We start from the raw sequence: 144,179 nt of genomic DNA, 5'->3' as shown, positions 1-144,179 counted from the left end.
AGTGCTATGAGTCTGTCCTCGCCCTGCAGGGTGACACAGACAGGGGGCGCTATGAGTCTCTCCTTCCCCCCGCATGGTGACACAGTGACACAGACAGAAGGAGCTATGAGTCTGTCCCTCCCCCTGCAGGGTGACACACTGACACAGACAGGGGGCGCTATGAGTCTGTGCCTCCCCCTGCAGGTTGACACAGTGACACAGACAGGGGGCGCTATGAGTCTGTCCTTGCCCTGCAGGGTGACACAGACAGGGGGCGCTATGAGTCTCTCCCTCCCCCCGCAGGGTGACACAGTGACACAGACAGAAGGAGCTATGAGTCTGTCCCTCCCCCTGCAGGGTGACACAGTGACACAGACAGGGGGCGCTATGAGTCTGTCCTTGCCCTGCAGGGTGACACAGACAGGGGGCGCTATGAGTCTCTCCCTCCCCCCGCAGGGTGACACAGTGACACAGACAGAAGGAGCTATGAGTCTGTCCCTCCCCCTGCAGGGTGACACAGTGACACAGACAGGGGGCGCTATGAGTCTTGCCTCCCCCTGCAGGGTGACACAGTGACACAGACAGGGGGCGCTATGAGTCTGTCCCTCCTCCTGCAGGGTGACACAGTGACACAGACAGGGGGCGCTATGAGTCTGTCCCTCCCCATGCAGGGTGGAACAGACAGGGGCGCGATGCAGAATCAGCCTGGCCCACCGGGATACCAGGAAATGGAAGAGCTTCTGTAACCTCTACCCAGTTTCACAGGAAGTGCTCTCAGTGAGCAATGGACAGCTTCAGCCAGACCAGGTAGAGGTTGTGACAGAACACCTCGTAACTTGTTTCATTTCCCTCCAGACCTTAGTCCTTTCTTCATCCCGTTTTCCGTACCCCCTTGTTCGTCTCCCGAACATAGGCTAATTTCCCCTTTTTATACAAGCCGAACCCAGAACACCCCCTGGCTAATTAACTTTAAAAGAAGTCCTTAACTTAAGTGTTCTCTCTTGGTGGCAGCCATTTCGCCTGCAGAATGCCGGCAGCGCTACCTTGTCGTCGAACACATGGAACTAATTCCAGATACTACAACTCGCAAACGCCAGTGAAATTTTAATGCTGCCTGCTCCTCTCACAGACAAGCCAGGAGAGCGCTCCCGAAGAGCCAGGGGCAGCATTCGGTTTTATTTGCACAGGAACTCCTGAAAGTTGCCCGCCGCTGCCTCTTTCTCCCTGGAACTGTTTTGGGCTACAAACTCGTGAATGGCAGGTCAGAACTTTACCCCGATGACGATTCCCTTACACAGAACGGATCTGAGCACTATTTGGACTATTCGGGGATATAAGACATGTGGGGTTGCTGTGTAAATTGATTGTGGTTTTGGGGTGTTTTATGTATATTCTGTATAGTTCCCTGTAACTGAGAGGTAATTGAGTTACTGGTCTTTGACTCAATTATCTCCCAGACACAGGAATGCCTGGGAGGAGTTAGTGTTGTTTTTTATATTGAGACCCCATGCTGGGGGTCTGTGCATAAATTCTGTGTGCCTTGCCTGAATAAACCAGATCTACTCCCTGTAGCGAACCCCTTGTACTGAGTATAGTACTTCTAGCGGGTTATGTGATTAAAGCCCGTTCGCATAGTACGTTCCTTCATACTCTCCCGAAATCAAAGTAGGTTGTGAGAAAATCAAGTGCTTCTTCATTCGCATACCCAAACATCAGTTGAGACTTGGTGAAGGGTGCAACAGGATTGTTTTATTATGGCCAGATGGCCCACTTTTATACACAGACCTCCAGCATGGGGTCTCCAGCAAAAGTATAGGAAAACACACCCAGGCGTCTCTGTGTCTGGGAGATAAGTGAGTGTACTTTACTTAAACTAATTATCTCCCAGGCACTAGAGGTAAAGAACATAAAACATAAAATACCCCAAAACATACATAACATTAATAGGGAGCCCCACAAGTCTTATATCCCCGGATAGCCTCGATCTGAGTGCCCAAAGTGTCCAAAGAGCGCTCAGATTCCACACATACAGCCAATCGCCATCAGGGTAAAGTTTTAACCGACACATGTGGTGTCTGCATAAAATAGTTCCAGAAGAAAAGTGTTAGCGGGGAGTCCCAAAACTAATAAAATACAGAACGGTTCCCCTGGCTCATAGGAAGTGATTGTTCGTCTAGTTCGTGCTTACCTTTTCACCGAATAGCGTTTTCCTGGCTTGTCGGGAATAGAAGCAGGCGGCAGTACAAAGTTACTGGTGTTCGCAAGTTAGAGTGTTCGGCTTGGAGTTCCAGACACTCTACGAGCAAGTACCACTGCCTGCGTTTAGAAGACAATATGGCCGCACAGAGTGCCCTTAACTTTGCGGTTACTTTGAAGATAATGAGCCAGGCATCTGCATTCAGTAGATCAAACCACCAAATAAATATCAAATAACCCGGGAGAGGGCAATCACAGGGCTTTTCAGGGTAGTTTGTCACACTCCCAACATTAAGTCTCGACTAATGTATGGGGGGAAAGCAATACCAGCTATAACCACTACTGCAGTTGGAAGGAGCTACATCACACTGGGAAAGGGAATCCTTGGCGGCGACTCTACCGTGGTCCGCCACAAAGGTAATAGGAGCTCCTCCACCACTGTCTGTTAAGTCATCCTACACAGGAGAGGTCAGCAGGCACAGGAAGGGGGGATAAGACATATGAAAGGACTGGGGAAGGAGAGAATGAAACACACAGAGGGGCTGGAGAACGAGGGACTGAGGCACACAGAGGGTCTGGAGAAGGAGAGAATGATACACACAAATGGGCTGGGAAAGGAGAGAATGAGACACACAGCAGGATTGGGGAAGGACAGAATGAGACACACAGAGGGGCTGGAGAACGAGGGAATGAGACACACAGCAGGGCTGGGGAAGAGGAGAATGAGACACACATCAGGACTGGGGAATGAGAGAATGAGACACACAGGAGAGTTGGGGAAGGAGAGAATGAGACACACAGAGGGACTGGGGAAGGAGAGAATGAGACACAAAGAGGGTCTGGAGAAGGAGAGAATGAGACTCACAGCGGAGCTGGGGAAGGAGAGAATGAGACACACAGCAGGGCTGGGGAATGAGAGACAGACTGAAGGGGCTGGGGAAAGGGGAGACATACAGCGGGGCTAGGGAAAGGGAGAATGAGACATAAACCAGGGCTGGGGAAATGGAGACACACAGAAGGGCTGGGGTAGGATAGAATAAGACACACCGGGGCAGGGGAATGGGAGAATGAGACACACCAGGGCAGGGTAAGGGCAAACACACAGCGGGGCTGGGGAAAGAGAGAATGAGACATACAGTGGGGCTGGGGAATGAGAGACACAGCGGGGCTGGGGAAGGGGAGACACACAGAGGAGCTGGGGAAGGAGAGAATGAGACAAACACAGGGCTGGGAATGGGAGACACAAAGCAGGGAAGGGGAGAATGAGACACATAGAAGATCTGGGGAAGCAGAGAATTAGACATACAGAAGGACTGGGATAGGAGAGAATGAGACACACAGACTGGCTGGGGTAGGAGAGAATGAGATACACAGTGGGGATGGGGATACACAGTGGGGAAGGGGGGAGACACAGCGTTGCTAGGGAAGGGGATACACACAGCAGGGCTGGGGAAGGGGAGATACACAGCGGTGCTGGGGAAGGGGAGAATGAGACACACAGCGGAACTGGGGAAGGGGAGACACACAAAGAGTCTGTGATGAAGTGAAAGTCATGGTTGTAAGAGACAGACTGGTGTCTATAGCCTGCCCTACTAGGCTGAGCACTGTAAATGCTGCCTTTTCAAAGGAAAGGCAGTGTTTACATTGCTGACTAGGAACATCTCTAGTGACAGTCACTCGGATGGCAGTTACCCAGATGGCCACTAGAGGTGCTTCCTAGTTCAGTGTCGCACAGTGTGAGAGCACTTAAAGGGACACTCCAGTGCCAGGAAAACAAATTGTTTTCCTGGCACTACAAGTCACCTCTCCCTCCCACTCCCCATCTCATGTTGCTGAAGGGGTGAAAACCCCTTCAGTGACTTACCTGAGACCCCCGCCGATCTCCCTCGGCGGTGGTTTCGGGTCCGCCCACGCTCCTCCCTCGCCGACGTCATCCGGCGGGGGAGACCGATTGCTTTCAATGCTTTCCTATGGGGAATTGAGCGACGCTGGAGGTCCTGTGCTAGAAACCAGGAAATACCCTCTAGTTAACCCTACAATTTAATTATTGCAGTTTATGAAAACTGCAATATTTACAGCTGCAGGGTTAAGGGTAGTGAGAGTTGGCACCCAGACCACTCCAATGGGCAGAAGTGGTCTGGGTGCCTGGAGTGTCCCTTTAACTTTATGGTTACTTTGAAGATAATGAACCAGGTGGTGGTCTACATTTGGTAGATCCAACCACCGAATAAATATCAAATAACAGGGGAGAGGAGAATCACGGGTTTTTTCAGGGTAGTTTGTCACACTCCAACATTAAGTCTCGACTAATGTATGGGTGGAAAGCAATACCAGCTTTAATCACTACTGCAGTTGGAAGGAGCTATATCACACTGGGAAAGGGGATCCTTGGCGGTGACTCTACCGTGGTCCACCACAGAGGTAATAGAATTGTGACCCCTTAATTGTGTAGGGCCTTTACCAGCTCAGCACTCTGTGAGTGTCGACAGGGCTGGTGACCCCCAATCTCGACTGCCTAGCCAGGATATTGACTGCCCAGCCAGGATATTTCCTTTGATCTGGGGCTGCCAAACTGTCAGACTCTGAAAGATGGAGACATGTTTGCAAATGGCCGCCATCCACTCCACTTCTTCACTTCCTGTTATCCATCTCTCCTATACTTTGCAGGCAAGTCTAACTAGATATGGATATTACATTTGGTCATCTGAAAATGATAAACATGCTATAAAAAGAGTGTTTTTATTGAATGTTCTCTCATCTCTATAAGGACAGATATTCTGCATCTCTTCATTTTCACAATAATTTGTCATTTTCTATAGCTTCTATAAGAGCTCAAATGAACATGATGTCTCTATTAATTTATAATAATAATAATGATACAAAATAATACATATAAAGTGTGTGTGGCTGTCCTTGAATACTGTTGCCATGTCTACAGTCTGTAGTTAGTCACAAATTCTTCCTGTTTATAGATACCTCATACTTAACCCCATTAGTACCCTAAACTGAAAATTGGATTTCCTGGCTAATCATGGCAGCATCACTTATGGGTAGCTCCTCCCTTAGCAGTCACAGGACAGGAATTAATTAGATTAATTAATTAGACTGATAGGTATAAAGAGTCCCTCCTCCCCTTACACCACAGTCTTTTTTCCTGTCCTTAGCAAGTTCTACAGGACTTTTAACCTTTTCTTTTATGGCCGCCTTCCTGCGTTTGTCGTGGGTTCGTTCCAAATGAAGTTCAGCCTCTCTTCATTTGAAGGACCCAGTAAACAGCCTGCATGGGCAGGACTAACTGGGTCAGGTTCTGTGTAAGTACTGAACCGCTGCGTGGGATTTAAGTGTTCTGAGGGAGACACTGGATTTCTATTTGCCTGATGGGGTTGGTCTTCCTTAAAAATTCCCCTTGTTATCAGCTTGCCCCTCTTAATTGGGGTCCAAAATATCCCCCCCCTGCACCTATTTCTGGCAGTTCTTGGGATCCATACTATGGGGCCTGGAGTGCTCCTACCTGTTGCTTGTCCGGTTTCATGTGGGGTCTCTTGGGCTGTTGGCTATGCCTTCTGGCCCATGGGGCTATTCCCAGACTGCCTGTGGCTTCCTGGGGGTTCGGGCATCGCAGGCTGGGACTCGGTTTGTTTTCCAGCATCAGGCTGGTGCTCGCGGCCGGATCCGGCGAACCCGGAAGTGATTTTCATTGGCCGCGAGCGTTTGGAACGCACAGCGTGCGTTCCAGCGGTCTGCGCATGCGCGGACCGGATGGGTTTTCCCGGCTCTATTTAAACAGGCAGATTCTGCCTGTCTGATCGTGCGCTGCATCAGCTGTTCGGAGATCTCGTTCCTGACTCCCCTGCAGTTCGCCCTTTGCTGTTTCTTGGCTGCCTGGAGGTCTTTGTGTCATTATAAGGTAGGATTCCTGATTATTCTTGTTTGAGGTTGTTTTAATTTCTCTTGCTGGTCAGTCTGCTCTGACCTTTTTGATTGGGATTGTGTGTTGAATTTTCCTTGGTTCTTCCTTGTAGTATGGATTCCCCCTCTGCCTCTGCAAGATCCCTCTCTAGAAAACATAGGTGAGCCATTCAATTTTTTCTATTGGGGGGGGTTGTTAAAAAGAGTGCCTAACTAAGCCTGTAATATATGTCATATATGGCTTTATTTCAGCCCCAGCAAGCATCTGGATTCCCCAGCGAGGAAATCAAGGGAAAAGTCCAATAAATGCATTAATTGCTCATCACCTGCTCCGCCTGGAAGGAACCTCTGCAGGGAATGCTTGTCGGAAGCGGCTAATGTCCCCAGTAAGACTTCACCGCAGGATGATCTTAAGCTCTGGATTTCCCGTGCAATTGCTGAGGGTTTTAAGTCTACCACGGGATGTGGTGGCCCTCCTAAGAGACGCAGAGCGGAACCTCAGTCTTCCAGCTCTGAGGAGGATCCGGACCTGTGGGAGGTCTCTGATGAGGGGGAGGAGGAGGCGGACTATGTCTCCAGGTCTCTGGACTCTAAATCTGTGGATCGGCTTATTAACCTCCTCAGAGACACTCTTAGCCTCACGGAAGAAAAGTCTGAATTGAAAGAGGCTGACAGGTTTTTTGAGGATCTGAAACCTAATAGACCGACGTTCCCTGTGCATTCCTCTATAAAGGACATGATCCTTCAGGAGTGGAATAAGCCGGAGAGGAAGTCCACCTTGAAAAACAAATTTACTAGGACTTATCCTTATTCTGCCGTGGACTGCTGCCTTTGGAATTCGGTTCCCAAGATTGATGCCGCAGTGATCCATATGGCTAAAAAGACCACGCTTCCCATAGACTCCATGGCATACTTAAGAGAACCTATGGAAAAGCGTATGGATGGTGACCTGATTAAAGCCTATCTGGCGCTAGGCTCCGCCCTTCATCCGGCAGTGGCGCTGACCACTCTCTCCAGGGCCTTGCGAGTTTGGCTCGCTAATTTGGAGGAAGATATTGACCAAGGTGTCCGTAGAGAACATCTCCTGGGAAGTCTCAAGGATTTGAGCCTTGCCACTGAATTTTGCTCTGAAGCCTCCCTGGACATCACTCGCATGATTGCCAAAGGTATGGCCCTATCGGTGGCCTCCAGAAGGGCTTTGTGGCTTCATTCCTGGGGGGCGGACTATGCCTCCAAGGCGTCCTTGTGTGGTCTACCGTTCCAAGGGGACCTCCTGTTTGGTAAGATCCTGGAGGATGCCATTCAGAAAGCGGCTGATGGGAAAAAAGCGTTTCTTCCACAAGTCAGCAGAAAGGGTTTTTCCTCCTCCTGGAAAACCAGGCGATTTAAGGATCGGTCCTTTCGGGACAGTAGAAGCTACAAGCCCGGAAGGGAGTATTCCAGGAACTCTTCGTGGAAGTCCTTCTCTCACTCCTCTTCCAATAAGGCTTCCAGAGGTAGAGGTGCCAGGACCTCCGGGAAAACCTTCTGAAGGTCCTCGGGCCCATCCGGGTACGGTGGGTGGAAGACTGCAGTTCTTTTACCCGGTGTGGGCCGCAAATGTCACAGACGAGTGGGTCACCTCAATCATAAAAGAAGGCTACAGGATAGAATTTTCCTCTCGTCCACGTGCTGCCCATTTCAGAAAATCAAAAGTGTCAGAAGGTGTCAAACGAAGGGCCATGAGGACTTGCATTTCCACTCTGTTGGGACAGAAGGTGTTGGAGGAAGTCCCTTCTCACGAAAGATTCCAGGGGATGTATTCCACTGTGTTTTTGGCCCCAAAGCCCCAGGGAAAGTGGCGTCTCATCCTGAACCTAAAAGGAGTGAACGCCTTTCTAGACGTAAGGACTTTCAAAATGGAATCCTTACAGACTATCCTAAAGTGCGTAAAACCAGGAGATTGGATGACATCCATAGACTTAAAAGACGCCTACTACCAAATCCCTGTAAACGGCAACCACATGCAGTTCCTTCGATTCTGGGCCTTAGGAAGACATTTCCAATTCCGAGGACTTCCGTTTGGTCTCAGCTTAGCGCCGAGGACTTTCTCGAAGGTCCTTGTCTCTCTGATTGCCGTCATAAGGATGAGAGGTATCGAGATATTCCATTACCTGGACGACATACTCATCGTAGGGCCTTCGCAGGGAATAGTGGAGCATCATACATTAATGGCAATGAACATCCTGCAAGATCACGGGTGGCTTCTCAACATAGAAAAAAGCTCCCTGATTCCGTCTCAGACCATCGTGTTCCTCGGAGCAGTGATAAATACCATTTCTGCTCATGTGTTTTTGTCTCCGGAGAGGGTCCTGAAGCTACAAGACAAGGTCAAGAAGCTCCAGGTTCTCGAGAAGGCCTCGGCAAGGGAAGTCATGAGTCTCCTGGGTTCTTTGACATCTACGATAGGTTTGGTGAAGTGGGCCCAATGGAAGTTTCGACCGGTACAGAGTTGTTTTCTTCTCCAGTTCGACAGAGGAAAAACGGATTGGGATCAGGAAATTTCTCTGCCCCTGCCAATAAGAAGAGAGTTGGACTGGTGGAGGAACGGGAAGAACCTAGCAAAGGGTTTTCCTTTAGAAGAACCTCCGTGGACCGTCATTACGACGGATGCCAGTTCTTCTGGTTGGGGTGCCCACCTCGATTCCTCATGGACTCAGGGGTGGTGGACTCGAGAAGAAAGTCGGCTCCACTCGAACCTAAGAGAACTGCGAGCTGTTTCCAAGGCCATTCAAGTGTTCCTTCCAGAGATCAGGAGTTCCTGGGTGTTGATCAAGACGGACAACCGAGCGGTGGCCTCTTATATAAACAACCAGGGAGGCACAAGGAGCAAGCAGCTCTTAAAAGAGCTGGATCCTCTAATGGTGATGGCCATGACCTATCTCCAGGGACTGAAGGCTATCTATCTTCCAGGCTCGGAGAACGTAGCGGCGGATTTTCTCAGCAGGTCGGAAATTCTCCCGGGAGAATGGAAACTTCACCAGTCAGTTTTCGCTTGGATCACCCGTCGGTGGGGCATGCCCCAGATCGACCTGATGGCCTCATTCAGGAATCGCCAGGTGGAGAATTACTACTCCCTCCACTCAGAGAGTCAGGCACTGGGCCAGGATGCTCTATCTCTTCCTTGGTCGTTCGATCTGGGGTATGCGTTCCCTCCCCTACCCATGATACCCAGATTCCTGAGAAAAGTTTGGGCAGAAGGAAAAACCGTTATTGCCGTAATCCCGATTTGGCCTCGAAGGCCGTGGTTTCCCCTACTGTCAACGCTGAGCCAGGAACAGCCTCGGCCCCTGCCTATATTGAAGGATCTGCTAACACAGGGTCCAATATCCCATCCTCATCCGGAACGCCTCAAATTGGGGGTGTGGGTCTTGAAAAAGAAAGACTTCAACAATTAGGCCTTTCAGAAGCAGTGGTCAATACTCTCTTACACTCAAGGAAGGCTTCTACATCTTCATGCTACCATAGAATCTGGGATGTGTTTCAGGAATGGGCTTCGGCCAAGCAAGTTGACTTCATACGCCCTCGCAACACTGACATCTTGGAGTTCCTGCAGGAAGGTCTGGATAAGGGTCTTAGCGTCAGCACTCTTAAAGTTCAGTCTTCGGCCCTGTCAGCTTTGTGCAACACCTCTTGGTCATCAGACCCATTGATCTCCAGATTCCTCAAGGCAGCTTTCAAGTTGAGACCGCCCTCTAGATCCACTACCCCTCCTTGGGATCTTCCGCTTGTTCTTGACTACCTGTCTGAGGATCTATTCGTTCCTCTTGAGAATTTGGATGCTGTCCTCCTAACTTACAAAACATTGTTCTTAGTAGCAATTACTTCCGCTAGGAGAATTTCAGAGATCAAGGCCTTCTCCACCTTGCCTTCTTGTCTCCAATTCTACCACAATAGGGTGTGCCTGAAACCTAATCCAGCATTTCTGCCTAAAGTGGTCTCTCGTTTCCATCTATCTCAAGAAGTGGTCCTGCCATCCTTCTATCCCAATCCTTCTTCACCAGAGGAGATCAAGTGGCATCGTTTGGATGTTATGGACTGCCTGTCTGTGTACCTTGAACGTTCTGCTCCTTACAGGAAAACTCACCAGCTTTTCGTTTTGCCTTCAGGGGCCAGGAGAGGTGAGGCAGCCTCTCTATCTACATTAAAGCGTTGGATTGCTCTTGTAATTAGAAAGGCTTATCTCAATAAAGATCGCTCTCCTCCGCTGAAGATCAAGGCTCATTCAACCAGAGCATTGTCAACTTCCTGGGCTAATTGGGCAGAGGTTCCATACGATGATATTTGCAAGGCAGCCACCTGGTCTTCCCCGATGACGTTCATGAAACACTACAAACTTGATGTGGATGCTCCTTCCACCTCATTTGGGAAGAGTGTCTTGTCTACGGTTTCTTTGTCCCGTTGATATTAAATTCAGTCATAGCATATTGATTTGTTCTGTGTGTTTTTATCATACTTTTATTCCCACCCTAATTTTGTGAGCTTGGGTATTACCCATAAGTGATGCTGCCATGATTAGCCAGGAATAGAGAAAATTTATGCCAAACTTACCGTAATTTTCTTTTCCTGGCTATTTCTCATGGCAGCATCAGGGTTCCCGCCCATTTTTATTTTCAGCTTTATAATTGGACTGTGGTGTAAGGGGAGGAGGGACTCTTTATACCTATCAGTCTAATTAATTAATCTAATTAATTCCTGTCCTGTGACTGCTAAGGGAGGAGCTACCCATAAGTGATGCTGCCATGAGAAATAGCCAGGAAAAGAAAATTACGGTAAGTTTGGCATAAATTTTCTCTATTTGCTCTTAGAATACAGCAAACGTTTCCATTTCCATTTATCAATTCATGTGTGTGAGTCATCCAGTTCACTCTCCCCATTCTATAAATGATTCATCTTTAAATTTCCCCCTAGCCCCTGGCTGTAGGACAATGTAGCAATTGCTAAATTATGTCCACTTTACTACTGAACACAAGGACATTGGTTCCCACTCATTCATCAGATAGAATCCGATTGAGCATTATACCTACTGGCTGATTGTGCGTTACTTATTACTTTAACATAGGTGCAGACCTTCATTGATTACATCGTCCTTTTCTCTGGTAGCTTCGGGTCTCCTACTGCCGGGCCTGATGTACCCCTTGCTGAGCTTTCTCCGTGCTGTGAAGAAGACACTACTGTGGTGGAATCTCTGTAAAAATAAATTTAGTAGGCCGAGATTGCCACGTGGTATGTGCACGTGCATATGCTGATGTGTCGGTCGGTTGGTTGCACGTGGCAACGATACAATCATTAGTGTACGGAGCATGTGCAGGAATACAGGATATACGAGTATTCCCCTCCTCCATTGTGCTGGGCAAGCCATGTGGTCAAACAGGAATTTAGTCTCTATTCTGTTGATTGGGTAAGAGTACGTGTAGGTGGAACTGATTATAGGAGGAGCTATATGTCTATATACGATCAGGGCTCAGATTTTAGCTGGTTTTGGTGACATTAGTCCCTCTGAGTCCCGGTCGGTGAATCGAATAAAGATCTCTTCCTTCCTGAAGAAACCTGTGTCCATCTCTCTGTGCTTGGCTTCCTTCAGTTTCTCCGGTATCATTTGGTGCATTGGCCGGGAATCTAATCGTTCAACGGTAGCTGAGAGCAGAGGCGTGAGACGGTCTATCTTTGCCCACGCTCCCTACGGCTGCACCCCTGAACTTTTGCGTGGACCTCCCTTCGTCTCTGGTCTGTTGTCCAGGAGATCATCGGCCTCTAAGTAGTAAGTGCTGGGGTGCCCCCGTCGATGAGTGTGAACTCAGGTTCAGGAACGAGGAGGTAAGACGACTACTGTTTTAGACGGTGGACCCATAATGGGTTTGTATTGTGTATGGAATTGGCCCCCTCAGTAGAGGGAAGGAGCGAAGGCGCACCACTCGTAATTAAACGCCCTGTAGTCAGCTCGTTTAATCTTGGTTTGGAGTCAGGCTGGGTCCTGTGTAAATAGCCCAAGCCGGACACCGGTGTCTTGTCTAGACCAGCGTATCTAGGGTGTATATTTTGTTCGCTAGGTCGGAGGGACCGGGAGACTAATGTATATTCTGTCCGCTAGATCTCAACCTATCTTGGCTAAGTGGAAAGGCGTGTAAATTTGAAACCCACTAGACTATTGATAGAGTAGATAGACTAAGAGGGTTCTGTGTAAATTCCGCCCTCTAGTTCGCTATATTTGGTGCTTGGGCAGCGACGGCTAACCAAAACGGATGTAAATTGTTTTAGGTAGTCCCTCGAGGTACTGGCCAATAGATTAGTTGGGAAACTGTAAATGTGTTAAAATTATTGTAGTAGAGTGTATATCTTGCTAGATAGCGTGAGCTCTGCCGTCTAGCGAGAGTGTGAATAGTGTGTAACTGTATCATAGCGCACGGTACCATAACCATGTATTATAATTACTGATACTGTAAATAACCACTAATAACTGTCGTTTATGTTGTATGTTTAACATCATAACCACTACTAACTGAACTGTGACTTTAAAATTGTACTTTAACCAATGCTAACCGTACTATAAATACTGTTTGTAAAGACGATGTTACTAGGGTGTGTTATAGACGGGTAATTTAAATATTGAGAATTATAACGTGGGTGATTGTATAGTTTCGCCAAAAGGTACAGTAATAGTTATTTAGTGACTGGTGTAACAGCTGTGTGTACGGGAATTCCCTGTATGTTTTGTTGTGTGCGTTTGGCCTAGTAACTGTACCACGTGGTGCTGTTGCCAAGGGGAACGAGTGTGACTGTTGGAAGTGTGTTTGTTTTGCTTCTGTTGGAGACAACGCTCTGTTGCTAAGTATGGGTGCGTCGGATTCAAAGATCATTGATCCCTTAGAATGTATGTTAAAGAACTTTAAAAAGGGATACTATGTACATGATTTTGGAGTAAAGATGTCCCCAACACGCCTGACTACTTTATGTAGAAGGGAATGGCCTGCCTTGGTGGCTGCATGGCCTCCACGTGGTAGTCTTGATCCTAATCTGGTGCAGCGCGTACACGTGGCTGTATCGGGTAGGCCTGAAATTTACGGGCAGTTTCCGTATATCGATTGCTGGAAGCGGGCCGTAAATGACTTGCCAAAATGGATCAGGGTATGCCACGAGGAGCAATCTCGCCTCATGTTGGCCAGAACTCGTTTGTCCACCAAGGCCGTGATTACGCCCATTCTGGACACGCCCCCTGAGTCAGAGATCCCTATGCCGCCCCCTTACTCCTCCTCTACAGGAAGAGGAGGTGCTGCTAGTAATACTACTCCCCTTGCTCCATTGTCTCCACCTACCCCCTCCTCTAGCTCAGAGTCTAGCCCACTTGTTTTAAACCCTCCCCTTCCGGTACCTACCCCTATTAACCCCACCTATCCAGATTTGGCGTCATTTCTGGTTCCTGGTCAGGCTCCTCCCAGCCCGACCCGGAATATTCTGCTTACTGATCTTCCCTTCAGTAAAGAAAAAGCGTCCCCTTCCCCTCGTCTTACAACTCCTCGACCGGAACCCATAACTGACCTTCCTCAACGAAGCCCCATACTAACCCGACAATTGACCGGTACCCTCCAACCCCGACATTATCAAATGCCTCTCCGACTGACACCGGGCCCGACACATATTAACGGTGAGGGCCAGTTACAACATGCTGATCCCGTATTTGTCTATGTTCCCTTTACCACTACTGACTTATTCAACTGGAAGACCCATAACTCCTCCTACACAGATAAACCTCAAGCCATGACAGATTTGATTACCTCTATAATCCAGACGCATATCCCACTTGGGCTGATTGCCAGCAATTACTTATGACATTGTTCAATAACGAGGAAAGAACTCGGATAAATCAGGCGGCAATTAAAGAGCTTGAAGAAGTGGCCCGTACTCAAAATCAGGCCAACCCGGCATCATGGGCCGCAGCCCATTATCCAAACGCAGATCCGAATTGGAATGTTAATGGCGCAGATATGGCCCATTTAAGAGCTTACAGGGACGCCATTATTGCTGGCATGAAAGCCGGAGGGAAAAGGGTGATCAATATGTCAAAGACGGCTGAGGTATTGCAGAAATGTGATGAGTCGCCCAGTGCCTTTTATGATCGATTATTGGAGGCATACCGGTTGTATACCCCCTTTAATCCAGAGGCTCCTGAGAATTCCCGGATGGTTAACTCTGCCTTTGTCAGCCAGGCCTATGGAGATATAAAGAGAAAATTACAAAAGTTAGAAGGGTTTGTAGGGATGTCTATAACTCAACTAATGGAGATAGCAAATAAGGTTTATATGAATAGGGAGACAGAGATGAAAAAGGAAGAAGAACGAAAGATGAGAAGGAAAGCAGACATGTTAGCAGTAGCTATCGCGGGTGTAGATAGAAGGGAAAAGGAAGTGTATAGGGGAACTGAGAAAAGCGAGAATAAGTGGAATAGGGAGCCTTTAAGTAGGAACCAATGCGCATACTGTAGGGAAGAAGGGCATTGGAGAAGTGAGTGTCCACAGAGGGAACAATATGAGAGAGATAGAAAAAGGGCAGGATATAGTAATAATTCTAGAGGCAGAGCGAGAGGAAGAGGAGGCCCTGGAGGAAATGGTGGGAATAATAGAGGAAGCGTTCATGGGGATAGGTATTACCCAGCAGCGCAGAGACCCCGAGAAAGAGAAGATAGAGACTTTGTGGGTTTGGCTGACACTGTCATGGAGGACTATTGATACCGACCGGGCTCCATCCCCCTTGGCCGAGCGGAGCCTATGGTCGATGTAGTAATAGGGGGAAAAAGGAGTTCTTTCATGATCGACACTGGTGCTGAACATTCTGTGGTGACTAACCTAGTCGCTCCTCCTTCAGGAAGAACTATCACTGTAATAGGAGCAACTGGGAGGAGTGCTGCTAAACCGGTTCTTGAAAGTCGACTCTGTACACTGGGAGGCCACGTAGTAAAACATCAGTTCCTTTATATGCCTGAATGTCCAGTCCAACTTCTAGGACGAGATTTGTTGTCGAAGTTACAAGCACAGATAACATTTCTGCCTAACGGAACTACATCCTTGAAGTTTAATGGACCCTCAGGTATAATTACATTATCAATACCGAAGGAAGAAGAGTGGCGACTTTATACAGTGTTGACCAGCCAAAACCCTAAGAGTGATGAATCCTTGTTTAATATACCAGGAGTGTGGGTAGAGAGTAACCCACCAGGACTTGCTCGCAATATCCCACCTATACGGATTGAACTTGCAGAGCTTGCAGAATAATTGTAATTGGTTAACTCAAGACAAGGTGCTGCAGCAACTAAAGAAAGTTAATATAAACAAAGCTCCAGGGCCTGACGGTATCCATCCACGTGTACTTAAGGAACTAAGTGTAGAAATAAGTGAACCTCTGTTTTTAATCTTTCAAGATTCCTTTCTTTCAAGAAGTGTTCCTGGGGATTGGAGGAAGGCAGATGTGGTTCCTATATTCAAAAAGGGTTCAAAATCCTTGCCTGGAAATTATAGACCTGTGAGCTTAACTTCTGTGGCTGGTAAAATATTTGAAAGATTATTAAGGGATTATATTCAAGAATTCCTTGAGAAGAACATGGTTATCAGCAAAAATCAGCACGGTTTTATGAAGCACAGGTTGTGTCAAACTAACTTGATTGCATTCTACGAAGAAGTAAGTAGAAGTATAGATCAGGGTGTTGCAGTAGATGTGATCTATTTGGACTTTGCCAAGGCATTTGATACAGTTCCACACAGAAGATTAGTGTTCAAACTCAAGGAAATCGGTCTAAATGAAAATGCTTGTTCTTGGGTAGAACATTGGCTTAAAAACAGAGTACAAAGAGTTGTCGTTAATGGTAAATTTTCAAGCTAGACAGAGGTGGCAAGTGGTGTCCCTCAGGGGTCTGTTCTGGGACCCCTTCTATTTAACATGTTTATAAATGATCTTGAAGACAGCATTGAAAGTCCTGTTTCAGTGTTTGCAGATGACACAAAACTTTGTAAAATAATACAATGTGAGCAAGATATTACTTTGCTGCAGAGGGATTTAGATAGACTGGAGGACTGGGCACTCAAATGGCAGATGAAATTTAATGTTGAAAAATGCAAAGTTATGCACTTCGGCGTAAAGAATACACAAGAAGCGAATTAGGGATAACAACACACGAAAAGGACTTGGGAATTGTTATAGACAACAAACTATGCAACAATGTGCAATGTCAATCAGCAGTGGCTAAGGCCAGTAGGGTATTGTTATGCATGAAAAAGGGCATTCATTCTCGGGACGAGAATATCATTTTGCCTCTTTATAAATCACTGGTAAGACCACACATTGAATATGCTGTGCAATTTTGGGCACCTGTTCTAAAGAAGGATATTATGGCACTAGAAAAAGTGCAGAGGCGGGCTACAAAATGAATAAAAGGAATGGAACATATCAGCTATGAAGAAAGGTTAACAAATTTAAACCTATTTAGTTTAGAAAAACGTCCATACAAAGCAATAGGTGGAACCGCTTGAACCTTTGACAATCTGTAAAACACAAATGTATGCAAAATAGCGTAGTATATCTAAACAATGGTATGTGATAAGAAATAAGTAGTAGGTTCACTCACAAGGTTGGAGTCATACCCTCATATGACTCTCTTAGTATGCTCCTTTGGACCATTTAGGGGTTGTCCAGACCCTATGCAGCCAGAATCTCTGCTGTTCTTCTTTATGCTTTTTGTTTGATTCCTCAAAACAAAAATGTGGAATATCCAGATGTGTAATAAAAAATAGATTTATTCATAAATTAATCAACAATATACTTTACCAGAAGCAGCTGGTTAAAGTGCAAAAAATGTAAAAGACTAGTCCAATATAAAAGTCTTAAAAGGTATCCTGGAGTGTTTCATCCAAATAAAGTGTCCAAAACGCGTTTCGCCTATCAGTCAGGCTTCCTCAGTTGGATGGTGTTCACTTCTGATGGTTCCCCTTTTTATACCGTTCCCGCCGGACCTTTTCGCCAATCAGGCGTCTTCTTCCGGTGTGCGTTGTGTTGGAACGCATCGTGCGTTTCATACATTCAGAAACGAAAATTTACATAATGTGATAGCTTCCGGAACTTGTGCATCGCACATCAGTGCTTACTTCCGCGTTCCGCCGAAAATGGAACGCACGTGCGTCCTGGTGCGTCGACCGCCCACTTAGAAAAACGTCGCCTGAGAGGGGATATGATAAAATTATACAAATATATTCGAGGCTAATACAAACCATTGTGTGGAAATCTATTCACAAACCGGACTTTACATAGGACACGAGGTCATGCGTTTAGACTAGAAGAAAGAAGGCAAAGGAAAGGTTTTTTTACTGTAAGAACAATCAGGATGTGGAATTCTCTGCCTGAAGAAGTGGTTTTATCAGAGTCCATACAGATGTTCAAACAGCTACTAGATGCATACTTGCAAAAACAGAATATTCAAGGATATAATCTTTCAATGTAGGGTAATAACTGCTTGATCCAAGGATAAATCTGACTGCCATTCTGGGGTCAAGAAGGAATTTTTTTCCTAGCTTGTCGCAAAATTGGAAGTGCTTCAAACTGGGTTTTTATGCCTTCTTTTGGATCAACAGCAAAAAACATATGTGAGGAAGGCTGAACTTGATGGACGCAAGTCTCTTTTCAGCTATGTAACTATGTAACTAAAACTTGGGGTTTATCCAGTGAGCCTAAGACAATACCATATTCCCCAAAAGGCAAAGAAGAACATACAGTCTTATTTGGATAAGTTCATAAGGTATGGTATCCTAAAATTCTGTACATCCCCCTGGAACACCCCATTGTTGCCTGTTCAAAAGCCTGGGACAGATGAGTATCGCCCTGTGCAGGACTTGAGAGCAGTCAATGATGCGGTAGTAAGTATACATCCAGTTGTGCCCAATCCATATAACCTGCTTGCCTTAATTCTGGGCGGGGCTACTTACTTTACAGTTTTGGACCTTAAAGATGCTTTCTTTTGCCTACGAATTGCTACAGAAAGCCAGTGTATCTTTGCATTCCAATGGGAAAACGCTGTAACGGGCTCGAAACTCCAGATGACTTGGACAAGATTGCCCCAAGGGTTTAAAAATTCACCTACCCTATTTGGATCAGCATTAAGTCAGGACTTACTAGACTTCAAGTCCATCCCAGGAGAATGTGTACTACTACAATACGTAGATGATTTGTTGATAGCGGCAGTTACAAAAGTGATATGTCAGCAAGCAACATATGATTTACTGCACATTCTTTGCAAGGCAGGATACAAGGTGTCCAGGAAGAAAGCTCAGTTGTGTCAGCCAACTGTCAAGTATCTGGGATTCCATATCTCTGAAGGTCAAAGGATAATGGGGCCTGAGAGAAAAGAAGCTGTATACCAAATACCAACACCCAAGAATAGAAGACAAGTGCGAGAGTTCTTGGGGGCAGCAGGCTTCTGTAGGATATGGATTCCCAGTTATGCGATATTGGCGAAACCCCTTTATGCAGCTATAAAAGGCACAGAACACGATCCCTTCCTGTGGACCATCGAACAGCAGAAGGCATTTGAGGATGTTAAGAAGGCATTAATGAGCGCCCCAGCATTAGGTCTACCTGATCATACAGTCCATTCTACTTATATGTACACGAGCAAAGAAGGATGGCTGTGGGAGTACTGACACAGTACTTGGGATCATGGCAACGACCTGTTGCATATATGTCTAAACAACTGGATGCAGTGGCCAGTGGTCTTCCACCTTGTCTAAGAGCCGTAGCTGCCGCCGCCCTGCTGGTAGCCGAAGCTGAGAAGCTCACTCTGGGTCAGGAACTCTACGTGCGAGTCCCGCACGCAGTACAGACGTTGCTAGACTATAAAGGCAATCATTGGTTTAGCAATAGCCGTATGACTAAGTATCAAGCCATGTTATGTGAGAACCCGAGAGTGCATCTTGAAACTGTCAATACCTTGAACCCAGCTACCCTTTTGCCACAACCTACTGAGAGTCAACATGATTGCCTGGAGGTGATGGATGAAGTGTTCTCAAGCTGAGCTTACTAGCCATATGGTTAAACTAGCACATGTGCCTACTCAAGTATGGAAAGGGTATAATCCGAGTAGTTGGTTTGGTAATTTGTACGAGCAGCTTGGAGGACTCAAGGCACTGGTAGGTGGAGTCATGCTAATATTGATGCTGTGCCTCCTCCTGCCGTGTTTTATTCCTTTGGTAGTTAGGTCTGTGCAGAGCATTATAGAGAATATAGAGAATATAGCAGAGAGAAAGGCTGCTGCACAGATAATGGCTGTTTGCAGGTACGAGGCTCTAAATCAAGGAGAACACGTACAGGAAGAGGAATGCTGAGGGGTTCGTATCTCTAGAGAGTCGCAAAGTCTAGTCTGGTTTATGGCAACTTGAGGTGTAAGCAAACCCCGATTAAGTGATGCATCTGGAATTCTGAAATATCAGAGGCATCAAAGGGGGGAATGTGGTGGAATCTCTGTAAAAATAAATTTAGTAGGCCGAGATTGCCACGTGGTATGTGCACGTGCATATGCTGATGTGTCGGTCGGTTGGTTGCACGTGGCAACGATACAATCAGTAGTGTACGGAGCATGTGCAGGAATACAGGATATAGAGTATTTCCCCTCCTCCATTGTGCTGGGCAAGCCATGTGGTCAAACAGGAATTTAGTCTCTATTCTGTTGATTGGGTAAGAGTACGTGTAGGTGGAACTGATTATAAGAGGAGCTATATGTCTATATAAGGGGCCTACACTGTACGATCAGGACTCAGATTTTAGCTGTTTTTGGTGACATTAGTCCCTCTGAGTCCCGGTCGGTGAATCGAATAAAGATCTCTTCCTTCCTGAAGAAACCTGTGTCCATCTCTCTGTGCTTGGCTTCCGTCAGTTTCTCCGGTATCACTACCACCCACTGTTCTTTCTTTGCACTTCCAAGGTGTTGTGCTAGCAGTTACCCGAGGTCACACCCAGTGGTGTTATCTACCTGCACATGCATGAATACAGGTGTGAAGGTGGAGACCATTGAAGAAAGCTGCTGTCCTTGTGACACAGATCTTGCACCTTGCTTCTTGTGTAATATATGCCCTGAGCATATTTTATATTTTTACATTTTGACTCATGCTATTGGTCATTTTTATCCAAATTCTATTCCAGCCTAAATCCTGCCCTTGCTCTTGTCTTCATTCAATACGTGTTTCTGAATTCAAAATTATGTTCTTCTCCTGTCCCTGCCTTCCTAAACCTTGTCCTTTGTCACATTGTTGTGTTTTGTTGCCATCTCAGAATATAAACTGAATTACCAACTGGTTGTGATCCTACATCGCCTAGCTAATTTTTACATATATAGTGCCCCCTCTATCTATATCGTTTCATAATCTAATTTATTCTTCTAAAAAATCGTATGTTGCGGAACGTCCATCACAGCTCTTGACCAGCTTCCTGTTCTTGCAGTCTTTCAAAGTATGTGAAGAAAAAGTGACAATTTGTGTACCTAATATAACAGCTGTGTGAGTATGTAGAAATATGCCGTGATCTGGAACACAACATTGTGTGTGAAATAAAACATTTGATATGGAGCAATGAAGAATGCGAGTATCTGTAAAACTGTATTTTATTTCTTTACCCATTATCACATTCATCGATTTTGGCCCCTATTGGTGCATTTTTCTCTCTATCACAATCATGATCAAATGATGATAATTAAGCAAATTATAAAAAAAACCAAAAAAAAAAACAATAAAAAAAGGCTAAATTACAAGAATCAGCAACATTATTGTTTGCCATAAGCAGAAGTTGCTTACATGGGTAATAAATGAGATACGTTAAATATAATAATATCGAACTGTAGGAGCAAAATTGTAATAATTATAAAAAGTTATTTATTAAAACTTCAAAATAAATTGCAAAATAATATACTTAAAGTTACATTCAGAATGGAGATGTTGACATGATAATACAAGGTGCATCAAGATTAATACATTCTTTAAGATTCAGCATTAAATGAGACTAAATAGCTGAAAAATATAAAATAAAATGCATCTCAAACTTAACTTATATCACATTTGGCATAAAAAGGTAACTAATATTACATTAAAAAAAAAAATTGCAATTTGCGGGTTGAGATAAAGAATAATTTGAAGGTAAAAAAGCTTAATAAAAGATATCTTACAACAAAACCCACCAAACAAAACAAAAGAATTTCTAGCTGTTATAAATAAAAAAGAGAGAGATCCAGTTTTAACTTATAATTATTTTTCAAACTTTTCCAAGGATCTAAAATATAGGTTATATACCTTAAAAAATTACTCTAAAATGGAATAAAATAAATAATAAATAACGTATTTTTTTAATTCAGTTACCAGTATGGAAAACATGTCAACGTTAAGAAAGATATAGTTTAACAATAAATAAATTTAAAAAAAAAAAGAATGATTAAAAGAAAATAGTATGATTTTTTTTTTCCAAATAACATTCACAATTTAAGCAAAATATCTGAGTTCAAAATAAGGCCAATTGCAACACAACAATAATTTCTATATATAAAATGTAAATAAATTACAAAATAATTAAATTCAATTTTGAAAATGAAATTACAATCTTAAATCCATTGCCAGTTCCACCTATGTACAAAACATGTTAATATACATGGGTATATATTTGAAATTTCCTTAGTACAGTTTCAGAAAATTACCCTAAAAAGTTAAATGTTATTGGTATATGTTTCTGAAGGAACTCTTGGTGGATGTGAATATTATACCTTTAATAAAAATGCAGATTTTTTCCCAAAAGTTTGAAAATTAGCTTAATGTTCATAATGTCCTTTTTTTACAGCAGTGCTTAGCTATGTTTGTTTTTCTTGTTTTCTAATAGGTCTCTGATGGGATAATACAATCTTATATATAGGGTTATATAAAAGTGACAAAGCTTATACTGATATCAAGAGCAAACAAACATGGTTCAAGGCACCTCAGACATGAATGAATGAGGAGGCATCTATTATGCAATAGAACTGGACAGACATGGTATCTGAAATATTAGAGTCTTGGACGGGCATTTCTAACCTTAGTATATGATATCGACTGGATTTGGTATTTAGAATCTTAGCACCTGTGTGTAAATTCAATTGGTATATGGATATAAAATCTGGTAAAAAAAAATTGTAATCTGGGATACACTTGGGATCTGGGACTGTATGAATTAGTAATCTGGGATGGGACATACTTGGGACCTGGGACTGTATGAATTAGTAATCTGCGATGGGACATACTTGGGATCTGGGACTGTATGAATATGTAATCTGCGATGGGATATACTTGGGATCTGGGACTGTATAAATTAGTAATCTGCAATGGGATATACGTGGGATCTGGGACTGTATGAATATGTAATCTGCGATGGGACATAATTGGGATCTGGGACTGTATGAATATGGAATCTGCGATGGGATATACTTGGGATATGGGACTGTATGAATTAGTAATCTGCGATGGGATATACTTGGGATCTGGGACTGTATGAATATGTAATCTGCGATGGGATATACTTGGGATCTGGGACTGTATGAATATGTAATCTGCGATGGGACATACTTGGGATCTGGGACTGTATGAATTAGTAATCTGCGATGGGATATACTTGGGATCTGGGACTGTATGAATATGTAATCTGCGATGGGACATACTTGGGATCTGGGACTGTATGAATTTGTAATCTGCGATGGGATATACTTAGATTCTGGGACTGTATGAATTAGTAATCTGTGATGGGATATACTTGGGATCTGGGACTGTATAAATTAGTAATCTGCGATGGGACATACTTGGGATCTGGGACTGTATGAATTAGTAATCTGCGATGGGACATACTTGGGATCTGGGACTGTATAAATTAGTAATCTGCGATGGGACATACTTGGGATCTGGGACTGTATGAATTAGTAATCTGCGATGGGACATACTTGGGATCTGGGACTGTATGAATTAGTAATCTGCGATGGGATATACTTAGATTCTGGGACTGTATGAATTAGTAATCTGTGATGGGATATACTTGGGATCTGGGACTGTATAAATTAGTAATCTGCGATGGGACATACTTGGGATCTGGGACTGTATGAATTAGTAATCTGCGATGGGACATACTTGGGATCTGGGACTGTATAAATTAGTAATCTGCGATGGGACATACTTGGGATCTGGGACTGTATGAATTAGTAATCTGCGATGGGACATACTTGGGATCTGGGACTGTATGAATTAGTAATCTGCGATGGGATATACTTGGGATCTGGGACTGTATGAATATGTAATCTGCAATGGAATATACTTGGGATCTGGGACTGTATAAATTAGTAATCTGCGATGGGACATACTTGGGATCTGGGACTGTATGAATATGTAATCTGCGATGGGATATACATGGGATCTGGGACTGTATGAATTAGTAATCTGCGATGGGATATACTTAGATTCTGGGACTGTATGAATAAGTAATCTGCGATGGAATATACTTGGGATCTGGGACTGTATAAATTAGTAATCTGCGATGGGACATACTTGGGATCTGGGACTGTATGAATATGTAATCTGCGATGGGATATACATGGGATCTGGGACTGTATGAATTAGTAATCTGCGATGGAATATACTTGGGATCTGGGACTGTATGAATATGTAATCTGCGATGGGATATACTTGGGATCTGGGACTGTATAAATTAGTAATCTGCAATGGGATATACTTAGATTCTGGGACTGTATGAATTAGTAATCTGTGATGGGATATACTTGGGATCTGGGACTGTATGAATAAGTAATCTGCGATGGAATATACTTGGGATCTGGGACTGTATGAATATGTAATCTGCGATGGGATATACTTGGGATCTGGGACTGTATAAATTAGTAATCTGCAATGGGATATACTTGGGATCTGGGACTGTATGAATATGTAATCTGCGATGGGACATAATTGGGATCTGGGACTGTATGAATATGGAATCTGCGATGGGATATACTTGGGATATGGGACTGTATGAATTAGTAATCTGCGATGGGATATACTTGGGATCTGGGTCTGTATGAATATGTAATCTGCGATGGGATATACTTGGGATCTGGGACTGTATGAATATGTAATCTGCGATGGGACATACTTGGGATCTGGGACTGTATGAATATGTAATCTGCGATGGGATATACTTGGGATCTGGGACTGTATGAATTTGTAATCTGCGATGGGATATACTTAGATTCTGGGACTGTATGAATTAGTAATCTGTGATGGGATATACTTGGGATCTGGGACTGTATAAATTAGTAATCTGCGATGGGACATACTTGGGATCTGGGACTGTATAAATTAGTAATCTGCGATGGGACATACTTGGGATCTGGGACTGTATGAATAAGTAATCTGCGATGGGACATACTTGGGATCTGGGACTGTATGAATAAGTAATCTGCGATGGAATATACTTGGGATCTGGGACTGTATAAATTAGTAATCTGTGATGGGATATACTTGGGATCTGGGACTGTATAAATTAGTAATCTGCGATGGAATATACTTGGGATCTGGGACTGTATAAATTAGTAATCTGCGATGGAATATACTTGGGATCTGGGACTGTATGAATTAGTAATCTGTGATGGGACATACTTGGGATCTGGGACTGTATGAATATGTAATCTGCGATGGGATATACTTGGGATTTGGGACTGTATGAATTAGTAATCTGCGATGGGATATACTTGGGATCTGGGACTGTATGAATTAGTAATCTGCGATGGGATATACTTGGGATCTGGGACTGTATGAATTAGTAATCTGCGATGCGATATACTTGGGATCTGGGATTGTATGAATTAGTAATCTGCGATGGGATATACTTGGGATCTGGGACTGTATGAATTAGTAATCTGCGATGGGATATACTTGGAATCTGGGACTGTATGAATTAGTAATCTGCGATGGGACATACTTGGGATCTGGGACTGTATGAATATGTAATCTGCGATGGGATATACTTGGGATCTGGGACTGTATGAATTAGTAATCTGCGATGGGATATACTTGGAATCTGGGACTGTATGAATTAGTAATCTGCGATGGGACATACTTGGGATCTGGGACTGTATGAATATGTAATCTGCGATGGGATATACTTGGGATCTGGGACTGTATGAATTAGTAATCTGCGATGGGATATACTTGGGATCTGGGACTGTATGAATTAGTAATCTGCGATGGGATATACTTGGGATCTGGGAATGTATGAATTAGTAATCTGCGATGGGATATACTTGGGATCTGGGACTGTATGAATTAGTAATCTGCGATGGGATATACTTGGGATCTGGGTCTGTATGAATTAGTAATCTGCGATGGGATATACTTGGGATCTGGGACTGTATGAATTAGTAATCTGCGATGGGATATACTTGGGATCTGGGAATGTATGAATTAGTAATCTGCGATGGGATATACTTGGGATCTGGGACTGTATGAATTAGTAATCTGCGATGGGATATACTTGGGATCTGGGACTGTATGAATTAGTAATCTGCGATGGGATATACTTGGGATCTGGGACTGTATGAATTTGTAATCTGCGATGGGATATACTTGGGATCTGGGACTGTATGAATATGTCATCGGCGATGGGATATACTTAGATTCTGGGACTGTATGAATTTGTAATCTGCGATGGGACATACTTGGGATCTGGGACTGTATGAATTAGTAATCTGCGATGGGATATACTTGGGATCTGGGACTGTATGAATTTGTAATCTGCAATGGGATATACTTGGGATCTGGGACTGTATGAATTAGTAATCTGCGATGGGATATACTTGGGATCTGGGACTGTATGAATTTGTAATCTGCAATGGGATATACTTGGGATCTGGGACTGTATGATTTAGCAATCTGCGATGGGATATACTTGAGATCTGGGACTGTGTGAATTAGTAATCTGCGATGGGACATACTTGGGATCTGGGACTGTATGAATTTGTAATCTGCGATGGGATATACTTGGGATCTGGGACTGTATGAATTTGTAATCTGCGATGGGATATACTTGGGATCTGGGACTGTATGAATTTGTAATCTGCGATGGGATATACTTGGGATCTGGGACTGTATGAATTTGTAATCTGCGATGGGACATAATTGGGATCTGGGACTGTATGAATTAGTAATCTGCGATGGGATATACTTGGGATCTGGGACTGTATGAATTAGTAATCTGCGATGGGATATACTTGGGATCTGGGACTGTATGAATTAGTAATCTGCGATGGGACATAATTGGGATCTGGGACTGTATGAATTAGTAATCTGCGATGGGATATACTTGGGATCTGGGACTGTATGAATTAGTAATCTGCGATGGAATATACTTGGGATCTGGGACTGTATGAATTAGTCATCTGCGATGGGATATACTTGGGATCTGGGACTGTATGAATTAGTAATCTGCGATGGAATATACTTGGGATCTGGGACTGTATGAATTAGTAATCTGCGATGGAATATACTTGGGATCTGGGACTGTATGAATTAGTAATCTGGGATGGAATATACTTGGGATCTGGGACTGTATGAATTAGTAATCTGCGATGGGATATACTTGGGATCTGGGACTGTATGAATTAGTAATCTGCGATGGGATATACTTGGGATCTGGGACTGTATGAATATGTAATCTGCGATGGGATATACTTGGCTTCTGGGACTGTATGAATATGTAATCTGCGATGGGATATACTTGGGATCTGGGACTGTATGAATTTGTAATCTGCGATGGGATATACTTGGGATCTGGGACTGTATGAATTAGTAATCTGCGATGGGATATACTTGGGATCTGGGACTGTATGAATTTGTAATCTGCAATGGGATATACTTGGGATCTGGGACTGTATGATTTAGCAAACTGCGATGGGATATACTTGGGATCTGGGACTGTGTGAATTAGTAATCTGCGATGGGACATACTTGGGATCTGGGACTGTATGAATTTGTAATCTGCGATGGGACATACTTGGGATCTGGGACTGTATGAATTAGTAATCTGCGATGGGATATACTTGGGATCTGGGACTGTATGAATTTGTAATCTGCGATGGGATATACTTGGGATCTGGGACTGTATGAATTAGTAATCTGCGATGGGATATACTTGGGATCTGGGACTGTATGAATTTGTAATCTGCGATGGGATATACTTGGGATCTGGGACTGTATGAATTTGTAATCTGCGATGGGATATACTTGGGATCTGGGACTGTATGAATTTGTAATCTGCGATGGGATATACTTTGGATCTGGGACTGTATGAATTAGTAATCTGCGATGGGATATACTTGGTATCTGGGACTGTATGAATTAGTAATCTGCGATGGGATATACTTGGGATCTGGGACTGTATGAATTAGTAATCTGCGATGGGATATACTTGGGATCTGGGACTGTATGAATTAGTAATCTGTGATGGGATATACTTGGGATCTGGGACTGTATGAATTAGTAATCTGCAATGGGACATACTTGGGATCTGGGACTGTATGAATTAGTAATCTGCGATGGGATATACTTGGGATCTGGGTCTGTATGAATTAGTAATCTGTGATGGGATGTACTTGGGATCTGGGTCTGTATGAATTAGTAATCTGCAATGGGACATACTTGGGATCTGGGACTGTATGAATTAGTAATCTGCGATGGGATATAATTGGGATCTGGGACTGTATGAATTAGTAATCTGCGATGGGATATACTTGGGATCTGGGACTGTATGAATATGTAATCTGCGATGGGATATACTTGGGATCTGGGACTGTATGAATTTGTAATCTGCGATGGGATATACTTGGGATCTGGGACTGTATGAATTAGTAATCTGCGATGGGATATACTTGGGATCTGGGACTGTATGAATATGTAATCTGCGATGGGATATACTTGGGATCTGGGACTGTATCAATTTTCTAATCTGCGATGGTATATACTTAGAATCTGGGACTGTGTGATTTTGGAATAAAGGTTACAAATCCTACCTCCAATGGGACTTGAACACCTGTCTCCCACTTGCGGAATCTGCACATCGCATTCCGTGCCACAGTGGAACCTGCTCTCCGGGAAAAATTTCAGAAGTTGTACCGGTAACTTCTCATCCAATTATTGTTTATATTGTAGGGCAACTGTGGGTAACACAGGTGCTGACCTTCTTGCTGATTACTCCAAGGGAGCATGTGCAGGACATTCCTATTTAAAGAGAGCTCTCTGGCTGTTCTGGGCCCTTTTGTGGTTCATGAGCTTTTGTTGTGTTTGTTCTGATCTTGTTTCTGGTGTTTGACCCGGTTTATCCTTTGAAAATGCTTAGTCTCCTGCAGACCTGTGTCTTCTACCAGACACAGCTTGTTTGTCTACCTCTTCCAGTACGTAATCCTGACTTTGGCCTGTTGTGACTATGTTTGTTCCTATACCAGTCTGTATTTTTTTTGTATGGTGCATATTTTTGTTTATTTTCAGATTTTTTGTTGTTCATCTCTGGCCTGAACTATATATCTAGTTAGTCGGGTTATTTCCTGGTTCTTGCTTTACTTTAAGCACGGCCACTATAAAATCCGGTAATATGCCTCTTCCTATCACTCTGTCTTTTCCTTTGTTAGGTCGCTGCCTTTCATCTTGTTGCCAACCCTGACAAGGACTGGATAAACATGGAATATGGGAGAGGATGAACTTGGAATCAAAGACTGAATGAACATGGAATCAACTTGGAACCAAAGATTGAATGTTCTTGGAATTGAAGATTGAGTGAACTTGGAACCAAAGATTGGATGAACTTGGAATATGGGACTGGATGAACTTGGAATCAAAGATTGAATGAACATGGAATCAACTTGGAACCAAAGATTGGATGAACTTGGAATTTGGGACAGGATGAACTTGGAATTTGGGACAGGATGAACTTGGAATATGGGACTGGATGAACTTGGAATATGGGACTGGATGAACTTGGAATATGGGACTGGATGAACTTGGAATATGGGACTGGATGAACTTGGAATATGGGACTGGATGAACTTGGAATATGGGACTGGATGAACTTGGAATCTGAGAAAAGTAGGAAGGAAAATGCAGTACTGGGTTAACAAGATATGCAGTTAGGTAGCATCTGATGTTATTCTGATAGAAGCTATCATTACGCTACCAAGGCCTTAATGGATAATGGATATGTAAACTGGGAATATCTACCAACCAACTGTGGCCCACACAAGTCAGACAGTCTGATTTTTGAGAGATTCTATTTTCATGTTACATTCAGGCCCAGCTCCTTTCAAAAGACGGAACGACTCTCTACATGGATCAAGAGGATGGAAGAAATGGTTGTCTGTATGGACTAGGCATTTGGGAGCGGCAGCTTGCATTGCAAAATGATATACAGCTGTCTGATGTATCCAGCTCCAGAGCCACAAATTCGTCCATTCTATGCAAGGTTCAGAATGTGTGGATAACTGCATTCTCAAATATAGAAGCTAATTTGCTACAAATAACTTCTACACTTAGATGATAAAAAAACATAGATACAAATGGATAAATGAATAAACAATCTGATGGGCAGACATACAGTGATAGCCATATATAGGATTATTATAGTGTCAATGCCCCTAATGGCACCCAGGTTTACCCTATTCAATGAGTAGGGTGTCTTGGGATTCAACAATGCTTAGATAAGCAACACTTATTTGGCATTAGAACAGTGCCTTTACTAGAAGAGTTACAAATAATTTCTCAAAATGTAAACTATATTACTCTAAATGTGTAATTCCATTTTCCATTAAGCTGTTTGTAAAATGCCGTATGTACTTTTGAAACCCAGTATTTTGGTTTGTTGATTTTGAGCTGGCTGCTTTTCTGGCTTTAATATCTGGAATTCGTTTTGGCTTCATCTTGGTTTGCTGCTGAAACATACTGCCCTCTGCTGGACAGACAATGACTCTCTTTGATGAGATAGACTTATTACTTATCTGCATCCTGATCTGACCCGGAACTCTGACTGTTCTCTAGATCAGTGTTCCCCAACCCAGTCCGCAAGGACCACCAACAGTCCAGGTTTTGCCAGTATCTCCATTGGAATAAAACAGGGAAATACATAAATCCTGGACTGTTGGTGGTCCAGGAGGACTGGGTTGGGGAACAATGCTCTAGATTGATGGGTTTGTACTTTGTGTTCAGAACTATTGCTGGCCTGTATTACAGCAGTCTTGGGTTGTCCTGCACAGACCATAATGCTCATTCTTTTACTGCTGTGCCCCTTACTATCGACCGACCAGTCGGAGACTTGTCATTGAAATGGATGTTGAGACTGCTTTGTAAATTATCTCAGTTAATTATTAGAACTGATGGATATTTCCACCATTATTTCTTAGGGAGACTCTCGGACTAGAAAGCAGTTTTGTAGGTCGTCCTGTAATGAGGTAATAATGTCAGGATTATGGTCACAGTGCTATATGGTAAGAAGGACCTTATGCCTCAGATCAAGAAGGACCTTATGCCTCAGTTACATCACCTTAACCATTAAGTAGATTAATTAACTATTTTACTAAGTAATAAACCATACAATGTGCTGACACCTTTATCCCATGAGAGACCCACTGAGCTTTGACATCACAAGACTGCAGACAGTTATGCAAAAGACATGTTGAGTATTGCCATAAGTCCTTTTGTCCTGCACTCCTGGAACATTAATCCTACCCATTACTGCCCCCCCCCCTTTTTTTTAATCAGAAAAGATGAGCAGATTAATACACCCAGTAAGGGTTGCTCTGCGTATCATTGTTGCATTAGCCCTTGACTATTTTGCTGAGTCCCACATCCTTCTCCACTGAAACATATGTCTATATCCCTGTTAGTTCATCCAGTATACTATCTATTCATTTACTAGCCATGCACAACTCTTCCTGTACTGTCTATTGACTTCCAGTGTCCCTATGCTTGCAGGATATCTCCACGTATAGACCACTGAAGAGTATTCTCCTCTCTTCTTACTAACGGGACTTCTATGCTCTAGAAGAATGTATCCCTTCCACCACAAAGACTACCCTGTTTGTTTCTATGCACACTATCAATTCTTAACCCCTTAAGGACCAAACTTCTGGAATAAAAGGGAATCATGACGTGTCACACATGTCATGTGTCCTTAAGGGGTTAAAGACAAATTTACTGACTTGCCGATCTCTCCTTACTCCCTCACAGTTTACCCACTACCCAACTGAACTAATCTCTAGTCCTGGTAGAACATCTTACTTTTCCCTACAGGAGCTTCCCTAGCTTTTGCAGGATATATGTCCTCCCTTAACTGTTATCTCTGTTTTTTCTATGGAGCTCCTCACCTCCAGCTTCCCTTTACAGCTTTTTTCCCCCTACTTCCACCTCCTCAGGGTTTCGTCCAGCGTCCCCAGGTTGAGGCAGGGGGCAAGTGATTTCAGATTGCAGTATCCCACAGCACGGCTTGCTGCCGGTGGCATGGTGGAGTGCCCCCTTTGCGTCCATCAGAGCCACGACGCCAGCTTGGCAGGATGGGCAAACTTTCCTGCTTGCATAAACCCCGCTCGGCCCTGGGTTGCCTGGATTTGATTTCATGGCAAAGGAAACGTTTTCTCTCGATCACCTCCTGCAATTTCCCATCCCTTTCTCGGCTGCCGGTGGGGACTGGAGTGGAAGGAGGATGTATGGCCTGTGGATATGGAAAGGGTGAGATATTATAAAACAAAAAATTGCATTTAAAATGGAGTTGGTTAGCAATATTTATTTTCTTCTCGTTCAGTTCTGTAACACTTATTTATCAATCTAAATTTATTTTTTGTGCACTTCTCTCAGAAACTGGTAGAGAGTCCTACTTATATAAAATAAGACTTTCCAAACAGATCTAATTAATTGAGAGGATCTGTCCCTTTTGGACTAGTATACATAAAGACCTGATTGTTATCCATTAAGATTAAGATCACTGGGATCACTTTATTGAACCATTTATATAACTGCATAAACTTCATCAGTCCCATTCCCAAATTTTCTTTGTCTTCATCATCCCAAATCTAGACAGAATTAGTGATGTCGCGAACATAAAAGTTTCCGTTCGCGAACGGCGAACGCGAACTTCCGCAAATGTTCACGAACGGGCAAAACGCCATAGACTTCAATAGGCAGGCAAATTTTAAAACCCACAGGGACTCTTTCTGGCCACAATAGTGATGGATAAGTTGTTTCAAGGGGACTAACACCTGGACTGTGGCATGCCGGAGGGGGATCCATGGCAAAACTCCCATGGAAAATTACATAGTTGATGCAGAGTCTGGTTTTAATCCATAAAGGGCATAAATCACCTAACATTCCTAAATTGTTTGGAATAACGTGCTTTAAAACATCAGGTATGATGTTGTATCGATCAGGTAGTGTAAGGGTTACGCCCGCTTCACAGTGACAGACCAAACTCCCTGTTTAACGCACCGCAAACAGTCCATTTGCACACCTGCAAACTCCCCATTTGCAAAACGTTAGTGTATGTAGGTGCTGGAATGACATGGGCCAATGGGAGCCTGAATCAACTTTTGACTCCCACTGCCCCTTTAAGATCGAGTTCGTGACTCGAGCCGTGCTCCTAGTGCCAGGCGGGCCACGTGACCGATCACTGCGGTCAGTGCACGCGGCTAAGTCAGAAGAGGAGATCAAGCCGCATGCGGCTCGTGTGGAGGCAGGAGTGATTCAGCCACGCGCGGCTCAAGCTTAGGAGCCTGGTCGGTACCAGGATAAGGTAAATACAGCCACAATCACTTATCACACACCTTTCCTAACGTCCTATCCCATTAAAAGCATATTACCGCGTATTTAATAAAACAGACCCCCTACTTCATCCAGGTTACCGATCGATGGTTTGATATTCTGAGCCCTCTCTGATTTACTGTACACAACTATTCGATATTCCCACAAATTTTATATAGCATTTTATGTTTCTTTGAGACCACCTTAAAAATATTGGATATCGCTAAAAATCATGATCACTATATACTTTCTCTACAAACCTCTAAAACGAACCAAACTACTCATCCATCCGCTATACCACTTTATCCCACCTAGAACTAGTGCCCAGTTAAAATACTTGACTCTTACTTACCCACACTCAGTCATGACACACACATTTCACCACTACTCTCACTGAATCCCTCTGACTACGGCTAAATTCATCTTCTACATCAGAACACTACTCCTAAGATTGGGTTGTATCCATGTCTCGGGTCTTTCTTTAGAATAGGGGCAGCTCCGGTCTCCTTCAACACTGACACTCCAGTGCATATTATTAAAAGATTGGGCAGATGGAAATCCTCAGTCTACAACCGATATATTCCTCATCCCGAGAAAGAAATGAGGAAAGCTTTTAAAAGTTTGGCTTTGTAAATTTGATGCAATAATAAACACAGGTTACTGGCTATGGGGGGGATAATGTATAATAAACACAGGTTACTGGCTATGGGAGGATAATATATAATAAACACAGGTTACTGGCTATGGGAGGGATAATGTATAATAAACACAGGTTACTGGCTATGGGAGGATAATGTATAATAAGCACAGGTTACTGGCTATGGGAGGATAATGTATAATAAACACAGGTTACTGGCTATGGGAGGATAATATATAAGAAACACAGCTTACTGGCTATGGGGGTGATAATGTATAATAAACACAGGTTACTGGCTATGGGAGGATAATGTATAATAAACACAGGTTACTGGCTATGGGATGGATAATGTATAATAAACACAGGTTACTGGCTATCGGGGATAATGTATAATAAACACAGGTTACTGGCTATGGGAGGGATAATGTATAATAAACACAGGTTACTGGCTATGGGAGGATAATGTATAATAAGCACAGGTTACTGGCTATCGGGGGATAATGTATAATAAACACAGGTTACTGGCTATGGGAGGATAATGTATAATAAACACAGGTTACTGGCTATGGGGGGATAATGTATAATAAACACAGGTTACTGGCTATGGGAGGGATAATGTATAATAAACACAGGTTACTGGCTATGGGAGGATAATGTATAATAAACACAGGTTACTGGCTATCGGGGGATAATGTATAATAAACACAGGTTACTGGCTATGGGAGGGATAATGTATAATAAACACAGGTTACTGGCTATGGGAGGATAATGTATAATAAACACAGGTTACTGGCTATGGGGGGATAATGTATAATAAACACAGGTTACTGGCTATGGGAGGATACTGTATAATAAACACAGGTTACTGGCTATGGGGGGATAATGTATAATAAACACAGGTTACTGGCTATCGGGGGATAATGTATAATAAACACAGGTTACTGGCTATGGGAGGATAATGTACAATAAACACAGGTTACTGGCTATGGGGAGGATAATGTATAATAAACACAGGTTACTGGCTATGGGAGGATAATGTATAATAAACACAGGTTACTGGCTATGGGGGATAATGTATAATAAACACAGGTTACTGGCTATGGGGGGTTAATATATAATAAACACAGGTTACTGGATATGGGGATAATGTTTAATAAACACAGGTTACTGGCTATGGGGAATAATGTATAATAAACACAGGTTACTGGCTATGGAGGATAATGTATAATAAACACAAACACACACACAAAAAAAAGAATGCAGCTTCAGAATTAATCTAAATTGTATGCTGTCTAGGAGGTGGGAGGGTCTGGGAGGGAGGGTCTGCTGCTGATTGGCTGGAATGTGTCTGCTGACTGTGAGGTACAGGGTCAAAGTTTACTCAATGATGACGAATAGGGGGCGGACTGAACATCGCATATCTCGCCATCCATGGCGAATGCGAACAAGCTATGTTCGCCAGGAACTATTCGCCAGCGAACCGTTCGGGACATCACTAGACAGAATACCACGTAAAGTGTCAAACGTCATAATTTTTACACCTATGACTTCCCCCTTTATACGCAGTTTGGATTTCCTGTGGAAAAACTGCACTCTTCCAGGTAAAACATTATAAATAAAATATATACTATAAAATATATACTATATTTTTACATGAGTGAGCAGAGAGAACCTTGCTGATATATACGAAAAAAACAAACAAGAATTGTCTCTCTTGCTGCCCTCTTGTGGATACTTACACACCCATACCTGGTCGGAAGCCGGTGTGTCTATCATTCTCATTGAGAATATAATCCCTTAAATGCACATATGGTGGGATTACCTTGACTAGTACCCTTATCTCACATAAAAAACATCTTCTAAACTATTCTTGTACTGCCTCTTGAACATCTACATATAAGGTAGCTTTACACTGGCGCTAGACAAGGACTTGTGTCCATTTTAGAAGCACCAAAAAGCTCCAAGTGGATTGAATGTCTTCATAAGACAATATTGACCCTGTGACCAGTGGCGTACATACCGGGGTCGCAGGGGTCGCGGCTGCGACCGGGCCCGGCCCACCAGGGGGCCCGGCCGCCCTGCGACCCAGGTATGTACCCACAGGGCCAGCCTCTTCTGCTGGGGGGCCCAGGAGCCGGCCACCTCCGGGCCCCCCCGAGGCTGGCCCTGCTGTCAACCGGCTGGCTGGCGGGCGCGCGAGGGAGCACTCTCCTCTGAGTGCTTCCTCTTCAGCTCCCTCGCGCACCGCACTGATGCCGGAGCCGGAAGATGACGTCATCTTCCGGCTCCGGCATCAGTATGCGGCGCGCGAGGGAGCTGAAGAGGGAGCACCCAGGGGACAGTGCTCCCTCGCGCGCCCACCAGCCAGCCGGGTGACAGCAGGGCCAGCAACACCACTGGACCCCAGGGAATCCCCCCAGCTCTCACACAGGTAAGGAGGCTGGGGGGATTAAATTTAAAACAAAATAAAAACAAAACGTGTGATTGTGTTAGTGTGAGTGATTGTGTTAGTGTGAGTGTGTTAGTGATTGTGTTAGTGTGAGTGATTGTGTTAGTGTTAGTGAGTGTGTTAGTGTTAGTGAGTGTGTCAGTGTGAGTGTGTTAGTGAGTGTGTTAGTGTGAGTGTGTTAGTGTGAGTGTGTTAGTGTGAGTGTGTTAGTGTGAGTGTGTTAGTGTTAGTGAGTGTGTTAGTGAGTGTGTTAGTGTGAGTGTGTGTGTGTGTGTGTTAGTGAGTGTGTTAGTGTTAGTGAGTGTGTTAGTGTGTGTGTGTGTGTTAGTGTGTGTGTTAGTGTGAGTGTGTGTGTGTGTTAGTGAGTTTGTGTTAGTGAGTTTGTGTTAGTGTGAGTGTGTGTGTGTGTGTGTTAGTGAGTGTGTTAGTGTTAGTGAGTGTGTTAGTGTGTGTGTGTGTGTTAGTGTGTGTGTTAGTGTGAGTGTGTGTGTGTGTTAGTGAGTTTGTGTTAGTGAGTTTGTGTTAGTGAGTGTGTGTGTGTGTTAGTGAGTGTGTGTTAGTGAGTGTGTTAGTGTGTGTGTCTGTTACTGAGTATGTTTGTGTGCGTCTGTCTGTCAGTAAATGTGTGAGTCTGTTCATGAGAGTGTGTGTGTGTGTGTGTGTGTGTGTCTAAAGCACTTACCTTTCTCCAGCGCCGGGCTCCCTTGGCGCTGGGGATCTCTTCGTCCCGATCCGCCTCTCAGCTCCGAATGCACATGTGTGGCAAGAGCCACGCGCGCATTCAAACCGCCCATAGGAAAGCATTACTCAATGCTTTCCTATGGACGTTCAGCGTCTTCTCACTGATTTTCACAGTGAGAATCGCAGAAAATCCTCTAGCGGCTGTCAATGAGACAGCCACTAGAGGCTGGATTAACCCTCAGTGAAACATAGCAGTTTCTCTGAACTGCTATGTTTTCAGCTGCAGGGTTAAAACTAGAGAGACCTGGCACCCAGACCACTTCATTGAGCTGATGTGATCTGGGTGTCTGTAGTGGTCCTTGAAGTGTATGTGTTTATGCATGCACTGGCGTACATACCGCGGTCGCACGGGTCGCAGCCCTGCTACCAGGTGCCCGCCGCCATGTGTTGCGGCCCCAGCCCGCGCAGAGTAAGCGCAGGGGGGGGGGGGGGCCACGGATCAGTTTTCGCACCGGGGCCCCATGGGTTGTGTGTACGCCACTGCCTGTGACAAAACCCCTATTTTGCCTTCCCAGGAGCCATTCTCTTCCACAGTTTGGGAATCCGTTTAAACTTTGTTTTTTTTTTATATTCTTTATTTTTGTTGTGCGAGCATTACATCCAGCTTGAATAGGCAAAACAAGCCCAATGGCAACATAACATAACATCAATATGGCATATATAATAACTGCACCTTTTTAAATGGTAAGAGTCAAGTGTAAAATAGAACCAGATTTTTTAATTATTAGGAGAGTAGTTTCCATATGGACAATAGGGTCATCAGTGGCATAGATACAGTTGAATTAGAGTAAGCATTCAAAAAGGAGGTCTGATGTGCATTAGCATATCGAGGTGGTTGGTGGTATCTAGTGAGAGCTGAGCCCCCTAAAGGATAAGGTCGGTGTGCCTGTGTTGTAGAGATACAGGTAAACAGCAGTGATTGGCCATGTGGAGGCCTGCGAGATTAGGTAGTAGGGACCAATACATGGCCTAGACTACCATAGGCAACAAAAATGAACAGAGGGTACTGATGTGGTACCTAATGTATCATACAAACAGCTCCTCAATAATACACTAAGTATGATATGGGCTGATTGAAGCTCGGGGGAGGGGGGGGAGTTGGTAAAGTGGAGACAGCTTTTCCAGGTGTCTGTGGTGGGTGACCGTGGGGGTGACCTGCCATACAAAATCAGATAATCCCTTCTCTGTGCCTGGGAGATAATTGGATCAGAAACTGTACTAATCTAATCCAATTATCTCCAAGCACAGAAAAAACATACTTTTTCCAAAACAACCCAAAAGTTCCATAAAAATAAATAAAACAACACATCCCCTGATAGCCCTAATCTGGGTGACCAATATATCCAAAAATCACCCAGATCAGTTCAGGGTTTCAGGAATTTCCTGGAAGTCATTTGTTTGACCGACTGCCCACATGGTCCCATGCCCAAAACTATTCCATAGTATCAGGACTAGTGGTCAGTCTAGTTTGGTTTAAAAACGAACAAACTACCCATAGTCAATGGTCTTACCCTGGAGCTTGTTTGCCTTGTTCAGACGAACGATTCCACCGAACAAAGCTCTTCTAACTTGTGTAGAACCGAACGCAGCGATAATGGAAGTCCAGCGGTGTTCAGGAGTTTCTGTGTCCAAATTTAGTTCCATGAGATTCATCCCCAAACACCGCTGCCTGCGTTCATGCGAACAAGATGGCCGCCACCTCGTGGTTGTCCATAGGAATTGCGGCCACCCAGATGAACACTTAGAACACTAAGGTGGAAATTTTTACTATGTAGCAATTAGGCTTAGCAGGCTCCAGGGAGGTCTCCGGTTTGTGCGGCTGTAGGGTTCCCGAACCACATAGTCCAAATACACGAACGGAGACTTGTATATCACATTATACAAGGTCCATAGTCTGTGGGCAGGAGGCTGGCAAGCAGGCTCCTCCAGGAACGTGTGGCAAACTCATTTGAAATGGGGAGTTTGTCACACATCTTCCCCTTCCTGGGGAGTGGCATCCCCGGTAGTTCTGGTACCCAAAAAGGACAGAACTAATAGGTTCTGTGTGGACTATCATAAACTTAATGACAAGACTGTGACAGACGCCTAACCGATGCCCCGAGTAGATGAGCTACTTGATCGCATAGCCAGGGGAAATGACTTAACTACCATTGACCTCTGTAAGGGTTATTGGCAAATTCCCCTGGCCAGTTTGTACCAATTTAAGGTTATGCCGTTCAGGATGAAAAATACCCCAGCCACGTTGCAGCGCTTGGTGGATAGACTCCTTGATGGCTTCCAGGACTTTACTTGTGCATATCTAGATGACATAGCGATCTACAGTGGGTCCTGGGAGGGGTAGTTCAATTAGGGATGGTCCTGGATCAGATTCAGGCCGCAGTCCTGACTCTGAATCCAGAGAAATGCTATTTGGGATGGCATAAGTTCAGTATCTGGGTCACCGGGTGGGCTGTGGAAAGCAGCATCCAGAGCAAGCCAAGATAGAGGCAGTTGTGGACTGGCCCACACCCCACACCAAGACCCAGGTCCTAGCTTTTCTGGGCACTGATGGGTACTATAGGCGATTTGTACAGGACAGCACGATTGCTAAACCCCTGACAGACCTGACTAAGAAAAAAAACCCAGACAGGTCCTGTGGTCTCCCCACTGTGAAGCAGCATTCCAGACTCTCAAGAATGCACTAACTAATGCTCCTGTCTTGGTTGCCCCAATCCCTAACAAACGCTTTATCGTCCATACAGACACTTCCATATTCGGGCTAGGGGCAGTTCTCAGCCAAGTAGGAGAAGACGGAGGGGAACATCCTATTGCCTACATCAGCAGAAAGCTCCTACCACGAGAGGTCAGCTATGCAGCCGTGGAAAAGGAGTGCCTGGCATTAAAGAAATTGACTCCCTCCCTACCTCTCTGGTTACTGATCATAACCCACTGGTGTGGCTAAACCGGGTCTCAGTGGACAATGGCAGGCTGTTACTGTGGAGCCTGTCTTTACAGCCATTTAACTTCACCATCGTTTACAGACCGGGGAAGCAAAACGGCAACGCCGATGGGTTATCAAGGCAGACAGACCTCAGCCCAGAATAACTTCAGTTCTGGACAGCCTTAAGGTGCCCTGAAAAGGGGTCAAACCGTGTCTGCCAGAGTGTTCCGCAATGAGGGAGCCATGTTATAAAAGTCCCCTCTGTTTGCTACAACCCTGTTACTTTGTTGCTATTTTGTTGCTTTTGCCAGAACAGACAATTTTCATCCCCATGGCATTCGCATACCGTTAGTGGGATCTGAGCGCTTTTTGTATATTTTGTGCGCTCAGATCCAAGCTGTCTAAGGATGGGTTGAATGTGGTATTTAAAGACTATGGTGTAAAAGTTATACATTTTTATTTAGTTTTCGTGCATCTATAAAAGTGACATTATTTCATATACCTGCAGATAACTGAGTTACTGTAACCGTTGAGACCAATTATCTCCAGGGTAGGAGGGAGTGTTTTGGAAAATGTACTTTGTTTCTATTGGCTGTTACACTTTGTAATCATGTGTACCATCAGGTCCAGAGGGGTGTTCCTCTGGCCTGAAAATATGTATTTAAGCCGTGCATGAATGCTCATTAAACCAGTTCTTCTTACCCTCAACTCGCAGCCTCGACTTGTGTTGTAGGGAAAGGCGTTATGCTAGCTTATTATTGGCTAGTGGGATATCTACACTTACAGGATTATTGCTGGATATTGTTTGGAACTTCGCTCTTGCTCTCCAAGATCGGGAATCAGGACATCGAAGCGGCCCAACCTTCAGCTAGCCTGGAGGCAACCGTAACAAGAGCTTAGTATCACTGTGCACAACTTAGAAACTGTTCCAACACTGCCATACTGTTTGGCCGTTTATACAAGTTTATTTTTCCTTTGGTATCTAAGTTTATCTTATACTCGTTACAATGTATCCTTTAAGACATCACTACTATCCTTACCACCTGGACTATTCATATCAACTATCCTTCTCTGCTAACAAGGTCTTTTTAGACCACTTTACTGCATGCAGCCGAGATTAGTCATTTGAAACAATTAGAATAATTCACACCCACTCAGAAAGATATACAAAGTATAAAATAAGTATACCACCTATTGTAGATATAGGTATGGTGGTTACATCTGTAAAACAAATGGGACATACATAGTGCTTTCCATATAGGTAACAACAAACAATTCTAATGTATGAGGATTGAACTCACAAAGATGGAGCCTCATAGGCTCTATGTACTTCACCCTTGGGTGCCTATCCAGGCTCTCGGTAAATTCCGGTTGAAGAACTCGAAATCCACGGATTCAAGTGTAAATATAGAGCACTGAGGAAGGCCCTATCAAGGGCTGAAACGCGTTTGCACTTTACTGGACTTTTATTGGGACTTTCTTTTGGCGGTATTGTTATATTGTTATATGCTGTGGTATTCTACTGCTTTTAATTTTCGGCCATAATTGCGGTACAATACTGTGCTGTATTCTATACTTATATCTGCCTACTTTGTCCCTATATATTAATATTTCATTATTTAATAAATCTATATTTACACTTGAATCCGTGGATTTCGAGTTCTTCAACCGGAATTTACCGAGAGCCTGGATAGGCACCCAAGGGTGAAGTACATTGAGCCTATGAGGCTCCATCTTTGTGAGTTCAATCCTCATACATTAGAATTGTTTGTTGTTACCTATATGGAAAGCACTATGTATGTCCCATTTGTTTTACAGATGTAACCACCATACATATATCTACAATAGGTGGTATACTTATTTTATACTTTGTATATCTTTCTGAGTGGGTGTGAATTATTCTAATTGTTTCACTTTATCTTTAGGTGTTAAGGGATTACACCTTTTTTTCACACTCACTTCAATTGTCTATTTAAAGTTGGAAGCGCCTACACAACTGTACACTTTGTGTATATTCTGTTTGCAAGATTAGTCATTTGCAGGGCCGGACTGGGAAAAAAATTAGGCCCGGGCATTTTTCAATCAGAGCAACCCCCTAAGAAGGGGGCGGGGCCACAGAGGGTGTGAGCATGTTGGTTCAATGCGCAGAGCCGCGCTGAAGAGCTCTGGCATTAGAAAAAAGGCCCTAAATTTGTTCTGCGCAGCGCAAGCAAATTTAATAACATGCTTGCGCTGTGTTTGCTTTTAAATTGTCTCTGGTGTCTCCACAAGTGGGATACCAGAGGGCAAAAGGGCCAGGAACGTGTATGGTGCATGTGTTTGGAGCCTGCTTGAGGGATTGCGTGTATGTAGAGTGTGGTGTGGTATTGTGTAAATAGGTCAATTTCATTTGTGTTTGTGGTGTAATATGTGTGGCTAGGGGCTGTAGAGAGTGTGTGTATAGGGGGCATAGTGTTATAGGGGATGTAGCGAGTGTGTGTATACGGGCTGTAGTGTGTGTGTGTATAGGTGACGTAGTGTGTGTAGGGGTTGTAGAGAGGGTGTGTTTAGAGAATGTTGTATGTGTTTGCTGACAAGGAATGTAGTGTGTGTGTAGGTGGTGCAGTGTGTGTGTGTGTGTGTGTAGGAGTTCTAGTGTGTAAAGGACCCAGAGTGTGTATAGGAGATTGTGTGTGTGTGTGTGTGTATAGAGGATTAAGAGTGCATATAGGGTAAGGGATCTAGCGTGTATCTGGAGTGTAATGTGTGTAGTGGTGCAGTGTGAGGGGTGCTGTAGTGTGTGTGTGTATATATATATATATATATATATATATATTTGGACGTATTGTATGTGTGAGGGGCGCAGTGTGTGTGTATGTAAGAGGGGTGCTGTGTGTGAGGGTGTTTTTATCTGCCGTCACATTCTAGGTTTCTAATTGTCTTTGTTAACTCACTGAGGGTTATTTTATATATATATATGTGTGGGAGTGTGCTGTGTGTGTGAGCGAGGGTGCGCTGTGTGTGTCTGAGGGTGCTGTGTGTGTCTGGGTGCTGTGTGTGTCTGGGGGTGCTGTGTGTGTCTTGGTGCTGTGTGTGTCTGGGGTGCTGTGTGTGTCTGGGTGCTGTGTGTGTCTGGGGATGCTGTGTGTCTGGGGGTGCTGTGTGTCTGGGGGTGCTGTGTGTGTCTGGGGGTGCTGTGTGTGTCTGGGTGCTGTGTGTGTCTGGGTGCTGTGTGTGTCTGGGGGTGCTGTGTGTGTCTGGGTGCTGTGTGTGTGTCTGGAGGTGCTGTGTGTGTCTGGGGGTGCTGTGTGTGCCTGGGTGCTGTGTGAATGTATTTTTTATTTAAATTAAAATATATATTTTTTTATTAATAATAAAAATTAAAAAAAAGTTATATCCCCCCTCCCTTCTTACCTTTAGCCTGGGAGGGGGGATATAACTTTTTTTTTATTTTTATTATTAATAAAAAAATATATATTTTAATTTAAATAAAAAATACATTCACACACGCACACACAGCACCCAGGCACACACAGCACCGGGGGGGGGAGGAGCCTTTATGCCTGGGAGGGAGAGCCATGCTGCCTTCCCTGGTGGTCCAGTGGTGAGAGTGAACTCTAGCCTGCAGGCTAGAGTTCACTCTCGCGAGATCTGAGCGTTGCCGTGGTAACCGTGGCAACGCTCAGACCTCGCGAGAAGATCCGGCGGAGCTGCTGACTAGAGCTCCGCCGCTCCTCTCTCCTGCCTCCCTCCCTCTCCTGCCGGCGGCCGCATCTCAGTGTCTCTGGGCCTGTGAGGGAGATCTCTGATCTCCCCACCGGCCCATGGAGGCACACAGCGGGGCCGGCGCTCGGGTAGCGCTGGTCCTGCAGGGGCTGGCAAGGGAGATCCTGTGATCTCCCCTGCCGGCCTCTGCCCCACGGCCATCGCGGCCCACCGGGCATTTGCCCGGTATGTCCGATGGCCAGTCCGGGCCTGGTCATTTGTATAGACCACAGGACTTGTCACTTGGACATAGCATGTCCAGCGTCTAATTATTATAAGGCGCTTTGTCACCTATCCCTGAGACAGAGCATGGGATGAACGCTCCTTCTATATTCTGAACCTGACTTTAAATATATATATGAGAGATCAGTCTACATATTCTGGTTTAATACAATAGTATATACTACAGATACTGATCTCCATATATACACATGTATATAATATCACATCCTATATCATAGTCTATACAATCACATCCTATACCACCCTCTAATATTTAATATCACATTCTATATCACCGTTTATAATATCACAGACTATAATATCACAGACTATAATATCACGGTCTATAATATCACAGTCTATAATATCACAGACTATGAAATCACAGACTATAATATCACAGACTATAATATCACAGACTATAATATCACATTCTATATCACGGTCTATAATATCACAGACTATAATATCACATCCTATATCATAGTCTATAATATTATATCCTATAACAGAGACTATAATATCACAGACTATAATATCACATTCTATATCACCGTTTACATTATCACAGACTATAATATCACAGACTATAAAATCACAGACTATAAAATCACAGACTATAATATCACAGACTATAATATCACATCCTATATCATAGTCTATAATACCACAGACTATAATATCACATTCTATATAATATTATATCCTATATCACGGTCTATAATATCAGTCTATAAAATCACAGTCTATAATACCATTTTCTATAATATACAAGATAGATAAATTGGCGCAAAACCTCTATGAATAGACAGTGGGTATAAACAGCAGCACCAACAATATACCCTGGTAAAATGGTAGACAGTAATATAAGAAGAGAAAAGTGCTAGTGCGCATAAAACATATAAAGACCCCTCCAATCAATAAAAGTGACTCGCAATATGCAAACAGTGATAATATAAAAAAATCCCAAATGACCACGTGATCGACATACACGGAAGTGATTGTGATACATCCACCGGCGAGAGACAGCACTCCGAACGGGAGAAGGATCAGAGCTTTATCCTCTTTACAGCATCAGATCCCCATATGGTGTGGTGAGCTTGCGGTGGACTTTGCCGTTTTTATGTTTGCTGATTGGAGTTTCTTTATGTGAATACATTTTTACGTCTGACACAGTGGTCACCAGAGCATTTCCTTTTGATCCCACGCACCCAAGGGGCTGATCCTCCCTGGGCATGATAGCCATGAGTGGGGCTTATACCACTCTCCACTTGTGAGTCTTTTATCTTTAGAGATAGTTTTATATATTTTTATATTAATAACTTTATTGCACTAGGAGTGCTTCTTGTTGTTCCCCCTCCTTTTTTGTCTCCTTTATTATAGTATCCAGCTGTATTTACTGGCAGGCTATAAGTATACACCTGTCAGTGTTTGGTTTTACACACCTTTTTGGGGATTTTTTTTATATTATCACTGTTTGCATATTGCGAGTCACTTTTATTGATTGGAGGTGTCTTTATATGTTTTATGCGCACTAGCACTTTTCTCTTCTCATTGTCTATAATATCACTGTATATATATTATCACAGACTATAATACTATAATACCACCGTCTATAATATCACAGTCTATATAATATCACAGACTATAAAATCACAGACTATTTTACAGTCTATAACATCCAATATCACAGTCTATAATCTCACATCCTATATCACAGTCTATATTATCACAGTCTATATTATCACAGTCTATATTATCACAGTCTATATTATCACAGTCTATATTATCACAGTCTATATTATCACAGTCTATAAATTCACAGTCTATATTATCACAGTCTATATTATCACAGTCTGTAAAATCACAGTCTTTAATAACTTTTTATATATTCATGTATATTAAAGGAAGGGTGACATATTTCAGTGTTTTAGGAAAGTGGTCGTGGTATGTTATTAGTAAATGTATTTTCTAATGGAAGTTGGAACATGTCACATCCCTCCTCTACCACAGACAGATATCCCAGAGCTGCACATTGTCTAACGGAAGCTGGGCGTGCATCATATGGAACGTATCTTATTGTACTCCTACTATTCTTCACGATATAGTTAATGGAGGCACAGAAGGCCTTATCTCCTGCCTGCAGTATGATGCTATATTGGGAGTTGGTCTCTTGATTAACCCTCCTTGGTGACCTTTTACTGATTCTTGTAGTAGATATGGCTTTCTGCCTAGAATGTTATGGAAAAGCGATCCTGTCAATAAACAGATCATATGAGATTAGCTGGTTACATGCAGAGGGTGACTAAACGGTGATTCTGAGAACGAATGAGCAAGCTTTGGGGACATTGAATCTGGGATTTATCCTGACATGTTAGGTAACGGTTCCATGGACTCCATGGGTTCTACACATTGCTACCAGTCGCTAAAAGTAATACATTGAAAGAATCGTCCAGGGCGCGTTTGATACCTGATTTTGCCTTTGGATAGATGTGTGACGGACTCCTGAAGTGGAAGCAGATCGGCCGAGTCGATAACTGCCACCAAAATCTGTAAATACACAGATAACAAAACAAGGACGCAAAATAGCAGAGTGGTTAGCATAGGTTAAATGAAAGGTCACGGACAAAGCCCAGTAAACATCTAACACAGAGTCTTCCCATCTCAATCAGCATTAAATTAAAACTGTGCGTAATAAAGACAGCAAACGACACAGAGGTTTATTACAATGAGCCATTGCATTTAATCATTAACACTTCTAAAACCTCCTGTCTTCCGATCATAAAACATGGCCCTCTGTTACAAACACACACTGAAACCTCCTTTCTTAAAATCTTAAAACATGCCTAATTGTTCCTTTCTTGTGATATGGACGTTTACTATCAAAAGTATACATATAAAAACAAAACTGAGCCTTTTAGTACACACACATATCATTTTTTCTCCCCCCTCCTGAATGGTATATACACCTCATTCTCGGTCCTCTACCAGAGGCCTGGGAGTCTGAGGGTTCTGCGCAGTATCTTAGCTGTTCCTAGAACTGCCCTCTACTGGACAGCGATCTCAGATGTCCCACCTGGAATCTGTTGAAGCCACTCTCCTAACTTTGCAGTCACAGCTTTTTTTTCTCTGTTGGTGGGCTTTTCGACCTTTGGTGATTATATATTATGTGATGAATTAACCTCCCTCTGAATCATCCCATCCCTAATCTAGATTCAGGTTAATGTATATCTCGCCAGCATTTCAAATGGACCACGAGGGACTATTTCATGTTTGGAGTGGGAGACCAGGGTGGGCTATTTAGAGAAATTTAAGCCAACTTAATAATAGCAATTTATACAACTAAAATGTAATTTAGAACAATAACTATGGCCTTAATTTAATATTCTGAAATCATTCAATAGTGTTAGAAAAATGTCCCAATGATATCTACAGAAGTCACTATTAAAGTCTGGACATTTTTGTAGATAAATCATTTGGAAAGCTTTTTAAATTGAGGCCAATGTATCTTATTTACACAGACTTTAGCTTAATGAAGCAGTTTGGGTATATAGAACATGTCCCTGCAGTCTCACCTTGTTTATACAGCCCTAGCCACACCTCCCTGCATGTGACTTAAGCAGCCTTCCTAAACACTTCCTGTAAAGAGCCATCTAATGTTTACACTTACTTTATTGCACATCCTAATTCATTTAAAAAATGTTTTATCTCCTGCTCTGTTTAATAGCTTGCTGGAGCCTCCTGTGCGTAGCTCAAGTTTAATTAACATAGCAAGAGATTAAAAAACAAAAAACAAAAAACACACTGTGCTGTAAGATCTGACATCTGCAGGAGCATGATGTATACAAAAACGAATTCCTTACTCATTGTGGGTAGGAGTGCATGGTCAGTAGGATGCATTGAGGGTAAAAGTTCATGTTCAGTAAGATGCATTGTGGGTAAGAGTTCATGGTCAGCAAGATGCATTGTGGGTAGGAATGCATGGGCAGTGGGGTGCGTTATGCATTAAATGACCTGCTGGATCTCCAGATCAAATTACGGAGTTGCGACAATCTGGTCAAACTTCATTGAGGTCCTTGATTTCAAGACCATCAAACAGAGCACTATTTGGATGTGTGATAGAGGAGGTGGTGAAGCTTTAAACAACACCCATGACTTGGGGGAGCTCCATGTAACCAACAAAGAGCACAGTCATCAAAGGTGACCAGGACTTTCCACTTAGCACTATAGAATTTTGCATGGAGGATGCTCACAGCCTGGTCAAAACTCATCATGCTGACTATTCTAGACTAGGCACCTCCAATCTGATCACTTTTTGTATTGAAAATGTCTCGAAAACAGATATTTGAGGGAGGCACTCATTTGGGGTTATGGGTACCTATGTTTTAGGGATGAATTGTTGTACGACACTGAGGTGTCTGGCTGTTAATAAAGTTAACTCTTTAGGTACAGACACCCAAGTACTAGGTGTTGTGAAATGTAATTGTTCTCCTGTTAGGGATCGAGGTAAATGCGACAAACACTCCAATAAAGGACCCTTGTTTCACTCTTACATTAACCCTCGGCTAATGATGAAGGATAATAATAACAATAAAAACAAAGTATTTAACCAGGAAAGGTACATTCAGATTACTCTGGTTTTAAAGTACGTTCTGGGGATGTTACCTTAGCCCAACATCCAGGGGTTGTCACTATTACCCAATTAAATGGTACTCATTTTATCTACCTCAGAAGGATGAAGGGCTGAATAAACCCTGGCGGGATTTGAACCTGCAACCCAAGGGTGAGCTATATTCACTTGGGAGCTAAGGCGGAAAGGAAGTCCTTGGCCGTGGGGAAGGAAGTCCTTGGCCGTGGGGAAGGAAGTCCTTGGCCGTGGGGAAGGAAGTCCTTGGCCGTGGGGAAGGAAGTCCTTGGCCGTGGGGAAGGAAGTCCTTGGCCGTGGGGAAGGAAGTAATTGGCCGTGGGGAAGGAAGTTCTTGGCCGTGGGGAAGGAAGTCATTGGCCGTGGGGAAGGAAGTCCTTGGCCGTGGGGAAGGAAGTCATTGGCCGTGGGGAAGGAAGTCCTTGGCCGTGGGGAAGGAAGTCCTTGGCCGTGGGGAAGGAAGTCCTTGGCCGTGACACTCTGGTCCCCTGCGAGTACACAACCTATAACTTGTGTTAGCCTTTTTTCATATGATGCTTAATTTTTTGTACATTTGTGTTAAAGATTTAGAAAATTACAACATAACCCCATTGAGACAAAGCACGGCCACTGCAAACATTGCAAATCAAGAGGAGAAATCGAAACATTGCTTGATATAACCCTCTAATTATTTACAAGTCAAAAGATAAACGTACAGTTCATTTAATGTCCAATAGGGGGAGGCAGATATCAAACAGTAATTCAGTATTATTATTATTATTAACTATATTATCCAATGACTTAGATGGAGTCATTAAATAATAAGAGGGGTACATGGAGTAATGGGAGGAGTTATAGCAAGGGTTATATGTAGTAATAGGAGGAGTTATATGGAGGGTTATTAGGAGTAATATGAGGGGTAATATGAAGTAATAAGAGGTGTTATAGGGAGGATCATGTGCAGTAATAGGAGGTATTATAGAGACGCTATATTGAATAATAGGAGGGGTAATATGGAATATTAGGAGGAGGTATAGGCAGTGATATTGAGTAATAGCAGGAGTTATAATGTTACATGGAGTAATAGGAGGAGTTATAAAGCGGTTACATGGAGTAGTAGGAGGTATTATAGAGAGGCTGTATTGAATAATAGGAGGAGTTATAGGCAGTGATATATCGAGTAATAGGAGGGGTTATAGGGAGGTTATATGGAGTAATAGAAGAATTTATAAGGAAGGTTATAAGGAGGAGTTATAGGGAGACTCTATGGAGTAATAGGAGGGGTTATAGGGAGGTTATATGGAGTAATAGAAGAATTTATAAGGAAGGTTATAAGGAGGAGTTATAGGGAGACTCTATGGAGTAATAGGAGGGGTTATAGGGAGGTTATATGGAGTAATAGAAGAATTTATAAGGAAGGTTATAAGGAGGAGTTATAGGGAGACTTTATGGAGTAATAGGAGGGGTTATAGGGAGGTTATATGGAGTAATTGAAGGATTTATAAGGAAGGTTATAAGGAGGAGTTATAGGGAGACTCTATGGAGTAATAGGAGGGTTATAGAGAGGTTATATGGAGTAATAGAAGGATTTATAAGGAAGGTTATAAGGAGGAGTTATAGGGAGACTCTATGGAGTAATAGGAGGTGTTATAGGGAGGTTATATGGAGTAATAGGAGGGGTTATAGGGAGGTTATATGGAGTAATAGGAGGGGTTATAGGGAGGTTATATGGAGTAATAGAAGGATTTATAAGGAAGGTTATAAGGAGGAGTTATAGGGAGACTCTATGGAGTAATAGGAGGTGTTATAGGGAGGTTATATGGAGTAATAGAAGGATTTATAAGGAAGGTTATAAGGAGGAGTTATAGGGAGACTCTATGGAGTAATAGGAGGTGTTATAGGGAGGTTATATGGAGTAATAGAAGGATTTATAAGGAAGGTTATAAGGAGGAGTTATAGGGAGACTCTATGGAGTAATAGGAGGGGTTATAGGGAGGTTATATGGAGTAATAGGAGGGGTTATAGAGAGGTTATATGGAGTAATAGAAGGATTTATAAGGAAGGTTATAAGGAGGAGTTATAGGGAGACTCTATGGAGTAATAGGAGGGGTTATAGGGAGGTTATATGGAGTAATAGAAGGATTTATAAGGAAGGTTATAAGGAGGAGTTATAGGGAGACTCTATGGAGTAATAGGAGGGGTTATAGGGAGGTTATATGGAGTAATAGAAGAATTTATAAGGAAGGTTATAAGGAGGAGTTATAGGGAGACTCTATGGAGTAATAGGAGGGGTTATAGGGAGGTTATATGGAGTAATAGAAGAATTTATAAGGAAGGTTATAAGGAGGAGTTATAGGGAGACTTTATGGAGTAATAGGAGGGGTTATAGGGAGGTTATATGGAGTAATAGAAGGATTTATAAGGAAGGTTATAAGGAGGAGTTATAGGGAGACTCTATGGAGTAATAGGAGGGGTTATAGAGAGGTTATATGGAGTAATAGAAGGATTTATAAGGAAGGTTATAAGGAGGAGTTATAGGGAGACTCTATGGAGTAATAGGAGGTGTTATAGGGAGGTTATATGGAGTAATAGGAGGGGTTATAGGGAGGTTATATGGAGTAATAGGAGGGGTTATAGGGAGGTTATATGGAGTAATAGAAGGATTTATAAAGAAGGTTATAAGGAGGAGTTATAGGGAGACTCTATGGAGTAATAGGAGGGGTTATAGGGAGGTTATATGGAGTAATAGAAGAATTTATAAGGAAGGTTATAAGGAGGAGTTATAGGGAGACTCTATGGAGTAATAGGAGGGGTTATAGGGAGGTTATATGGAGTAATAGAAGAATTTATAAGGAAGGTTATAAGGAGGAGTTATAGGGAGACTTTATGGAGTAATAGGAGGGGTTATAGGGAGGTTATATGGAGTAATAGAAGGATTTATAAGGAAGGTTATAAGGAGGAGTTATAGGGAGACTCTATGGAGTAATAGGAGGTGTTATAGGGAGGTTATATGGAGTAATAGGAGGGGTTATAGGGAGGTTATATGGAGTAATAGGAGGGGTTATAGGGAGGTTATATGGAGTAATAGAAGGATTTATAAGGAAGGTTATAAGGAGGAGTTATAGGGAGACTCTATGGAGTAATAGGAGGTGTTATAGGGAGGTTATATGGAGTAATAGGAGGGGTTATAGGGAGGTTATATGGAGTAATAGGAGGGGTTATAGGGAGGTTATATGGAGTAATAGAAGGATTTATAAGGAAGGTTATAAGGAGGAGTTATAGGGAGACTCTATGGAGTAATAGGAGGTGTTATAGGGAGGTTATATGGAGTAATAGAAGGATTTATAAGGAAGGTTATAAGGAGGAGTTATAGGGAGACTCTATGGAGTAATACGAGGTGTTATAGGGAGGTTATATGGAGTAATAGAAGGATTTATAAGGAAGGTTATAAGGAGGAGTTATAGGGAGACTCTATGGAGTAATAGGAGGGGTTATAGGGAGGTTATATGGAGTAATAGGAGGGGTTATAGAGAGGTTATATGGAGTAATAGAAGGATTTATAAGGAAGGTTATAAGGAGGAGTTATAGGGAGACTCTATGGAGTAATAGGAGGGGTTATAGGGAGGTTATATGGAGTAATAGAAGGATTTATAAGGAAGGTTATAAGGAGGAGTTATAGGGAGACTCTATGGAGTAATAGGAGGGGTTATAGGGAGGTTATATGGAGTAATAGAAGAATTTATAAGGAAGGTTATAAGGAGGAGTTATAGGGAGACTCTATGGAGTAATAGGAGGGGTTATAGGGAGGTTATATGGAGTAATAGAAGAATTTATAAGGAAGGTTATAAGGAGGAGTTATAGGGAGACTTTATGGAGTAATAGGAGGGGTTATAGGGAGGTTATATGGAGTAATAGAAGGATTTATAAGGAAGGTTATAAGGAGGAGTTATAGGGAGACTCTATGGAGTAATAGGAGGGGTTATAGAGAGGTTATATGGAGTAATAGAAGGATTTATAAGGAAGGTTATAAGGAGGAGTTATAGGGAGACTCTATGGAGTAATAGGAGGTGTTATAGGGAGGTTATATGGAGTAATAGGAGGGGTTATAGGGAGGTTATATGGAGTAATCGGAGGGGTTATAGGGAGGTTATATGGAGTAATAGAAGGATTTATAAGGAAGGTTATAAGGAGGAGTTATAGGGAGACTCTATGGAGTAATAGGAGGTGTTATAGGGAGGTTATATGGAGTAATAGAAGGATTTATAAGGAAGGTTATAAGGAGGAGTTATAGGGAGACTCTATGGAGTAATAGGAGGTGTTATAGGGAGGTTATATGGAGTAATAGAAGGATTTATAAGGAAGGTTATAAGGAGGAGTTATAGGGAGACTCTATGGAGTAATAGGAGGGGTTATAGGGAGGTTATATGGAGTAATAGGAGGGGTTATAGAGAGGTTATATGGAGTAATAGAAGGATTTATAAGGAAGGTTATAAGGAGGAGTTATAGGGAAACTCTATGGAGTAATAGGAGGGGTTATAGGGAGGTTATATGGAGTAATAGAAGGATTTATAAGGAAGGTTATAAGGAGGAGTTATAGGGAGACTCTATGGAGTAATAGGAGGGGTTATAAGGAGGTTATATGGAGTAATAGAAGGATTTATAAGGAAGGTTATAAGGAGGAGTTATAGGGAGACTATGGAGTAATAGGAGGGGTTATAGAGAGGTTATATGGAGTAATAGAAGGATTTATAAGGAAGGTTATAAGGAGGAGTTATAGGGAGACTATGGAGTAATAGGAGGGGTTATAGGGAGGTTATATGGAGTAATAGAAGGATTTATAAGGAAGGTTATAAGGAGGAGTTATAGGGAGACTCTATGGAGTAATAGGAGGGGTTATAGGGAGGTTATATGGAGTAATAGGAGGGGTTATAGGGAGGTTATATGGAGTAATAGAAGGATTTATAAGGAAGGTTATAAGGAGGAGTTATAGGGAGACTCTATGGAGTAATAGGAGGTGTTATAGGGAGGTTATATGGAGAAGAAGGTAAAGTGGGGGTTATGGACTAATATTAGGGTGTATTGGGAGGGTTATATTTAGCACTAGGAGTAGTGATAGTTATAGGGAGTTTATATGGAGTAATAATAGGGTGTATAGGGAGTGATAAAATGGAGTTATAGGGAGCATTATAAGGAATAATAGGAGGAGCTTTAAGGAGGGTTATGGAGTATATGTAGGAGTTATAGGGAGAGGTCCCAGCTCATATAATAAAGAGTTCATTACAATATGGTGTAATATATACAAATTCTACCTGAATTGCGGTGACAAGCTGGAAAGGTTTGGCATGGTACCGGGAGACCCGTTCGTCCCACACCACGGGCAAGTGCACTGTCCAGACTTTGTTGGCTCCTCACAGGAATTCCTGATCCTACTGGTGTGTGACATCCCTTCTCTGGTCTGCACGGAGTTCCATTCCACACCCGAGACGCTTCTGGAAGAGCTATGAAAACATGGACAAATGCATGCTTAAACTCCCTCACTGTAATAACCTCTACCACTTCAGCTGGAAGGCTATTCCATGCATCCACTACCCTCTCGGTAAAGTAATACTTCCTGATATTATTTTTAAACCTTTGCCCCTCTAATTTAAGACTATGTCCTCTTGTTGTGGTAGTTTTTCTTCTTTTAAATATAGTCTCCTCCTTTACTGTGTGATTCCCTTTATGTATTTAAATGTTTCTATCATATCCCCCCTGTCTCGTCTTTCCTCCAAGCTATCCATGTTAAGATCCTTTAACCTTTCCTGGTAAGTTTTATCCTGCAATCCATGAACCAGTTTAGTAGCCGTTCTCTAAACTACCGTATCTCTAAAGTATCAATATCCTTCTGGAGATACGGTCTCCAGTACTGCATACAATAGTCCAGGTGAGGTCTCACCAGTGTTCTGTGTGGCTGAACATACTGTTTATTAGGACTGTTTGACTTTTATCACATTCAGGAGTTATCAAACACAAACCCACTTGGTTCGGCAACCGAATGGGGACTCCCCCTGGCTGTACCTCATTAGAACACTGGAACATCGATTAACCAATACGTGTGTCACCCGAACACAGGTAGCGTGAACATCGGGGAAACTCTACCGCTACCTGCTCCCTGCCCCCTGCCCCGAACAGCTAGAAGAGCGCTCTTTGGGAGAAAGAGACTATCAACCAGGGGAAGCATTCAATGCCTGGAAGCAAGGGAATACCTTTGACAGTGTTCGTACAGGAACCCCCGAACGGAGACCGGCCGTTGCTCTATGGAACTGTTTTGGGCTTCAACCTTGTGGCCGGCTGGTCAGAACTTTACCCTGGTGGCGATTCTATTCTAACGAACAGATCTGAATGCTATTTGGCCAACTTGGGCACTCAGATCAACTTGTGGAGTTCCTGTAGATATTGGGAAACTTTGGGGGGATTGTATATATATTTTGAATGTTTCCCTGTAACTGAGACATAATTGAGTTACAATTTTCAGACTCAATTATCTCCCAGACACAGGGACGCCAGGGAGTGGCTTGCTATATTTCTGTATGGAGAACCCATGCTGGGGGTCTGGCTATAAATTGAGCATGTTGTGCTCTGTATAATGATACTGAGTATCTATACACTGATAATGAACACCGCACTCTGTATAATGAAACTGAGTATCTATACACTGATAATGAACACACCGCTCTGTATAATGATACTGAGTATCTATACACTGATAGTGAACACACCGCTCTGTATAATGATACTGAGTATCTATACACTGATAATGAACACAGCGCTCTGTATAATGATACTGAGTATCTATACACTGATAATGAACACACCGCTCTGTATAATGATACAGAGTATCTATACGCTGATAATGAACACCGCACTCTGTATAATGAAACTGAGTATCTATACACTGATAGTGAACACACCGCTCTCAGAGTATCTATACACTGATAATGAACACACCGCTCTGTATAATGATACTGAGTATCTATACACTGATAAGCTCTGTATGATGATACTGAGTATCTATACACTGATAATGAACACACCGCTCTGTATAATGATACTGAGTATCCATACACTGATAGTGAACACACCGCTCTGTATAATGATACTGAGTATCTATACACTGATAATGAACACACCGCTCTGTATAATGATACTGAGTATCTATACGCTGATAATGAACACAGCGCTCTGTATAATTATACTGAGTATCTATACACTGATAATGAACACACCGCTCTGTATAATGATACTGAGTATCTATACACTGATAATGAACACAGCGCTCTGTATAATAATACTGAGTGTCTATACACTGATAATGAACACACCACTCTGTATAATGATACTGAGTATCTATACACTGATAATGAACACAACGCTCTGTATTATGATACTGAGTATCTATACGCTGATAATGAACACAGCGCTCTGTATAATACACTGATAATGAACACAGCGCTCTCTATAATGATACTGAGTATCTATACACTGATAATGAACACAGCGCTCTGTATAATAATCGGAGTATCTATACACTGATAATGAACACACCGCTCTGTATAATGATACTGAGTATCTATACACTGATAATGAACACAGCGCTCTGTATAATGATACTGAGTATCTATACGCTGATAATGAACACCGCACTCTGTATAATGAAACTGAGTATCTATACACTGATAATGAACACACCGCTCTGTATAATGATACTGAGTATCTATACACTGATAGTGAACACACCGCTCTGTATAATGATACTGAGTATCTATACACTGATAATGAACACAGCGCTCTGTATAATGACACTGAGTATCTATACACTGATAATGAACACACCGCTCTGTATAATGATACCGAGTATCTATACGCTGATAATGAACACCGCACTCTGTATAATGAAACGGAGTATCTATACACTGATAGTGAACACACCGCTCTCATAGTATCTATACACTGATAATGAACACACCGCTCTGTATAATGGTACTGAGTATCTATACACTGATAATGAACACACCGCTCTGTATAATGATACTGAGTATCTATACACTGATAATGAACACAGCGCTCTGTATAATGATACTGAGTATCTATACGCTGATAATGAACACCGCACTCTGTATAATGATACTGAGTATCTATACACTGATAATGAACACACCGCTCTGTATAATGATACTGAGTATCTATACACTGATAATGAACACAGCGCTCTGTATAATAATACTGAGTATCTATACACTGATAATGAACACACCGCTCTGTATAATGATACTGAGTATCCATACACTGATAGTGAACACGCCGCTCTGTATAATGATACTGAGTATCTATACACTGATAATGAACACACCGCTCTGTATAATGATACTGAGTATCTATACACTGATAATGAACACACCTCTCTGTTTAATGATACTGAGTATCTATACACTGATAATGAACACACCGCTCTGTATAATGATACTGAGTATCCATACACTGATAGTGAACACGTCGCTCTGTAGAATGATACTGAGTATCTATACACTGCTAATGAACACACCGCTCTGTATAATGATACTGAGTATCTATACACTGATAATGAACACACCTCTCTGTATAATGATACTGAGTATCTATACACTGATAATGAACACACCGCTCTGTATAATGATACTGAGTATCTATACGCTGATAATGAACACCGCACTCTGTATAATGAAACTGAGTATCTATACACTGATAATGAACACACCGCTCTGTATAATGATACTGAGTATCTATACACTGATAGTGAACTCACCGCTCTGTATAATGATACTGAGTATCTATACACTGATAATGAACACAGCGCTCTGTATAATGATACTGAGTATCTATACACTGATAATGAACACACCGCTCTGTATAATGATACCGAGTATCTATACGCTGATAATGAACACCGCACTCTGTATAATGAAACTGAGTATCTATACACTGATAGTGAACACACCGCTCTCAGAGTATCTATACACTGATAATGAACACACCGCTCTGTATAATGATACTGAGTATCTATACACTGATAATGAACACACCTCTCTGTATAATGATACTGAGTATCTATACACTGATAATGAACACACCGCTCTGTATAATGATACTGAGTATCCATACACTGATAGTGAACACGTCGCTCTGTAGAATGATACTGAGTATCTATACACTGATAATGAACACACCGCTCTGTATAATGATACTGAGTATCTATACACTGATAATGAACACACCGCTCTGTATAATGATACTGAGTATCTATACACTGATAATGAACACACCTCTCTGTATAATGATATCGAGTATCTATACACTGATAATGAACACAGCGCTCTGTATAATGATACTGAGTATCTATACACTGATAATGAACACACCGCTCTGTATAATAATACTGAGTATCTATACACTGATAATGAACACATTGCTCTGTATAATGGTAATGAGTATCTATACACTGATAATGAACACGCCGCTCTGTATAATGGTAATGAGTATCTATACACTGATAATGAACACAGCGCTCTGTATAATGGTAATGAGTATCTATACCCCCTTAAGGACAGAGCTTCAGAAGCTTGTCTTTCACTTAATGACAACGGCATTTTTTGCTGTTTGCGTTCAACTGCAATTTGCATTTTACTAATTTATTGCACCGACGCATATTATATACCGTTTTTTAAAGGACAGAAAGGGCTTTAATTTGATGTAACATATATATATATATATACCAAACAAAAGCAGAATATATATATATAGATAGATAGATAGATAAATGCTTATTTATTATAAAAAAAATACAGAAAAATGCAAAAAAAATGAAAAGTTTTTGCAATAATAATGTGTGCACAATTAGTGCAGGTTAAGGAAAGTAATTACAAATAAATTCATTTAGTTGTTCTGATTTACAGAATATATAATGTGTCTGTGATTTTAAGTTTTTTTTGGTAGTTACAGGTCACAAAGCACAAGGAGTAAAATACACTTTTAATATGGAGCGAATTTAGAATTTGGTATGTTTGTCTTGTAAGCTTAATAGCCATAAAAGAAAACAAAATTGCCACACAAAAGTATATATTTATATAAAGCAGACACCACAGGCTATTTACCTAAGGTTGTTTTGACACTTTCTACGTAGCCATTTTACCGCCAACCTCTGCTAAATATTGGAGTAAAATTTAGTTTTTTTTGGGGTTTTGGCACACAAACTTATAACAAAGAACTTCTCATGTGTATTTTGTAAAGTTGGTGTGTGCTATTCCTGTACAAAGTTTTATTATGTGTTCAGTTACATCTGCTGAGTACAACGGTACCCCCATTGTATGTCTATGGCACTATTTTGTGAAGCTACAGTGCCATATAGGAGACCTGTCCTTTTCAGTATTCACAGTCGAATTTTGAGAGTCGGATTTAATGAGCCTATGCTTCCATTTGGGGTATTATAGTAGTTTGACTGTTCAAAAAAACCCCACAAAGGCCTACCATTTGTAAAAGTAGACACTCCAGGGTATCTCATAAGGTGCATATTGTGCTTTAATATGCCCCCATTTTTTTCCACCAATATATGCCAAAGTATGTGGTAAAAAATAATTTTGTGCATTTTTTACATACGGATTGCATTTTTGCTGGGCATTTAGTATATTTCATATGTGCCACTAAGTTCAAACCCCCCAAATTACGCTCAGCTAAGTCTTCTGAGTAAAAGGACACCCCCATTGTATGTCTATGGCACTATTTCGTGAAGCTACAGTGCCATATAGGAGACCTGTCCTTTTCAGTATTCACAGTAGAATTTTGAGAGACGGATTTAATGAGCCTATGCTTCCATTTGGGGTATTATAACAGTTTAACTGTTCAAAAACCCCCCACAAAGGCCAACCATTTGTAAAAGTAGACACTCCAGGGTATCTCATAAGGTGCATATTGTCTTTGGCACTATTTCGTGAAGCTACAGTGCCATATTGGAGACCAAGCCATATCAGTTTTTACCGAACTTTGAATTTTGACGCTGGGCCTATGTGCAATTTCCAAGCATCTTCGCAGGTTTTAAATTCAAACTACCCCCACAAAGGCCTACCATTTCTTAAAGAAGACATCCCAGGGTATTTCAAAAGGCATATTTTGAACCTTAGCTTGGGATCATTTTTCCGCTAGCTTGTACCAGGTGTAGTGGTAATAAGCGTTTTTTCTGCCTTTTTGACACACAAAGTGAGTTTGCACAGTATATTTTGCAAACCGTATGTGTACTACCACTGTATAATACTTCATATGTTGCTCAGCTATGTCTGCTGAGTACAAGAATACCCCCGTATGTACCTTTGCCAGGTATATGTGGACATCGGAGGGGCACATTTGGGACACAGCCATTCCATTTTTTTCAAGCTTTACATTTTTACGCTGTGCCCATGTCCCATTTTAGAGTATTTTACCAGGCTATATAATCCAAATACCCCATAAAACCATACCATTTCTTAAAGAAGACATCCCAGGGTATTTCAAAAGGCATATTTTGAACCTTAGCGTGGGATCATTTTTCCGCTAGCTTGTACCAGGTGTAGTGGTAATAAGCGTTTTTTCTGCCTTTTTGACACACAAAGTGAGTTTGCACAGTATATTTTGCAAACCTTATGTGTACTACCACTGTATAATACTTCATATGTTGCTCAGCTATGTCTGCTGAGTACAAAAATACCCCCGTATGTACCTTTGCCAGGTATATGTGGACATCGGAGGGGCACATTTGGGACACAGCCATTCCATTTTTTTTCAAACTTTACATTTTTACGCTGTGCCCATGTCCCATTTTAGAGTATTTTACCAGGCTATATAATCCAAATACCCCATAAAGCCATACCATTTCTTAAAGAAGACATCCCAGGGTATTTCAAAAGGCATATTTTGAACCTTAGCGTGGGATCATTTTTCCGCTAGCTTGTACCAGGTGTAGTGGTAATAAGCGTTTATTCTGCCTTTTTGACACACAAAGTGAGTTTGCACAGTATATTTTGCAAACCGTATGTGTGCTACCACTGTATAATACTTCATATGTTGCTCAGCTATGTGGTCTGAGTACAGCAATACCCCCGTATGTACCTTTGCCAGGTATATGTGGATGTTGAAGGGGCACATTTGAGATGCAGCCATTCAGTTTTTTCAAACTTTGAAGTTTTATGCTGTGTCCATGTTCCAATTTGGAGTAGTTTTGATGGTTGGTTATTGAAACTTCCCCACAAACACATTTATTAAAGAATACACCCTGGGGTAATTCAAAAGGCATATTTTGAACCTTAGCGTGGGATAATTTTTCCGCTAGCTTGTACCAGGTGTAGTGGTAATGAGCGTTTTTTAAATGTATTTTTTACTTTTTAAAACTTTTTTACTTTTTAAAACTATTTTTTAAACTTTTGGTTTGCGTATTAATTTTTTTAAAGTTTCCTAAACTTTCGTAAAACTTTTTTTTACAGATTTAACATTTTTCTAAGCTTTTTTTTTTTACCGTTAACCCCTAACTAGCAGTAAGCAGCACTAACAGTAAATTCCCCATTTTCCCATAACTCCCACCCACCCCAGCTAGCAAAATATTTAATTATATAATATTTAAATTAGTTAATTAAATAAATTTAACCCCTGAGGGTTAAAAAATAAATAAAAGTTAATCGTCAGGGGTTAAAAAAATTAGATCACAGTATAATACTGTGCTGTGTATTTTGATCACTGTAGGCAGTGATAGACTGGCAGGGAAGGGGTTAATTTTTATTTGGACTGGGTAAAGGGTTTTTATTTTTTTATTTTTTACTTAAACGTTATTAAAAAAAAAAATTCTTAATTTTTTTACTTTTTAAAGCTTATGTTAAAACTGTTTTTAATGTTAACCCCTAGTTAGCCTAACACTAAATCCCCCAATTCCCCACTAACTTCCACCCTCCCCAGCTAGCTAAATTTATAATTTTAAAATATTTAAATTAATTAATAAAATAAATTTAACCCCTGAGGGTTAAACAAAAAAAATCAGATCATAGTAAAATGTAATCCCTGCCAATTGATCACTGTAGTCAGTGATCAGTTGGCAGGGAAGGGGTTAATTTTTTATTAAAATGGGTAAAGGGGGGTGGGATTTTAATTAAACTTTATTTATTTTTTACACGGGGCAGGATCAGTGAAGATCCGTCTCCCTGCACTTCACAGTGAACCCGGAAGTGCAGGGAGGCGGAAGGTAAGTATACACCGCACATGTGCTCCCTCTGACATGCTGTCAGAGCGGGCACATGTGCTGGGACAGCGCAAGTCGGTGCTCCCGGTCTGCCTCTAATACAGAGGCAGACCGGAGCACCATTAACCCTGCGATCGCCGCGATTGCGGCGATCTGGGGTTAATTTTAACGGGTGACGGACGAGGTCCGTCACTCGTCGTTATGGCAATCCCCTGAGTGACGGACCTTGTCCGTCACCCGTCGTTAAGGGGATACACTGATATTGAACATGCCACTCTTTATAATGATACTGAGTATCTATACACTGATAATGAACACAGCGCTCTGTATAATGAAACTGAGTATCTATACACTGATAATGAACACACCGCTCTGTATAATGATACTGAGTATCTATACACTGATAATGAACACAGCGCTCTGTATAATAATACTGAGTATCTATACACTGATAATGAACACAGCGCTCTGTATAATGATACCGAGTATCTATACACTGATAATGAACACACCGCTTTGTATAATGATCCTGAGTATCTATACGCTGATAATGAACACAGCGCTCTGTATAATGATACTGAGTATCTATACACTGATAATGAACACAGCGCTCTGTATAATGAAACTGAGTATCTATACACTGATAATGAACACACCGCTCTGTATAATGGTAATGAGTATCTATACACTGATATTGAACACACCGCTCTGTATAATAATACTGAGTATCTATACACTGATAATGAACACACCGCTCTGTATAATAATACTGAGTATCTATACACTGATAATGAACACAGCGCTCTGTATAATAATACTGAGTATCTATACACTGATAATGAACACAGCGCTCTGTATAATGATACTGAGTATCTATACACTGATAATGAACACAGCGCTCTGTATAATAATACTGAGTATCTATACACTGATAATGAACACACCGCTCTGTATAATGGTAATGAGTATCTATACACTGATATTGAACACACCGCTCTGTATAATAATACTGAGTATCTATACACTGATAATGAACACACCGCTCTGTATAATAATACTGAGTATCTATACACTGATAATGAACACAGCGCTCTGTATAATGATACTGAGTATCTATACACTGATAATGAACACAGCGCTCTGTATAATGATACTGAGTATCTATACACTGATAATGAACACAGCTCTCTGTATAATGATACTGAGTATCTATACACTGATAATGAACACACCGCTCTGTATAATAATACTGAGTATCTATACACTGATAATGAACACAGCGCTCTGTATAATGATAATGAGTATCTATAGGCTGATAATGAACACACCGCTCTGTATAATGATCATGAGTATCTATACACTGATAATGAACACAGCGCTCTGTATAATGATACTGAGTATCTATACACTGATAATGAACACACCGCTCTGTATAATGATAGTGAGTATCTATACACTGATATTGAACATGCCACTCTTTATAATGATACTGAGTATCTATACACTGATAATGAAAACAGCGCTCTGTATAATAATACTGAGTATCTATACACTGATAATGAACACACCGCTCTGTATAATGGTAATGAGTATCTATACACTGATATTGAACACACCGCTCTGTATAATGATACTGAGTATCTATACACTGATAATGAACACACCGCTCTGTATAATGAAACTGAGTATCTATACACTGATAATGAACACACCGCTCTGTATAATGATACTGAGTATCCATACACTGATAGTGAACACACCGCTCTGTATAATGATACTGAGTATCTATACACTGATAATGAACACACCGCTCTGTATAATGATACTGAGTATCTATACACTGATAATAAACACAGCGCTCTGTATAATGATACTGAGTATCTATACACTGATAATAAACACAGCGCTCTGTATAATGATACTGAGTATCTATACACTGATAATGAACACACCGCTCTGTATAATAATACTGAGTATCTATACCCTGATAATGAACACAGCGCTCTGTATAATGATACAGAGTATCTATACACTGATAATGAACACAGCGCTCTTTATAATGATACTGAGTATCTATACACTGATATTGAACACACCGCTCTGTATAATGGTAATGAGTATCTATACACTGATATTGAACATGCCACTCTTTATAATGATACTGATGTGATAATGAAGATTTTCTTAGTAAAGGGCTGTTGCCCTAGGCCTAGGCCAATCACAATGTATCAGATAAAATAGGCTGCGCTTACGGTCACCAGTTTGACTCCTCCGTCCACAAGACATCCTTCTTGGTAGCTCCCAAACGCTTCCACCTCTTTCATCCTCAACTGTACTTCCTCCTCGGAGTTCTGACGTCTGACTTGCCGTTGGGCCTCTGGTGCTTTTTAGGCTATTCTCATATGCTGGCGGCCTCCTGCCAGCAGGATATGTCCAGACAGTGGGAGAAGCCTGCTCCCTTTGCCCCTGTTGGAGATATGCTGATGGTGGGCGACTGGGCAGTTGTGTTCCTGCCACACGAGATGCTGGGCATATCAGTCCAGCTAATACTGAGATCTCTCGCTCAGTCTTTTCCTCTACCTGGGCAGCTGGAAGCAAAGAATGGGTAACTTTAACTGAAGAGTAGACCATGGTGTATGAGAGGGCTTTGTCTCGTGTGTGCCCATGAGGGATAGGCAGCATTGATGCTCCTTTCTCTTGAAGACATCCTGAACCACGTGGAGTTGGGGTTTCTGAGTCCGGCCTGCGCTGAGCAGAAGTCTGAGGTGGTAGAGGAGTTGAATGACTACGGGCTCGACCAGAGGGAGGCAGATGAATGGAAGTCGAAGAAACTGTATGCGCTATTTCCTTCTGTGGGATTGGTAGTTTGGATGTGACTGAAGGCACTGGCTTTGAGCTCTTGTTGCCTTTCCCAGATGGTGCACCTAACAGTGCAGGCCGATGTTGCAAAAGGTTTGGAAATGGAGGTGGAATGTCAACATCAGGAGTTCTAGGGGGTGGGGGACGCCTTCGCTGTGGATGACGCAAATGGGATGGTTGATCATCCTGGTGGGGATATTTCATTTCCTCGTAGATGGCCTCTTCTTCTCCATCCGACTCTTCTTCAGGTGGTGCTGGAGTGGCAGGAGGAGGTGGTCTTTGAGAGATGTTTCCCACCATTTCAATGTACACAGGTTCCTCCGGGGAGGGATCAGAAGTGCGTGTGGATGGAGGGAAAGCTGCGATAGAGGATGCAGGGCGATTGGCATACATGTCATCAAAAGAGGCAGAGAGATGGGTGTGGGGACTTCGCTGTGGCTTCTGAGGAGGCATTCTGCGACAGTCAGAGGCACTTTTCACAGATCCTAGAGAGAAAAAGGTGACATAAGAGTTAAACCTTTATAACAACGAGATCCTTTTCTTAGCATACTCTGAACCTTTTAAGTATTAACTGTATGATGGAAAAGCAGCCAATCACCTCTAGGGGTATCACCTTACAACTGATATACAGCCTGTAGCAGTAATGGCTATTCTTGGCCATCCAAACATTTGAGAGCTATTACAGAACTAGGATATAAATGTATCAACTTGTTAGTTCTAGTATTACGAGCTATGTGGGCTATACAGCTTGGTAGCCACTAGGACACATACCGGAGATCTTGACTTGGTACTGGGAGCACTGCTCAGGACTGCTGTAACACTTACCTTCCTTTCGGATCCTGAGCCCCTCATGATGGGAGCCATCAGCACCAAGACTAAGCTTTGTGCTTGGGTTTCTCTTGGGTTTGGCTGGGGGTCTTCTTCCTGGGGGTCCAACTTCACTAGTGCTGTCCTCAGGAGCACTACCCACTGAGTGGCAGGAGAGGGATCTGGGGGCCAAGGCATTGGCACAGGGAAGGGGTTCTCGCTCCTGTGAGGCTGGCATGGTCATGAAGCCCATTCGGAAATGGCGGCGAAAAGAGGCCATGTCTCGCACCTTCCCCAAGCTGTAACACAGTACATACAATATTACACTCCCTGTATACAGCACTTCTTTCTCACTGTATATAACATATTACTGGTGTATATACTACATTATACATGTATGTATGTATGTATGCATTTATATATATAAAATCACAAAAAAAATCCCGCACTCAAAGGACTTCAAACCAGAAGAGGTGAGTAATACTTCATTTTGAATTATTCATCGTTAAAATAATTCAGCGTTTCAGTCCCTCCAAGGGGACCTTTATCAGGACAAATATACATATACATAAACACATATACATATAGATAAATATAATATATATATATACATATACATAAACACATATACATATAGATAAATGCCATAAGTCCTTGCACTGCAGGCTGAAGAACCAATAGGTTAGATGCTGGGTGCCAGATCCAAGTCATTCATATACAGCTGTATTCCAATAGATGATCTGCACTCACAGGCTCCAATTAAAATGTAACTTGTATATCTTACATTAAAAAGTAGATACAAGTGCCATAAATCGTCAATGTTTCAGTACCGGGTATACTGTCCTGAGGAAAGTCCCGACCTGGGACTGAAACGTTGACTATTTATGGCACTTGTATCTACTTTTTAATGTAAGATATAAAAGTTACATTTTAATTGGAGCCTGTGAGTGCAGATCATCTATTGGAATACAGCTATATATATATATATATATATATATATATATATATATATATAAAATTGATTTTCCCACTCCTCCTGGGTGGTATGTTTGTAATGGATCCCCTATAATCCGTTATAAATCTCCCGAGTCCCAAGTGCAGTAGTGATTATAGCTCAAGTTCCCCAAACATCAGGCTAGACTTGATGAAGGGTTGAAACAAAGGTGTTTAATCAGGCCTACTGGCCTACTTATATCCGAAATCAGGAGGCTGGAAATCCTGCCCCGAATTCTCGCACAAAATGGTTACAAATTACAGTGTCAGCATGACTAGGTATAAAAGACATAAAATATTAAAACACATGAAAATACATAAAAAAAAACATATATCCCCAGATAGCCTGGATCTGAGCGCCCAAGTTGTCCAAATAGCGCTCAGATCCCATGAATACAGTTGCATCGTCACCGGGGTAATGTTTTGACCGACCGCTCATGAGGCATATGTCCAAATTAGTTCCATCCATAGTTTCAATGGAAGGGGTCGGTCAATTTCAGGAGTTCCAAAACGAACAAAAGGACGAACTGTTCCCCTGGCTCATAAGTAGCGTTTGTTTGTCTTGTTCATACAAACAAACCTACCAAACAGCGCTGGGCCCTGGCTTGAAGCAGACGTTCGTATGGTTTAATCGGTGTTGGTGGGTTCGAGTGTCCGACTTAGAGTTCCAGACATTCGACAACCAAGTCCATCACGTGGTATTTGTAACGGATCACCTGGCACCCCGACTGGGTACCTCCGTTGAAGGATGCTCCTAGTGCTTACAGAGGACTCCAAGCACTCCGCAGACACCACAACCACCGCAGACCCCACGAACCGCCGCAGCTTGGTTGGGGTCTCGCCGTCTCCTACCCACCCTGGACCTACGACAAGGCTCCAGGTTCCAGTGGGTGAACCTCTCCTCCAAGAGAGTGAAGCAGGAGCAAGCTCTTAAACGAGCTTAGTAGTGATTAACAAAGGGAGCATGCAGAGCATAGCAATCCCTTGTAGTGATATAGCAATTCCCCCAATAAGAGACAGGACTCTAGATTGAGGGTGAAGTAGAACTCATGTTTAATGGCAGGTACTCTGCTTTTATGCAGTGCTCCCCTGCAAGGGAGACGCCCACAGGCAGTTAGGCATTAACCAACCAGATAACGGTTACATCCCACAGATTCCCTCCCCTCTGCTTGGGAGATAATTGAGTTTCTTACTGTATCTACTCAATTATCTCCAAGCTAAAACTTATACTTTTTTATACATTTTTAAAACTCCAAAACAATACATCCAATATTAATAAAAGTCACACATTATTAATCAGCACACTTTACTTACAAACATGTCCAAAATTCAGCCAATTCCATCCAGGGGTTAAAGAGTTAGCTGGAAGTCCTTTATGACCGACCGCAAGCACATTTTCCTGCCCAAAACAGTTCCATGGATTTGGGCTGTGCGGTCGGTCTATTTTACACTGAGAAAATGACTAAGTCCCATTCGAACATTCGAATCTTCGAACGGGACTTAGTCTCCAGCCGCGGTGTCGAAATAGGTACGGGTCAGCGGTGTTCGTGCAATTGGGTAGCCGGAAACAGTTCCATAGATTTGGCTGCACACACTGCTGACCGCGTTCGAATAAGTTAAAATGGCCGGTGCCACATGTTCGTTTGTCGAGCGGCGGCCACTTCGACAACTTCGGCACTTTGACGACTTCAGTACTTCGACTGCATCCGAAGTGCCAGTTTAAAAGTTGTAACACTGCTCCAAAGCATTTAAAGGGCCAGGAACAGCATTCAAAAATCCATTATGCCCAAATGTAATTCTTAAAGGGCAATAAATCCCAGGGCCATAGTCGCAGGGCAGGAGGCTAGCGATCAGTCCTCTCCAATGCCCAGTGGCAAATGGCAGTTTGTCACAGCATTCAGTTATACGAATGGCGGCCACACAGAGAGAGCACTTAATCCTCTGATTTGTTTGTAGTTAATGAGCCAGGGAGGTGGTCGGTGTTCAGTAGATTTATATACCGAATGCAGAAAAAAACATGAATAGAGTTCAGGAAACGGTAAGTGAACTTGGGAGGAGGACATCTCCTATACAGGCAAAATAGTGGATTTTGTCACATAGTTTATTCCTCATTCTCGGGTCCTCTACCAGAGGCCTGAGAGTTTGAGGGTTCTGCGCATTATCTTATCTGTTCCTAGAACTGCACTCTTCTGGACAGCGATGTTAGATGTCCCACCTGGAATCTGTTGAAGCCACTCTCCCAACTTGGGAGTCACAGCTCCTATAACAACTGGGACTACTACTGCTTTCACTTTCCACATACTTTCTAGTTCTTCTTTCAGTCCTTGGTATTTCTTCACCTTCTCACGTTCCTTCTTCCTGATCTTATAGTCACTGGGTATTGCCACATCCACCACGACTGCAGTCTTCCGTTCTTTGTCTACCACCATGATGTCGGGTTGGTTGGCCAGCACTTGCTTGTCTGTCTGGATCTTGAAGTCCCACAAGATCTCAGCCCTGTCATTCTCGACTACCCTTTGTTGTATCTCCCATCTGGACTTAGGCAGGTCCAATCCATATTCTGTGCAGATGTTTCAGTACATAATCCCAGCAACTTGCACAGTCTGCACCTTGGGTCTTGCCTGGGGTGGCAGACTCCAGCTTCTATTGATCTGGTGCTAAATGCCTGTTCCTGTGCTGCTAGGATTAGTGCCCCAGTGCTGTCTTTCAGTCCTGCCTTTTCCAACCACTGGTAGGATTTCGTCTGTGAGTCACATCCACTATCTGCTGGTGGTACACCCCATGGAGAGGTTCGTCTTGCCAAGGAGCCTCCTCTTTATCTGCATCCTCTATCTGTTGAAGTCTAAGGCATTCCCTTAGCAGTTCATCTTTGGGAGCCATCTTCGTGAAGTACTTGTGGATGCTCTGTGTTTCATCCAGGACTGTGGCCTTGACACTCATTAGGCCCCAAACTCTGGCAGGTGTCCAGTCTCTGGGTGCTGGATTTTTCAGGTGGAATCCTCCATTCATAGTAAGTAGTTTTCTGGCCAGTTCTTTTCTTGGCCATGTTATTATTCCAACTGGGTACCAGATGAGAACTTGGATCTTGTTCTTGTCATTGAGCTGGGATTTCAGGACCTGTTTGACTCTTTGGAGGTACATGGATGTTGCTATCTCCCTTGCCTCTTCCTCATGGTTGCCATGCATTTGTGGTACCCCCAGGTACTTGTAGCTGTTCTCTACATCTTCTATTTGACTTTCTGGAACTTTAACTCCTTCTGTCCTGATCATCTTCCCTCTTTTTGCTATCATCCGCCTGCAATTCTCTAGTCTGAACGACATTCCGATGTCCTTGCTGTATATCCTAGTTAGGTGGGTCAGTGAGTCACATACAGCTTGATGTCATCCATGTAGAGTAGATGGTTGATGGTAGCTCCACTCTTGAACCTGTATCCATATCCACTCTTCTTGTTGATCTGGCTAAAGGGGTTGAGGCCTATGCAAAACAGCATTGGATATAGCGCCTTGGTATATGCCACATTTGATCCTCACTTGAGTTATTGTCCTGGAATTGGCTTCTAGAGTTGTTTTCCACTTGCCTATCAAGTTCTTGATGAAGGCTCTTATTGTCTTGCTGACCTTGTAGAGAGCCACGCATTCCAGTATCCATGTGTGTGGCATTGTGTCATAGGCTTTCTTGTAGTCAATCCAGGCCATACACAGATTGGTCTTTCTGGTCTTAGAATCCCCTGTGACTGCTTGGTCTACCAGTAGTTGGTGTTTTAATCCCCTGGTGTTGTTTCCAATCCCCTTCTGAGTATTGCTTATATATTGACTCATATATGCCCTTGGATCTTGGAGGCTATGATGCCTGACATGAGTTTCCATGTTGTGGGGAGGCAGGTTATTGGTCAGTAGTTGGATGGTGTTGTTCCCTTGTGAGGGTCCTTCACGTATTGTTCTGCCTTGTGTTAGCAAGTCAGAGTGGGAGCCTGTTGGTTCATTTGTGCTGCTAGACGTTCATGCAGCGCTGTTAACTTCTTTATCCAGTAGTTGTGGATCATGTCAGGTCCTGGGGCTAGCCCACTCTTCATGTGTGCTGCTCTCTGTTGGATATCTTCAACTGTGATGGTGACTGGTTCCGGTTCTGGCAGCATGCAGTGGTATGCTTTCAGGTCTAGTAGCCACTGGGCCTCGGTGTTATGAGATGCTTCTTTCTCTTAGATATTCTTCCAGTACTGTTCAGTCTCAGCTCTGGGTGGGTCTTGCGAGGAGATGTAGTGGTTACCCATTAGCTGTGCATACACCTTGGATGGTTCTTTGGTAAAGCGGGCATTTCTTCTCTTAGCCTCTGCTTCTCTGGTGTATCTGCTCAGTCTGGTTGCCAGTGCTGTCAGTCTTTGCTTGGCTGTTTCCAGCGCCTCTGGTATGGGCATATCAATGTACATATATACAATATATATATATATATATATATATATATGTTACTTACTATGTATACAAAAAACTTAGACAACACAGTAAATCTGAAAACACACTCGTTATTCACTCCAGTTTATAGCAAGAAATTCTTCATCACCTCCCTATAAATATGAAATGGTAATATCCTGTATATACCATATCGGTTTCTATATAGAGTATATTACCCTCAGTATATAGGTACTATCCTGTATATACCATATCGGTTTCTATATAGAGTATATTACCCTCAGTATATAGGTAATATCCTGTATATACCGTATCGGTTTCTATATAGAGTATATTACCCTCAGTATATAGGTACTATCCTGTATATACCGTATCGGGTTCTGTATAGAGTATATTACCCTCAGTATATAGGTACTATCCTGTATATACCATATCGGTATCTATATAGAGTATATTACCCTCAGTATATAGAACCCTGAGCGACACCACTTACCACTTTTGTCCAGCCTGAAAATTTACCATTAATGACAACTCGTTGTACTCTATCTTTAAGCCAATGTTCTACCCAAGAACAAGAATATTCATCTAGACCAATTTCTTTTAGTTTAAAGACTAACCTATTGTGAGCAACCGTATCAAATGCCTTGGCAAAATCCAAGTAGATCACATCCACTGCAACATCCTGATCTATACTTCTACTTACTTCTTCGTAGAATGTAATTAGATTATGTTGACATGACCTATGTTTCATGAAACCATGCTGATTATTGCTAATAACAAAGTTCTTCCCAATGAATTCCTGAATAATATCCCTTAATAGCCCTTCAAATATTTTCCCAGTTACAGAAGTTAAGCTCACAGGTCTATAATTTCCAGGCAAGGATTTTGAACCCTTTTTCAATATAGGAGCAACATCTGCCTTCCTCCAATCCTCCGATAGAACACCTGAAACAAAAGAATCTTGAAAAATTAAATACAGAGGTTCACTTATTTCCCCACTTACCTCCTTAAGTACTCGTGGGTGAATACCGTCAGGCCCCGGGGGTTTATTTACATTAATTTTCTTTAATAGCTATAGCACCTTGTCTCGAGTTATCCAATCACAAGTTATTTCCAAGTTTTTTGCAGCAATCATTTGCATATCTCTTGCCATAGGATCCTCATTAATATGTACTGAAGAAAAATAGTTATTTAAAATGGCTGCTTTTTCCTGATCTTCATTAGCTAATAAACCCAACTCTGTTTCCAGTGTACCTACACTTTAATTTTTTGTTTTTTTAGAATTGATGTACTTGAAAAAAAAATTGGGGTTGGTTTTGCATTCTTTAGCTATCAATTTCTCATTTTCTAGTTTATCCGCTTTAATTGCTTTTTTTCAAGCATTATTGGCTTCCTTATATCTTAAATTGTCCGATTTAAATGCTTTAAATGCCCTTTTCTTATTTTTAATCTCTTGTTTTACTCCTCTACTAAGCCACATTGGTTTTAATTTGTTTCTTTTATATTTATTACCCAATGGTACATACTGAGTGTGACAGAACCATCCGTCTGTCTATTTTTGGTGGATTCGTCTATTTTCTTCCTGTCCGTATAAGTGACTGTTTCCAATATCATAGCCATACGAATGACTGTTTGCAACGAATAAACCTACCGAACGGATGGCCACCCAGAATAGAAGTGTGCTGCTGGTTAACCTTTTGATCCCAATTAGAACGTTGTGGTTAACCGCAGACACTTCTCAATTAAACCGACTTCAGGGTGGCCGTCGTTCGTATGTCGACCACGAGGCAGCAGCCATTTTAAACCGTACGAAAGCCCAGCGGTGTTCGTCTCTGATTCCATGGAACTAAAAACGGACACTCTTTCTGCCGAACACCGCTGAAACAATGGGTCGCCTGGCTGTCTCGACCAACCCGTACGAACACCGGCTGTTCGGGAGTTTTACCGTCGACGAAAGTACTTAACCCAGATAGCCTTCCCAGGGAGTCAATCACCTACCGAAAGACCGTAAGAACTTTGACTCCCTGGCGATTTAACTATACGTATGGGATCTGAGCGCTATTCGTCAATAATGTGCCCTCAGATCCCGGCTATCTGGGGATATGTGATGTGGGTGTAAAATGTACAGTTATTATAAAGTTATGTATTTTTATGTCTTTTCTGGTTTTAGATTTAAAATGGCGATGGGTCTTTGTCCTGGAGATAATTGTATTCCTTCCCAATTATCTCCAGGGCAGAGGGGAGGGAACCATATTGAATTGTGGGAAAAGTCTGTGACTGTATGTCTGGAATGTCCTCCAGTACTTCTGTAATTTCAGTCTTCCATTTGGTCCCCTAGGGGAGTGTCCACCAAGTGGGAGACCGCGATAAATACGGGTGGGTAGCCCACAGTAAAGCCAGATCCTGTTTGACCCTCAATACGGAGCTTCTGTCTTGTTATTGGGGGGATTTATTATTTATGCTTAGAGACTGCTTATTGGAAATGTATGCTGCTTGGTGGATGTCGTGGTTCGGCTAGCAGCGGCAGTTCGTAGAGTTCTGTTCGGGAACCGGAGTCCCTTCACGGATCCCGTTCAGGAGATTACCGCTTCCCCTGGTTATGGTTCGTGGATTACAATTTATACGAACGGAAAATTGATACGGTGAGAGGGGAAGGTGAACTAAACGGCGCTTTGACTTACAGACACTGAGGGTGTCTTAACACTGAGAAATGTACCTTTCTAATATTTGTTTGAACAGTTTCCATTTATCCTCAGTGTTTTTATCACTAAGGAGTTTATGCCAGTTGATATGTTGTAGAGCTGCCCTAATCTTATTGAAATTGGCTTTTTAAAAATTATACGTTTTAGTATACCCCACTTGCTTTTGCTTTTTTGAGTTTATTTCAAAATTTACCATATTGTGATCACTATTTCCCAAATGCTCCTCTACTTGAATGTTGGTTAAAAGATCAATATTGTTTGTTATAACGAGATCCAGACAAGCGTCCTTTCTAGTTGGTGCTTGTACCAGTTGTGACATAAAGGTGTCATTTAACACATTCAAAAACCGGATTCTATCCTGTATATTCCGTGTATATATTTTTTTTATATATAGCATGTTTTTACCTTTTCTTTGACTCTTCCTCTTTTGGCTTCCATTCCACCCTGCTTTTCCTGTACAGCAGGTTCATTGCTGCGTCCTTTTCAGTGCTACGAATGGACACAATGTCAGAGAAAGTATTGGTCATCTTCTAGGATCTGACCGGCAGACTTCCGTGGCAGGGGAGACTGTAAAGCAAGAAGCGTTACATTAACGGCACACGCCATATACCAGCACAACAGCTAATGTATTTAATTACCCTTCATTTTTTTACTGACAAATGGTAGTTCGTAGAGCAAATCCATAAACACCTAACTAATGTAACTTTAGGGCTGTAAATGGGGCCAGGGTGCAGGCTTCTCTAAGAAATCTGTGATACACAACTAAAATTTATGTTATTTACACAGACTGATTTCTAAACACATTTTTGTAGTTTAAAGAAACGTTACTGGGGGTATTATTACTGGGAGTATTATTGCTGTGGAGCTATGTTATACACTCAGACACATTACTGGGAGTATTATTGCTGTGGAGCTCTGTTATACACTCAGACACATTACTGGGAGTATTATTGCTGTGGGGCTCTGTTATACACTCAGACACATTACTGGGAGTATTATTGCTGTGGGGCTCTGTTATACACTCAGACACATTACTGGGAGTATTATTACTGTGGGGCTCTGTTATACACTCAGACACATTACTGGGAGTATTATTGCTGTGGAGCTCTGTTATACACTCAGACACATTACTGGGAGTATTATTGCTGTGGAGCTCTGTTATACACTCAGACACATTACTGGGAGTATTGTTGCTGTGGGGCTCTGTTATACACTCAGACACATTACTGGGAGTATTATTGCTGTGGAGCTCTGTTATACACTCAGACACATTACTGGGAGTATTGTTGCTGTGGGGCTCTGTTATACACTCAGACACATTACTGGGAGTATTATTGCTGTGGGGCTCTGTTATACACTCAGACACATTACTGGGAGTATTATTACTGTGGGGCTCTGTTATACACTCAGACACATTACTGGGAGTATTATTGCTGTGGAGCTCTGTTATACACTCAGACACATTACTGGGAGTATTATTGCTGTGGAGCTCTGTTATACACTCAGACACATTACTGGGAGTATTGTTGCTGTGGGGCTCTGTTATACACTCAGACACATTACTGGGAGTATTATTGCTGTGGAGCTCTGTTATACACTCAGACACATTACTGGGAGTATTGTTGCTGTGGGGCTCTGTTATACACTCAGACACATTACTGGGAGTATTGTTGCTGTGGAGCTCTGTTATACACTCAGACACATTACTGGGAGTATTATTGCTGTGGAGCTCTGTTATACACTCAGACACATTACTGGGAGTATTGTTGCTGTGGGGCTCTGTTATACACTCAGACACATTACTGGGAGTATTATTGCTGTGGAGCTCTGTTATACACTCAGACACATTACTGGGAGTATTATTACTGTGGAGCTCTGTTATACACTCAGACACATTACTGGGGGTATTATTGCTGGGGAGCTCTGTTATACACTCAGACACATTACTGGGAGTATTATTGCTGTGGAGCTCTGTTATACACTCAGACACATTACTGGGGGTATTATTGCTGTGGAGCTCTGTTATACACTCAGACACATTACTGGGGGTATTATTGCTGTGGAGCTGTTATACACACAGACACATTACTGGGAGTATTATTGCTGTGGGGCTCTGTTATACACTCAGACACATTACTGGGAGTATTATTGCTGTGGAGCTCTGTTATACACTCAGACACATTACTGGGAGTATTATTGCTGTGGAGCTCTGTTATACACTCAGACACATTACTCAGAGTATTATTGCTGTGGAGCTCTGTTATACACTCAGACACATTACTGGGAGTATTATTACTGTGGAGCTCTGTTATACACTCGGACACATTACTGGGAGTATTATTGCTGTGGAGCTCTGTTATACATTCAGACACATTACTGGGAGTATTATTGCTGTGGAGCTCTGTTATACACTCAGACAGATTACTGGGAGTATTATTGCTGTGGAGCTCTGTTATACACTCAGACACATTACTGGGAGTATTATTGCTGTGGAGCTCTGTTATACACTCAGACACATTACTGGGAGTATTATTGCTGTGGAGCTCTGTTATGCACTCAGACACATTACTGGGAGTATTATTGCTGTGGGGCTCTGTTACACACTCAGACACATTACTGGGAGTATTATTACTGTGGAGCTCTGTTATACATTCAGACACATTACTGGGAGTATTATTGCTGTGGAGCTCTGTTATACACTCAGACACATTACTGGGAGTATTATTGCTGTGGAGCTCTGTTAAACACTCAGACACATTACTGGGAGTATTATTACTGTGGAGCTCTGTTATACTCTCAGACACATTACTGGGAGTATTATTGCTGTGAAGCTCTGTTATACTCTCAGACACATTACTGGGAGTATTATTGCTGTGAAGCTCTGTTATACTCTTAGACACATTACTGGGAGTATTATTGCTGTGAAGCTCTGTTATACACTCAGACACATTACTGGGAGTATTATTGCTGTGGAGCTCTGTTATACACTAAGGCACATTACTGGGAGTATTATTGCTGTGGAGCTCTGTTATACACTCAGACACATTACTGGGAGTATTATTGCTGTGGAGCTCTGTTATATACTAAGGCACATTACTGGGAGTATTATTGCTGTGGAGCTCTGTTATACACTCAGACACATTACTGGGAGTATTATTGCTGTGGAGCTCTGTTATACACTCAGACACATTACTGGGAGCATTATTACTGTGGAGCTCTGTTATACACGAAGGCACATTACTGGGAGTAATATTGCTGTGGAGCTCTGTTATACACTAAGGCACATTACTGGGAGTATTGATGCTATGAAGCTCTGTTATACACTCACCCACATTACTGGGAGTATTATTGCTGTGGGGCTCTGTTATACACTCAGACACATTACTGGGAGTATTATTGCTGTGAAGCTCTGTTATACTCTCAGACACATTACTGGGAGTATTATTGCTGTGGAGCTCTGTTATGCACTCAGACACATTACTGGGAGTATTATTGCTGTGGAGCTCTGTTATACACTCAGATACATTACTGTGAGTATTATTGCTGTGGAGCTCTGTTATACACTCAGACACATTACTGGGAGTATTATTGCTGTCGAGCTCTGTTATACACTCAGACACATTACTGGGAGTATTATTGCTGTGGAGCCCTGTTATACACTCAGACACATTACTGGGAGTATTATTGATGTGGAGCTCTGTTATACACTCAGACACATTACTGGGAGTATTATTGCTGTGGAGCTCTGTTATACATGCAGACACATTACTAGGAGTATTATTGCTGTGGAGCTCTGTTATACACTCAGACACATTACTGGGAGTATTATTGCTGGGGAGCTCTGTTATACACTCAGACACATTACTTGGAGTATTATTGCTGTGGAGCTCTGTTATATACTCAGACACATTACTGGGAGTATTATTTCTGTGGAGCTCTGTTATACACTTAGACACATTACTGGGAGTATTATTGCTGTGGAGCTCTGTTATATACTCAGACACATTACTGGGAGTATTATTGCTGTGGAGCTCTGTTATACACTCAGACACATTACTGGGAGTATTATTGCTGGGGAGCTCTGTTATACACTCAGACACATTACTGGGAGTATTATTGCTGTGGAGCTCTGTTATACACTCAGACACATTACTCCCAGTATAACAGAGCTCCACAGCAATAATACTCGCAGTAATGTGTCTGAGTGTATAACAGAGCTCCACAGCAATAATACTCCCAGTAATGTGTCTGAGTGTATATCAGAGCTCCACATCAATAATACTCCCAGTAATGTGTCTGAGTGTATAACAGAGCTCCACGGTAATAATACTGCCAGTAATGTGTCTGAGTATATAACAGAGGTCCACAGTAATAACAGTCCCAGTAATGTGTCTGAGTGTATAACAGAGCTCCCCAGCAATAATACTCCCAGTAATGTGTCTGAGTGTATAACAGAGCTCCACAGTAATAATACTCCCAGTAATGTGTCTGAGTGTATAACAGAGCTAAACAGCAATAATACTCCCAGTAATGTGTCTGAGTGTATAACAGAGCTCTCCAGCAATAACACTCCCAGTAATGTGTCTGAGTGTATAACAGAGCTCCACAGCAATAATACTCCCAGTAATGTGTCTTAGTGCATAACAGAGCTCCACAGCAATAGTAATCCCATGAATGTGTCTTGGTGTATAACATAGCTCCACAGCAATAATACTCCCAGTAATGTGTCTGAGTGTATATCAGAGCTACACAGCAATAATACTCCAAGTAATGTGTCTGAGTGTATAACAGAGCTCCAAAGAAATAATACTCCCAGTAATGAGTCTGAGTGTATAACAGAGCTCCACATCAATAATACTCCCAGTACTGTGTCTGAGTGTATAACAGAGCTCCACAGCAATAATACTCCCAGTGATGTGCCTGAGTGTATAACAGAGCTCCCCAGCAATAATACATCCCAGTAATGTGTCTGAGTGTGTAACAGAGCTTCACATCAGTAATACTCCCAGTAATGTGACTGAGTGTATAACAGAGCTCCACAGCAATACTACTCCCAGTAATGTGTCTGAGTATATAACAGAGCTCCACAGCAATAATACTCCCAGTGATGTGCCTGAGTGTATAACAGAGCTCCACAGCAATAATACTCCCAGTAATGTGTCTGAGTGTATAACAGAGCTCCACAGTAATAATACTCCTAGTAATGTGACTGAGTGTATAACAGAGCTCCACAGCAATAATACTCCCAGTAATGTGTCTGAGTGTATAACAGAGCTCCACAGCAATAATACTCCCAGTAATGTGTCTGAGTGCATAACAGAGCTCCACAGCAATAATACTCCCAGTAATGTGTCTGAGTGTATAACGGAGCTCCACAGCAATAATACTCCCAGTAATGTGACTGAGTGTATAACAGAGCTCCACAGCAATAATACTACCAGTACTGTGTCTGAGTGTATAACAGAGCTCCACAGTAATAATACTCCCAGTAATGTGTCTGAGTGTATAACAGAGCTCCACATCAATAATACTCCTAGTACTGTGTCTGAGTGTATAACAGAGCTCCACAGCAATAATACTCCCAGTGATGTGTCTGAGTGTATAACAGAGCTCCACAGCAATAATACTCCCAGTAATGTGTCTGAGTGCATAATAGAGCTCCACAGCAATAATACTCCCAGTAATGTGTCTGAGTGTAAAACGGAGCTCCACAGCAATAATACTCCCAGTAATGTGACTGAGTGTATAACAGAGCTCCACAGCAATAATACTACCAGTACTGTGTCTGAGTGTATAACAGAGCTCCACAGTAATAATACTCCCAGTAATGTGACTGAGTGTATAACAGAGCTCCACAGCAATCATACTCCCAGTAATGTGTCTGAGTATATAACAATGCTCCACAGCAATAATACTCCCAGTAATGTGTCTGAGTGTATAACAGAGCTCCCCAGCAATAATACATCCCAGTAATGTGTCTGAGTGTGTAACAGAGCTTCACATCAGTAATACTCCCAGTAATGTGACTGAGTGTATAACAGAGCTCCACAGCAATACTACTCCCAGTAATGTGTCTGAGTATATAACAGAGCTCCACAGCAATAATACTCCCAGTGATGTGCCTGAGTGTATAACAGAGCTCCACAGCAATAATACTCCCAGTAATGTGTCTGAGTGTATAACAGAGCTCCACAGTAATAATACTCCTAGTAATGTGACTGAGTGTATAACAGAGCTCCACAGCAATAATACTCCCAGTAATGTGTCTGAGTGTATAACAGAGCTCCACAGCAATAATACTCCCAGTAATGTGTCTGAGTGCATAACAGAGCTCCACAGCAATAATACTCCCAGTAATGTGTCTGAGTGTATAACGGAGCTCCACAGCAATAATACTCCCAGTAATGTGACTGAGTGTATAACAGAGCTCCACAGCAATAATACTACCAGTACTGTGTCTGAGTGTATAACAGAGCTCCACAGTAATAATACTCCCAGTAATGTGTCTGAGTGTATAACAGAGCTCCACATCAATAATACTCCTAGTACTGTGTCTGAGTGTATAACAGAGCTCCACAGCAATAATACTCCCAGTGATGTGTCTGAGTGTATAACAGAGCTCCACAGCAATAATACTCCCAGTAATGTGTCTGAGTGCATAATAGAGCTCCACAGCAATAATACTCCCAGTAATGTGTCTGAGTGTAAAACGGAGCTCCACAGCAATAATACTCCCAGTAATGTGACTGAGTGTATAACAGAGCTCCACAGCAATAATACTACCAGTACTGTGTCTGAGTGTATAACAGAGCTCCACAGTAATAATACTCCCAGTAATGTGTCTGAGTGTATAACAGAGCTCCACATCAATAATACCCCCAGTACTGTGTCTGAGTGTATAACAGAGCTCCACAGCAATAATACTCCCAGTGATGTGCGTGAGTGTATAACAGAGCTCCACAGCAATAATACTCCCAGTAATGTGTCTGAGTGTGTAACAGAGCTCCACATCAGTAATACTCCCAGTAATGTGACTGAGTGTATAACAGAGCTCCACAGCAATCATACTCCCAGTAATGTGTCTGAGTATATAACAATGCTCCACAGCAATAATACTCCCAGTAATGTGTCTGAGTGTATAACAGAGCTCCCCAGCAATAATACTCCCAGTAATGTGTCTGAGTGTATAACAGAGCTCCACAGTAATAATACTCCCAGTAATGTGACTGAGTGTTTAACAGAGCTCCACAGCAATAATACTCCCAGTAATGTGTCTGAGTGTATAACAGAGCTCCACAGCAATAATACTCCCAGTAATGTGTCTGAGTGTATAACAGAGCTTCATAGCAATAATACTCCCAGTAATGTGTCTGAGTGTATAACAGAGCTCCACAGTAATAATACTGCCAGTAATGGGTCTGAGTGTATAACAGAGCTCCACAGCAATAATACTCCCAGTAATGTGACTGAGTGTATAACAGAGCTCCACAGCAATAATACTCCCAGTAATGTGTCTGAGTGTATGACAGAGCTCCACAGCAATAATACTCCCAGTAATGTGTCTGAGTGTATAACAGAGCTCCACAGCAATAATACTCCCAGTAATGTGTCTGAGTGTATAACAGAGCTCCACAGCAATAATACTCCCAGTAATGTGACTGAGTGTATAACAGAGCTCCACAGCAATAATACTCCCAGTAATGTGTCTGAGTGTATAACAGAGCTTCATAGCAATAATACTCACAGTAATGTGTCTGAGTGTATAACAGAGCTCCACAGTAATAATACTGCCAGTAATGGGTCTGAGTGTATAACAGAGCTCCACAGCAATAATACTCCCAGTAATGTGTCTGAGTGTATAACAGAGCTCCACAGCAATAATACTCCCAGTAATGTGACTGAGTGTATAACAGAGCTCCACAGCAATAATACTCCCAGTAATGTGTCTGAGTGTATGACAGAGCTCCACAGCAATAATACTCCCAGTAATGTTGAGTGTATAACAGAGCTCCACAGCAATTATACTCCCAGTAATGTGTCTGAGTGTATAACAGAGCTCCACAGCAATAATACTCCCAGTAATGTGACTGATTGTATAACAGAGCTCCACAGCAATAATACTCCCAGTAATGTGTCTGAGTGTATAACAGAGCCCCACAGCAATAATACTCCCAGTAATGTGTCTGAGTGTATAACAGAGCCCCACAGCAATAATACTCCCAGTAATGTGACTGAGTGTATAACAGAGCTCCACAGCAATAATACTCCCAGTAATGTGTCTGAGTGTATAACAGAGCTCCACAGTAATAATACTCCCAGTAATGTGTCTGAGTGTATAACAGAGCTCCACAGCAATAATACTCCCAGTAATGTGTCTGAGTGTATAACAGAGCTCCACAGCAATAATACTCCCAGTAATGTGTCTGAGTGTATAACAGAGCTCCACAGCAATAATACTCCCAGTAATGTGTCTGAGTGTATAACAGAGCTCCACAGCAATAATACTCCCAGTAATGTGACTGAGTGTATAACAGAGCTCCACAGTAATAATACTCCCAGTAATGTGTCTGAGTGGATAACAGAGCTCCACAGCAATAATACTCCCAGTAATGTGTCTGAGTGTATAACAGAGCTCCACAGCAATAATACTCCCAGTAATGTGTCTGAGTGTATAACAGAGCTCCACAGTAATAATACTCCCAGTAATGTGTCTGAGTGTATAACAGAGCTCCACAGTAATAATACTCCCAGTAATGTGTCTGAGTGTATAACAGAGCTCCACAGTAATAATACTCCCAGTAATGTGTCTGAGTGTATAACAGAGCCCCACAGTTATAATACTCCTAGTAATGTGTCTTTTAAACTCCAATAAAAAGTGTTTAGAATTCAGTCTGTAAATAACATACATTGTTCTTTGTCTAAGTTACATTTTCAGTTCCATTAATTGTTATTAGTAAATCACCCAAAATTTCTCAGAACAGACACGCCCCCGGCCACCTTCCCACTCACACCAGGAATAGCCCCACCCCTGGGCACCCCTCCACTTACACCACTTACACTAAAATGAAAGTGTCCCCCTTTGTCCATGTGACATGTTGGGAAGTGTGGTGAATGCTTAATTGATTGCTGATTGCCTCCACTTGCCAGCAAACATTAAAAATAAGCAATCTCATGCAATGGGATACCTAACTCACACAAAAACCATGTCAATGGCAGGGCCCCAGGCCTATGCTTGGGGACTCCCGGCACTCCAGATAATGCGGACTACATCTCCCTTGATGTTTTGTAATATGGGAGATGTGTTGGACAACATCTGGCGTGTCGAAGGTTCCTACCCCTTATATATAGTGTTACCCTCCACCCAGTGCTCAGAGGAGGAAGAACATGACCCATTGATGAGTTAAACAGACTGTCTCAAGAACCGAGTAATCAGTCACCTTGAGGTGTCTCACTCCAGCGGTGTAAACCCCCAGCCGTCCTCGTTGATGCTGCATTTGTGTTTGAGTGTTACTTGGACCTTCTCAGTGTCACTTTCTCCAAGTAACATCTCCAAGTTTCCTCCTTATATAGAGATCCATTAGTTTGATGCCATTTTACATACAGAGTTCTCTAGGAAGAACAGATTCCAATAAAACGATTATGTTTGTTTTTTTCCTAAGTCTTTTCTCAGTCTGCCAATCACTCCTTCTGACAGAATGAACCCAGTGTTACAATTGTATTAAGCTGCAGATAAATATCCCACTGTGCCCCTGTCCTTACAATCCACATGGGATGGAGGTCATTAATGTCATTCAAGGTTACACCACGTTCATCCCTTCAAAATTCTAGACAGCTGATATTTTTGTTGGAGATCCAACAAAGCCCTCTGAAACAATGTTTCTCAGTGGGTAATATTGCAATCCGCAGTAATGCCCTTTATAATGTCTTCGGTACAATTTCTCATTTTAAAAGGGAAAGACGTCCAAATTGGGCACCATTTGTGCACTTAACAAATTTCTACATCTTCATGAAACCTACAGATTGACGTACTCCGTGAAGGGTAGATTCCATGTCGGATTAATTGCTTTCATGTTGCAGGAGAAAAAGTCTCAGAAATATTCCTCTAAATAAACCGTGGTACCATATGGATTATGAGACAAATGTGATATTACAAACACAGACAATACTATAAGATATACTATGCATCATGAGTTTCTCTTCACGTATCTCACTTCAGAGAGAGCTGTACGCTGAGGGCCACCGATGGGAATGTGTCGTGATTTTAGATTTGATCATCTGTAAATTTTAGAAGCCATTTGTACGATGGAACCAAAGGTGAGTTGTTCTCGATGTGTCTGATGTGGAAGGTACCCTTTATAGAAGAAGGTTTGGAACGTTGGAAGACATCTCTGAGGGTCCTAAGAAAAAGCCACAGAAGAAGACTTTTATTAAAAGACAAATTGAAGTGGTCAGGGGTATGACAGCAGTCTCCTATATTGCTCTACCTAGCATACAGAGGACTTAATAGCTGTAAGAGTAGATAGAGACAGACAGCTACAGAAATGGAAACTAGAAGGGCACCTAATCAGTATGTATACCTCCCAAGTGTCCCTATTTAGGAGGGACAGTCCCTATTTTGGGCTCAAAGCCCTCTGTCCCTCTTTTCTAGGAGCTCCATAGAGTTGGTGTGTCTGAGTGTATAACAGAGATCCATAGCAATAATACTTGCAGTAATGTGTCTGAGTGTATAACAGAGCTCCACAGCAATAATACTCCCAGTCTGAGTGTATAACAGAGCTCCACAGCAATAATACTCCCAGTCTGAGTGTATAACAGAGCTCCACAGCAATAATACTCCCAGTCTGAGTGTATAACAGAGCTCCACAGCAATAATACTCCCCGTAATGTGTCTGAGTGTATAACAGAGCTCCACAGCAATAATACTCCCAGTAATGTGTCTGAGTGTATAACAGAGCTCCCCAGCAATAATAATACTCCCAGTAATGTGCCTTTAACCTACAATAAAGGTGTTTAGAAATCAGTCTGTAAATAAGCTAAATTTTTCTTCTTAGAAATTACAGTTTAGTTGGATAAATTGTTATTAGTAAGTCAGAGCAGCCTCACCATTGGCCACACCCCCACCCAGATTGGTCCTGCCCATGGCCACACCCCTACTCAGAGCAACCCTGGCCAGTGGCCACACCCCCAGGCACACATCTAGGTTCTAGCACAGGGGTAGTCAGTCTTTCAATACCTACCGCCCACTTTTGTATCTTTGTTGATAGTAAAATTTCCTTACCGCCCACCAGTGCCGCAGTAACTAATTTTATGAGGGGGTGCTGTGTGTGTTTGAGAGTTATCGTGTGTGTGAGGGAGCAGTCTGTGTGTATGTGGGGTGGGGGGCAGTGTTTGTGTGTGAGGGGTGCTGTTTGTGTGCGTGTGTGTGTGTGTGTGAGTGAAGGGTACTGTGTGTGTGTGAGGGGTGCTGTGTGTGTGTGTGAGGGGTGCTGTGTGTGAGGGGCGCTGAGAGTTATCTTGTGTGTGTGAGGGAGCAGTCTGTGTGTATGTGGGGTGGGGGGCAGTGTTTGTGTGTGAGGGGTGCTGTGTGTGTGCTTGTGTGTGTGTGTGTGTGTGTGAGTGAAGGGTACTGTGTGTGTGAGGGGTGCTGTGTGTGTGTGTGTGTGAGGGGTGCTGTGTGTGAGAGTTATCTTGTGTGTGTGAGGGGACAGTCTGTATGTGTGTGGGGTTCATAGGATCTATGCTGTGTGTAGGTGGGTGAGATGTGAAAATCTTTCTTAATGTCGCCCCCTCCCTTATTCTTACTTTATACCAAGGAGGGGGGAATAATGCTGCAAGCCCTGGTGGTCCAGTGGTGGCATGTTCCTACGGCTCCAGGCTGACTCTCCTGTCCTCGTGTGAGCACAGCATTGTATTGGAAGGTTACCATTATAACATGCAGCAACATTCCGACCAGCCTGCTTGGGGGAGGCACACAGAGCCTCCCAGGCTCTTCACTCCCTCTCCTGGATTTAAGTGCTAGCGGGCCAGTGAGACGGATCTTTGATCTCCTCACCAGCCCGAGAGGGCTTACAGCAAGGCTAGCTCTGCATGGGCCGGCATGGGAGAAGAAAGGATCTCCCCTGCCGGCCTTGGACCATGACCATCGAGGCCCACTGGACGTTTTCTGCAGAACTCACTCAACCAGGTTGACGACCCCGGCTCTAGCAGGTTATTGTGACTGTTTCTGGCTCTGGACTTTGCCTGCGTTTGGGGTATTTCTGGCTGAGCAGTCAGGCAGGAAAATGGTTAACCAAAGATAGAGATCCGGCCATGAAATGGTTCATTATAAACACTAAACCAGCGGGGAGATGGTTACTTCTGGGTAAGTTAAACCGTTTATTGATTTATTTATTTTACATTGAACATTTTTTATTTTCCTTTTTGTTTCAACAATGTATCTTTGGGTACAGAAAAAAGAGAGAAGGGACAACGAGTATAACAGTTTCAGTACAGGGAAAATGATGCATCTTAGAGGGGCTAGCAAGTCCAGCTAACAACATCCCCGCATTGACCATAATATATGTTAACAATAACAAAGTCGTTTTGGGTGACGGTATTGTTTGTGAGTCTGTTAATGCGACCATAGAAGTTTAGTGTGAACCCTTGGGCGTCTTTGTCCGTCGGTTTACGTCCTGAGTTAACTGATATTTATAGGTTATCAGAACAATATCTAGTAGGGCGGTGCGCCTCAGCGCCTTCGTTTAGTTACCTCGGGTGCAAGTTCATTGCCTTGGTTTGGTTCTAGTTTTTACTATGGGGGAGGTGATGGCAGCAGTGCCATCGGGTGCACTTTATTTTTTTTGTCTATGAAATGATTTCTTTTTGGAGTGAAATGGTTATTTCAGGCTATGGATTTAGAAGGGAACATACAAATATTAATAAAATCTGGAGGGACCCTGCAGACCCCTAAAGCACTTTAACTGTTCTCTTTTTTTCATTTAACAAAAAGTGCAGATTTTAATAGAAATTATTTGAAATGTTATAAAATTAACCTGGTTACACCCTGCAGGCTGTCAATCAGATTTATATAAATATGGTATATTGTATCTACATATATAAATCACCCTTAAATTCCCATTGTTTGCTACATGTCCGTGGGTGAAGCAGAGATTGCATTTCTCAGTCAGCCCTGGACCTTCCACTGTAATTAGTAGGAATATTTTTTTTTTTGTAAAGGCATACGGAATACAGTTAAACTCAGAGGTAGATTCATTCATGAAAATACATGAATTAAACTCTTCACATACAAACAGATTAGAGGGACACTCCCGATCACTACATCACTTTATCTTGCTGACGGATGTTATGGGTGAAGAGTGTCCTCTTTTTTTTTTATTTTACACAAAGTGCAGCTCACAGTAGAATTGCCCAGAGCACCTGCCTTGCAAAGACTTCTCATTGAGCTGCATTGGGAAATCTGATTGGACAGCCACAGAAAGTCTGGGTGGGGCTAGAAGGGGAGGGTTTGCAAAGGCTGCAGACACGATACCTGCAGCTTTTACAAGTGTTTTTTGCTTACATTATTTACTTGGGGTATATCTACTAAACAGTGATTTGTATTTATTTTTGTATTTGGACAGTGGGGTGTCCCTTTAAGTTATTCTGTACACAACATACAGTTTATCAACATAAATAAATACATAAACCTTTGTTAAATATATGTGGCACAATTATTGGTATAAATATGAGATTACACATAGGCCAAATCCCTGTAGTCATTCATCACAATCGGTAAGACCAAGGAATATAGCGGTGAAATAGGAAGTGGCTATAAGAAATGGCAAAAGCAGTACAAAATGGCCATATCCACCGTCAGGGCCATAAGTAAGAAGTTTAACTCAACTGGAAATGTTTTGATTCCACCTGGAAGAGGATGTCTGTCTATATCACCTCAACAAACTATTAAGAAGATGCTTTGAGTGGCCAAAAAGTCTCCAAAGATCACAGCTGGAGAATTGCAGGAATTAGTTGTTTCTTGGGGTCAAAAAGTCTCTAATACTACAATCCGATGTCCCCTACACCACCGCAAGTTGTTTTCAAGGATTTCAAGAAAAAAATCCTCTACTCTCCTCCAAAAACAAACTCAAGCATCTTCAGTTTGCCAGACACCACTAGAACTTCAAATGGGAACGGGTTCTATGGTCAGATGAAACCAAAAAATCGTTTTTTGGCAATAAATACCAATGGTGAGTTTGGCAAGCACAAAGAGATACGTATGGAGGAGGATCTTTAATGTGTTAGGGCTGTTTTTCTGCCAGAGGTCCTGGACATTTTGTTAGGATACATGGCACCATGGATTACATCAAATATCAACAGATATTAAATGGAAAACAGACTCCCTCTTCCAGAAAGCTTTACATGGGCCATGATTAGATCTTCCAGCAAGACAGTGATCCAAAATAAACATCAAAATCAACACAAAACTTGTTTACTGACCACAAATTCAAGGTCCTGCCATGGCCACCCCAGTCCCCTGACTTTAATCCCATAAAAAACCTGAGGGGTCAACTGAGGAGGAGAGTCCACCAGTGTTGACCTTTAAATGTGAAGGATCTAGACAGATTCTATATAATTGGTCTCAGATCCCTTGTCATGCATTCTCCAACCTCATCAAACAATTCCAGCATTAAAGGAGAAGACAGAGCAGTTATCGACTTAAAGTGAGCTAGGGCAAAGTACTGACTAAAATGCTGCCAAAATGTGTGCCACACAGATATTTCACACATATTTAAATATTGGGGGGGGATAAACCTGTGTTTGTTTCCAATTGTTTGATATGCATGAGAGCAGAGTTCTTTTGTGTATTTTTGAGCAAAAGATCAAAAGGTGAAACAAAGCCAATTTACCACTGGTGCCAATATTAGTGGAGGGCACTGCAGGTATATTATTGTATATCCTTGTATAAATAATAATAATATATCTATATATCTATATATCTATATATCTATATATGATTGTATCACCGTGTACGTATAATAATATAATATCTGTATGTATATAGGTATATTATTGTATCACTCTGTACGTATAATAATATAATATCTGTATGTATATAGGTATATGATTGTATCACCGTGTACGTATAATAATATAATATCTGTATGTGTATAGGTATATTATTGTATCACAGTGTACATATAATAATATAATATCTGTATGTATATAGGTATATGATTGTATCACTGTGTACATATAATAATATAATATCTGTATGTGTATAGGTATATTATTGTATCACAGTGTACGTATAATAATATAATATCTGTATGTATATAGGTATATTATTGTGTCACAGTGTACGTATAATAATATAATATCTGTATGTATATAGGTATATGATTGTATCATAGTGTACGTATAATAATATAATATCTGTATGTATATAGGTATATTATTGTATCACTGTGTACGTATAATAATACAATATCTGTATATATATATATATATATATATATGTGTGTATATTATTGTATCACTGTGTACATATAATAATATAATATCTGTATGTATATAGGTATATGATTGTATCACTGTGTACATATAATAATATCTGTATGTGTATTGGTATATGATTGTATCACGGTGTACGTATAATAATATAATATCTGTATGTGTATAGGTATATGATTGTATCACTGTGTACATATAATACTATCTGTATGTGTATGGGTATATGATTGTATCACAGTGTACATATAATAATATAATATCTGTATGTATATAGGTATATGATTGTATCACTGTGTACATATAATAATATCTGTATGTGTATTGGTATATGATTGTATCACGGTGTACGTATAATAATATAATATCTGTATGTGTATAGGTATATGATTGTATCACTGTGTACTTATAATAATATAATATCTGTATGTGTATAGGTATATTATTGTATCACAGTGTACGTATAATAATATAATATCTGTATGTATATAGGTATATGATTGTATCACAGTGTACATATGATAATATAATATCTGTATGTATATAGGTATATGATTGTATCACAGTGTATGTATAATAATATAATATCTGTATGTGTATAGGTATATGATTGTATCACTGTGTACATATAATACTATCTGTATGTGTATGGGTATATGATTGTATCACAGTGTACATATAATAATATAATATCTGTATGTATATAGGTATATGATTGTATCACTGTGTACATATAATAATATCTGTATGTATATAGGTATATGATTGTATCACAGTGTACATATAATAATATAATATCTGTATGTATATAGGTATATGATTGTATCACAGTGTACGTATAATAATATAATATCTGTATGTGTATAGGTATATGATTGTATCACAGTGTACATATAATAATATAATATCTATGTATTTAGGTATATGATTGTATCACAGTGTACGTATAATAATATAATATCTGCATGTATACAGGAATATGATTGTATCACTGTGTACGTATAATAATATAATATCTGTATGTGTATAGGTATATGATTGTATCACAGTGTACATATAATAATATATCTGTATATATATAGGTATGTTATTGCATTACAGTGTACATATAATAATATAATATCTGTATATATATAGGTATATGATTGTATCACTGTGTACGTATAATAATATATCTGTATGTATATAGGTATATTATTGTATCACATTGTACGTATAATAATATAATATCTGTATGTATATAGGTATATGATTGTATCACAGTGTACGTATAATAATATAATATCTGTATGTGTATAGGTATATTATTGTATCACAGTGTACGTATAATAATATAATATCTGTATGTATACAGGTATATGATTGTATCACAGTGTACGTATAATAATATAATATCTGTATGTGTATAGGTATATATTATTGTATCACAGTGTACGTATAATAATATAATATCTGTATGTATATAGGTATGTGATTGTATCTCGTTATAATAATATAGTGTCTGTGTGTATCGAGGTATATGATTGTATCCCGATGTAATAATGTAACAGATTATCTCGGTATGTTTCAGGTGAGGACAGGATGCCATGATGGCTGGTACATAATAACAGCCTGTGATTTGAAACATCCAGCTCCACTGTGCTATTTCTCCATTGACGCAGCCCAATGTCTGTCTGTGTCTGTCTGTCAGTGTCTGTCTCTATACCCCTCTCCCTCCCTGGTTATTTCCCAGCAGTCGGTTGCTTTTCTTCCTTTGCCCCCTCTTACCTCCGGTACCGGCAGGCGGAGAGATGGCAGGGAGGATGGATGAGGATGAAGGGGGGGGGGGGGAATGTGTGAGGGGAGGGGAGACAGCAGGGAGGGGAGTGGAGGGAGGGGAAGCAACTGGCATACTGCGGCTGTCTAATGTGTACGCACAATGTGACAGAGACAGAGAGAGAGCATCATCTAATGCATGTCAGAGAGAGAGAGAGCATCATCTATTGCATGTCAGAGAGAGAGAGATAGAGAGAGCATCATACCATGCATGTCAGAGAGAGAGAGACACAGAGAGAGAGCATCATCTAATGCAAGTCAGAGAGAGACAGAGAGAGAGAGAGCATCATCTAATGCATGTCAGAGAGAGAGAGAGCATCATCTAATGCATGTCAGAGAGAGAGAGAGCATCATCTAATCCATGTCAGAGAGAGAGAGAGAGAGTGCATAATCTAATCCATGTCAGAGAGAGAGACAGAGAGAGAGCGCATCATCTAATGCATGTCAGAGAGAGAGAGAGAGAGCATCATCTAATGCATGTCAGAGAGAGAGAGAGACAGAGGGAAAGACAGAGAGAGAGCATCATCTAATGCATGTCAGAGAGAGACAGAGAGAGAGAGCATCATCTAATGCATGTCAGAGAGAGAGAGAGACAGAGAGAAAGACAGAGAGAGAGCATCATCTAATGCATGTCAGAGAGAGAGAGCATCATCTAATGCATGTCAGAGAGACAGAGAGAGAGAGCATCATCTAATGCATGTCAGATAGACAGAGAGAGCGCATTGTCTAATGCATGTCAGAGAGAGAAAGAGTGAGACAGACAGAGAGAGAAAGACATCTAATGCATGTCAGAGAAAGGGAGAGAGAGAGACAGACATGGAGAGAGAGAGCATCATCTAATGCAAGTCAGAGAGAAAGTGAGACAGACACAGAGAGAGAGCATCATATAATGCATGTCAGAGAGAGAGAGAGAGAGAGAGCATCATCTAATGCATGTCAGAGAGACAGAGAGAGAGAGAGAGAGCATCATATAATGCATGTCAGAGAGAGAGAGAGAGAGAGAGTGAGCATCATCTAATGCATGTCAGCGAGAGACAGAGAGAGAGAGAGAGAGAGCATCATATAATGCATGTCAGAGAGAGAGAGAGAGAGCATCATCTAATGCATGTCAGAGAGACAGAGAGAGAGAGCATCATCTAATGCATGTCAGAGAGAGAGAGAGAGAGAGAGAGAGAGCATCATCTAATGCATGTCAGCGAGAGACAGCATCTTCTAATGCATGTCAGACAGAGAGACAGAGAGAGAGAGTGCATCATCTAATGCATGTCAGAGAGAGAGAGAGAGAGAGCATCATCTAATGCATGTCAGAGAGAGAGAGCATCATCTAATGCAGGTCAGAGAGAGAGAGAGACAGAGAGAAAGACAGAGAGAGAGCATCATCTAATGCATGTCAGAGAGAGAGAGAGAGAGAGAGAGAGCATCATCTAATGCATGTCAGAGAGAGTGAGACAGACAGGGAGAGAGACAGAGAGAGAGAGCATCATCTAATGCATGTCAGAGAGAGAGAGAGCATCATCTAATGCATGTCAGAGAGAGAGAGACAAACATGGAGAGAGAGAGCATCATCTAATGCATGTCAGAGAGAAACAGAGAGAGCATCATCTAATGCATGTCAGAGAGAGACAGAGAGAGAGAGCGCATCATCTAATGCATGTCAGAGAGAGTGACAGACAGGGAGAGAGACAGAGAGAGAGAGCATAATCTAATGCATGTCAAAGAGACAGAGAGAGAGCATCATCTAATGCATGTCAGAGAGACAGAGAGACAGAGCATCATCTAATGCATGTCAGAGAGAGAGAGAAAGAGAGAAAGACAGAGAGAGAGCATCATCTAATGCATGTCAGAGAGAGAGAGAGAGAGCATCATCTAATGCATGTCAGAGAGAGAGAGAGCATCATCTAATGCATGTCAGAGAGAGAGAGCATAATCTAATGTATGTCAGAGAGAGTGAGGCAGACAGGGAGAGAGACAGAGAGAGAGCATAATCTAATGCATGTCAAAGAGACAGAGAGAGAGAGAGAGAGCATCATCTAATGCATGTCAGAGAGAGACAGAGACAGAGACAGAGAGAAAGACAGAGAGAGAGCATCATCTAATGCATGTCAGAGAGAGAGAGAGACAGAGAGAAAGACAGAGAGAGCATCATCCAATGCATGTCAGAGAGAGAGAGAGAGAGAGAGAGCATCATCTAATGCATGTCAGAGAGAGAGACAGACAGAGAGAAAGACAGAGAGAGAGCATCATCTAATGCATGTCCGAGAGAGAGAGCATCATCTAATGCATGTCAGAGAGAGAGCATCATCTAATGCATGTCAGAGAGAGACAGAGAGAGAGACAGACAGACAGAGAGAGAGTGCATCATCTAATGCATGTCAGAGAGACAGAGAGAAAGAGCATCATCTAATGCATGTCAGAGAGAGAGACAGAGAGAAAGACAGAGAGAGAGCATCATCTAATGCAGGTCCGAGAGAGGGAGAGAGCATCATCTAATGCATGTCAGAGAGAGAGAGAGTGCATCATCTAATGCATGTCAGAGAGAGAGAGCATCATCTAATGCATGTCAGAGAGAGACAGAGAGAGAGCATCATCTAATGCATGTCAGAGAGAGAGATCATCATCTAATGCATGTCAGAGAGAGAGAGACAGAGAGAAAGACAGCATAGGCGTGCGCAGCCTATTGCATTAGGGTGTGCACCCTAAAGCACAAGCACACGCGGCGTATATATATATATATATATATATATATATATATATATATATATATGTATATGTATGTATGTATATATATACACATATATACACACACAGACACAAAGCTGTGTGTGTGCTGTGTGAGGGTGCTGTTAGTGTGATGTGTGTGTGAGGGTGCTGGTAGTGTACTATGTGGGTGAGGGTGTTTGTGTGTGCGTGCTTGTGAGGGTGCTGTGAATGTACTGTGTGTCAGGGTGCTGTTTGTGTGTGTGTGTGTGTGTGCACTTGTGAGGGTGCTGTAAATGTACTGTGTGTGAGGGTGATGTTTGTGTGTGAGGGTACTGGTAGTGTGCTGTGTGTGTTTGTTAGGGTCCTGTTTGTGTTTGTGAGGGTACTGTTAGTGTGCTGTGTGAGTGTGAGAGTGCTGTTTGTGTAATGTGTGTGAGAGTGCTGTGTGTTTGTGAGGGTGCTGTGTGTGTGGGTGCTGTATGTGTGTTGGTGCTGTGTATGTGTGTGGGTGCTGTGTATGTCTATGGGTGCTGTGTGTGGGTGCTGTGTATGTCTGTGGGTGCTGTGTATGTCTGTGGGCGCTGTGTATGTGTGTGGGTGCTGTATGTGTGTGGGTGCTGTGTATGTGTGTGGGTGCTGTGTATGTGTGTGGGTGCTGTGTATGTCTGTGGGTGCTGTGTATGTGTGTGGGTGCTGTATGTGTGTGGGTGCTGTGTATGTGTGTGGGTGCTGTGTATGTCTGTGGGTGCTGTGTATGTCTGTGGGTGCTGTGTATGTGTGTGGGTGCTGTATGTGTGTGGGTGCTGTGTATGTGTGTGGGTGCTGTGTATGTGTGTGGGTGCTGTGTATGTCTGTGGGTGCTGTGTATGTCTGTGGGTGCTGTGTATGTCTGTGGGTGCTGTGTATGTCTGTGGGTGCTGTATGTGTGTGGGTGCTGTATGTGTGTTGGTGCTGTGTGTGTGAGGGTGCTGTGTATGTCTGTGGGTGCTGTGTATGTGTGTGGGTGCTGTGTATGTCTATGGGTGCTGTGTGTGGGTGCTGTGTGTGGGTGCTGTATGTGTGTTGGTGCTGTGTATATGTGTGTGTGGGTGATTGTGGGGGGTGGAGGTACATTACTTAATATCCCCCCTCCCTTCTTATTTTATGTAGGGAGGGGGGATCCTTCCTTGCTGCTTTCCCTGGTGGTCCAGTGGAGGTGGGGGCAGATCAGTTATCCCCCCTCCCTTCTTACCTTATGCCTGGGAGGGGGGATCCTGCTGCCGCCATCCATCCCTGGTGGTCCAGTGGAGAGTGAACTCTAGCCCCGCAGGGCTAGAGTTCACTCACACGAGATCTGAGCGTTGCCGCGGCAACGCTGAGATCTCGCGAGAGGAACCCGGCGGAGCTGCTGGCAAGAGCTCCGCCGGTCCTCTCCTGCCTCCCTCCCTGCATGTGAGCCGGGGAGGGGAGGCTGAGAGCAGAGCCGGCGCTCGGATAGCGCCGGCTCTGCATGAGCCGGCAGGGGAGATCCTGAGATCTCCCCTGCCGGTCTCAATACATAGGCGTGCCGCGGGGATTAGGGTGTGCCCAGGCACACCCGGCACACCCCGTGCGCACGCCTATGAAAGACAGAGAGAGCATCATCTAATGCATGTCAGAGAGAGAGAGAGCATCATCTAACGCAGGTCAGAGAGAGAGAGAGTGCATCATCTAATGCATGTCAGAGAGAGAGCATCATCTAATGCATGTCAGAGAGAGAGAGTGAGACAGACAGAGAGAAAGACAGAGAGAGATCCTTCACGTATCAAACAGCCGAACGAGTAAACTATACGAATCCAATATCCCCAAGTACGAGACCAAGCTCCGTATTGAGGGTTAAGCAGAGATCTGATTTATTGAGGTCTACCTGCCCGGTATTTATGCAGGTCTCCCACCTGGTGGACACTCCCCTAGGAGACCAGATGGAAGACTGGGACAATATGGATATAGTAGCCAATCACAGTGGCACAAGCATAAACACTCCCCTTTAGCTGAGAACAATCCTCCTCTCTATCCTGGAGATAATTGGGAAGTATTCCAATTATTTCCAAGGATAGAGGCCAAACTCCATTTTGTACATAATAATAAAAATACATAAAAATCAATAACTCCAAATTACACGAATAGAATACCCACATTTAACGTACCCCTAGATAGCTTAGATCTGAGCGCACATTATTACCGAATGGCGCTCAGATCCTATTCACACAGTTCAATCGCCATGGAGCCAAAGTATTTCACATTGTCTTTCGGTATACGAACGGGCTCCATGGTATGGCTATCTGGGGTAAGTCATTTCGTGCAGAAAAGTACCGAACGGACCGGCGTTCATATGCTGGAAGGCAGAGAAGGGAGGTCGGCGGTTTCAGCAGTGTTCGGGAGAAATAGTATCCGTTTTCAGTTCCAGGAAATCATAGACGAAAAACAGACGAACCCAGTGGGTTATAGGCACAGTTACAAGACAGAGGGATCTGTCACAGTGAGCATAATCTAATGCATCTCAGAGAGAGACAGAGAGAGAGAGCATCATCTAATCCATGTCAGAGAGAGACAGCATTTTCTAATACATGTCAGATAGAGAGAGTGAGACAGACAGAGAGAAAGACAGAGAGAGAGCATCATCTAATGCATCTCAGAGAGAGACAGAGAGAGAGAGCATCTTCTAATCCATGTAAGAGAGAGACAGCATTTTCTAATGCATGTCAGATAGTGAGAGTGAGACAGACAGACAGAGAGAAAGACAGAGAGAGAGCATCATCTAATGCATGTCAAAGAGAGACAGAGAGAGAGAGCATCTTCTAATGCATGTCAGAGAGAGAGAGACAGAGAGAGACAGCATCTTCTAATGCATGTCAGAGAGAGAGTGAGACAGACACACACACACACAGAGAGAGCATATTTTAATGCTTGCCAGAGAGAGGGAGAGAGAGAGAGACAGAGAGAGAGAGAGCATCTTTTAATGGATGTCAGAGATACAGAGAGAGACAGAGCTTAATCTAATGCATGTCAGAGAGAGAGTGAGACAGACACACACACACACACAGAGAGAGCATATTTTAATGCTTGCCAGAGAGAGGGAGAGAGAGAGACAGAGAGAGAGAGAGCATCTTCTAATGGATGTCAGAGATACAGAGAGAGACAGAGCTTAATCTAATGCATGCCAGAGAGACAGAGAGGGAGAGGGAGACATAGAGAGCATCATCTAATGCATGTCAGAAAGAGAGATCTAATTCTTGTGAGAGAGACAGAGAGCGAGAGAGTTTAATCTAATTAATGTCAGAGACAGAGAAAGCAACAGAGAGAGCTTTATAAATAATAATAATCATAATCTAATGCACTTTAGAGAGAGAGACAGAGAGAGAGACAGAGAGAGAGAGTGTGTGAGCGTGCGTGGGTGAAATGTGTACAAGATACCGTAAACATTTATTTCCTCCAGGTTTCATTTCTTTTAGGACATTGTCCCAAGTATTGGCATAGAGCAGATGTTCTGGCCATGTTTAAAGAGGTATCCGACTGTGAGCTTAACATTGAGTGTGAGAAGTTATTTGGAAGGTTATTAAGGGATCATATTCAGGGATTTGTTGTGAATAACAATGGTATTAGCAGAAATTAGCTTGGTTTTATGAAAAACAGACCACTGAGAATTCAGCAGAGGTGTAAGTCACGGTAGCGTCTGTGATTCACACATTAAATCCCCTTTACTAAATCACTTCAAATTGTTCCAAAAACTGATTAGTGTACAAACAGAAAGCAATGGATTTAAAGTATTTGTAATGGGTTGAAAACCGGTTTAATGATAGAGTGCATAGCGTAGATGGTGACGGAAAACTCTGAAACTGGGGAAAAGGGTAAATGGACTCGGGGTCAACTGCATTTAATTCCCTTTAATCTGTTTATTAATGATCTTTTTTTGCAGCACCAGTTTTCAAGCAGGACATTTTAAAAAGCTGAAAAGGTGCAGAGGTGAGCTACAGATTTGATATGAGGAATTGAAGCTTTTAATTAAAAAACAAAAATTTAAGATGTGTTTAAATTATTAAAAAGGCGTCTCCTAGGGGATATAAAAACATCATAGAAATGTATGCAAAGCCAATGGAAATGTCTCTCTGATGACTTGTATATTAATATATTAAACTTCCACTGTAAGTGATAACATCTGTATAAATTCATGTTACACAGACAACAGCTTAGCTGGTAAAATTGATTGATTAAATAAAAAAAGAAATAGTTCTCCCCACTTCACTCCTCCTCTACTTAAAGGGACACTATAGTCACCAGAACATCTACAGCTTATTGTATTTGTTCTGCTGAGTAGAATCATTACCTTCAGGCTTTTTGCTGTAAACACTGTCTTTTCAGAGATAATGCAGTGTTTACATTACGGCCTAGGGATACCTCCACTGGCCACTGTAGAGGAGCACTAGTCCTGACAAGGACTTTTTCCCCGCTAGATTCGTGAAGACAGGACATCTGGAAAAAGGTGCTGAAATGTGAATAGCTCTATCCCTCCCTATTAACTGGACGACACACAGTTCTGGGAGTACTACTGATTATTCAGCACAAACTCAGCCTTTCATGTACAGACTCCTAGCATGGGATCTCCATTCAAAATACAGTATACACAAACCCCTCCCAGGTGTCTGGGAGATAGTTGAGTCAAAACTCTGGGTATCTGGTTGTGTAGTCCACCATCAAGATATATTTCTTGCCAGAGGGGCTAGGCTTAGCGAGGGGTCTGACAAGGTCCCAACAACGGCTACCCTGCTAAAGGGTTCTTCAATAATGGGGAGAGGATAGAGTTTGGCCTTGTGGTGGTCTCACCTCTTACCTACTCGCTGGAAGGTATTGCATGTTTGGCAAAACCACCTAATGTCCTGGCCAAAATAAAGATATCTCATTTGGCTAACTCCTAAGTGCCCGGATAGCAGGATATGGTGTGCTATCCGGAGAAGTTCCTGTCTGTATCTCTGAGGTACCACTAGTTGGTGTGGATCGGTTCCAACTTGGCCACTACCCTCTCTGATTCTCAGTAGAGTAGTCCCTTGTCCCACAAATACTTTCCCCCTCTAACCAAACCTGACTTGTAGGGTGGGGTCGGTGGCTACCACCCTCCCAAGCTCAGAAGGGGCATTCCAGGGGAAACACTTTAGGGGTGGGGAATGGTCTCTTACCTGAGCCTCCTGGTGTAAGTTATGGTCCATGGTGCGGGCCTGTTGTCTTGTGACCACCGGGTATAGTTCCTCTGGCTGTGCTTGGGGTTCAAAGGCTGAAGTGAGCTTGGCCAAATCGTTCCCTAACAATACTTCTGCAGGTAGTTTCTGCATCAACCCAACCTCCACCATCCCAAACCACGCTCCCCAATTCAAGTGTACCCGGGCAGTCGGCAATCGATTGAGGGCTCCCCCTGCTACACAAATGGCTACCGAACTTCCCATCCATGCTGATTCGGGAACCAAGTGCCGCTTGACTAGGGTGAGAGTGGCCTCAGTGTCTTGGAGTCCTTGAATCATCTTCCCTTGTAGGCACACGGACTGACAGTGGTGCTGGCGGTTGTCTGCTGCTGCTTGGACTTGGTCCGCTTTGTGAAGGACTTCCCAGTTCTCTTATGGGCATTCTAGAGCAGAATAGCGGGTGGGGTCCTCTGTGTGATAGTAATGGGCCGCTGCTCTGGCTGCTGTTGGGGGCCCGGTCCCGGTTCTGGGGGCAGTCTCTTCTCATGTGCCCCATATTTTTGCATAAATGGCACTGCACATTGTTTTGGTGTTGGAAGCGGGGCGGTGGGGGATTGAACGTACCTCTGCTTCTGGGATGAACCACTGGTCATGGAGTGGATAAGTTGGTCGAGGAAAGATCCTTGGTTGGGCCGGTCTTTGATGTCGGCAGCCATCTAGGAACTTGTCTGCCTGCCTTGCTGCTGCAGTAATGTTGGTGGGGTTGCAAGCCAATATACACTCTTGGATATCTGGAGTCAGTCTATTGAAAAATTGCTCCAGTAGCAGCAGCTACAAATGTGCCTCCATGGTTCTCACTTGGTGTACCCATCCCAGGGCAGCTCTGTGTAGCCGGCATGCCCACTCTGCACAGAGAGTCTTTTTCTGTTTTCTTGAGTTCTCTGAACTGCCTGCGGTATGCCTTCAACGTGATGTCAAACCTGGCTAGTATAACCGCCTTAACCTCAACATAGTCTCGGATGTCTTCGTCTGGGACTGTTCGGTATGCTTTGGTTGCTCTCCCAAAATGCCTGCCAGCCAGAAGCGGAACCCAATCCTCGGGACTGATCCGATATAAGTTGCATTGTCTCTCTAAGTCTTGGGGGAAGGCATTGATGTCTTCCTCTCCCTTAACAAAACTCTTGAACGCCCCATAAGGGATTTTCTGCTTACCCTCTTGAACGATGGATACTGCCTGGGTCCTTTCATGTGTCAGTTAAGTTATTTTCAGTACAAATTCCTGGACTTCTGACATGGTTTCGGGCAAGAATTTCTGTCAAAGGGTTCTCTCCATAGCTGAAACTGTAGTTTCCTTTCGAATTTGCTCATTTTCCTTGGATCCAACATGCCACCGGTTCGGTTCTCCTCCATCACTTCGGCAATTAGTGTGGCCTTTTTCTTGTTACTTGTTAATTGAGTCCAAACTGAGTAACTCAATTATCTCTCAGGTACAGGGAAATACATAAAACACCCCAAAAACATAGTCATATTTTACAGGAACCCCACATGTCATATATATTAGGTACAGTCCCAAAGATCATTGTAACGGTTTTGTCAGTGTTTAGGAAGAATTTGTTATCCGCTATCCACTTTTCTACCTCTGCGAATTGGTTTTGGAGCACAGCCTCAAGCTGCGGTAGCTTGGGTTTACTAGCGTAGATTACAGTGTCGTCTGCATACATGTGTGCAGTTGAGGATTTGCCGACATTAGGCAGATCATTTATAAATAATGTGAATAGCAAGGGGGCCGAGTATGGAGCCCTTGGGAACACCACATGTGACTGGAAGAGGAAGGGAAGCACTATCAGAAATGGCCACATATTGAAGTTGGTCTGAAACCTTCGATCGAAACCAGGTTAGTGGACGATCACCAACGCCTGAGTTTTTGCAAAAGAATGCCATGGTCTACTGTGTCAAAGGCCTTGGCAAAATCAAGGAAAATAACTCCAGTTAAGTGTCCAGTTAACTTGTTCCATGCCAATTTCGATGTCATTGCATAGGAATGTGAAAGGAGTCAGATGGTTTACCATATGGATTGATCCTTTGATTAATAAAAGGCTCTGCAAGGTGTGAGAAGTCACACATAAGTGGCCTGGAAGTCTGGTTTACATATAAACTAACTCTCTAATTTGCCATGTGTATAGAATCCCTCTTAGATAGGGGGTTCTCTGATATGTTAATGACCATTAGCCTTGTGTTCCAGTATCATATTCAAAAGAAACATTAATATTTACCCACAGATTAATAATCAAGCCTCATTTTTATTATATTTAGAATGCGACACGCACGTCTTCTAATCAAGCCCAAACATGATTTCCGTAACTTAACCAGAGGGGAAGGGATTGTGATGTCCATTATATTGGGTCACTAGAGTGTGACATATCTATGGAAGGGAAAATGGTAACAAATTCATAGATGCAATTATTATTCTGTGGCACATACATAAGAGGAGATAGAACCAAATGTTTCCATTTGGATTGATGTTGGTCGTGAACAAAAGGGGGTGGTCACTTATGGTTAATATAGGTATGCCTTATCTCCACCTCTGGGCAAGGCTTGGTAATCCTCAGGGTAAATACCGTATATACTCGAGTATAAGCCGAGTTTTTCAGCACATTTTTTGTGCTGAAAAACCCCAACTCGGCTTATACTCGAGTCAGAGTCTGTATTATGGCAATTTGCATTGCCATAATACAGACTGGGGGAGAGGGGGGCTGGCAGAGCAGTACTTACCTCTCCTGCAGCTCCTGTCAGCTCTCTCCTCCTCCGCGCCGTCCGTTCAGCACCTCGGTCAGCTCCCAGTGTAAGTCTCGCGAGAGCCGCGGCTCTCGCGAGACTTACACTGGGAGCTGACAGAGGGAGCTGCACAGACCGCGCGGAGGAGGAGAGAGCTGACAGGAGCTGCAGGAGAGGTAAGTACTGCTCTGCCAGCCCCCCTCTCCCCCCCACTGAACTGCCAATGACACTGGACCACCAGGGAAGGAGCCCCCCTCCCTGCCATATATCAAGCAGGGAGGGGGGACGAAAAAAAAATATAATAAAAAAAAATAAAGATTTATAATTCAGTTTAACCCCTTAACACCGTTACGGCGTTCCATGCCGTCGCGCTTTAAATGGGCTTCAAAGCCGTTGCGGCGGCATGGAACGCCGTAACGGTTTAAGCCCCCAGGAGCCAGCAACTACTCACCTCCGCCGCGATCCTCTTCTGGGGGGCTGCCTGAGAGCCCAGGCAGCCCCCCTCCGGCAAATGAGGCCCCCGGGGGCCATGTGATCGCTCTCAAAGAGCGATCACATGGCCCCCTATAGCTGGCTATGGATCTGCCAGCAGGGGGACTGTTTGAAATATCAGACAGTCCCCCTGCTGGTAGGAGGTGTAAAAAAAAAAAAATAAACATGTTTAAAAATAAATTAAATATATTTTAATATATATATAATATGTATATATATTATATATATAATATATATACATATATATATGTAACGTCATGCAACGTGTATTTTAATATTAATATAAGTACATATATTAATATTAAAATACACTTAGAATGACGTTACATATATATAATATGTATATATATTATATATATAATAGATGTACATATATATATTATATATAAATTCGTATAATTAAAATAATAAATAAATAAAATAATAAAATAAATAAATAAAATATTGAAACAAAATTTAATATAAATTATATATGCATATGTAATTTCATTCTAACTGTATTTTGTTATTAATATATATATATCGGTAACAAAATACACTTAGAATGACATTCTATATATATCTATCGTTGTATAAAATACAAATAACCGCAAATATATATATATAGATAAATACATATAATTACAGAAAAGATTACATTAGTATACACGTAGAATTTAAATACCTATGAATGCATATATATTAAAATTCTACGTGTATATTTAAATAATCTTTTAACGTAATTATGTGATTTGATTAATTAAAATTTGATTGACATGCCTGACAACACAGGGAGAAAGTGCAGAGAATTTAATTCGCAAGCACTATATTTGACCCTGTAACTCTCCAAGACACCAGAAAACATGTACATAGGGGGTACTGTTTTACTCGGGAGACTTCACTGAACTCAAATATTAGTGTTTCAAACTGGTAAATTGTATTACAACAATGATATTTTAAGTAAAAGTGACGTTTTTCGCATTTTTTACAAGCGAACGGCACTTTTATGGTCTATATTATTGTTGTAATATGTTTTACGGTTTTAAAACACTAATATTTGTGTTTAGTGAAGTCTCCCGAGAATAACAGTACCCCCCATGTACAGGTTTTATGGTGTTTTGGAAAGTTAGAGAGTCACATATAAGGCTTGCATTTCATTTTTTTCACATTGAAATTTGCCAGATTGGTTATGTTGCCTTTGAGAGCGTATGGTAGCCCAGGAATGAGAATTACCCCCATGATGGCATACCATTTGCAAAAGTAGACAACCCGAGGTATTGCAAGTGGGGTATGTCCAGTCTTTCTTAGTAGCCACTTAGTCACAAACACTGGCCAAATATTAGTTTTTTGCTTTTTTCACACAAAAACAAATATGAACGCTAATTTTGGCCAGTGTTTGTGACTAAGTGGCTACTAAAAAAGACTAAACATACCCCACTTTCAATACCTTGGCTTGTCTAATTTTTCAAATGGTATGCCATTATGGGGGTAATTCTCTTTCCTGGGCTACCACACCGTCTCAAAGGTAACATTACTAATCTGGAAAATTTCTATTTGAAAATGGAACGTTCTATATTTGACCCTGTAACTTTCCAAAACACCATAAAACCTGTTAATGGGGGGTACTGTTGTACTCGTGAGACATCGCTGATTACAAATATGCGCATTTTTTTGCAGTAAAACCTAACAGTATTATGACATTCACAGCTAAAATGGCAGACGGAAATACAAATTTAAAAAAAAATCTTATTTTCTCACCTTTTTTTTTATTTTATTCATAATAAATTATGTTCCATATATGAATAGTTAATGATAGATTAAAGCCCTGTTTCTCCTGAACAAAATGATATATAATAAGTGTGGGTGCATATAATTTGAAAGAGGGGAACTACGGTTGAACAGACATATAGCGCAAATTCCAGTTTTTGTTTACATTTTGTTTTGATCAGAACGTGCACTATTGACTCCGTCCTGAAGGGGTTAAATAATAAATAATAATAATAAACAAATATAATAATATTACAAAATAAAAAATACAATAATAATTAATAAAAAAATTAATAATATATCAAAACGCCCACCCCCACCAACACATACACAAACACACACTGCATCACACACACTCACACTTCATTCATACACACACACACTGCATTCATACACACACACTGCATTCATACCCACACACTGCATTCATACACACACACTGCATTCATACACACACACAGCATTCATACACACACACTGCATTCATACACACACACTGCATTCATACCCACACACTGCACTCATACACACACACTGCACTCATACACACACACTGCACTCATACACACACACTGCATTCATTATATACACACACTGCATTCATTATATACACACACTGTAAATAAATATTCAATTAATATAATTTTTTTAGGATCTAATTTTATTTAGAAATTTACCAGTAGCTGCTGCATTTCCCACCCTAGTCTTATACTCGAGTCAATACGTTTTCCCAGTTTTTTGGGGTAAAATTAGGGGCCTCGGCTTATATTCGGGTCGGCTTATACTCGAGTATATACGGTATCTAATTATACTGAAGTGTGGATTGTACTTGCCTGGGGGCCAGAATCTAATTCTAAGTGTGTCACCACCTTTCTTACCAGAGTTTTACTTTGAAAAGAGTAAGTGATTAGGATTTCTGTTATTTTATCCCCTTTTTTTAATCTGTTTTTGGTGTAGCTATATTTTTGTATGCACTGTGACTATTTTTTGCTCATAATAAATATTCCTTTATTAAGTTCTGCCTTTGTCTGGTTAAGAATTACGTTAACTGAAGAGACTTATTAGTATTTTTTGCAATTCCTTAAATATTGTGCTGTTGTATTTGGTGGGTTTTTATTATTGATTTACCTGGGGGACAAAGGCACCCCATTTATGAATTGTCTTGGTGGTGGCAGCGTTAAAATAGTAATATTTATATTATTATGGTTACGTGTGGGTGGTGTTAAGGGGGATTTTATCTTTATTTCCGGTCTAGTGCAGACAAATAGTGAACTTTAACCCTATCACCACCACCACAACTACATCACGCACACTCTTGAAGCAGGGTGCGTTCGTGACAGGACGGGCAGCGGTAAATCTTTGCCTGGGTTCGTGGAATTGCGAGGGCAAAAATACTTCCAGTCATTCGACCATGTAGCCTGCCTATGTTCGGGAGACAAAATGGCCATCATTCACTGGAACATGTGCGGTCGGTTATACGAATGGTAAGATTTTACTATATTTAGGGAAGTAAGGGAGGGCTATGGGGGCTAGATGGTGGTTTTAAAACTATAGGGTCAGAAATACATGTTTGCATTCCTGACCTTATAGTGTTGTTACGGCATGGCCGGGTACTCACCTGCCCATGGGCGCCCGCGCCGCAGCAGAATCGAAGTTCTCACCACTCCTGAAGGCTCCCCTTCTGGGTCTGCGGTGCCGTCGCAGCAAAATGGCGGCAGCCACGCGAACCCGGCGTTCTGCACAGGGAGAAGTAGGAGAGCTGCAGATCCATAGGGAAGGAACAGGTCAGGGACCATGTTATAAAACAAGATGGCGCCGAGTCCCTGCCTTCTTTATATAGCCCCTGTGTGCTCCACCTACTGGTAGGAGGTGGCCGGTCATGTGATCCCAGCCACCTATTTAAACCCAGCACACCTTCTAGTCAGTGCTTGGTTATTTTGCTTATTGCTTTATACGAGCCTAGTGCCTGGATTTCCCGCTTGTGTTCCTGATCCTTGATTGCTTGGATGATTGCTCCTGCCTGCTTCCTGACCTAAATACAGATTGATTGACTACTTCTGACTGCTGCCTGGCTGCAGTTTTTGTGTACTTTTCCTGCTCCTGCCTACTGGAATTCTTCTATTCATTAAAGGCCTCCACGCCACCACAGACCCTTTGGGACCCTGTCTCCACTTCCAGGTGCTCCTAAGGGTCGGGATAGTAAGGGAGTGCTGTTCCGCTGCAATTCTGTTCCATCAGCTCCACGAATCTCCAGGTGGGTGTGACAAGTGTTCCTTTAACCAGATTTATTTTCTGCTTCTTCACATCTTTTCAGAGGTTTTGGCACTATGCCCCCTTGATCCTGTTCCCTCACACCTTTTCAGATCTCTCTCACCTTACACGGTGCCATCCTTCACTCTGTATTTAGTCTCTCTCTCGTCTGGTGTTTCCCCCATTTCCTTTAAATATGTTACTGTCACTTCCATCATAAAAATACAATTTTAACTTCTCTATCTGCCGTCCCATACTCCTTCTCATTTGTTCCTTAAAGCTTCTTCATTGACTTGTTTAGACCTGCTTGATATAGTTTCTCAGGTCCAACTCAGTAGATCACACTGTCCTTCTTCAAACCCTTCACTACCTTTGTGACTTTGTCCCATTTTGGCTCTGTCCTACCTCTCTAAATACTTATTCAGCATCTCCTTTTCTGGTAACACCTCTACCACCCAACTTGTCTATGTTGATATCCTTGGCTCCCTTCTGTTTTATAACTCTATTGTCTCTTTTGGTAAACGTATTAGTTTCTTTGGAATCCTGAGCTTTCTCCTGTCCTTCTACAATGTGTCATTAAAGGAACACTACATAATTAGGAATGCAAACATGTAAACATCTATTCCTAAAGCTATATTGTCCCCTAGTCTTTTTAGGGTCGTCCCCCCGTCCCCCCCCGAGTGATTTAAGGTTTGCTTTTTTACCTAACCTCTCGCTGCGGTTGCTCTACCTCCCTGTAACGGATGCCTTCAAGCTTTTTAAAACTCAGCCCTTACAAAACCCCACTGCTTCCATCATCCACAAAATAACACTTCTTTGTTGCTCTCCCTGCAAGTCAACAGTTACTCATCCACTCAACCGTCCAAGCTCAATGCTTGCTTTTTAGTGATATTATTTGTCTGTCTCCAAATCTTGCCATTTTCAACTTAACAACATTGTAGCGGAATGCAGTAAGCCTGTCCTGTAACCTGCCTGTGTGATTGTATTCGGTATATTTTTCCTGTGTTAATTTTCCTATTCGTATGTTTTCTGTGTGAATTGTATGCTATTCGGTAGTTTCCATCCGTACCATATGCATATGGAAACTACCGAACGGAGGGACCACCCCAGAGAGAAGTGTGTTAGCAATTAAGGTTCACATATTTCCTAAACCGCAAGTTAACAAGCTCGTTAGGATTGTATCTGGGTGGCCGCCATTCGGCATGCGTACACGTGGCGGCGGCCATCTTACGCATGAAAATCTCAGCGGTGTTTGGTCGTCGAGGGTCTGGAACTCAAATCGGACACTCAAACAACCGAACACCGCTGAGACCTCCAGAGCTCCGTAACTACCGAACGGAGAGTCCTAACGAATCCCCATTCGGTAGAAACAAAGTACCGAATGAGGGAACCAATTTCTAGACGGATGGAAGTATGGATGGCAATTGTAAAAGTATGTTTTAACTGCCGAACGGAGACCGACCGCAGGGCCCAATCTTATGGAACCCTTTTCGGATACCAACTCGTGTGCGGTCGGTCAAACTTCACCTCCACGTAACTACCGAACCACTGGTCCGATCTGGGTGAATTTTGGATATAATAGTCACCCAGATCAGGGCTACCTAGCGGTACCCTAATATTAATGTTATGTGATGGTTTAGGGGTACATCCAGGTTTGGGGTAAATTACTGTGCAAGTTAAGGGGATTATGAGTCACTCTGAGGGGAGGAGAGGTGTGGGAGGTAACAAGCACTGTATTGGTTACTGTCATAATTAATGTGAATCCCTCCCTTGCATGGGAGCAGGCTTTATAAGAAACCCTGGAATAAACGATAGTCAGTTCTACTCCTGAAACTGTGTGTCGTCCAGTTATTGGGAGTGCTGTGGGGATATTGCTGTACCTTTTTACCTGCTGGAAACTCTGCTGTGGATTTACTAATGACTTGTTCCTGAGCTTAAGTGGAGAATAGCTGCGAGAAATCAGCTCTCCGCTACAAACATTGTCTGTCACCACCCCTTCATGAGGGGTAGAGTTCTTGACACGTTTGTTGGTGGAAGCTAATGTTTTGAATTGGATTCAACGGGGACATGTCGCTATTTCAAGGATTGGTGAGACATGTTATGTCTCATTACATGGTCACTTTACTCTGTCCTTCTCTTGTCCTCTCTTCATGACACCAATTCTCACCTACGGTAATACTCTATAAAAATTACTCCAGCTCATTTGGGGGTTAGATAACTCCCATCTAACAGACCCGAATAATGAACAACGCAAGGTTTATCAAGGTTTATGCTATAAATGAAATGAAACTGCTAAAATAATGATTCCACGTTCTATATAAAAATTCTATGCAATAAATCGGAGCTGCTATTTAACGTAGGAGATGAATTATTTTTGCAAAGGGTAAAAAATAAATAAGAAAACAGCCATAATTGTATAATTTCGATCTGTTTTAATTGCAACCAATAGAATTAGGCCATGTGTGAGAAACTATATTTCATTTTATTTGTTTTTAGAGGGAGACATATGGAGTAGCTCATTGTGATATTATTTATTTCGTATTTACCACTTTTTCTGGGCACTCCCAATATGTTGGAGTAGAATTTGCAGATTGTAAATTTGGTGGAAGAAGAGTCCAGTTCCCAGGCCCTAATATTCAGGATATGAGAGAACGCTGCTCACCTAAAAGTCCAGATTATCAGGGACACTGCAGGCTATAGAAACTGTTTAATAAATACCACTCAGCTGTCTCCATTATATCACCTACTCCAGGGGCGTAACTAGGAACCACAGGATCCCACTGCAAGTTTCAAAGAAGGGTCCCCCTTATTGCCTCTCCTTGCTGCCCCCCAAGTAATATACTGGATTGTGTGTGTGTGTGGGGGGGGGGGGGGGGGGGGTGTTGTGGCTGAGTATAATTATTATAAATCAATCACATTAACCGAGCAAAACTATAATTTTAATTTTAAGCACACACTTACTGAATCACACATGCACTCATTGGCACACAAATTGTTTAATCAACACACATGTTGACTGACATACACATTCTCACTGAAAGACACACTATCACTGATGCACTTACACTGACATATGCTCATTGACAAACACACACACACTCACTGACAGACACACACTGACATACACACACATTCACTGACAGACACACACTGACATGCACTCACTGACACACACTGACATGCACTCAGTCATTGACAGACACACACTAACATGCACTCACTGACAGACACACACTGACATGCACTCACTGACTGATACACATATTCACTGACAGACACACACTCTCACACATTCACACATTCTCACTGAAAGACACACTGTCACTGATGCACTTACACTGAGATATGCTCGCTGACAGACACACACACACATTCACTGACAGACACACAGTGACATGCACTCACTGACTGACAGACACACACTGACATGCACTCACTGACAGATACACATATTCACTGACAGACACACACTCTCACACATTCACACATGCTCACTGACCAATACACACTATAACTGATAGACACACATTCACTGACAGTTATACACTGACATGCATTCACTGACACACGCATATTCACTGACAGACACACACTCTCACTGATATACATACCCTGACATGCACTCACTGACAGACACACACATTCACTGAAAGACACACACTCACTGACAGACACAGACTCTCCCTGATACTGACACACACACACATTTATGGACAGACACATATTCACATGCACTTACTGACACACACACACTCACTGACAGACACACACTAACTGCCAAACAGACACGCTCTCACTGATACTGACGCACATTAACACACTCACTGACACACACACATACAGATTTAAAGACACTCATACAGTAATTCTATTTATAGTATTTGGGGGCGAGGGGGAGTTAGGTCCATCCAGCCTCCATACCTTGGGATGGCTGTAGTGGACCCTCTCCCTCACTGAAGTATTGCCTCTCCCATAGGTATTTTTGGGAGGAAGTCAGTGCTTTTCTAGCGGGTGTCCTAAAAGAGAGAGGGTTTATTCACACATTGACTTAACACAGTTTAATAATAGATTCCTCACTTACTCACTTAACACCAAATTGTAATTGTGCAAATTTAAAAAGCAAAATTCAGCCAACAAAAAGGCTGAAATACAATCTCCAACTCATCCATAATCACAGCTTGGCTACTTTAACCTACATTTTGCCACTCAGATTTCAGAGTTTAGTAACTCCGTTAGTGTCGTCCCTCCAGACCTCTAGTGGTTGAATGCAGGTACTGCATGCCTTTTGCGTTCCCTAGATATATAAATTGTTGCGTACATCTGACTTATCTGTCGTCTGTACGAGAACTGACTGTACTGCGTCTCACAGAGAGGAAACAAAGGAAGTCTTGTGACCTGTGGGATTTCATCCATATTTAGACTGATTTATTTTATTGATATTTTGTGTAAATCTGTCAGGGGAACAAAATTCCGGTTCATTTTTCCCATGTGTAAATATTGGATAGGATGTAATTCTAAATCCACCGTTTGCTATTTCTAATCAAAGACTGAGTTAGAAATGTGCAAAGTCTGATTGCTTTATGTGTAAACTAAGGGGTTTATTTACTAAACTGCAAATTGCTGGGATTACAAATATTTGCCAGATCACATTGTTAAAGTTTAGTCACCAAACCCCACAGGTTTCCTCTCATGTGACTGAAAGTAATTTATTTGAAAGTTTATTGAATTACGACCATTTTCGAGTATTTCCCGGGAATCTCAATTTGTTTATCTCTATAGCACAGTGTGTAGACTGCAGGCCCGACAGCCGGAAGGAGATCGGTGGGTGACAGTCTCACAAAGGGAGACTGATTTAAAACATCCATGCATTTAATGATATGTTTCTCATTAGGGGTATATCTAAAAAATTGCTCGCAAAGTCTCTTGTCTGCAGCCTTTGCAAGCCCTCCCTTCCTCCACGGCCCAGACTTTCTGTGTCTGTTCAATTAAAGGCGTCCCAATTACAATAACAATGATCTATATAGCCAACATATGCTACAGCGCTGTACAATAAATAAACCAGGACAAACAATTCTAACAAAACACATTTGACATAGTAGGTGAAAAGGGCCCTGCTGAAACGAACCCACAATCTAAAATACGCAATGGGAAGTGAGGGAATAAAAGGATTTGGATATATCTTAAGGTTGGGAGGGGAGGGCACAGTAGATGGGAGACGGCAGAGGAAGATTATAAAAAGTGAAGAGTTAGGGGCGAGTTGCTAGGCTTCTCTACAGAAGTAAATTTTTAATGATTTTTGAAGGCCTGCAGAGTTGGGGAGCATTGGATGTACCGCGGGAGGGAATTCCATAAGGCGGGGGCAGCCCGGGAAAAGTCTTCAGGTGAGAGTCTGGGGTGCACGAGAGCGGAACAGCAACAGGTTATACAACTAAGACATATTTGTTAACGAGGGAGAAGCAGGGGTTACAGAGAGCCTTGTAACTAAGAATCAATGCAGCTCAATGAGCAGTCTGACAGCCAGAGGGTGTAAACAGGGTTAATTTATAAAACAGGGTTAATTTATAAAAGTGTTGTAACGGATCGACGGGCACCCCGAATGAGTACCTCCGTTGATGGATGCTCCTAGTGCTTCCCGAGGGCTACAAGCACTCCACCAGACACCATAAGCACCACAGACCCCACGAACCGCCGCAGCTTGGTTGGGGTCTCGCCGTCTCCTGCCCACCCTGGACCTACGACAAGGCTCCAGGGGGTAAACCTCTCCTCCAAGATAGTGAAGCAGGAACAAGCTCTTACAAGAGCTTAGTAGTGATTACAGCAAGGGAATATGCAGAGCATAGCAATCCCTTGTAGCAGATTCCCTCAATAAGAGACGACACTTCAAATTGAGGGTGAAGAAGAACTAACTGTGCTGGCACACCCAGCCTGGTTTTTATTACGGTCTTGCACATACAGGACCGCCCACAGGGAGGTATAAAATAACCAATAAAGTAACAGTTACAACCCACAGTAAAGTCCTTCCCTCTGCCTGTGATACAATTATCTTACACAATGGGAAATGTAATTATCACAAGCAGAGAAATACAGTTTTTACAAATATACTATAACTTTAAAACTATACATTACATTTACATAAAAATTACATATTCACAATCAATCCATTCAGGGGAACAACATATAAAAAAATGGCACGAATCAGACCAGGGGTTCAAAAGTTAGCAAAAGTATTTTAAAATCCCACTGCCAGCATGGCTTTCCGGCCCAAACCAGTTTCACAAGAGTCCTCTATCCTGGAGACAATGGAGAGGTAATCCAATTATATCCAGGGATACAGGCAGACTCCATTGAGCACATGTTAGCAAAAGACACAAAAAGACCCAAAAATACATAACTCCTATCATACTGAACAGAACCCCCACATTCAACCCATCCCCAGATGGCTTGGATCTGAGCGCTCAATATATCCGAACAGCGCTCAGATGCCACGAACACAGTCAAATTACCATGGGGTTTAAGTTTAGCATGGGCTGATGAGAGGGCCATAGTCTTAAAGGGACATACACAGTCCAATAGAATTCCATATGCTGCTTAAAGGGCCAGTGGCAGTATAATAAAATACAGTATGCCCAAATGTTGCACTTGAAGGGCCAAATCTCCCAGGGACCATAATCACAGGGCAGGAGGCGGGCAAGCAGCCCCTTCCAAAAGCTCAAGGCAACCTCTGTTAAAGGGGTGAGTTTGCTACAAGTGTAAACTTAATTTTTAAATTTAAAAAGAGGACATACTATTCACACACACAGCTAAACTGCAAGGGATCCTTTAAAGGGGTTAAATAAATGCTGATCTTGTTTTAATGTACCAGTTTTTTGTCAGTATTTATAGTCTGTTTTTAGAAACCTCTCTCACAGTCTCTGAGAAATCCCGCTGTGATACTGGCTGACACTGTGTTTGTGTTGGACAGATCGTTCACTAAAGTGTAAATAGCTGGGAACTCAAGAATGGATTCTAACTGAATTTCAAGCTTTCAGCACTTACTATCCAGCTGCCACTTCTAATAGTGTAAAAAGAAATATAAGCTTATGGGGCCTATACAACTCCATATTAGGATAAGGAAGGTGCAAAATCTACCATATGCCTCCACTAGCCATATTCCCCCACTTATTACATTAGTGTCATCCCCTCATCCCCCACCAATCAGCATCAGATATAATTATAATGCCTAATGCCCCCCTAGTCCTATCCATGGCCATCAGGTGGGTGCTCTGATTAAATATACCATTGCTTGTATAGAGAATGGACGATATTCCATGTTGGTATAGAGAATGGACGATATTCCATGTTGGTATAGAGAATGGACGATATTCCATGTTGGTATAGAGAATGGACGACATTCCATGTTGGTATAGAGAATGGACGATATTCCATGCTGGTATAGAGAATGGACAATATTCCATGTTGGTATAGGGAACTAGAAATAGTCCATATTGGTATATAGAGAATGGTCGATATTCCATGCTGGCATAGAGAATGGACGATTTTCAATGCTGGTATAGAGAATGGACGATATTCCATGCTGGTATAGAGAATGGACAATATTCCATGTTGGTATAGAGAATGGACAATATTCCATGTTGGTATAGAGAATGCACGATATTCCATGCTGGTATAGAGAATGGACGATATTCCATGTTGGTATAGAGAATGGACAATATTCCATCTTGGTATAGGGAACTAGAAATAGTCCATATTGGTATATAGAGAATGGACGATATTCCATGTTGGTATACAGAATGGATGATATTCCATAGAAACATAGAATGTGACGGCCTATCTAGTCTGCCCAATTTTCTAAATACTTTCATTAGTCCCTGGCCTTATCTTATAGTTAGGATAGCCTTATGCCTATCCCACACATGCTTAAACTCCTTTACTGTGTTAACCTCTACCACTTCAGCTGGAAGGCTATTCCATGCATCCACTACCCTCTCAGTAAAGTAATACTTCCTGATCTTATTTTTAAACCTTTGTCCCTCTAATTTAAGACTATGTCCTCTTGTTGTGGTAGTTTTTCTTCTTTTAAATATAGTCTCCTCCTTTACTATGTTGATCCCCTTTATGTATTTCAATGTTTCTATCATATTCCCTCTGTCTGGTCTTTCCCCCAAGCTATACAAGTTAAGATCCTTTAACCTTTCCTTGTAAGTTTTATCCTGCAATCCATGAACCAGTTTAGTAGCCCTTCTCTGAACCATTCCATGATTCCATGTTGGTATAGAGAATGGACGATATTCCCTGTTGGTATAGGGAACTAGAAATATTCCATATTGGTATATAGAGAATGGACAATATTCCATGTTGGTATAGAGAATGGACAATATTCCATGTTGGTATAGAGAATGGACAATATTCCATGTTGGTATAGAGAATGGACAATATTCCATGTTGGTATAGAGAATGGAAAATATTCCATGTTGGTATGGAGAATGGACGATATTCCATGTTGGTATAGAGAATGGACAATTTTCCATCTTGGTATAGGGAACTAGAAATAGTCCAAATTGGTATATAGAAAATGGACGATATTTCATGTTGGCATAGAGAATGGACGATATTCCATGTTGGTATATAGAGAATGGACGATATTCCATGTTGGTATAGAGAATGGACAATTCCCAATCACTGGACGACACACAGTATCAGGACAATATTCCCTGTTGGTATAGGGAACTAGAAATATTCCATATTGGTATATAGAGAATGGACGATATTCCATGCTGGTATAGAGAATGGACGATATTCCATGTTGGTATAGAGAATGGACGATATTCCATGTTGGTATAGAGAATGGGCAATTTTCCATCTTGGTATAGGGAACTAGAAATAGTCCAAATTGGTTTATAGAAAATGGACGATATGCCATGTTGATATAGAGAATGGACGATATTCCATGCTGGTATAGAGAATGGACAATATTCCATCTTGGTATAAGGAACTAGAAATAGTCCATATTGGTATATAGAGAATGGACGATATTCCATGTTGGTATATAGAGAATGGACGATATTCCATGTTGGTATAGAGAATGGACAATTCCCAATCACTGGACGACACACAGTATCAGGACAATATTCCCTGTTGGTATAGGGAACTAGAAATATTCCATATTGGTATATAGAGAATGGACGATATTCCATGCTGGTATAGAGAATGGACGATATTCCATGTTGGTATAGAGAATGGACGATATTCCATGTTGGTATAGAGAATGGGCAATTTTCCATCTTGGTATAGGGAACTAGAAATAGTCCAAATTGGTTTATAGAAAATGGACGATATGCCATGTTGATATAGAGAATGGACGATATTCCATGCTGGTATAGAGAATGGACAATATTCCATCTTGGTATAAGGAACTAGAAATAGTCCATATTGGTATATAGAGAATGGATGATATTCCATGTTGGTATACAGAATGGATGATATTCCATGTTGGTATAGGGAACTAGAAATAGTTCATTTTGGTATATAGAGAATGGACGATATTCCATGTTAGTATAGAGAATGGACGATATTCCATTTTGGTATATAGAGAATGGACGATATTCCATGTTGGTATATAGAGAATTAACGATATTCCATGTTGGTATATAGAGAATGGACGATATTCCATGTTGGTATATAGAGAATGGACGATATTCCATGTTGGTATATAGAGAATGGACGATATTCCATGTTGGTATATAGAGAATGGACGATATTCCATGCTGGTATAGAGAATGTAAACACCGTCTTGTAAACACAATAATTGACATTAGCCGACATCACAAGCCTCTGTATGAATTCAACATAACTCGCCCACCCCTCGAGGATTATGTGTTCCTTTAAAATTCTAAGCTTAACACATGATAGGCATAGCGAGAACAATACAGCTGTGAGGCGAACTGAAACCACCCGGAAACCACCCCGCTCAGTGCCAATACACCGACCAGGCCATATACCTCAGCCTCTACCGGAACACACTACGCTCAAATCCCATGGTTCCCAGACCTTCTGGAAATTAGCTATTGTTCCCCTTATTCTTGCTGTCAGGTCTTCCATGATTCTTCCCTCTCTCACTGTAGAGAGCACACCCCCGAACTCCGGGCCTTCAGGAGAGAGCCACGCCGCTGCTACCGTCCTGCGCGCGCTTAAGGTAATCACCTGCACTAGCCTCTGCTCCCTCCTCGTCCATCCCTCAATTGTTCTGTTTAACAGGTAGATCCATGGGTCTAACGCCAGGGACCTCCCGAACGTCTGCGTCAGAAGGCCTTCAACAGATTTCCAAAATCCTCGGATTTTCGGGCATTCCCACCACATATGGAGGTAAGTGCCTCGCGATCCACAGCCCCTCCAGCAATCGTCCAAATCTATCTTACCCATGTGATATAAGGTTACTGGAGTAGTATACCACCTGAGTAAGGTTTTCCACGCCTGTTCCTGTTGTGTGACCCATATGGAAGCGCTCTTGGTTGCCTCCCATATCTCCTGCCACTCAATCCCTTCCAGTTCCTCTCCCAAATCCGATTCCCATCTATCTGTATACTGCAACTTACCCCATTCCTTGGTTTCGGTGCTAATATGGGCATATAGGAGTGTTATCATACCTTTAGGGGCAGAAACATCCCTACACAACCTCTCAAAGAAAGTGAACCGTCCCTGCGCCGCTGCTTTAATACTGGGTGTCCTGGCGAAGTCCCTGATCTGAACGTATCTGAAAAAATCGGCAGGAGTCATGTGGTTATGTTGCTGAAGGTCCTCAAACGGTAAGATCTCCCCATTTCTATACAGTTGGTAAATACGTTGCAGCCCCGCCCGTTCAATGTTACTGAAGTTCCTAGGAGCCATACCCGGTGGAAACTCTCTGTTTCAAAGGATCGGAGCCATAGGGGAGGGAGAGGAAGCCAGACCAAATTTGACACAGTTCGCATCCCATACTCGCAGGGAGTTAAGGATAGCCGGGCAAGTCGCCCTTAAGATGGGCCTGTGCGCTTTCGGCACCCATAATGCGAACTGAGGGGCGTCGAGGCCCGCCAGCAGAGATTCAAGTTCCACCCATCTCCTTTCCCGGACCGGGGAATGCCACATAGCCACCTGTGACAGTTGGGCCGCTAAATAGGTAGGCCCAGCCCCCCTCTATCCTTGCATCTATATAGGATTTGTCTGGCTATTCTATGTCTCTTGTTGTGCCACACAAAGTCACATATCGCTCTCTGTAGTGGCATCAATTGAGATTTCGTGACCCTGGCCGGGAGAGCCTAAAAAAAGAAACAGTATGCGCGGGAGAATATTCATTTTCACCGAGTGAATGCGTCTGAGCCAAGAGATAGGTTTGTCTAACCATTTTTCCATATCACCGGTCAGGGTCCTTATCATAGGCTCGTAATTGCTCGAGAACAAGCGACCTGGGTCTGCTGTCAGACGGACCCCCAAATATTTCAAGGAGTCTAATTCCATACGCATACTGTACGTGTCCTTTATCAGGGATACTTCAGCCGCCTGTAAGCCCACAGGCATCGCGCTAGATTTCTGGATATTCGCCTTATAACCGGACAGGCCCCCGTACTCTCGGATAACTTCTTGTAACGCGGCCATCGATTCCATCGGGTTCGTAACAGTAAGGAGGACATCGTCCGCATAGGCAGAGACAGTGAATTCCTCCCCACCAACCTTAACCCCCCGTATGTCCGGATGCTTACGGATCGCCTGTAGAAGAGGTTCCATGGCCATTACGAAGAGGAGTGGGGAGAGAGGGCATCCCTGTCTGGTTCCATTGTGTAGACCGAAAGTAGTCATTGGAGCCCCTGCAATCCGTATCTGCGCCTTCACATCATGATACATCGCCCTCGTGACTTGGATGAAGCTTTCCGGAATGCCTTCTCTGCGTCGATGGAGATCACTAAGGATGGAATTCCAGTCGTAGCTTGTTTCCATATGAGATCCACATTCCGTCTGGTGTTCTTGAAAAGTTGGCGCCCCTGTATGAACCCGACTTGGTCCGCGTGAATAAGCGAAGGCAGAATCGGGTTTAGCCGAGCTGCCTGTATCTTAGCCAGAATCTTTAGGTCATGGTTAATTAACGATATGGGCCTGTAGTTCTCAGGGCAAAGCAGATCCTTATCCGGTTTGGGCAACAGTACGATTGTAGCTAAGGCCATCTCTGGGCCCAGGCGCCCCCCTTGCCTCAAATAGTTGAAGAGTGCCACCAGGTGGGGCGTGAGCTCCTCTCTGAAAGTCTTGTAGTACATCCCGTCAAATCCGTCCGGGCCTGGTGCTTTGTTACCCTTCAGATTAGAGATTGCTCTACCGACCTCTTCTTCACTAATCTCCGCGGCCAGGCTTTCTGCTGCTTCCCCCGACAGTTTGTTCAAGCCCAAACCAAGTATTGCAAAACATCGTTCTCCTCTTGCCCCTCCCGGGCCTGTCCGTCCGGTGTGTGATTGTACAGGTTTTTATAGAAATCCTCAAAGACCTGCGCGATATCCGTCGGCTTAGTTTTTATTGAGCCATCAGGGTGTCTGATTGCCGTGATGTGAGGCCTATTCGGCCTGGGTCGTAACGCCCTGGCCAACAGCGTGTCCATTTTGTTGGCCTTATCAAAATACATACGTTTGGACCACATCATGGCCCGAGCCGTGTCATCCAACAAAAGGGTGCGGACCTCCCTCCGAACGGCCTGTAGGCGGTCGAGTAATTCATCGTCCGGGGCTGCTTGGTGTTTCTGCTCCAGATTCCGTCGTTTCATTAACATTTCCAATTGGCGGTGCTTCAGTTTCTTCTTCCGTGAAGCCAATTTGATCAGGTCCCCACGTATCACAGCTTTATGAGCCGCCCAAACTGTGCTAATGGTCACGTCCGGGGTGACATTTTCAACGAAGTAAGCAGTTATAGCCTCCCTAATGGTATCAGTTATCGTCGTATCCCTTAACAGCGACGCGTTCAGTCTCCAAGTCCATGGACTCGCCAAACATAAATTACCCAAAACAATAGAGACGTCCGCATGGTCTGACCAGGATATACTACCAACCGCCGAGCTGACAATCCTGGACAAGCCTGTTGCATTGACCAGGAAGAAGTCTATCCTGGAGTAAGTTCCACGAGGGGCAGAGTAAAACGTATAGTCGCGTTCCACCGGATGGTGAGCCCTCCAGATATCGACCAAACCCGTATCTGCTATAAAAAAATTCAGTAATAGGTCCTGCCCCCCCCCTCCCAGCGACCTCGGGCCCCCGTCTCTCGAGCTCCTGTCTACCGCTGGGCATGGGGCTGCATTAAAGTCTCCCCCCATGAGGATCATGCCATGCGGCAATGCCGCGATCTTGTCTCGCAACGCATTCCATAATTAATTAAATGGATGGTATGCGAATGCAGCGTTCCCGATACTATGATGTATCGACCCCCCGGGTCAGCATCTTGGGCATACATCTGAAAAGGGCAAGCGCGGCCAATAACTATAGCCACCCCATTCCGTATACGATATGCTCTAGCTTCAAATGAGGTCGGATAAGCATGGTCCCGTAGTAGGAACTTGGCCTGCTTAGGAAGGTGAGTTTCTTGTAGGTAAGCTATTTCCGCTTTCATCCTTTTCAAGGCCCTAAACATAAGACGTCTCTTCTTAGGAGCGTTAAGTCCCTTAACATTCAAAGTGGTAAGTTTAATCTCCATATCTAAGCCTGTCGGATACTGCTAAGACTAACCCGCCCCGGGGTGTAATGCATTGACACAGTTGGGTGATGCGACCGCCCCCTGACGTTAACCACTCGGCTGCCTCCTCCGCCGCCCCCGAGGGGAAGAGAACAAAAGGGTAAAGTGGGGAGAAAAGGAAAGAAAAGCAAGAAAAGAAGGACAGAGACGGCATGAATATACCGTCCGATACAGCGAAAATTCTGGTCTTACAAATCGCCAGAAGGTAGTGGGTAACGTGCGCCCACTTCCCAACCACGATCAACGTGCGGAGGGAACTGAGAAATCCCAAAGCCACACCTCCCACATGCCCTCTACAATATAATGTGACCCTGAAAATCAGTTAGCTATCATCCCCACGGCCCTCCCAGACCCTAACTACCATACTTATAACTGTGGTGTTCACTGCAGGATGGCCCGGGAACGGATGCCCAGGGATCCTGTAGGAGCAGGTAGGAGCCTCCCAGGCACAGTTAAGCTGCATATTCATTCATAGTCCCAAGGTGTAAACCATCGGAACCTGTACTGCGCAGCCCCTGACATCTCAAAACACCCATAGAAAAATAGAGGCCGAGAGGCAGGGTAAAAATCCATCTGAACAACATATCAACATACGAAACTAGAACATGTGCCCCACACCCTCCCATTACCAAACAATTAAGAGAGATTGACCCCAGCTGGCATACGTAACCCTCCCCTACCATGAGGATACATCATATATGTGCCTCGCCGGTACCGCCGAGTCCCAGGGAGCGCCTCAGGGCAAGTGTATCACCACTATATACGCCATAAGCTTGCCCCATCAGGGCCTAGGAGCGCACCGGCGATAGGGCACAGACGCTGCAATAAGTGTCTAGATTGAAACCGACTACCCACCCGATGCGACCCTCCCATTGTAGGACGGCCCCCCTCACCCACAGGTTTAAAAGCGTAACACAATGATAACAACAGCATATGTACATAATAGGGAGCGTAGGGGCCTGGGAGTATCAGAGGTGCCAAATCCCCAGGCAAGGAGGCTATGAGCACTGCTGAGGCAACGGGTGGAATGAAAATTCGAGTAACCGCAACGTCAGCAGCCCGAGTACATTGATTAAAAAACTAAAACCGTGTGCAAAGTGTCAGTGTCCCAGGCTGCACTAATACATCAGTAGTGATTACTCAATGTATTGTCCGATGACTATTGCAATATCTACCCAAAACAGATAATGAGGTGTGCGAACATCCTAATTATAGGTGCAGTCCTAGGCTAAACAAGGTTTGTAGTCCGGCCCCCAAATTGAACTAAGCCGTCCCCCGGTCCCTCTCCTAGTAGCAATGACCTTATGGCTCGAGTAGGTCACGCCAGTTGTGCAGTGGCCATCCTCCAATACTCCCGGGGGGGGGGACAAGACAGTGACATCAACCATGGCAACTAAGTGTCAGGGTACCTGTGGTTTCTACCTCCGAAAGAGGTAGAGACTTAGCTGTTCCTCCATCCAGACGGTCTGATGGCTCCCTTCCCCGCGGTCTATCCGGTCATGCTAGGCCGGCCGCGAGGGAGTGACTGCCTTTTACAGCATCTAGGCAGGAAGTAGTCATCAGGACACTCCCCCGGAACGACCTGTCAGTCAATTGCTGCAGGACCAATCAAGACGCCTCGGAGGCGTGGTTACTGCTCTGAACAGGGTATTTAACAGAGCTTCTTTCATTAGCTCATTGCCCTGTCGTGGTTCTAGCTTGTTCTAGTCACTCAGTGCTTGTGTATTCTATTATCCCTTTTGGTTTTGACCCGGCTTGTTTACCTTACTCTGCTTATCTCTGTTACCCTTGATTCGGCTTGTCTCTCGCTTACCTGTCTTCTGTTACCCTCGACCTCGGCTTGTCTTTGACCATTCTATACTGTACTACTTACGTTAGTCCGGCCATTCTAAGGTCCGGTATACGTATCTGGCTACTGTTTGTACTCTGCGTGTTGGATCCCTGTCCCGATCCTGACACTAAGTTCGTGAAGTGAAACAGCCCATGCATCATTGTAACCTGCAAGCTGCAACCTACTCGGACCCCCCCTCCAATTAAAGATAGTTGGCTGCCTCGCCCAGCCCAGGAAGCTATCGGCTGATCCCCCGTACGCACAGGGAAAGTGGTCCCTACTCAGTGCTAGTTAAAAATCCGGAATTCTCCCCCTAGCTTAACATCACCACTTTCCAATTATGAAGTACATGCCTGTCAGACTCGTTGTGGTTCCCTACTTATCACGTTACACCCCCTCAATCAATGTTTTGATTTCAACTTCGCCAATTCCTCCTCCTAGCGGAAACCCCTCCCCCCCAGAGATAAATACCGCCACATGCACCTCCCCCCACTCCACCGGGTGTACTGGTGTACAGCTGACCTTCCACTGAGCTGTTAACTATCGACTCAAAAGCAGTAATATTGTCAGTGCAGTAAACTCCCCCCCATAGTTAGTGAGTCATTGTGATAGTGCATTCCCTAATATACTCTATTTTTGCTATTTCTCTATTTTCCTTTGTCAAAAAAGTTTGCGTTTTGTTCGTTAAAGGATTAGTTTATGTGTTTTTTTTCCCCATTGAAGGTAATGCTTTTTCTTTTAGAGTATTTTTTTTCTTCTTTTTTGTTAGAGTAATGCCCCCTCTTTTTTTTTTTTTTATTTTTTTTTTTTTTTTTTATTAATTAATAAAATTTTTTTAAAATTTATTTATTTTTTTATATAAATTGAGGAAAGAAACTGCAAATATGCACAGTGGCATTGCCAGCCCCCGCACCCCACCCTCCGCTGAGGAGCAAGTAAGGACCCCATTACCACAGCTTAAGTAGAAAAAACAACCCCCGTAGGGGAAGCAAAAAACCTGCGATACGGGGAGCAGAGAAATGCAGAACCAACAAAACAGTGTAGACATTGAAACCTGTCAAAGCGTCCCGGAGAAGCCCATCGCGTCCAATCCATGCTCGGGGTCCGACCTCCAGGACAGGTTGCTCCATCAGATTGAACCACAGAGAGGGGGTAGGTTAGCACAACAAAACCCTAACCCACCCAATCCAACAAGAGGGCGGCCCAAGTGACACCCATGCGGCCTGAGGCAAGCCACCAACGGCAGTGGCCCGATGCAGGTGTCCCCCACCGCCCTCACCCCCCGGGATAGGGGGGGGATCGGCCCAGATCTCAATGGCAGGCCCCCCCTCAGGGGCCCACAGGAAAGGGCCATCAGGTAGAATGGGGGGGGCGGGAAAAAACCACGACCCATGCCGGAAAAAGGGCCCCAAACCAGATCCCCCCACCCAAAATGAGGGACAGAACACCCACCCTCAGGGCCAGGACCCACCGGGGAAATGAGGAAGGGCATGAAGGACCCCAGATGCAACACTATACCCAGCAGCAGCAGCTAACGGTGCGCTCTCGATCCCGCTCCTCTCCACTCTGATTGCAGCTGGGGAAGGTCATCCGGGAACATCACCACACTGGGAAGATCTGGAGGTGGTTGTACGCCAAGGCCACTCAGCAGTCGGTGAGAATCCACTCCTGGAGTCAGGATGTGCGCCCGGTCTCCCCGAAACACCATCAATTTAAAGGGGAAACCCCACGCATACTTAATGCCGGCACCCCGCAGGGCTTCCGTGATGGGACGCCAGTCCCTCCTCCTCTGCAGCGTAGACGGAGCTAGGTCATGATAGAGGGATATAATCTTCCAGGCAAACCTTATGGGGCCCTCCCGGCTCTTTTTCATGAGTGCCTCTTTGGTGCGATAATGGAGGAAGCGGAGGATGACGTCCCGTGGGGAGCTGGCGTTGAGCCTCGGACCCCTCAGGGCCCTCATGGCTCTCTCCATGTGCCAGTGTTCCTCCGGGACTTGCGGAAGCAGAGGCTTCAGAATGGTGAGTAGAGTCCCTTGCAGATCCTCATCTGTACCCTCTGGCAGGCCCCTCACACGGAGATTGTTTCTCCTGGACCGGTTAGCCATGTCCTCAAGGGCAAGGTCCATTTCTACCATGTGGGCCGACACGCGGTTCACCCGGTCGACCACGGCGTTATGGGCCTGTGTTGAGGCCTCCACGCGGTCCTCCAGTTTCGCGGTACGCTCCCCGAGGGCCCCGATCCCAGCCTGGAGCACCGCGGTGGATTTTCCCCCGCCAGGAAGGACCGCACCTCCGCCAACTTAGCCAGGACAGCATCCCGGTCATCGGGTGAAGTCTCTCTTTCCGCACGAGGGAAAGCCTGCGGGGACGCCCCAGCGCCATCTTGGGTCCCCTGATGGGTCGGCCTTTGCGCCGACATAAGGTCCAGGACGGTGCCTCCGGAGTCTGCACCCCGCTTAGGTTGCTTTTTGGAGAGTCTCTTCTCCATACTAGGGACCTCCGTGGGGCAAATAATTAAAAAAAAGGTCGCTTTTGTAGGCTTTAGTCGCTTTAGTCGGGAGCCTCAGTGAGACACGTCCAGTCTCATCGACGGTCAGACCACGCCCCCAGAACATTTACTATTCTATGTTAGAACAATAAACAATAAACATTTAATACCCCATGCTAGAATACAGAACATTCAATATTCCATGTTAGAATACAGAACATTCAATATTCTCTGTTAGAATACAGAACATTCAATATTATAATGAAATGTACCGGGAAAACATGAGTTCCCCATCCTCAAATACTTACAGTACAATAACCCAGGTAAACACCCAACTCCCCTAGGAATATAGCCAGATTAACAACCTCGCCCAGGAGACCATGTGAATAAACCGTAGATCAGTCAAAACAAACCAAACAAGGGGAGGGAGAAACTGGGGGGGAAATATTCGCCTCCTGTCATTAATAAAATTAAGATTATAGTTACACTAAAGTTAGTATAATCTACAATTAAATAACATGACAGGAGGCTTCATATTTGCTGTTTTAACGCTCCGACAGCAAAGCAAAAAAAAGCATGATCCGACGGTCTAAAATAGAATTGGCAAAACGTATCCTCACGGGACCAGTCCGCCGAACGCATACTGTCCTGAAGGAAAGCACCCACAATGAAAGCTCCAGAAGCTGCGGCGCCTCTAACTGAATGCGCTCCGAAGGTCGAATTCACCCCCGCCAACGTCAAAAAACAGCCAAAAAGGGGTTCTGCTACACTGCTCCCCCTTGCCCACAAGCCGGCATACACAGTCAGATCTATTACGGATTTCCAATTCAGTCTGTCTTGACAACCCGTCAGCGTTTCCATTCTGTTTTCCTGGGCGGTATTGTATATTAAAGTCAAAGGGCTGCAGCGCCAAACTCCAGTGCAGCAGCCTGGCATTGTCCCCTGCCACCCGGTTCAACCATACTAATGGGTTGTGATTCGTGAGCAACGAAAATGGCTGTCCATACAAATAGGGTTGCAATTTCTTCAGCGCCCACACCACGGCCAGACATTCCTTTTCGATGGCGGCGTAGCTTACTTCCCTTGGTAGCAGTTTTCTACTGATGTAAGCCACAGGATGTTCTCCGCCATCAGCCCCGACTTGGCTCAGTACTGCCCCCAATCCAAACATAGAAGCGTCTGTGTGAACAAGAAAACGTTTAGTTGGATCAGGGGCTGCCAAGACAGGAGCATTTACAAGTGCGTTCTTCAACTGTTGGAATGCCTGCTCACATTCCGGGGTCCAGGTGACCTGACGGGGAAGGTTCTTACGGGTAAGATCATTAAGGGGTTTGGCCATGGCGCTATAGTTGGGCACAAACTTCCTATAATACCCGGCCGTCCCTAGAAACGCTAAGACCTGAGTTTTGGTTCTGGGGGTTGGCCACTGCGCTACGGCCTCTACCTTTGCGGGCTCTGGTTTCTGCATCCCGCAACCTACTCGGTGGCCAAGGTACTGAACCTCATCCATTCCAATACTGCACTTAGCTGGTTTCAAAGTTAACCCTGCCTCCCTAATTCTATCTATAACGGCTCCTATATGGGCCAGGTGCTCCTGCCAGGTATTGCTGAAGATGGCAATATCATCAAGGTAAGCACAGGTATAGTCCTGGAACCCATCTAGGAGTCAGTCTACCATCCGCTGGAAGGTGGCCGGGGCGTTCTTCATCCCAAACGGCATTACCTTTAATTGGTATAAGCCGAATGGAGTGACGAACGCCGACTTAGGGATAGCATTTGGGGCTAAGGGAATCTGCCAATACCCCTTACAAAGATCAATTGTAGTGAAGTATTGGCCCCTCGCCATCCGGTCCAGCAATTCATCTATCCTAGGCATAGGGTATGCGTCGGATCCTGTTTTCTCATTTAATCTGCGGTAGTCCACGCAGAAACAGGTGGTACCATCTCTTTTAGGTACGAGGACTACCGGAGATGCCCAGTGGCTGTCAGAGGGTTCAATCACCCCTAGTTGGAGCATCTCTTTGATCTCCTGGTGCATGTGTCCCCGCACCGCCTCTGGTATGCGGTATGGGGTTTGGCGCATAGGTAACTGACCTGGGGTTTCTAAGCGGTGAGTCGCCAGGGGCGTGTAGTCTGGTACATTAGAGAAGGAATCTCGCTTTTCTCTCAACAACTGTTGTACCTCCCTATGCTCCTGTGGACTCAGCCGCTCCCCCAGCTTAACCTCAGCTAGGTCACTACCTGATTTTCCGTCTTCTAGCAAGTCTGGAAGGGGAAGGTTGTCAAACTCTTCAGAGGGGGGTGCACAAATGGCGGTCACCTCGTCAGAGCGTTCCCGGTAGGGTTTTAGCATGTTCACATGAATAATGCGTCGCCCCCCTGAGCCAGTACAGGGGCCAATTATATAGGTGGTGTCGCAGCGTTGCTCCAGCACCCTATAAGGGCCCTGCCAGGCGGCCTGTAGCTTGTCATGCCGGACAGGTTTTAAAATTAAAGCTTTCTGTCCTACCTGAATATTTGGGCGGGTTATAACTTTACCCAGGACTGTTTTCTGTTGCATCCTAGCATCTAGATAATCATCTGCCTTTCGTGCTGCTTCAGTGAGGTTGGTAGGATTGGAATCCCTCACCCACTCCTGTATCTCAGGTGCCAGTCCGTCAAAAAATTGTTCTAACAACATCATTTGTAGTAAATCCTCCATGGATTTCGCTTTATTTGCCTGAATCCAACCCAGTGCCGCTCTCTGCAATCGACAAGCCCACTCTGCATGTGAATCTTTGCCTGTCTTTTTAAGATCTCTGAATCGCCTTCGGTACGCTTCTGGTGTCATAGCGTATCGGGCCAGTATGACCTCTTTCACCCGGTGATAGTCTCTTAGCTCCTCATCTGGTACCGTGCGGTACGCTTCTGCTGCCCTTCCTGTTAGCCACCCTGCTAAAATAGGAAGCCAATCCTCCACATTTATTTTATGCAGGTGGCACAGCCTTTCAAAATCTTATAAAAAAGCGTACATTTCTTCTTTTGCTTCCACATAAGAGTTAAATGCTTGGTACAGTACCTTTGGTTTACTCTCATGTACCATGGGTACGGTCTGCTTCCTCTCTGGAGCTTGTTGTCCCCTTGGTCGTAGTACAAACTGCTGTACCTCTGTTATGGTTCTGGCCATAATCTCTGGTGGTGGGTTCTCCCCATAAAATGACAGTCAGAATTGTAATTCCCTTTGAAATTCCAACCGCCCTGGGTCTTCTGCTGGGTCGTTCTGTACCAAAGCTGGACCCTCTTCTGCTCTGTATTCCGCCATGACTTCTGCAACTAGAACTGCCTTGGTCTTGTTGCTGGCAGGGATACCCCTTGCTTCTAAGAGATCCTTTAAAGTGTATCGCTTTAAAGTGGTGCAATCAATCTCTATCCGTGATCCATTAGTGCTGTAGCCCCATGGAGCAAAAGCGCAGCTTAGCGGAAAAGGGCCTTGACAGGGGTTAGGAGGCGGGCTTAGGAGGAAGGAAGATAGGATCGGAATTATGGGTAAGTGGGCTGGCTATTTAAATAGGAAGCCATTTTAGAGCAATCACTTTTAATTCCTACCTGGCTGAGTTTGTGTGCACTCCTGTGCTCATAGATTTGGCCTGGTGGGTTTTCTCTTTTTTGTCGTTGCTGCAGGGTCATGGACGAGGTGGAGAGGCTGCTTGCAGGGATCCGGTCAGCGGCCCAGAACCAAGGAGCTGATTTGCTGCGGGCCCAACTTGGACCGGCCCTGGCGTTGGTGGCGGAGCCGGAGAGAGGACGTCCCGTGCGGGCCAGGAGGCCGCCAAGAAGGCTGAGCCCGGGCGCTGGGCCCGGTGAAGACACCCCTGGAGCCAGCGGAGCGGCTGAAGCGGGCCGCGGCAGGCCCGGCGGCCGCGTGGTTGAGGCGCCACCTCCCAGTGTGCCGCCGGGGCCTGGGAAGAGCGGCGCCCCGGATTGGGGCTCCAAGGCTGGCTGCAGCAGGTCCGGCAGCCGCATGGTCGAGGCCCGGCCTCCCTGCGTGCTGCCGGGACCTCGGATACACGGCCGCCCGGAATGATGACGGTGCGGCTCCCTCGTCTGGTGAGGCCGCGCCAGGAGCGGGGACTGCTGCGGTGGTCGGGCGGTCCCCCGGAGTACCCGGAGGTGTGGGCTCCCGGCCCAGGAGGGTGCCCCCTCCAATGGAGGCCATGGATGTCGGGAACGGAGCGGGGCTGTCGCACGCCAGGCCCCTGGACATGCAGGCGAGTACAGGGGGCTCCAGCAGGGGCCCTCTAGGAGAGCGGGGTGCCCAGAAGGGGAGCCACAGGCGGGGGGTGGGGAGAGGGAGCAGTCAGGTGCCTACTAGGGTTATGGCAGGGGGGGGTGGAAATAAGGGGGCTCAGTTGGGCTTAAGGGGCCAGGGGTCTGGGAAGGCCACTCATGAGTCCGGGGGGGGATAAGCAGGGGGTTTCCGGGTGGGGGGTCCTCTCGGGGGGTGGAGGATGGGTCAGCACGTCAGGGACCGTTAGGCTCGCATAGGGTGGGAAGGTCAGACAAAAGGGCAGGGGCCGGGCGGGAGGCGCCAGTTCGGGGTGGGTCCGTTGGCCATGGGAGGAGTTCATCCCGTAGCAGTGGGCAGTTAAGGGGGCACAGGCTGGGGGGGGATTCGGGGTCTAGCAACGGTAGTATTTCTCCCGTTAGGGCAAGGTGGGCCGGGGGGGCGGGGGGTAGGCCGCAAAGCAGCCGGTCCACTTCGGATAGCTCCGGGGGGGGCAGGGGCAGAGCTCCCAGGCGTGGCAAACGGGGGCAGTCCTCAGGTAGGGGTAGTAGGAGTTGTAGTCCCCGGGGCAGGGCTGTCCGGGCCCATAAGGCGTGCGGCAAAAGGGCTAGGCGGCGGGAGGCTTTGGTGTCCAGCAGGCGCTCCCTAGGGCGGGACGGGAGGGTGGCTCAGGGACAGTTCACCCTTCCCAGGACTTCTTCTCCTCGTTGCAGGTCTCGGAGCCGTTCCTCTTCAGTGTTGGCAAGGCACCGGGTTGGCTCCCCGGTCGGCGGGACATCGGCGGATGTCGCTCATCCTGGACCAATGGCGGTGGACACTGCAGCCCCAAACACTCCCGGAACGAGGGGCTTGGCCGGTGAGTCCTGTGACTCATTACACTCATGCACGTTAGTCAACACACTACAGACACTTCTCCACTCACTGGGAGCGGGGGGTGGTACGGGTGGGAACATAGGACAGGTATGGGCGCAGGGGGCTGCGGTCACGGGTTCGGGTGCCGGGGTGGCTGCTGGGACAGGTTCGGGTACGGATGGAGGGGAGGTGACTGGGTCGACGGACGCGGTGAGTGAGCGGGCTGAGCTGATCGGAGGGGGGGTCCCCGAGGCGGCCCGGCAGCACGCCTACGTGTCGTTTGCGGGTCCGCTGGGGGTACACCTCAAATCGGAGCTGAAGGAAAAGGGACAGTTCACCCTTCCCAGGACTTCTTCTCCTCGTTGCAGGTCTCGGAGCCGTTCCTCTTCAGTGTTGGCAAGGCACCGGGTTGGCTCCCCGGTCGGCGGGACATCGGCGGATGTCGCTCATCCTGGACCAATGGCGGTGGACACTGCAGCCCCAAACACTCCCGGAACGAGGGGCTTGGCCGGTGAGTCCTGTGACTCATTACACTCATGCACGTTAGTCAACACACTACAGACACTTCTCCACTCACTGGGAGCGGGGGGTGGTACGGGTGGGAACATAGGACAGGTATGGGCGCAGGGGGCTGCGGTCACGGGTTCGGGTGCCGGGGTGGCTGCTGGGACAGGTTCGGGTACGGATGGAGGGGAGGTGACTGGGTCGACGGACGCGGTGAGTGAGCGGGCTGAGCTGATCGGAGGGGTGGTCCCCGAGGCGGCACGGCAGCACGCCTACGTGTCGTTTGCGGGTCCGCTGGGGGTACACCTCAAATCGGAGGTGAAGGAAAAGATCTGGAAGGGCGAATTCTGCGAGATCTTTTCCCTCCTCCCTTTGGAGGAATTTATCGACCTCAAAGAGGAAGATAAAAAAGATGAAAAGAAGGAGGAGGAGAAAATGGAAGCGATATCGGAAGATACCGAAATCCTTTGGGAACTGGTTACGGGCGTTTTGCGTGCTGGCCAGTGTGTTGGGTGAGAAATCCCCCGGTTTATGCTCCTCCATGTTCTGCTACTTGGACGGAATCTGGGAAGCGTACCGCACCTATGGCGGATTGGCATGGTGGCGGTACGATGAGCAGTTTCGGCAGCGGCTGGCGGCCAACCCAGGTATGAGGTGGGACCAAATGGACCTGCCTCTGTGGATGAAATTCATGATGGCGCAGAAAGCGCAGCCCTTTCAGCAAACGGCCGTCGCAAAGGGGCAGTCCGCCTCGTCGGCCGCCTTGCAAAAGGGCTTCTGCTGGCTCTTTAACGAGGGCCAGTGTAAATGGGGTGCCACCTGCCGCTTCAAACATGAGTATTCGGGCTGTGGCGGCGCCCACGGGCTCCACCGATGCTTTAAGAAGGGGAAGTTGGGGAACGCTGGAGTCCCTACCACAGCTGGGGGTGGTGGGGCCTCCCCTGCCTCGGGGCTTCACTCCGGTGAGGCTCGACGCGATGGGGCCGTGGCTAAGCCGCTACAGTAACAGGGCGGATGCCGCGGTGCTCAGGGAGGGTTTTGAGAATGGGTTCTTTATCCCATTCAGGGACAGGGTTGGGACGGGGGGACTGCGCAACCTGAAGTCGGTGGCTGAGTTCCTGGGGGTAGTGCGGGACAAACTGGAGAAGGAGGTGCAGCTGGGTAGGATGGCGGGACGGTTCCCGGCACCGCCGTTGGAGGGTCTCAGGGTTTCCCCCTTGGGGGTGGTGCCCAAGAAGGAACTGGGAAAGTTTAGGCTCATTCACCACCTCTCCTATCCGAAAAGAGCGTCAGTGAATGACGACATTGACAGGGAACTGTGCTCGGTCTCTTATGCATCATTCGACCGGGCGGTCGAGCTGGTAAGGAGAGCCGGGCGCGGGGCGCTGATGGCTAAGGTGGACATTGAGGCCGCATTTCGGCTTCTCCCAGTCCACCCGGTTTGTCATCACCTGTTGGGGTGTGTAACGGATCGCCTGGCACCCCGACTGAGTACCTCCGTTAAAGGATGCTCCTAACGCTTCCTGAGGACTCCAAGCACTCTGGCAGACACCACAATCACCGAACTGATTCAGCATATGAATCCTCTCAAGCCTCTGAATGCTGTAGACCGTTGAATAGGAACCATACGAATAGGCTTACACTCCTAGCAGTCAACTGGAACAGCATGCAATAAATCCTTCCCCCAATAATGAGACGACACTTCACTTTGAGGGTAAAACAGGAACTCTGGACTGGCTCATCCAGCCTGGCTTTTATTTCCATCTCACACATACAGGCCACACCCAGGGGGAGGCATAAAATAACCAATCCGAGATATGGTACAACCCACACATCCCCTCCCCTTAGCCTGAGAGATAATCCACTTATTATACAGTTTAAAACATAACTTTTACACAATATCTGTAACTTCAAAACCATACATCACATTCACATAAAAAATACATATCCACAATCAATCCATTCAGGGGAACAACATATTAAAAAATGGCATGAATCAGACCAGGGGTTCAAAAGTTAGTAATAGTATCTTTTAAAACCCCTGTCAGCATGACTTTCCAGCTCAGACCAGTTACCGCCCACAATGCCTCACAATCCCTCCCCTCTGGCCTGGAGATAATTGAGGAAGGAATCTAATTATCTCCAAGGACTGAGGCAAAACTCCATTACCCACATGGCAGACAAAAAGACAGTAAAAGACATAAAATACTTTAAAATACAGAAAGTTACTTTTTATCCATAACACACAGACATTTCACATATCCCCAGATAGCTGGGATCTGAGCGCACAAAACTACCGAATAGCGCGCAGATCCTATTCACACAGTACAATTGCCATGGAGCTAAAGTCTTTCATTATATGAATAGGCTCCATGGTATAGCTATCTGGGGTATCACCTTCACATAAGGTCTGGTCCATAGTCCAAAGGCAAGAGGTGGGCAAGCAGCCCCCTCCAAGGACACGTGGCGAGGTCGGTTTCGCCACAGGGTGCTTCTTCGACGGGGGTTATTACGTGGACTTGTGCCTTCTGATGGGGTGTTCCATCTCCTGTGCCTACTTCGAGAAATTCAGTTAATTTCTCGAATGGGTGGTGTGGGTTGAATCGGGTAGCGGTGCGTTGGTGCACTACCTGGATGACTTTCTCTGTGTGGGGCCGGCGAACTCCCCGGCGTGCCTGCACATGCTCAGAACTGTCGAATGGGTTGCGGGCCACTTTGGTGTACCGCTGGCAAGGGAAAAAAACGGAGGGCCCGGCGGCATGCCTTAGTTTCCTGGGACTGGAGATAGATTTGAGGCTCGGGGAATGTCGGTTGCCGGCTGCGAAACTGGAAGGTTTACGGGGTGCGGTGGCTGCGGTGGCGCGGGCTCGCAAGGTGACCCTGCGGCAGCTGCAATCGCTAGTGGGGATGCTCAACTTTGCATGCCGGGTGATCCGATGGGTCGGGTGTTTAGCCGCAGCCTATCGGCTGCGACGGCAGGGGTGCGCTCCCCGCACCATTTCATCCGGGTGTCGATGTCCATGCGGGCCGACCTTGTGGTGTGGGATGCCTTCCTGCGGGACTTTAATGGGACGGTGTTTTTTCGGCAGGAGGGTGTATCGGCGGCGGAGTTGGAATTGTTCACCGACGCGTCGGGTATCATTGGTTTTGGGGCCTATTTTGCGGGACGCTGGTGTGCGGAGAGATGGCCAGAGGCATGGAGGTCGAGCCCCCTCATGCATAACCTGGCTTTCTTGGAACTGTTCCCGCTGGTCGTTGCAATGGCGCTGTGGGGGGATGGGTTGAGTGATCGGAAGGTGGTCTTTTTCTCGGACAACATGTCCGTAGTGCACGCAATCAATAACCAGTCCGCAGCGTCGAAACCGGTGGTTCGGCTGCTGCGGCGTCTTGTTTTGATGTGTATGTCACTTAACGTAGTCTTTCGTGCGTGCCATGTGCCGGGGTATTTGAACGAAGTGGCTGACGCCTTGTCTCGTTTTCAGTGGTCCCGATTCCGGAAGGTGGCCCCGGAGGCGGTGGACATGGGCCAGACGTGCCCAGACGAGATATGGCATCTAGGAGCGTCTTGCTTGGGGGATTAGTGAAGGCTTCGCTGGCGCCGGCCACTTGGGCCGCCTACGATAAGGTTTGGAAATCTTGGGAACAGTCACTACGAGGGCTGGATCAGGGGTTGGTGAGGGAATCGCGCCTGGACGCCTTTTTATGGTTTGCCTTTCGGCTGCTAGCGGGGGAGGCGTCCCCCGCGGTGGTTGATAGGTCCATGGCGGCGATGGCATTCTGGTTTAAGCTCCGAGGGGAGGAGGATCTGACCAAGATCTTCGTCATTAGGCAAGCGCTCAAAGGGTACCGGAGGGGCCGGAGATCTCCCGACACTAGGCGCCCAGTGTCGGTGCGAGTGCTGGGGGACCTGATACGGATCCTGCCGGAGATTTGTTTCGACGAGTTTGAGGTGTCACTGTTCCGGGCCGCTTTCCTCCTGGCCTTTTTCGGGGCCTTCCGGATTGGGGAGTTGGTGAGTGCCAACCGAGCGGTTTCCGGGGGGTTGCAGTTTTCAGGCATTCGGGTGTTGGAGAGTAAGTTGGTGGTGCACCTGGCCAGGTCCAAGTCGGATGTCAAGGGAAGGGGCAGGGACGTAACACTGGGGGCCCTGCCGGGCTCTGTACTGTGCCCGTTGGCTGCGGTGGCGGGGTACTTGGCCATTAGACCCGCGGGGGGGGCTCGTTGTTGGTACACGCGGACGGGTCTTCCCTGTCCCGATTCCAATTCACCAAAGTCTTTCGGTCGGGCCTGGGTAAGCTTGGCCTGCAGGCGGATAGGTTTGGGACACATTCCTTCCGTATCGGGGCGGCCACGGAGGCCACACGCCTGGGGTTTGGGGACGATTTAGTGAAGCGGATTGGGAGGTGGGAGTCGGTGAGGTTCCGCTCCTATGTTCGCTTGGGCTTATTGGACTGATATATTGGGCCAGTGGGGATCCGAATGGGGACGGGGGTGTCTGACAGTCTGTTTATTTCTTCCCCAGGCCGGGTCGCATGGATCGTTGGACACTCTTTTGTCGTTGGGGCGGAGAGGAGGGCCACAGCTCGAGCTCAAGGCCAGCAGCTGGGCTTTCTGAGGGAACACCTGTTAGTGCGATGGTTTGGGTACAGGGGAGGTTGCTGGGGGATGTCTGCGGGGGCCGTGTTCAGGATGGTGGCCTGATCTGCTGGTCATCCATGCCGGGGGCAACTACTTGGGCCTTACGCCGCAGCGTCGCTTGGTAAAATGGATGAAGCAGGACCTCAGCAAGTTGAGGGACCTGCTTCCGGAGGTGATGCTGGTCTGGTCGGAGATGGTCCCTAGGCGACGGTGGCGCCACGCTCGGGACCCGGGGGCCATAGACAGGTGCAGGAAAAAAGTGAACAGCTTGATGGCAAGCTTTGTTCGGAAATTGGGGGGGGGGTAGTGGTGCGGCACAGTGAGTTGGAGGATGGGCTACAGGGGTACTACCACCCAGACGGTGTTCATATCTCGGCTGTGGGCTGGGATCTGCTGAACTTGGGTTGGCAGGAAGGGATGCAGAAAGTACTTTTTCTCAGGGGTGGCGGAGCTCAGACGGCTTAAGGGGTCAAGGTCTGAGCTAGTGGAGGGATGGGGAGCTGAAGGAGAAGAAATAGGCTCCCCAGGAGGAACCGGATGGAATTGGGAAATGGTGGACATTGGTGGTTGGTAGGTTTCGAGTCCTGTCGGTGGCTCAGAACCTGGTGGGGTAGGGGTATCCGGGTATACCCCTGCCGTGGTTAATTGATGTTTTGGCACTTTAAATTGGTTCATGTTGGAATAATGTGATATGTTATGTATATGTATATACGTGTTATTTATATTGGGGTCATTGCCTTTTATATTGACAGAAGGATACGGGTGCAAGGGCAGAGTATGTGGGGCAATGACCCATGTTTACATGTTAAATTATTTGGTTATGTTATATTATGATATTATTCTAATGGTTATTAGTTGATATTGTTAATAAAGCTGTGGACAATTTTTCCCATATATCTCTAGTGTCAGTGTATTATTGGGTAAGGTATGTGGGTTGGTTGTCCTGGATTCCGACTGCCCATATGGCGACTATACACCGGTCATGTAGCCCCATGGAGCAAAAGCGCAGCTTAGCGGAAAAGTGCCTTGTAACGGATCAACTGGCACCCCGACTGGGTACCTCCGTTGAAAGATGCTCCTAGCGCTTCCAGAGGACTCCAAGCACTCCACCAGACACCATAAGCACCGCAGGCTGCAGCTATCTCCCTTCAGAACGAAGCAGGAACAAGCTCTTACAAGAGCTCAGTGATTATAGCAAGGGAATATGCCTAGCATAGCAATCCCTTGTAGCAGATTCCCCCAATAAGAGACAGGACTCAAGTTGAGGGTAAAAATAGAACTCTCTGGCTGCTAGCTTGCAGCCCTTTTTATTAGGTGCTCCCATGAAGGGGAGAGACACACACAGTAACGTACATTAACCAATCACACAATAGTTACATCCCACACATAGCCCTCCCCTCTACCTGTAAACTAATTATCTGTACACAGGAAAATACAATTATCATAGGTAGGGAAAATACAGTTTTTACACAACATTCATAACTCCCAAAATATACATCACATTCGCATAAAAATACATATTCACAATCAATCTATTCGGGGGAATAACATATACAAAAATGGCATGAATCAGACCAGGGGTTCAAAAGTTAGTAAAAGTATCTTTTGTTCCCCCTGGCTGATTGTATTTTAATCTGGCTCAAACAGTAAAAGTCAAACATCCCCACAATGCATCCTGGCTTCCTCCCTTCTGCCCTGGATAATTGGAGAAGGAATCTAATTATCTCCAAAGACAGAGCCAAACTCCATTACCTACATGGCAGACAAAAAGACAGTAAAAGACATAAAATTACATACTGATACATTTAGTACATAAAACACACATTTCTACATATCCCCAGATAGCTTTGATCTGACTGCACATTATTAGATGAATGGCACTCAGATCACACGAATAAGCCTTTCTGCAGGGAAAATAAACAGTTTAACCTGCAGGGCCATAGTCCAAAGGCAAGAGGCGGGCAAGCAGCCCCCTCCAAGGACACGTGGCGAGGTCGGTTTCGCCACACTTCTCCCCTTTGCCCCCCAGACTAACAGGGTATCTGACCTCCTGCCGGTCAGTGCCCTGGTTAGTCCAGCAACCCACCCACGAAGCCCAAACAGCAGTACAGCCCACCCACAATAAATGTTTACTCCACCTGGATAAAGTAGCAACTTGTCCATGTCCAGGTGCCTCACCACGGCTGTGTGGGGAGCTGGTAGACTGCCTTGGTGGGTTGCTGAGTGGGCAGAGACCAGCGGTACTCTGCCCTGGTGCCAGCGCTACCACCGAAGTAGCCTGATTGGAGCCTGGTTGTGGGAGGGGGAGACCGACCGTCTCCCCTCTGGGTACACAGCTCTGGGGCTCGGGGACAGGACCGACCGTCCCTACCCCTTGGGCTGTAAGCGCAGAGGCTACGGTCCCATCTGCACAGTTGCGGGGCTCAACATCTCCCCTTGGTGGGTTAGGCTGCCGCTGGAGAGAGGGTGTAACAAGCTCCTCTCTCTGGACTGTCCACTGCCGCTGGGGAGGAAGGATGACACCTTCAGCTCCCTGGGGTACACACTGTCGCTGGGGAGGAAGGATTGCACCCTCAGCTCCCTGGGATACACACTGCCGCTGGGGAGAAAGGACGACACCTTCGGCTCCCTGGGTTACACACTGCTGCTGGGGAGGAAGGACGGCACCTTCCGCTGGGGCAGCCTGTAGAAAGTCAGGCTAAGGGGAAGGAAACAAGGGAGGACAGAGGCCAGCGGCGCTCTGCCCAGTTGCCAGCTCTTCTGCTGGGGGGTCAGGGAACAAAGGAGTTGGCTGGGGAGGAGAAATATCACTTACCTCCCCCTGGTACTCCGGCTGCTGCTGGGGGGGGGGAGGTCGATGCTCTCCACTTTCATTAACTCCAGCTCTAGTTGGGGATCTGGGCCGGTTGCCCAGCATCCCTGTAGGACCGGTGGAGAGATCTCGGTCCCATCTCCACCTGCCTGCAGGGGGTCCTCCCAGGACCAGTCTATGAGGTCCTCTACCTCGGGTACCTCTGGTTGCTGTTGGGGAGGGAGACCGGTTGTCTCTTCCTCCAATAACACATTCTGCCACTGGGGAGTGAGACCGATTGTCTCCCCTCCCTGTAAAACATACTGCCGCTGGGGATCTGGCCCGGGTGCCCAGCATCCCTGTAGGGCCGGTAGAGAGACCTCGGTCCCATCTCCACCGGCCACCTCGGTTTCTTCCTCGTCCCACTCTACCTGTGGCTGGAGTTTCTCCCAACGTGCCCACTGGCCTTCCCTCAACGCCCTGTGTTGTAGGTTCCGGGTCACCATGTCCCACACGAACCGCACGTATTTCTCCTCTGGATTGGGTCCGTAAAACTTCAGGTGTAACCCTACCATCGTGCCAAACTCTAGTACGGAGTAGCTATACGCCATACTTGCTGTAGCCACTGCTGGTTCCATTATGTTGCTGAAGATAAGGACGCTGCACAACTCCACACGTTACCGGTATCTCCGAGCTGCTTCTCCTCGCACTAGGACGCCATCCCACCGCTTGCCACCAATGTAACGGATCAACTGGCACCCCGACTGGGTACCTCCGTTGAAAGATGCTCCTAGCGCTTCCAGAGGACTCCAAGCACTCCACCAGACACCATAAGCACCGCAGGCTGCAGCTATCTCCCTTCAGAACGAAGCAGGAACAAGCTCTTACAAGAGCTCAGTTATTATAGCAAGGGAATATGCCTAGCATAGCAATCCCTTGTAGCAGATTCCCCCAATAAGAGACAGGACTCAAGTTGAGGGTAAAAATAGAACTCTCTGGCTGCTAGCTTGCAGCCCTTTTTATTAGGTGCTCCCATGAAGGGGAGGGACACACACAGTAACGTACATTAACCAATCACACAATAATTACATCCCACACATAGCCCTCCCCTCTACCTGTAAACTAATTATCTGTACACAGGAAAATACAATTATCATAGGTAGGGAAAATACAGTTTTTACACAACATTCATAACTCCCAAAATATACATCACATTCGCATAAAAATACATATTCACAATCAATCCATTCAGGGGAATAACATATAAAAAATGGCATGAATCAGACCAGGGGTTCAAAAGTTAGTAAAAGTATCTTTTGTTCCCCCTGGCTGATTGTATTTTAATCTGGCTCAAACAGTAAAAGTCAAACATCCCCACAATGCATCCTGGCTTCCTCCCTTCTGCCCTGGATAATTGGAGAAGGAATCTAATTATCTCCAAAGACAGAGCCAAACTCCATTACCCACATGGCAGACAAAAAGACAGTAAAAGACATAAAATTACATACTGATACATTTAGTACATAAAACACACATTTCTACATATCCCCAGATAGCTTTGATCTGACTGCACATTATTAGATGAATGGCACTCAGATCACACGAATAAGCCTTTCTGCAGGGAAAATAAACAGTTTAACCTGCAGGGCCATAGTCCAAAGGCAAGAGGCGGGCAAGCAGCCCCCTCCAAGGACACGTGGCGAGGTCGGTTTCGCCACAGGCCATGACAGGGGTTAGGAGGCGGGCTTAGGAGGAAGGAAGATAGGATCGGAATTATGGGTAAGTGGGTTGGCTATTTAAATAGGCAGCCATTTTAGAGCAATCACTTTTAATTCCTACCTGGCTGAGTTTGTCCCGCCCACCCTCCCTGTGGTTTTGTTTACTTAGGGGTATCCCGTTTTGTCACAGCGGCGGGATGGGGAGCTGAAGGAGAAGAAATAGGCTCCCCAGGAGGAACCGGATGGAATTGGGAAATGGTGGACATTGGTGGTTGGTAGGTTTCGAGTCCTGTCGGTGGCTCAGAACCTGGTGGGGTAGGGGTATCCGGGTATACCCCTGCCGTGGTTAATTGATGTTTTGGCACTTTAAATTGGTTCATGTTGGAATAATGTGATATGTTATGTATATGTATATACGTGTTATTTATATTGGGGTCATTGCCTTTTATATTGACAGAAGGATACGGGTGCAAGGGCAGAGTATGGGGGGCAATGACCCATGTTTACATGTTAAATTATTTGGTTATGTTATATTGTGATATTATTATAATGGTTATTAGTTGAAATTGTTAATAAAGCTGTGGACATTTTTTCCCATATATCTCTAGTGTCAGTGTATTATTGGGTAAGGTATGTGGGTTGGTTGTCCTGGATTCCGACTGGCCATATGGCGACTATACACCGGTCATGTTGCTTTCCCTGGTACTTTCTCCTCTGTGGATCTGGATCCCCACGCTGCCAACCAATGTAGCGGAGAGCTGATCTCTCACAGCTTAACTCCACCAATATATCCAGAGGATGCAGGAACAAGTAGTAAATCCCAGAGCATATACAGCACAATCAGCAGTAAAATCCAATAGTATCCCATCACCTTTCCCAATCACTGAACGACACACAGTATCAGGAGTAGAACTTGCACTTTGTTCATTTAGTCCAGTATTATGTTGTGTTAAGCTGCTATACCTAAGGGTCTTTGACCTATTGTGGCCTTTTCATTTATTTATTTTTTTTGTTTAATTTCTTTTTATTATTTTCAGTTAAGTCGTCAATGTATAGGGTACAGAAGGAATAGGGATACTTAAAATGGTTGAACATAGTGGGGTTCACATTAGTTATACAGAGTCAATAAAATCTTCCAGTATAAGCAATTGCAATTACAATTACAGTGCCTCTTCGGGGCATTCAATGTCTTTGCTGGTAAGTGTGTGTCGACCGTTCAAGATTTCTAATAGCGATGTCAATACCTTTCATAACATGGCTAGCAACATTTGGACCCTTAGGTCCCAACAAGTACACTCTAGGACTGTGATTTTGGGATGTTCAAGTGAATTATATCGTCGGTTGAACTGTCATAAAAACAGGACTGATAAGGTTCCTTATGGGCTTGGGAGTTAGAGGCTCCCCGACCTCCCAGTTCCGTTGTTCTGACATAATATACCCAGTGGGCTAGTAGGTCTCCTGTTCCCATCAGACTTTTAACGAGGTTGGGGCGTGTGGGTCCCCGTCATTGTGGTGGGAGGTGAGACCGTTGTTTTTTATCTAGGGGACGGGTTTGTTCAGTGTTTATACCCTAGGTGTTGGTGCCTGAGTTATAGGGCTGGTAGGCCGTGTAGGCACTAGGCAGTGTTAGGCTTAGGTTAGAGCAGGATTCAAGGTTCTGGCCTGCGATGTACCTCGGGTAAGGGCTTTCCTGCCTTTGTTTTTTCGCAGTACGTGTCCTGATGTGCACCTGTGTCTCTAGCAGTCGTCTTGTTGTATGTTGTCTTGCGGTCGGGGATCCAGGTATGTCTCCCTAAGGGTTTCAGGGATTAGTCTGTGCTCGTACCTGTGTTTGGTCTCGTTTTGTCTGTTAGTCGTGCTTACGGGGTAGGGTGGGGAGGAGGGACGGGCGTGCGTCCGCACGTCAATCAGTCTGGTATCTGTCCGTTTCGGGTGGGGTAGGTAGAGGAGGGGGGGGGGGAGGGGGAGGAGGGGGGGCGGGGGGGGGGCGGCTCCTCGGGAAGCCAGCTGTCGGGGTACGCTGGGCTGGTGAAGTTCCCCTACTGGGACTTCGCTTGGGCCAACAGCTCGTGTTTGTAGATAGCTGGGGTCTTAGTATTAACCAGTTTCCCCTAGTAAGTCTGGGAGTCTATCTCCAGTCATCGTCAGAATCCAGTGTGTCCATGTATCTAGGTACTTCTGTGCTCTGTCCGTTGCCGTCAGGTGTAGGTCCTCCATCACCCTGAGGTCCTCCATTTTCGCAAACCATTCCCTGAGGGTAGGGACCACCGTGTCCTTCCAGTGTAGGGGGATGAGTAGTTTGGCAACGTTCAATATCCGTATAGTCAATGAGCGTTTGTATCTGTTGTTGGGCACCTTAGTGTGGTGTAGGAGCATTGCTGCCGGTTCGTAGGGAGGGGGGCTGTCTGAGAATTTCTGTATTAGTTTGTATATCCCCCGCCAGAAAGGTTGTATCCTCTCGCAGGACCACCAGATGTGTAGGTGTGTCCCGGTTTCAGTCCCGCATCGCCAAAATTTTCCGTCATGGTCTGGGTGCATGTTGTGTAGTATGTCTGGTGTGCGGTACCATTGTGTGAGCAGTTTGTATGCGGCCTCCTGGTGTCTGCTGAAGACCGCACAGTGGTGTGTCAGTGTGCATATTTTGTCCCATTCCCCTTCGCTTAATTGCAGGTTCAGGGCCGTTTCCCATTTACCCTTAAATCTAGGGGTTTCAACGGGGATCAGGGTTTGTAACATGCCGTAAAGCTTTGATATCCCGTGTAAGAGTGGTTCCGGATCTAGGCACAGTCGCTCGAACTCTGTGGGAGTACGGCGTAGGGCCCTGCCCTGTGGCAGGGTCCGGAGATAGCTCGTCGTTTGTGCGTGTGTGAGTGTCTGTGAGAAGGTCGGGGGCCGGTCGCCTATGAGGTCTGAGAGGGTCTTCTGGCCTGTTGGTGCGAATAGGTGGAGGAGTCTAGGTAGTTGGGTGGGTATCATGCTCCTGAAGATTAGCGGGTCTAGTCCCGGGGGGAAATCCTTGTTGTGTGTCAGGGGTAGTAAGGGTGACGGGTACGGGGTTAAGCTAGCTCTGTCAGCTATGCTGTACCATACCTGTAAAGTGTGCCTCACATATATAGGTGCCTCCATTTTCCCCCTTCTGGGTAACCATGGGGCCAACGCTATGGGGATCCCCAGGTCTGCCTCGTCCACTGTCTTCCATTGCTTGTGGACGGCGCCTTTGGACCATTCCACTATTCTGAGAAGATGGCACGCTAGGTAGTAGAGGTGGAAGTCTGGCAATGCCATGCCCCCCCTCTCCCTCGGCTGAGTGAGTTGAGAGAATTTTAGCCTAGGTTTTTTCCCATTCCATACGTATTCCCTTAAGGTCCTGTGTAGGGTCGCGAAGTATGTCTTGGGGATACGTATAGGTATCGTCTGCATCAGGTACAGTAGGCGTGGGAGGAAATTCATTTTAACGACTTGGACCCGTCCAAACCAGGAGATGTGGGGGTATGACCATTCCCCTGTATCTCTCTTAAACAAGGCCAGCATCTGGGCGAAGTTTTCCTTAAAAAGGTCCGTGGTGTTGCGGGTGAGCCATATACCCAGGTACCTGATTTTAGAGTCTGCCCATTGGAATGAGAAGCTCTGACGGAGAGATGTTTCCCGTTGTTTGGGTATGGAGATGTTGAGGATGTATGATTTGGCGAAATTAATTTTCATGTTAGAGATCTCTCCGTACTCTTTAAAGGCTCTAACAATGTTAGGGAGTGAGATTTCGGGTTTAGAAACAAAGAAGATAAGGTCATCGGCGTACGCCGCGACCTTGTGCTGTGCCCCGCCTCTGGTTACCCCTGTGATATCCGGGTTGGTCCGGATTGCCTGTAGGAATGGTTCTAATGCTAAAACGAAAAGGATCGGCGACAGGGGGCATCCCTGTCGAGTGCCGTTCTGTATTGTGAAGTCCTCTGTGAGAGCCCCGTTCACTAGTATCTGGGCTTTGGGCTGTTTATAGAGCGCCTCTATCCAACGTCTCATGTGCGTTCCCATGCCCAGGTGCGAAAGGGCCTGGAACAGGAATGGCCATCCGATCCTGTCGAGGGCCTTCTCCGCGTCTGTGGATAGCAGGAGAAGGCCCCCGACTCCCCCCTGCTCCCCGTGGGCTATTGATAGGGCTCTGATCGTGTTGTCCCTGGCTTCCCGTCCCCTCACGAACCCCACTTGGTCCGGGTGTACCAGGGCAGGGACGTGCGGTTGCAGGCGGGTCGCCAGGATTTTTGCTAGGAGTTTCGTATCGCTATTTATAAGGGAGATGGGTCTATAGTTGCGGCAACAATCGCCATCTTTCCCTTCTTTTGGAATGAGTGTGATGTGTGCCCTGAGGAATTGTGGAGGTAGGTGGTGCCCGTCCCTAATCGCGTTGAAGGAGGACAGCATCGGCGCATATAGGATCTTTGCAAAGCATTTGTAGTAGCGCAGTGGGAGGCCATCCGGCCCCGGGCATTTGCCCAGTTTGGATGTTTTGACAGCCCCTGCTATCTCCTCCACCGTGATGGGCTCCTCCAGCGCCTCCGCTACCTCTGGTTCCAAGTGTGTGTGTGTGTTAGTTTGGAGGAAGTTAGTTATCCGGGTCATGAGGTTGGCTCGTGATTGTGTGCCTTGTGGGGTCGGTAGGGAGTAGAGGTCTGTGTAGTAGGAGCATACGATTTTGTGTATTTCGGCAGGAAGGCGAAGCACTCTCCCTTGACCGTCCTTCATTCTGTCAATATATGTCAGCTGTCTGCGTTTGGTCAGCATTCTTGCTAGCAATGTTCCGCTTTTATTGCTGTTGGTCTCAAAGAACGTCTTTTGTCTGGCCGCCTCTCTATGGTGTCTAGCGTTTAGTAGTGTGGATAGTTCCCTTCTTAGCTGAAGTAGCTTGGCCTGTAGTGAGGGGAGGTTGTCTCTTTTGTTCGAGTCGTCTGTCGTCTGTATGTCATGTATGAGTGACGTGATGCGAGCTTCTCTTTGTCGCTTTAACCACGACCCCTTTTGTATAAGGTGTCCTCTTATTACGCATTTGTGTGCCTCCCATATGTATGTGGGTGAGGTTTGGTCTGGTGTGTTGGATGTGAAGTAGTCCGTCAATATCTTTTCTGTTTCAGTCCGGACGTCAGGCATGGACAGCAAGTAGTCATTCAGCCTCCATTTGGTCGCCCTTGGCCTATATAGTGGTGAGGAGATAGTGAGCGTTACCGGTGCATGGTCAGACCACGTTGCTGTTCCCAGCTCCGTTGTCTTCACCAGGGTTAGGTGGTGGTGTGTCGTGAAAAGGTAGTCAAGTCGTGAGTATGTGTTGTGTGGGTGGGACAGGAACGTACAGTCCCTTTCGTCCGGGTGGTGCGCTCTCCAGCAGTCTATCAGTTGCGATCGTCGAAGTAGGGCCCTGATGTGTGTCAGGTGCTGAGTCGGGACCCTTGAGGACCCGGAGGACGAATCCCATTTAGGGTCCAGTGTCAAGTTGAGATCCCCTCCCAGAATTAGTATGCCCTCTGTGAAGGTTAGCAGTTTGCGCAAGGTGCGTTTGAGGAAGCTG

At 44.2% G+C, this 144,179-nt stretch overlaps 1 protein-coding gene across 1 annotated transcript; it reads right to left on the bottom strand.

Moving 5' to 3' along the window:
* Positions 1-31,382: 31,382 nt before the first annotated feature.
* On the bottom strand, positions 31,383-90,651 carry NYAP1 (neuronal tyrosine phosphorylated phosphoinositide-3-kinase adaptor 1). Its single transcript, XM_063446079.1, has 8 exons — positions 90,598-90,651; positions 82,782-83,741; positions 73,750-73,911; positions 65,261-65,541; positions 63,829-64,920; positions 53,619-53,807; positions 46,156-46,235; positions 31,383-31,890 (listed from the first exon to the last, which is right to left on the bottom strand). Exons 3-8 carry the CDS (start codon positions 73,869-73,871, stop codon positions 31,639-31,641), a joined length of 2,016 nt encoding a protein of 671 aa, XP_063302149.1. The 5' UTR covers positions 73,872-73,911; positions 82,782-83,741; positions 90,598-90,651; the 3' UTR covers positions 31,383-31,638.
* Positions 90,652-144,179: the final 53,528 nt, after the last annotated feature.

The sequence above is a fragment of the Pelobates fuscus genome, chromosome 3, assembly GCF_036172605.1.
Source record: "Pelobates fuscus isolate aPelFus1 chromosome 3, aPelFus1.pri, whole genome shotgun sequence".
In the NCBI taxonomy this organism is placed as follows: Eukaryota; Metazoa; Chordata; class Amphibia; order Anura; family Pelobatidae; genus Pelobates; species Pelobates fuscus.
Note: the sequence above shows the minus strand (reverse complement) of the source record. Positions and strands in the feature narration are given on the sequence as shown.

What these genes read in the sequence shown, in the direction of transcription:
- NYAP1 (XM_063446079.1), bottom strand. Translation starts at nt 73,871, where the DNA reads ATGACCAATACTTTCTCTGACATTGTGTCCATTCGTAGCACTGAAAAG. An exon ending in GAGGAAGAGTCAAAGAAAAG is followed by an intron (nt 65,542 to 73,749) that starts GTAAAAACATGC and finishes ACTGTGTTACAG; the next exon opens with CTTGGGGAAGGTGCGAGACA. An exon ending in CTATCCAAAGGCAAAATCAG is followed by an intron (nt 31,891 to 46,155) that starts GTATCAAACGCG and finishes CCATATCCACAG; the next exon opens with GCCATACATCCTCCTTCCAC.